Here is a 144,179-nt window from a genome sequence, read left to right on the forward strand (position 1 = left end):
AGGGGCAACAGGGGCGGCGGGAGAAGGAGACAGAACAGGGATGAAAACACGATCTTGGGACAAGAAAGACCAGAAACAGTAGTAGGGGGAGAAGTTGAAGTGATTAATTTATCCGATCGTACACTCACTAAGGACATGATTATGTTACTGAAGAAAGGTATGGGATTCTGTCCGTCTTATAAAGGCGATTTGTGTGATATTAAAATTGATGTATTCAAATTTGTAAGACATCTGAAATTGAAAAAATATTTTGCTATGAATCCCTTACCTAATAAAGAAACTACATCACAACTAGGTAACCCATTGTCTGATCTAACTACAATGAAGGATATACAGGACACTATGATGCTACTTTCTATCACTGAAATGGAGGATGATCCGATCACAATAGGTAAGGTTCTTGCAGATTTAGATATCAGATCTGATTTTTAGGTCTCGCCTTGCTATCGCGTAAGCGATTGCAAAGCGAGACTATAGAATACGGGTTTCAAAAGTGCTCCCAAAAAGCGGATTGCATGGCTAGCACGCGCACAATCACGCGCATCGTGCCGCCATGCAATCCGCCTTTTGGGAGCACTTCAAAGGGTCCGCTCTCCCATCCCCAAGCGCGCGCTCCACCTGGCTTGGTTTTTTTCTTTTTTTTTTAAACTTCAAGCGCGAGGCGCGCGTGCGGCCAATCTTTTCACACCTGCTCCACTCGGGCCGAGCAATACACACCTTACGAAAACTCCCCTAATGCGGAACTCACTTCCTTGTAGCATTTACCTTTTCATGCCGGTAGAGCAAGTTTTGTTTGCACGAGCCCTCAGGCCCTCAGGCATCAGGTGCCCATGCTTAACATTGAAGAACTGTATCCAAATTGCCACAGACATGGCTTTGCTTCACTTTCTTGTTTTTGTTGAACCGAATCCAGCTCACCGGTTGGTTGAGTCCTTCTCCGCGTTTTGCGACAAGTGGGGAACCACATCGCCTCAGGCTGCGGCTCGGCCCGGATTTGCAGGGGCCAGGGCAGGCACTGCTCACAACCGGTTCCATAGCGCCTTCTAGCTGCTCTTCGAAGTAGGTAACGGTAAAGCCGTAGAGCCCGTTCCACCAGTTGCAGTATATTCCACGTTCCAGGGCCTGGTGGTAAAAGCCACATCTTTCTCCCCGCCCTCTGCGTACTGCTGCCTATAATGCTTTTTAACTCTTGTTTCTTTTTTGAACTTGTTTTGTATTGTTTCCGTGTTGCTACTTCAACCCTCCTACCCATCCCTTCACTGCTGCCCCTGTACTCCCTGCTGTCTCTACACCACATCCCACATCCTCCCCGCACTTGCTTGTTATTACCATGTCGCCCGCTTCAAGGGCCACAATGCGTGCAATGTTTGAGTATGGGAGCCATGCTTTCTTTCACTTTGAGCAGTTACGTACACCCGAAACCTCAGGCACAGTTCTCACATGATTGACGATCTTTTCGGCACAATCACGTTCCCACACCAAACCAGAACAAACTCTGAAGCTTGTTTTTACACAACCAAATGTGACTTATGCGCCTCGGGACTTTGTCTGCAATGTCACCTCAGGCGGGTGCCATGCTATACGTTTCAGCACAGCGCCCGTAAAGGGTCTTATTTATTTTATTTATTTAATGCGTTTTTATATAGCGCGGACTTTACCCGAAGGTGTCAGAGCGCTTCACAATAGGAGCAGTAATGATACATAAGGAGAAAAATTACAAGTGAGCATGTTACAAAATCAAACGTTACGTTACATAAGGCAATAGGGTCCTCATTTCTAAATGCTGTGGCGATGGGTGGGTGTATTATTACCACTAAGAATATGTCGTAACAACCAGAGTTACCGACTTTGGCCCTGGAGTACTAGGTTCGAGTCTCGGCGTCGGCTCCACATAATGTGATTTAAAAAAAAAAAACATTTTATTTACTCGTGCCTACAAAAACATGAATGTTTCCATTGTGTACTAAAGCTGGTACTCACCTAAAGCGCTCCGATATCTTTAGGTCTAATTCTCACTATATAAAACTGCAAAATGTATGGCGTCATTAACAAGCTGCCTGACTTTAATGGGGGAGGTGGGCTGTTTTGCCTTGCATATGCGCACTCTAAACTTCACCTTTGACGTCGCCTAGTGTTTCCTGTGTGTTACAGCTGGAGGCAGGGTCGGAAATGTTGCTAGGGCTGGCATGTTCTATGCTTTTGTAGTCATTGGTACACAAGGATCTCCTGATTGAAAAATAAGTGACAGGCTGGGCTGGCAGTAGGAGTACAGTGCGGAGGCAAGATCGGAACAAAAGGCAAAGCTCAATATTAACACTAATATCAAAGAACATAAGCAATGCCCTGCATCATCTGATATACCAAACTAAACAGTAAAAGCATCGCACTCAGCGATTTTTTTATTTTGATAAAAAACATGTTATGTGCCTTAAATGTTGTGCATTGAATCAACAATATCAAAAACACACAATGCACAAATGCAGTCTTAACCCCAGTGTACACAATCTAAATCCCGTTACAAAACTGGAGGATCGCTTTGAGCCACAATGGTTTTTTTAATTGGTCAGTGAATATTTAGCTCCAGGGTCTGTCAGTTCGCAATGACGATCACCTCACACTCAATGCTGGTCCACTAGCGGTATCTGTGAAATGCACTGAACTGCATAAAACATTTTGAATTGTGACACGAAGAAAGTAGTTGAAGTATAATCCGCATGCCTTCAAAATAAATGTCAACTGAGAACTATGTTGTCAGTGAGGTAATCTGGAAAATACAAGTTTAAAAAAAAGGAAAAAAAACACGTTTCTTTACCCTTCAGCAGTAAAAGTTGACAACACATTAAGGGATCTTGACAATGTTGAATGTGTTTTGTTTTGAACTGTTTTGGGTGATTAGTCTGCATATTACAAAGAAGCTAGCGAAGGCAACTATAATGTCTCCAACAGCTGCAGAGCTGCAATTTTGTTTATCTTCCTTCTGTAACCCCCCCTCCCCTAACCTCCAGAGCAATATCAAAAACAGGAGGAAGCAGCCATAAACTTTATAAATTTTTTATTTATAATGCATCTGACTTTGAAACCAGTTCCAAATTCAGGCCTGTAGTAGTGGGTTACAAATGCAGTGACCCCCAGATCAGGGTTTGCATTTCACCCACTGGTACCTTTATTCCCAGCCCTTTGCAAGCCAATGTCTCCTATCACCCTGACTGTGTTCTTGGAGTGAGGCAGCAAGAAGCAAGGACATCCAGTAAACAAAAATACTTATTAAAAGGCATTTGCAATGCAATAGGTCTCGCATTTGCGAGAGTTTGGGGTATTGGCATTGTAAATGACAATTCCTTTTATTTATGTGTTGGTTTTTTAAAAGAGATAAATAAAAGGCATTGTTTTTTGCAATGCTAATTGCTTAAACTCTCGCAAATGCAAGACCTATTGCATTGCAAGCATTGGCATAGCCAATAGGTCTCGCCTTTGGGACCTTATAAGTGCTTAGCCATGCAACAGTTGATGTTGTTGCATCAAGGATATTGTGCTGCATAACTAAATACTTATAAGGTCCCAAAAGCGAGACCTATTGGCTATGCCAATGCTTGTTCAATATCTAGTGGTTTAAAAGAAAAATCTAGGTGGTCTCCGAATCTTACCAGTGGTAATAATATTAAGATTTTCCACACTTTGATTATTAATGACCTGGATAAAATTGCTGAGAATACTATATCTTCAAGTAGATATCATTATGATAACTTAACGGTGCAAGAAAGACAAGCACTTAGATCTTTAGCTGATGATCCTGATTTAATTATAAGGAAAGCAGACAAAGGGGGCAATCTGGTGGTTATGAACAAAATAGATTATGAACAAGAGATCTATTCACAATTAGACAACGAACAATGCTACCAGAGGATTCCACATAACCCCATGTTCTCTCTTATTACTAAGATTAATGGGTTACTTAAACACTGGCATGATAATCATCTCCTAGATGAAGATGAATTTTTATATTTGAAGATTGATTGTCCTCGTCACCCCTGTTTGTACACACTGCCAAAAATTCACAAGGACCTCCCTTTCCCACCAGGGAGGCCTATTGTGTCAGGTATAGGGGGACCCACTGAGCATTTGTCTCAGTTTGTCGATTTATTTCTGCAGCCACTGGTCATTAATTTGCCCTCCTATATCAAGGATACCAGGCATATTTTGAGCACATTGGGAGACATAAGTTGGGAAACTGGTATGATGCTAGTGACACTGGATGTAGTGTCGCTTTACACAAGCATACCCAATGATTTGGGTTTACAAGCTGTTCAACATTTTCTGTCTAAAAGACCAGCGAGTCTTTGGGAGCACACCCAAATGTTACTTACCATGACCAAAACGATTCTTGATAACAATTTTTTTCTTTTTAAACAAGAGTGGTTTAAGCAAACTCAAGGAGTGGCCATGGGTTCGAAATTTTCGCCAGCATATGCTAATTTATATATGGGCTGGTTCGAAGAAAAAGTAATTTGGGGTGCATCAGGCAGTAAATGGCAAGACCATATTCTATTCTGGGGGCGATACATTGACGATTGCCTTATGATTTGGACTGGCACTGAACTATTGTTACATGAATTTATTGAATATCTGAATTGTAATGCTTTGAATATCAAGTTTACTTCGTGTTCGAGCTTGTCACACATTGTATTTCTAGATGTGGAATTGTATATCAGAGGTACTCAAATACATAGCAAAATGTATCGCAAACCAACGTCATGTAACTCCATTCTGCATGCTGACAGTGCACATCCCCGGCATCAGATTAGGGCAATACCATTTGGGGAAATGATGAGAGCTCACCGCAATTGTAGTGAAGATGCAGAGTTTTTTAAATGTATTGATGACATGGGCAAAAGATTTTCCCAAAGAGGTTATTCAAATGAAGATATTGGATCAGCCAAACGTAGGGTATTTAACATTAAACGCCAATCTACACTTAAGCCTAGCGTGGTTACTAGCTCACAAACTACGCCGATACGAATGGTGACTGATTATACTCCATTGAGCCTGAGTCTACGTAAAAGCCTGAATAAACATTGGCATGTTTTACAAGCCGATAGGACTTTACAAGAGTTCTTAACTGATAGACCACAAATTAAATTTCGTAGGGGTAGGACTCTTAGTTCTATTTTAAGTCCTAGTTACCCCTTAGACAAAAAGCAAGAAACGTGGTTGGACAAATTCAGTAAAGGTTTTTTCAAATATGGACATTGTAGCATGTGTAAACATGCTCAAGACAAAACTTTACAGTTCCAGAACAAGGATGGTCATGTTTATAGAATTTTGTCTAATATTACGTGTAGCACCAAATACGTGATATATGCTATTGCATGTAAATGTGACAAGATTTATATAGGTAGCACCATCAGAGCTCTAAAGGACCGTGTAAGTGAACACATGAGAGCTATAAAAAAACTGTGATATGAGATATCCTATAGCTGAACATGTTTATGAGTGTAAGGCACAGGGTCTGACGAAATCTTTTCGATTTTATAGTATTGAGCATGTGAAGCTTGACCCACGTGGTGGTAACAGAGAGTTGAAATTGCGCAGATGTGAGGCACGATGGATTATGCGTATGAAGGCTGTAGAATTTGGTCTTAATTATGATTGGGAATTACAGTACTTTTTAGGGGACTGATATTTTTGACATCTTTGTCATCCTCTGTTGAGTCTGATATGTTGGCCATCTGTATACACTGTATATGGGTACAGTCTCCTATAATAAGACTCAGCATAATTTGGGGCTAATATTGGATCTGCATGCGGAGTTTCATGATGGTATAACAACTTTTTAAGTCTATCCGCAATATATTTATAATGATTATGAAGTTCGGCTCTGACATTTCTGTAACTTTGCATTTACTAATTAGTCACACATGGGCAAATTATTTCAGACATCTTTTATCTATTAGACTGTCAATAACATCTAATATGTTGCTTGGAGTTTTATTACTCCCATTAATTTCTCTATATTTAGCAATTTATAATTGGGAGAATGAATATCAGTTTTATTTACTTGGGTATGGCTCATCATACCTGTCATTTAATCACAATAAATGTGACACGGATATTCCGGCCAAAATTAGTTGGATATGGAATGATAAGCTCGGCGCTCTTCGAGCCGGTTGATATGATGTGAATGTAGCGCTAGATAATCCACTTGGATACTTGTTGATAAATTATTAGTTTATCCTTTTGGGGTGTACTAGGAATATTGCACGGTGGGATAATTATATCCAAGAAATAATATAATATGATGGAGTTATACATTAGCTTTATGAACAGTGCTTGGGCTTCAGTGCCGATTTAACGGATATTACACAATTTAACTATAGCGCCCAATTTTTTGTTTTTGATCTCACTATACGTTTTAAACATGGCGCCTAATATGTAAATTGGTTGTTAGTCACCCTTTCTATTACTATTCTTCCTTCACTAATACGGAAGTATTTGTCGGCAGCAGCGCCTGGTTCCTGTACTCGGGATCACAGTAGCCGGTTTTCAGGTGAGCGGTCTGGGCTTATGGCGCGAGTATTTAATTTTGGATCTTATGTAGCAACAGATTAGATCATCGTTAATTTAGGAATTCTTATTCGTAGGTCACTTACTGATTTGACGACTATTATAAAGGACTCGTTGGCAATCAGATACTTCTTAACAAATATTGTGGACATAAATTAGGGTAAGTCGGTGGTACTTCTCTGTAACATTTGATTTGGTGCGTTCTCTTTATTTTAGTGTTACAAATCCTGTATATTGTTGTTTTAGGTGCTCACACTAAGGCCCTTTTCACGCTTGGATGGCCTATCAATGATTTTGCTGCTTTTCGTTTTCGGAATTTGGGACTTGTGATTATTATCAAGTTTGAGTTATATGTAGCATGAGACTCACATGGGTCGGTGAGTAGATTATTCAGTGGTATATTTTTTATGCTGTCACTATTATATAATTTTGTTCTTCATAATTATTATTATGTTTTAGGATTTGGACTATTAATGTTTTATATTGACGTTTTAGCATCACACAGACAACGTTAATTTCACATTTGCCTGTTACTGTACCGTCTATCCCTTCTGTTTTGAGTCCAAAAAACTGTGGGATCTATTTTCTGTTCGATATTTTTTACCGCCATTATTCTATACATGTGTTATTTGTGTTACTTCCAGCCCTGAGGAAGTCGTATGGGTTAATCCCTTCCAAACGACGAAACGCGTTGGGGAGTGGAAGAATCTTGCAAATAAAGAAAGAAGAACTGAAGTTTTTGCTGGATTTGATTTATTGGAATATTTACTTATCTTGTAGCGTGTGCATCAACTTTATTTTCTTGTTTCTATCAATCTTTGATTGAGCATATTGGGATCTTGGGTGTTGTTCCCATTGTTGTTGGCACCGCTGTGATTTTGGCTCTTATATTTCTGATATTGTGTGATATTGTTGGTAGCGCCACATAGCCTTTTACACCCTAAAGACTTTTTATAATAGGCCATATGATAAAACATTTTTGACTGGTGCCACCTCATGTTTTTGGTGGTAGGTTAAGGCAGTTCTTGCTCTAAACACCTTTTACTAACATATTATGAAAACACTATTCAAAAAGTTGTAACGCCTTACAAGAACGTTTGAGCGCAGTGGTTGTTTGGCCATTTGTTGTGGTGGTCAAGTGTCCTGTTCTTTGTGCACCTGTGTTTTTGTGCTCTATTACAATGTATGATTTTGTTTTATTGAACCGCGTTTGTTGTGTTGTATTTTGTTTTGACTGTTGTGTTTGGCCCAGTTATGTTTTGATTGTGTTCCTATATTGCTTTGTGTAAGTTATTGCTTTATGTTTACTTGTTTACTTTAGCTATGTCAAAAATACTGCAATACTTCCAGGAAAATATAAGCGCATGGATGTTACTTGCACATGCAATTATTACCACTGTTTAACTTAGACCCCACAAAATAGTGCGGCATTGGTTTGCAAATTTTGTGGCACAAAAAAGGACACATAATTGTACCACATAATTACACATCACATAATTACACTCTACTCAATGCAATATAAATACACTCCACATAATACCACTCAGTGCCACATCACTACACACCACATATTTACTCTCTACTCAATACAACATAAATACACTCAACATAATACCATTCAGTACCACATAATTACACATCACATAATTACACTCTATTCAATGAAACATAAATAGACTCCACATATTATCAATGTGCCACATAATTACATGCCACATAATTACACTCTACTCAAATCAACATAAATACACTCCATATAATACCACTCAGTGCCACATAATTACACGCCACATATTTACACTCTACTCAATGCAATATAAATACACTCAACATAATACCACTCAGTACCACATAATTACATGTCACATAATTACACTTTATTCAATGCTACATAAATACACTCCACATAATACTACTGTGCCACATAATTACACGCCACATAATTACATTCTACTCAATGCAACATAAATACACTCCACAAAATACCACTCAGTGCGACATAGTTACATGCCACATAATTACACTCTACTCAATGCAACATAAATACACTCCACATACCACTCAGTACCACAAAATTACATGCCACATAATTAATCTCTACTCAATGCAACATAAATACACTCAGTGCCACATAATTACACGGCGCATAATTATGCCCTACTCAATGCAACATAAATACACTCCACATAATACCACTCAGTGCCACATAATTATATGCCACATGATTACACTGCACTCAATGCAACATGCACTCCACATACCAATCAGTGCCACATAATTACACGCTACATAATTACATTCTACTAAATGCAACATAAATACATTTCACATACCACTCAGTGCCACATAATTACATGCCACATAATTACACTCTACTCAATGCAACAAATACATGCCACAAAATACCACTCAGTGTGACATAATTACATGTCACATAATTACACTCTACTCAATGCAACATAAATACACTCCACTTAATACCACTCAGTGCAACATAATTACACGCCACATAATTACACTCTACTTAATGCAACATAAATACACTCCATATAATACCACTCAGTGCCACATAATTACACGCTACATATTTACACTACTTCATGCAACATAAATACACTCAACATAATACCACTCAGTACCACATAATTACACGTCACATAATTACACTCTATTCAATGCAACATAAATACACTCCACAAAATACCACTCAGTGCGACATAGTTACACGCCACATAATTACACTCTACTCCAGAGGTCTTCAAACTTTTGGAGGTTGACCCCCCCCCCAGCTGATTTTTTTTTAGATGTTGGGCCCCCCACCACCTGCCAGAAATTTCTGGAATCGACCCCCATGCGCATATTCCGGGCATATCCAGCAAATAATTTCAATACAATAAGAGTGTTTAGTAAACGGTAGGTTTGTGAGTGGGTGTGGTGAAATGACAGAGGCTTATTACACAGCTCAAAACACCATTTTCCAAGATAAAATGTGCGCAAATTGTTTTTACTAGGATGCTTTGTTTTACACATGACATAGATTGATAACACCACCAACATTAATGTGAGAGGTGTGCCTGTTTTTCAGAGACGGTCAATCTGTGAATGGATTTTTGCTACTGCCATCCTCAGGTTGTGCTCCACGTCCAGTCTTGAACGGTACTTAGTCTTTAATACCGCAAGTGCTGAGAACCCAATCTCACATAAATAGGACGAGCTGAAAGGCAAGAGAATATTGATAGCAGTTTCTCCCAAAGCTGAATATTCTGCAGACATTTTCAGCCAAGACAGGGACTGTAAGGGAGACAGTGTTGTCAGATTTTTCGAGCACTCCCTAGCTCAGAGCTGGTACACGAGAAAGAAATCTTCTCTAGAAATCATTAACAAATGTTTTAGGCAGCATTATAATGGGATAATTGCCCACCAACTAGTTATGGATCCGAAGACAGTTGAAATTCCACAGAGAGGGCGCTGAACGAACACCTAATTGAGAATTCCTTAGTGGTATGATAAGTTGCTTGCCTGAAGTAGTGGGGTTTTAGGACACGTCTGGCTTATTTTAAAAAAAATAGAACTAATAATAAATTAATGATGTTGTCTATTTTACTTCAGAGTAATGTTGTCTGACAGATTTTGTGATGGCATGGACATGTTAGGGATTTTGGGTGCCCTGGGCCAAAACTATTTTGGGGGCCCCTGTTCCGTACAGCTTTGAGTTTAAATGATTTACTTTCAGCTCTGCCATACCCTCTTTAGCCAGGCTACTAATGGTGTACAGACACTATGGTCAAAATTCTAAAAGCGTTTACATCTAATATTCAGAGATAGTGATGTGTTTTCACTGTTGTAACAAAGCAGCAGCCCACTATTTTTGCAGTGAATATTATCTGTGATATCTTCCAATTTCTCATATATGAGGACCCGCTTGGATCTAACTTTTTTATGGTTAACTTTTTTATGATTGTTGCATGAAACAAACACATTTCTCTGCAAATAGTAATAGACTCGCTCACATCAATCACATTAAAAAGAAATTAAACAAAACGGTATTTGCAAGGATCTGTTGAGGCATTATTCCAGGCCATGAGGGCAAAAACAGAACTGTCTCTGTCAAGGGGTCCCTAGAAGGCTGAATTGCAGTGCATTTAGATGTCTCCTTTTGTAATTTAGGACGAAAACCTTGATGGGGCAGGACATGCCCATACTTGTGTACAGGGGTGAGTGAGGTGACCATATGAATTTGGGTGCGCATTTTAGTGCAGAGTGGGATGAATGAATCTATGTTTAGGGGTAGGCTTATTTGAGTGAGATTGCAGATTAAGCAGTGAGGGGGACAGGTGTGTGAAGTATCACATGAGTGCAGGTTGAGTAGTGTGCTCATGTGACTGCAGGGGGAGGTACAGGCTGAACAGCGCCATTGCATTGTGAGTGCAGAGTGATCACATGGAGTGGAGGGTAAATGGGTGAATGGTGTGAGTGCATGTTGATCAGTGTGAGCGCATTGTGATCGCTGTGAGTGCAGAGTGATCACTGGGAGTGGAGGGTAAGTGGGTGAATGGTGTGAGTGTATCGGATCAGTGTGCGCGCAGGGTGAGGGTGAAAGTGAAGAGCGAGAATGAGGAGCGAGTTGTTTGAATGCAAGGTGCAATCCCAGACACTTGAAGTAACTCAGCATGTTATTGACCGCAGCGTAGGGTTTCAAATGTATTAAACTATTGCTATTATGGCAGTAACCAGGGATCAGGGTGGAGGAAAGGAATAGTGTGCTGATCCCTCAACAAACTTCCAGTCTTATGATTAGGGTAGCCAGCTCATTATTTTGATGTCACAGACGGTATACAAATAAAAGCAGTCACCTAAAGCTGTATTTTCAGCACTTGTCTATGCATACTTTGAACAGCAAATATAAATAGAAAGAACTTTTAATTGTTTTCTAGAGCTGCCTGAATGATCCATGACTGATAATATTAGGGAACAAAGACAGAAAAATCACATTGCAAATAAATACATACTTCTTTATTTATAACCATATTTAGTGTCAAGACAAGCAATTTGCAGGCTTTTTAAACAATACATGGCTGGCTGGCATTTTGCGTGCCTGCCTGTGTAATTTTAAAAGAAACTTTCAGGGACGTTTTAAAGATTTTGGGGGCCCTGGGCCAAATGTATTTTGGGGGCCTCTGTTCAGACCAGCTTTGATTTTATGATCCAATCTCAGCTCGTTCATGCCTTCTTTGGTTAAATACTAAATGTGTGTACATCTGATATTCAGGGATAGTGATGTGTGTTTTCAGTATGTAACACAACAGCAGTTCACTAATATTACCGCAAATAATCTCTGTGACACCCTCCCATTTCTCATATGCGAGGTCCTGTATTGATCTAAAATAAACTTTTTATATGGATGTTGCATGACGCATAAACACATTTTGTCTGCAAAATGTCTGTAATAGACTCTTACACATTAAAAATGAATGACAGGAAAACGCTATTTACAACATTGTGTTTAAAAAAATGTCAAGGTCATGAGGGCAAGACACTCTAGAACAGAGCTGGTTCTTTCAGCCCCCCCCCCCCCCCCAACCCCCTTTTAAAGGCTGGGGCCCTGGGCCAGAGGCCACCTTGCCCATGCCTTAAAACGTCTCTGGAAACTTTGTCTCCTCTCTGGGAAGAGCTAACTCTCCCAGGAGGGGGTTGATTCATAGAGCTGAAATGCTTCAGCTGCAGTGGGAGGCAAGGGGTGTCCTCTGCTATGATATGAACGGGAAGGAACAGGACTGTCTGTTTGTTTGCTTTTGGTTTTAGCAGAGGAGACTTACTGCCTCCCACTGCAGCTGAATCATTTCAGCTCTATGAATTAACCCCCTCCTGGGAGAGTTAGCAAGACAAAAGCATGGGCACCTAGTGCCCCATCGATTTCCCCTCCCTCCCCCCTCCAACCATACCGGAGTTCTCCAAGAAGATTTGCGATGCAGGGAACGAAGGCAAGATTAGAGTGAAGTGCGCGCCCCCCCTGAGATAGCCCCACAGATTAAAGAACTCTGCTCTACTCAATTCAACATAAATACCCTCCACATACCACTCAGTAGCACATAATTACACTCTACTCAATACAACTTAAATACACTCCACATAATACCACTCAGTGCAACATAATTACATGCTATATAATTGCACTCTACTCAATGCAACATAAATACACTCCACATAAATGCACTCTATGCCACATACCACCAATCAACATAAATGCACTCCACACATGGCACTATTTCACTAAGCATAATTTCACTCAACACCACAGTTCCAGGCCACACAATTCAACTCCACACATTTCCAATACACACCACATAATTACACACCAAACAGCATATTTCAACTACACAATCCACAACATACCTCCAAACCACACCATATAGCGGCACCACCTGAGCACCGAACATCACTCACCACCACCATTTTGCATCAGCGCACCACCTATGCATCACCTAAACATCACCTAAGCATCATGGCAGTCTGCCCTCGGAATCTGGCATCTGTTGATTCTCCCCTAGTGTCCGTCCACTGCACGTGTTCTAATTAAATTACTGTTTTCCAACCTCCACTTCCCCGCTATTTATTTCCCGCTCCCCATAACAAATAAAATTATAACAAACAAGCATGAGAACAGGCAGGAAGAAATTGCCAGCAGTGCAAGTATAAAAAACTAGAAGACATTTTTTGTGTTAAAATCTTTTTTTTAATCAGGTTGTTCAGTTGTATATAATGTCGTCTTGGTTTGTATATAGGTAATAAAAAATACTTAACACTTTTTATTATAACTTTTCAACATGATGCACAACAGCCACAATGCTCTACAACATAGCCAAAAATTGTGGCTAAACACATAAGGTCACAAAGGCGAGACCTATTGGTTATGCCAATGCTTGTTTGGATATATTATATATTTAGAGTTTGAAGGGGCGGGTACCCCACTCCTCTCTATATTAATTATTGCACCCTACGAGGTTCTCAGTGGTCTTATTGCTCTAATGTACTGTGCATGCACACGTTTCTACAATGTTTCTGAATACATCCCTAGTTTGTTTCCGGATATTTTATACTCATTCAAAATGGCTATTCACGGCGTACTGTCAGAACTATAGAGCATCGGCCTTTTCTAGTCTCCGAATCCTGTTGTTGGTTGACTTTGTAGGGGCGGGGATATTGACATCAGAGGCGGGACTTGAGCTCTCAATGGGAGGGGCTCAAATGTGCTCGTGCCTGAAAGTGTTGCTGAGGATTCTGAAATCGAATGTTTGAAGCATTGGAGCCGAGATAAAAGCTGCGCGCACTGCCTCGGGGGCTGCAGTATCTGGAGAAAACTTACCCAATTTGGGGAAAGACCTGAGGGTTTCGGGAGACCCCGTCCGTGGACAACCCAAGGGGCGCCCGTTACATCAGTTTGTGAGGAGCTGGTCGAACTGTCACACCACGGACGTCCTCACTGCAGCTCCTAGAATGTGCGGTTGAGCAGGAGAGGAGGCGACCTAGCATCTCGGAGCCTGCTGCCGGAGAGCGGAGACTCGGAGTAACCAGCCCCGACGAAGCCATGCACACAGAAGGTGAGGAGGAGGATTTAGACTCGGGGTCAAAGAAAGTATCTCTACTAAGGGACAAATAAAGGTCTAAATTAAGCAACCTTTCCAACAAAATGAATTGTTTGGAACCTTACCTTGGATTTGCAGTGTCGTCTTTCTGGTGTTGATAGCGACAACCGGTATTGGAGAAGGATATATATATATATACACATCCTACTGGCGGTCGCCAGTAGGTAGTTCTAGTTCGAACCTAGTTTCCACATGATTTTCCTATGGAAACTAGGTTCTAACTATAACTAAATACTGGCGACGGCCAGTAGGTTATATATACTTTTAAATATCAGGGTTTGCTATTTTCAAATTTAAGTCTCTGTATCCAACTGGGGAACACGAGAGCATGAGTCGTCCTTGCAAAGATTGAAACCAGCGATCTGCAGTTTGCGAAGGGTGGGGGCTCTCCACTGTCAACTACAGGCAGGGCGGGGTGGTCGTTCGCGTGTGTGGAGGGGGGGTTGATGCTGCCGCCGCCCCTAGATGTGGGGCTGACCTACTGCTGCTGTCTACAGCCAGCGGTGGGGGCAGCACTGGGCCTCTACCTACAGAGCCTATGTGGCCAAAGTAGTTGTTTGGGGGAGGGGGGTGCACCGTGACTCTGAAATATATGGGTGTCCTTTACTGTTACCTGCAGTCTTGGGGGTCTTTCACATCGCCTACAGACCGTGCAAGATGTATTTTCTCACTGAGACAATGGTGCCTATTTTTTTTTTGGGGGGGGGCACGGCACTAATTGCTACCTACATACACAGGGGGGTGGGGCGCTCAGCTTCTGGTTGCAAAAAGGAACAGGGTGCTAATCTCGCTACCCATAGAGCTAACGTAGGCCGCTATTGCAAACTGCAGACACGGGGAGGGGGGGAGGCTGTACTGCTTCTTCCTGGGGGGGGGGTCATCTGTTGTCCACCGATAGAAGAGAGCCCGTTGCTACCTCCAGCTCTAGGCGCGGGGGAGTGTACAGCTACCTCGGGATATGCGGATGGACGATCGATTGCTACAGCTAAAGGTGGAGTAGAGGTTATACTGGCGCCCACAGCTATGGGGGGTGGGATCTGTCCCTACCTACAAAGGTAAGGGGGGGTCTGCTCTGCCCCCCACCTTCCGTGGTGGGTAATGGCTTCAGCTGCTGCCCTCAGATATGGGGACAGACGGTGGCTCTATTGCTGTATCCAGAGGCGAGGTGGAGATTCTACTCTACTGCGACCCCCGGAGGTGGGGTTGGGATGGCAGGCAGGCGCATTATGTTGCTGCTTCCAGTGGTCGATTTCTGTCTCCAGAGGCGATAAGAGGTTCTATTGCTGCTTCAAGGGAAGGGGGGGGGGGCGGGGGTTGTTGCTGTCTTTAGAGGTGGGGATGGGGGCTCTTTCTTTTGCTGTCCCCAGCGGTTGGAGAAGGGCCTATTCCAGTCTCCAAGGGAGGTTCTACTGCTGTCTGCAGGATAGTGTTGGTAGTGAATGGGGGTGTCTATTTCTGTTTCCAGGGAAGAGGTGGGGGGAGGGGGGGGTATTGCTGTCTCCAGGATAGACCTGATGGAGGGGAGGGGATTGGCTTTCTGTCTCCAGGATAGTGGTGTGGTGAGGTCAATTGCTGTCTACAGGGTAGAGCTGGTAGCGTGGCGTGGTCTTTCTGTCTTCAGGGTAGAGGTGGTGCTGTGGTAGTGTAAGAGTCAATTGCTACCTCCAGCGATGGGGATGGAGCGCTTCTGCCGCCTCCAGTCATGGGTGACGGAAAGCGTCACTACACAGCCTGGTTTGGGGGTTTGAGTGGTTCTACTGCCACCTAGGAAGGCATTGGGGTGGGCACCACTGGTATTTACAGATGTGAGTGTAGGTCTTTACTGCCACTTCCCCAGCGGAAAGACCTCCTCTGCTGCCTACAGACAACCGGATACAATGCTTCCTACTGTGTGCAGTGGGGTGGACACTAATGAAAGCAGAGACGCAACTAGAGCCAAATTTCGGGGGGGGGGGGGGGCTGAATCTTTAAGCAATAGGCAGAGTGGAGCTGCAGGGGCTCTTAGAAGGGGTGAAAACAACAGCGAGGCCTCGTTAACATGCAAATGGGGGGGGGGGGGGCTGAAGCCCTGTGAGTCCAATGGGTGTTGTGCGCCTGAATGAAAGACATGTGACCTGGAGGAAGTGAGAGGAGGGCCAGGCGGTAATTGTGGGTCAGTTGTGAAAGCACTAAGAGGGTGAAGTGAAATGTTAAATTGTTGCTGAATGTGGACATATTGGAGGGATCTACCTGGGGGCGGGGGTTGGCTTATCAGCATCGGATGCCGTGAGACGGCCTCTTCTCCTTTGCAAGCTCAGAGGGGTATCCCCACTATAATGTAAGTAGAAGTAGCAGGGAAAGTAGCTTTTTTTTATTGCCCCCTCCCGCCTCCACTGATAGAAGGCATTGTGGGCTCTGGGGAAAGGGCTTCTGCCTACGGAGGTTAACAATAGTCTAACCAGCTCCCGACAGAGGAAATTTAACCGGGTCTATAAGGTACAATGTAAAGACCAGCTCTGGTGTATGAACTGCAGGGGAGGGGACAGGAGGTGAGGGGAAAGCCCCAGGGAGGAGGCGGGAGTAATTTAGCACAGAATGGCAGAGACCAGCATCCTCGTACATAAAACACAAATGCCAACCCTTGCCTCTGCTGCAGAGTCACCATTGGCTGGACAGACTACACGGGTCCCCATGTCTGTCTGTAGAGTATTTGCATGTGGTATTTGGTAGTCTCCTGGCCTGCACTATATGGTGTTGGGCATAGTATGCGCACAATGTGACATTCACCCTTCTCCATTTTGGACATTTTCTACTCCACTAAGCCGAAGGACTCTCAGAGTCAAAGCATGTTGTCTAGGGCGTAGCCTTTTATTCACATCAAACCAGGTAATTCTTCACAGACCAATAGGAGAAGACCATCCTGTTTGGATATATACATCATGCTTTAGCCGCATTAACCTGTCAAAGTAAATCAGGCACGACATTACTTGAACTTCAGTTTTGGCCGTACACTTTAGCAGCAACAACATGTTAAAAGCAGTAAGAAAATTAGGCACAACATTACACCTGCACTTGAGCTTGGCCTTACAATGGAACTTGACCGACTCATCCAGCCCGCCAAGCTCTCCACTTAGCTGCGCACATTGAGCTGGCAGGCCCCAACGCGCACAGCAAACAGTTGCATTACTTGCAATCCAGGGCACCGCATAACGCACCGGCCCACCGGGGTGCCTGAACACAGGCAGCCTCCCCAAAGTTCTACTCAGTCCATACGTTGCGGGTTAGGGCAGTAGAGTCCCGGACTACCGGCAGGTCAGTCCTCCTTTTCCGCCTACCCTCAGCATACGTGGATCCTACCCCCTCCAGGGGTCCATCCAGTCTCTGTACTTCTCTTGTTGTGCATCTCCCTTTTTTTTTGTTAACTGCCAGTGCTCCGCCACAGGGTGAGAAGCTACCCGGCGCACTCACCCGCCCCCCGGCGCTGACAGTGCTCCTTAATAGCCAACATAATAATGTTAACGAACTCATGCGCATTTCCTGAGAGATACACCCCTGTGCCAACTTGTACTTGTTGTGGCACCCGCCTGTATTTCTATAAGGAATTGGTTCAGTTCTACAGACTGAATGGGGAACGGCGTTAAATTGTATAGCTTGTTTAAGCCAACCATACAGAACCTGGCATGTTAAACATTTTATCCTAATGGCCGTAATGAAAATTAGGCAAGAGAATCTACAAGAACTTTGACTGGCTGTACACTAGACTGTGAATTTTTATTTGGAGTCCTACGGACCCGCTTACTTGCCCACATTGTTCCAGCCGACCCCAAGTACTACCAGAAATAGTTGACTTACTTAGAAACCTGGCCCCCCCTATTATTGGGGTGCTGTTGACACCGCTGAAATGCAATTGCTTGAAACGGAAACCCTAAATGCCACCCCTTTTTTGGCTAGTGAAAGCCGGACCAGAAACCCCCCCCCCCCCCCCCCCCTCCCCCCCTTGTCCAGGCTTTCGGTGCCACCAAAGTGGGCCCCTGGCCCTAAATATTCTAAACATGATAGACCAATAGGAGAAACTAAACTATTTCTCTGCGCCTGCAGCAACCTCAAAATTTCATTAAACACTCTTGTATATTTAATGATTATTCTACTACAAAGACCTACAGGCTACGCCTAGGCCCCCGCAAACCTCCTGTGCCACACTGCACGCCGCCGACCAAAAACCTTGCCCCCGCCGCGCCTCTGCAGCTTGCTGCAGGTCTGAGGGGACAAAGAGGCCGAATACTCCAGGGCGCAGCCTTGTATAACTCCCCCTTGCATTCCTGCGCGCTCTGATGACATCACCGCCACTCAATACACCACCCCTTCTTAGCCGACCCGTAGGGGGCTTCGTCACATGGCGCAACTAAGGGCGCCCCTCCCCTAGGCGCGGGGGGCGCCTGTGTATTCTCTGGACTGCACTATGGGATTATGTATTTCTTGGGGTTTTGGGTGTTCTCCTGTGTTGTGCTATGGGGTGTTAGGAATTCTCTTGGGCTGCATCTGGGGTGTTGAGTGTTCTCTGGGTCTGTGCCAGTGACTTAGCAAGTGTGGGGTTCATGTCCCAATGCAAGGTATGAATGCCCCCCCCCCCCCCCCCCCGCCATTGCTTGTTTACTACAATCCAGTCATAACGGAGATGCAGTGGGCCTCACTGGGCCCCTGGGCACAGTTGCACCTCGCCCCTGGAAATGCCGCTGCCCGCGTCCCAAGCAGTGGGACATCAGCAGGGCAGCACTCTAGTGGCCGCCCGTCGGAGCCTTCCCCCTTGCTGCCTCGCGCGCGAGGCTACGCCCACTAGGGTTATGACCCCCAATAGTGTGGAGCTGGAGGCGGGCCGTTGGGGGCGGGGGGGGGGCGCGGCTTGCCCCCTCTACTTAGGAGGCCCCCTCGCCCAGTTCCTCCTCTGTTCCCTGCGCGCCGCTCCAGCCTGGACACGCGTTATCCCGTTGGTCTGCAGCACCGCCGCCGCCATCGTCGCTGGGGTCGTCGTCGCGGTCGTCGTCAGCATCACTGGGTGCCGTTTTGTGCTGCTCTTGGGGGCCCGGGATTTCTTCCTTACGGTGAGTCCTCATTTTGCCCCTTCCGCCCCTCCTTCACCTCGTGTGCGGCAGCCAACCGGCCATTGCCTGGGTGACTTGCATGGAGGGGAGGGGGCGAGGCTCCCGTGTAGGGACCCCCCACGTCGGGTACATGTGTCGCGGTCTTGTGGGGACGCATACGGCACAGTTGAGGTCAGAGGCTTTGTAACGCGTTTTTCAGAATATGTACAATTTCCTGCGGTGGGGGCCCGGCACGAACCCTGTGTGCTGCTCGGCTCCGAAGGACACCATGTACAGAGGGCACTTCGTGCAGCGCCTGGAGTACGATGCCATGGTGAGCAGCGCCTTCAGTGTATTAAGCGAATCACCTGCGGTCAATTGGCAAGTACATTTTGAAATAGCTGTGCACCGGAAAAACCTTAAAATCGAGGATGGGCCTGCTCGCTCTGACGTGTTCTGTTGAGTGTCAGCTCTTGCTGCATCTGTACACAAGTGCAGCTGTTTGAAGTGGCACAGCTGCGACTCTGACGTGGTGTAGGGCTGATGTGAGGGCGTTCAACTTTATTCCGAGATGGATGTTTTGGGTTGCTTAAATTAATTTAGTCGGACTGAAGTAACTTTTGTTACTGTGCTGTTAAAAATTTAGGGGAATAAAAGAAGTACATTTTCTGCTATTCTCAATAGTCTGATTTCTTCTCTGCTACTCAGGAGTTAATTTCGCGATGTCTTCACCCCCATTTCACTGTGTCAACGGTGGTACATATATAATATCCCCAACAAAGCCGTTCGTGTTCTCCATCTCCACACAACCCATGAATAACTGTCCAGAGTGTTTTTTCCGTTGTTTACCGTTAAGTCGTGTAGCGTTTCTCAAGTTTACCAGGCAGGACATTTCAGACATACACGAATGTCGTAACATCCTTTGCTTAAATGATGCGTTTGTTTCCTTGTTAATGAGATATACATCTTTACAGATTGGCCACTTAAATATGAGTTATCCATCATAGTTAAAGTTAACAAGCGACTATTTGCCATAAGCAGTTGGGCTCTCAAATTCTGGGCTTTTAATGTAATCTACTGAATAAGCCATAAGGGGGCATTGCAGGAATGGAAGGCCAAGTGAGTTTGTAAGCACCCAGAAACTAACGTTTATGGGGATATATATATATATATATATACATAGCGGCGGGGTGATGCGCTTGGTGTGGTTGCGTGGCAGAGAGGGCCATGTGCGGTGGGCCATCGCGCCGAGTGCGTGCTTCTTGGGGGCGCCGGGTTTGGAGCGATATCTGGGAGAAAAACCTGCAGTAGAGGGGGTCCTTGTGTTTAGTGTGTGGCGACATTTTGGGTAGTCCTCAAACGGGCTCGGATGTAGAGCCTGCTCGGTGCATAAAAGGGCCGTCCACCATATGGGTTTTAAGTGCGGTTGCGGTGGGGTTTTCTGGTTACATTGCAACAGTTTAACGGCAGCCGCAGCGTTGCAGGGTAGTGGTCTTCTTGCGATCGATGCTCTAGTGGTTAAGGTTTCGTTATTGTCGTCGGTGCACTCTGGGGTCCGCGGCCGGTTTCAGGCACGGCCTGCTGGTGTGGCTTATGAGGGGGTGGCGGTAGCGGAGCGAGAGAGTTATTGGGCGGCATTGTGGTGCCCCTCCTCCCTAACATTCTCACGGGTTCCCCGCGGCTCGTCGCCGGACAGTGGTGGCTCAAGATTTCCGAGCGGCGCTAATGTGCAGTCCAACACGACTCTTGGAAAGGATGGCCGAGTGTGCGTTGGCACCGGGGTTCCTGCTCCGGCCCGCGCAGGCCTGAGGTTGCGGGTGCTGGTCTGCAGACCCGTGGGGGTTCTGTTGTGGCGGTGAGCGTCGCGGGGCTCGGGACAGTTCTAACAATGTGTCACGCGTAGTCTAAGTATTTGCCGGTAGCGTGCGCCGTGTGGCTCCCCCTCTCCCGTTCACGGTTGGCGTTCCTATAGTCCGGATGTTAAGTAGCGCTTGTTTCAGAATTTGGCAGCAGTGACCAATATTTCCTGACTTCTACAGTATAGGAGGCGCGGGACATTTCTAACAATGTGTCACGCGTAGTCTAAGTATTTACCGGTAGCGTGCGCCGTGTGGCTCCCCCTCTCCCGTTCTCGCTGGCGTTCCTATAGTCCAGATGTTAAGTAGCGCTTGTTTCAGAATTTGGCAGCAGTGACCAATATTTCCTGACTTCTACAGTATAGGAGGCGCGGGACATTTCTAACAATGTGTCACGCGTAGTCTAAGTATTTACCGGTAGCGTGCGCCGTGTGGCTCCCCCTCTCCCGTTCTCGCTGGCGTTCCTATAGTCCAGATGTTAAGTTGCCGGAATTTATTTCTATTATGTATAGCAACCTATATGATTCTAGTTTATGATTTAGGCCCCAGTTATGCGTCTTAACACGATAGCTTTCTATTTGCTTTCTCTCCTCGACTTCAATGCAGGTTTAATGGCCAACAACAGTCCCATTTGTTTCGTACATTTCAATGGATGTTTCTTTCTTGAACCTTCTGCGTTAACCCTTAGATGTGTGCCATCTTCCTACTCCTGGACTGAACTTTCTTTAGGAGAGTCCTTCCATTGGACTGTTACCCTTGCACTGCGGTCCCCCTCTACAGAGAAGTTTTCTTTCACATCCGGTGTTCCGTGCATAGGCATAATGGCCACCGGAGGGCATCGCATTTCCTTGTAAAAGCCTAGGCCAAGAGACCAGAAACACCTTCCCGTTTAGCAGTCAACAGGTGGGCAGAAAGACAACTTGCAGCAAAAGCCTAACACCCCGACCCCGTACATAAGTTATTGAGCAACAGGGGAGTTTACTGCTAGGGGGGTTCCCTTCTTCACAGCCATTGCCCCCGCCGTTTTCTGAGAGAAAACATATTTTAGTATGTCATGCACTGGATTGATTAGTCCGACTGAGGGTGATGGTGCTTGCACAAAATAAAGCCATGCTTAATTATTTCCTGCAGGTCATCTGCCAACTAAAACGTGTTAAAAGTGTCGACTTGTGCCCATGTTTTTCCTCAAATGAATACTATATGATCGTACTCAAAGACTGCACTCATCCTGTGAGAGACAATATCTGCCTGTAAACCAAAAAATTACTTTTGTGTGAAAGTATCATTTCTATTCAATTCAAATACATTTCATTGATTTAGACCTCTTCTGAGATCAACAATTTGAGAGGTCTTTTGACTTCGGTGTAGTTAGTTCAGAGTGTTAAGAGGCCTGCTGCAAAGAACGTGTGCCAAGTAGATAGCAGAGTGCAGTGCGTATGATGCAAATGGGCCAGCAGGTTACTGTGTTCAAAAGAGGCATCCTTTTGTGACTTGCAATGTAGATCTTAAAGCCCTAATAGTCAACAGCGAATTCAGTGCATCGGAGAGTGTGGTTATGAAGACTTGGTCACGGTAGAGGGGGACAGTGAGAGAATCTGGGGTGGAGGCGGCAACGAACATTGTTACACAGGGTGCTTTCGCCAGGTCGGCATCACCGCTCACCGCGTGAGTCCTACAACACTTGAGTCATTCCACCCACAACAAGCACAATGCGCAGCGGAGTGTGTTGATGCTGTTATGTTGTAACTATGTGGGGCGAATGATTGTTGGGGGCAATTATATTCCTCCTCGCCTATGAGTGTAAGTGCAAATGCGGCGATATGTCAAGCGCTCCTAGGCCTTCGGGCCCATGGCGCACTGGTTTCCTGTGCATTGTTTACTTATCCGCAGATTGGGGATCAGCCAATAATTGGGCTTGTTGGAGGTAGTGCCCCCCCTTTTTGTAGTAAATATAGGGACGCAATGGCTGCGATGAATATGTAATGTACCTGGGCTCATGCGTAGCGTTTCAATGCCTTGGCATCTACATACACGTTACATTTGTAGAATAGATAGGTAATTCACAATGTGCGTTAGATTAATGCTAGTGAGGGCGGAGCGATCAGGTTGTCCACGGGGCTGAATGCCATAGTCAGTGCCTGAGCAAGCTGGGTAGCCCTGCAGATTAGTTTTTTCCCCAGAGGCCACCATCACTATTCACACTATTGTCCCCAAGCTTTCCTTTGGTTCCTGGCTTCATGTTGAAAATGCATGGCTTTATATTTCTAATGTACTCTTTTGCGGCCCACTCGCCATTTGATTAGGGAAGTAGGCCCAGGCTGATTGTGATTAAGTTATTCACATGTGGTCAAAGATTGGTAAAGGTTGGATTTGAAATACACGGTTGTTGGATAGGCACCAGGGCCAGATGACATTCCAGTGCATTGTGTCCTGGGAACCAAGGATAGGGTCCAATTTTGTAAGCACTGGGAGCGGTAAATATTTGGTGTCACTCATGAGATGCACTGTGTTGGGGTGAATGATATCTGAGAGTTTTACTCCTGCGAAAAGGACATTGCCAAATAGGCAAGCCAATGGCACATCAAGGGGTCATGGTGCAAAATCTAGAAAGTCAATTTGTTAGGTAATCCACCAATACTGCTCTAACTTATACATTCAACGATGTTAATGTGTTGACGTGAAATGTTCACCTTGGCCACGTCACGACCCACAAGAATAAAACTACATGTGGCTTCCCCAGGGATCCTCTACAGGGACACTCTTTGGTGGAACAAGGTTTAGCGCACCAGGTCACTTATATTAGAACTCCCCACCTCCAGAGATTAGGTCCCGCACAGACCTCATGACTTCCCGCAAAGTCTTTAAAACATGGCTAGTTAGACAGGTACATGAGTAACATACCACCCTAACCGGTTTCAGAGTAGCGCCAGGGAACCAATTTGGTACGGTGCCCATCAAATTTGGTATAACATAACAAATGTTGGATTGGTTTTCATAATCTTTTAGGAGCAGAACATAATGTGTTTGTTGCACAAACTGAGAGATTCGAAAACAGAGCTGTGTAACCACACAGGATGTTTCACAAGGTGACAGCAAGCCGTACTGTTGGAATAAACAAATAACGAAAAAAGAATTTACATTATTTTGAAATTAATTGAATGGAAGTCAACAAGTTTAACGATATGTTGGACGGATAGTTATGGTTAAAGGTGAGATAAGGTTACATCGTTTAACAAAAGCAATTCTAAATTGCAGTGCAAGTTGTAGCAGTCGATAACATCAAATAACATTATATAACGATCAGTACACAAACGGTAAAATTTTCAGTGCCTCTTAAAAGACTTTGCACATATGTTCCCGATTGTTGTGGTTAGCATTAGGTTTTGAATTGGGGAAGGAGGTGCCGAGCCAATTCACGTATTAAAACTGATTGATTGCTACAAATATTGGTTCAAATTATGCGGGAAAAAAAAAAAAAAAAAAAAAAAAAAGTTGAGACAACCAAGTTAAGTTTCAGTGCAAGGCCACATTTGATGGGGCAACTCCAGGCGGAAAGCATTAAGCCAGACAGCCCTGGGAATTAGGCAGGCGTACGATTAGCTAAGATTCTGTTCAAACTGAGGGAGAGCATATCGACCACAAAATAATTGTGGAACCAGAAAAAGCTTTACAAAGCAATGCTGTAGATTTCCGGTAGAATGCAGTATGGATAGGCTTCAGGGTTAAGGCCATGACCTTTCTGGAAGGGGCATTCTTCTTCGACCTGTGTCGAACTGGGAAAGGAAGTAAGGAGGGCTGGATAACTCTTTATTCTACCTGCGTTGGGGTTGTCAGTGTCGTGAACTACTAAATCTCACTGAACTGGAGGTGTGGCCGGGTTTCTACACGAGCAGAAGTTTGGGAGTGCAAGCCTCCACCTAGGGGGTGGCTGGCTGAATCTGATGAACTACTTCAAACGGTTCACAGCACCGCACGTGGGAGAGTGTCAATGACCTGTGCATACGTCAACCAGACTCCCGTGAATGGCATGCCCTCAGCTACATGGTAATGATTGAGAGAGCAGAGAGCGACCATACCTCTTGAATTTTGCACTTAAACTTTCTAGTAATGGAAAGGGCTTAACACCTTCTGAAATGAGCATGACCAGAGATGTGCTGCTCTCCACAGACATTTGACAGGTTAATGGGCAAGGCTAGCGGAAAAGCCAGATGTATTGTCGTCATTTAAGGCGGACGTGACCCAGGTATTGGCAAGATAGAGACACTGCCAACTATGAAGATATGAACGAAATCATCACTGTGGCTCACAACATATTATTTGATAAAATAAGAAGTTTCATTTTCAAGCCACGATGTCGGTGCAATGAATTACCTATAGCACAGCAACACCGGTATAACAAGGACTGTAGGCAAACCTATTAACTCCTTTCAGCAGCAATAAAGTCCAAAAGCTAGCTTCTATTCAACAAGCAAGGAATTGGTTACGCTGTCCCAGTGGAGAGTAAGAAAAGATTGGGATAACAGCGGGACTAGTATAAGACTCGATCGTCAAATTTAATGTAACTTAATTTGCAAGTAGAAAGGCTATAACGAGGAGATGTTGCTAAGATATGGGTCAGTTTGTAGTAAACAGTAGGATAATAAGATGTGAAAGGAAGAAAATTGAGATACCTGTGATGTCAGCTTGTGTTTATATACGTAGGTAAAGTGGTTAACTCACACGTTACCTTCACCCTGCTTATTGTGCTGTAGCTGTTGGGAACACAATTCCAAGCCAGGAAGGCACCTAATTTGGCCAATTGAAAAATCTTAATAGGATTGCAGGTCCATAAGCGCCTATTTCACCAATGCCTTGTTACCCATGCCATATTTTCCTGCCTGAGAAACGGATTTAGGTGTTGCTCTTCTCGCTCAGCCTCTCCTTGGAGCCAGGGAGGTGGGAAACGTTCACAAATTTAGTCCTCGAGCTGAGAGATGTATTCTTCGGCAGCTCAGTCAGTCACATTGGCTTTATCCGGAGTCAAGATAAAAGCCGTCCATTTAGCAGTTACGTTAAAATGTTTTGTCCTGCTGAGAAATCATGCACCCCTCGCAGCAGCAGCAATTCAGGAACCATGACGCTATCTATACATCACCTTTGTAGACAAGGTGGAAAGTAAAACCTTCTTCGTGCTAGGATGTGAAGGGAATCGATGGACTGACGAATTCAGCTATGGTTCAGTTCTGGCTCCACATGTAGGTGCTAAATCTTCCCATAATTACGTTAGGAAGATCTGCAGTGGCATCGCTAAGAAAGTTAGGAACACCAGTAACGTCTAAGCTGAACGGCAGTGGGGCCCAAAGACATCCTTTGGTAGTCTGCCCTGGGCTCCGGAGTAATGTTGCAAATTAATGCCGTCATTTACTGGTTGCAGAACAGGACCCATAATTTAGCCCACTAAAAGCTGGCTCGCAGGGTGGGCACCTATAACAGCGAAGGGAGAAAGGGGGGCTCTGGCAGCGACGGTAGCCTCCCCAGAGCTGTGGCGGAGTTACAGGGCGATCTGGATGCAGACGGGTACAGTAAGGGTACCTCTGCGACAGGCGGTACAGTAAGGGTACCCCTGTCCGGCACAGTAAGGGTACCCCTGTCCGGCACAGTAAGGGTGCCCGAGCCAAGGTCCAGGAGCCGAAGGGGGTTCTGGGAAGACCGCGACGGCGCCCCGTTAGTCCTTCGGGCGGTTGGGGGGCCTGACCAACCGGGGGTGTGCCACAACACGCTCCGCCCCTGTCGGAAGGGGCGGGAGTAGGAGACAGATCACGTGACCCAGTGGATGATCTGTAAATTATGTGCCACACTGCCTGGCATCGACCCACCGTGTGTGCTGGCTCACCAGGCGGGCGGAGCAGCAAGGGGCTGCCTGCCCTGGATCGCCCGTAAGATAACCCAATTTTATTATCATACTGTGTTGTATGAAATAAACCTGCAGCAGTTCTTCACCCACAAATAAAGTGTCAGTGTAATCATTGGGTGACGTCTGTGTATGCGTGTTGACTGAAGCGGATGACGGTGTGGTCACTATGGCCTTAAGATTATTCTCTTGGCGGTGCAGTTGTATGTCCTACGGAGGTATGCCGGGTAGTGTCTAGTGTGTATGTTACCGGGCACTGTGTTCTTTATGCTGTGACATGGGGCCGTGCGTATTGGTCGTGGTACTCGGTGTTATCTGGACCTTTAATGTGAAGTGTTGGACAAAGTGTGTGTTGCTAGGTATTGTGTTACTGTGCTACGCACTGCTTTGTATTCAATAAACTATGCAGTAGGTGTGATGCTGTGGCCTGCTGGTGTTAAATGTACAATAGGGCGATGCATATTCTTTGGGGTGCTTTATATCCTCGTTCACCCCCTCCGCCCCCGGGGTCACATTAAAAGGTAGGAGGGAATACTAAGCGGGCACACCCCCATCACAATATAGAAGAAACAATAAAAGCCTTGACTCACTTAAGGTTAGACATTATTTCAATCGCAAGGCACCAAACCGCAGACATTTTGTGTTGGTGTTTTGTCAATATCTCCACTAAAAATTAACGATGCAAGCCCTAGTCCGAAGAATTAGGCGGCTCTTTCAGTGCATATAGAGTGAGAAAATCTCTGCATGAAAGATATGATGAGATAAAAACATGGGGTGGGTATTCTCTAGGCTAGGCAGTGAAGCGCTGTGGGGCACTGGGTGTTTTTATTGTCCAGGGCTGTGGGGCCCTCGACATTTAGGTTCTGTGGATATATCTGTAGAGTAGTGATCTTCCACATATATGAAGCACTCGAACACCAGTACTTGGGTAATTCTTTCTTTATTTAGGAGAGGGAGAGCATAGTGACCCACTGCTGCCTGTGCATATCACATTCCCAGCTCCACCTCCCCGCTAGGGCATGGCGGTGGTCATGTAGTCCATAACAACTAGAATGCAACACCACAACATCCTGTGAGTGCCTGGTTTTGTCCTGGGATTCTCTGTGTAGTGCTGGTTATTCTTTGAGCCGTTTTTTGCAGTGCAGGGTGTCTCCTGCGCCATAGGGTGCTAAGAACCTTTCATGTTCTTCTGGGGGTGCTGGGTGTTTTTGTGGAGTGCTTGTTGTTTTCGGTGCCTGGGTATTCCCAGTGCCCGTGCCGTGTGTGACTTCCCAGCTGTCAAGTGGTGGTTTTCTTCCAGTCTACACTGCATACTGCTGGATATTGTGTGGTTCTGTTATGGGGTGAAGGATATTATGCGCGTGCTGTCTATTCTAGGAACTATGTTCTGGGTGATGTGTTTGTTTCTTACTATCCTGCTATGAAACTGTGATTCTAATGGTTATAGTATTGGTTGGTTTTTCGGTCTCGCCTACGCAGCACGCATGCGCTGCATAGGAGGACCTTTAGCCGTCACTCTGCTATTTTTGGAAGCACACACTCGTCCTTGTGGCGGCATCCAGCTTGCGGGAGCAAGCAGGGGCGCGCCACCAGCACGAGTGCAGTGCTTCCAAAAAGAGCATACTGTGCACGCACGCACCACTCCTGGGCTCACCTCCTGCTCCTCCTCTCGCTCTCTCGCTCGCGTGCGCACCACTTCTGGGCTTGTTTAAGCACACTCCATGGAGCACGTGCTGAGGGGATTCGTTTTTTTCTGCCCTGTGTGTGACATTTCCTGACCCAATGAAAGTCCCGCCACCCTCCTCCCCCCCCCCCCCCCCCCCCCCACTGTGAGATGCTCTGCCAATCAAACCACGAACCCCCCCGATTTATGCTGGTTGCACCCCAGCAGTTTACCCTCTCACCTCAACGGCGACCTGCACGCCCGCACCGCTTTACTTTTCCACCGCAGCCTCCTGTGCCCCCCCTTTAGAAACGTCACACACCAGGAGTCTTTTCTTTCTTTCTTTTTTTCAAAAAGATGGGTCAAATAAATAATATTTAACGTAAAAGTCACAAACAATTGACAAATGTTTAATTATTTAACTGCACTTTCCAAGGAACTGGGCACGTGTGTTGCCCCGGTGTCCATGTATTTAAAAAAAAAAAAAAAAATTTATTTGTTATCTCGTGTGCGCGCTGGATACGATTTGGTGTCTGTTTACGTTGCAGAATTTCAAATAAACCATTCAAGCTTTACCTCCAGCGCGTCTCTGTGATTACTTTTGTTTCACGGGAGCTTCTGCCAAGTTATTGCTGCTAGCCCAGCTCCGTGACCAGAGAGAAGACTGCGCTGTCCCCTTCTCAAGAAATCTCTTCTGCCAACATACTAGGATGGAGAGTTATACATTTAAAAGTCTCAAAGAGAACACCGAAATAAAAATAATGTAGGTCTCATTCGCCCGATTTTTATTCCCTAGACTATTAATTACAGGAATTACCGTATTTTTATGAATCCACACGCCTTTTTATTCCCAATTAAATGGTCGCATTTATTTGATTTGCTTCTTTTCCTTGATACCCCCGTGGCTGCTAAAAAATACTGTTTTCCTCTTCTTGGCCCTTGAACGTCCCAAGCTGCTCTCTTTGTACTTGGTTTGCCTCCGCTGGCCGCACGGATGGACTTCCTAAAGCGCTGAAAGTCACACCAGCATCAAAGAGGCGCTTTATTAGCTGCTGAACTGAGTAGAGAGGTGGTAGGGCAGTGGGGGAGTTGGGGGTGCACGGTGCGGGAAGGGGGTGCTGCATTTCCGAACTATCGAGGGAGGGGGGGGGGGGCGACATACACCTGGGACCGGACTTGAGGTATAAGGTACAAGCGCCTAGAGCTTAGACTGTACCATTCGTGGCGCCACGGGTGCAGAATGAAAATAAACTGCAAGGACCGCATAGCGCCAAGTCAATAACAAGCATTGGCATAGCCAATAGGTCTCGCCTTTGGGACCTCTTATAAGTATTTAGTTATGCAGCACAATATCCTTACTGCAACAACATTAACTGTTGCATGGCTAAACACTTATAAGGTCCCAAAGGCGAGACCTATTGGCTATGCCAATGCTTGTTTTGAAGGGGAGGGGGACAGTTTGCTGCACGGTATGTGTATTTGTATTTCATGGCTCTTGATGCTGGTTAATTGTATTTCACACGGCTTGCTTTGGGAATTTTCTACACGTCTTGGGGCTTTGTTTTTTCAGGACCTTGCTAGATGGTGATTTTAGGGTCTGGGGATTGACAGTACGACTGTCAATCATACATATACATACAGTAGGCAATGCGTCATCCCCTTTCAGTCAATGGCTTTCTTCTACCAGTCTCTTTCAGCCATTGGCTCGGGGTTTTTGTCAATCATGTGGTGGCTCAGTCCAATGTGGTATTCAAATCAAGTGCTTGCATTGAACGTCATGAGGGACTAGTTTACAACTGTAGAGTTCTCTGCCTTTCCTGGGGGGTTCCTTCTTGTGTTTCTCTCTCTAATGTGCTGATGCTGCTTTGCATATTAAAGCCAGATCTGCTGGCTTTGCCAATGCTTATTTGTTTTTTAAATTCTGGCTGAAGAGTGTTTCTCTTGTCAGTCTTTCTAGAGAATAAAGGCTTTTTATAGAGAGCACTATCTGTTACTTTGGCCCTGCCTGGGAGTAATGTCTGTGTCCTTAGTTTTGCTAGAGAGTGATTTGTATTTATTGGGCATTGGTAAGAGTATTTTTTAGGACTTACCTTCTAAACGGCGTATGCTTAGCACTCGCCTGTTCCTTACCATGGGTTGGGTTTATTGTTACTTACTTAATTGGAGTGCTTAAATCTAAAGATCACTCTGGGGTGAGAGACGCTAGGGACAACTACAGGCGAGTGCAAAGGGTGGCAAAGAGAGGGTGTCCGGAACCGCCCCAAAATAATGTAGCGCAAACGCAGTGGCTTGACTTTTTTATACCCCAGTACGCTAGAGGCCCCATAGATGTTTCATTTTTGAATTCTTTTACATTTTATCAAGGTATGGTGTTTTCCCCAAAGGACGTAGACATAGCACTTGATTGTGTGTCGGGTGGGAAGGCCCCCGGCATGGATGGTATTCCCGCTGATGTTTTTTTAAGCGACAGACCAACTTGGTGCCAGTATATAGCTTTTCTAGCTAACGCTTTGGCCAACGGGTCCCCAGTCGCACCATCATGGAAGGGAGCCGAAATTATCCCCGATTTTAAGAAGGGCGATAAATCTCTTCCTACTACAGGCCCATTAGTCTTATTGACTCTATACAGAAAGTAGTGGGTCGATTGGTGCTAAATAAAGTACAAGTGTGGGCTGAAGAAGAAAACATTTTGTCTCCGCTTCAGGCCGGGTTCCGTTCCTGTACTAGCACCGTTGACCAGGTTTTCCGGTTTATTACCATCTACTGGAGAACCGTGGTCTTGGGCAAGGGGTCATTATATGTCGTCTTCGTAGACCTCAAGTCGGCTTTTGACTTGGTCCCCAGGGGAAAACTGTGGGGGGTGTTGGGGGAAATGGGGATGGAGCTGGAATTGTTAACCCTACTCGTGCGCCTACATGAGGACAATTTTGCAAGGATCAGGTGGGGGTCACAGGGGGAGGTTACCGATCCCTTCCCTGTCGAGCGTGGTGTACGGCAAGGATGTGTGCTGGCTCCCACCCTGTTTACTTTGTACATCAACGGGGCGGTTGAATACCTCTCCCAGATACCATCTGACGCCCCCATCCGGGCGGGAACTCGTATCCCGGTCCTCATGTTCGCGGACGATACGCTGATCGTCTCCAGGACCCCAAGTGGTTTACAGAGGGCTGTGAATGCTTTTAGTGACTTCTGTATAGAAAGAGGGCTTGAAATCAACACTTCTAAAACGAAGTTCTTGTCAATTAACCAGCACAAGTCTTTCAAGGGAAGGATTTTAACAAACAATGTGCCCCTTGAGCAGGTGGATGCTTTAACGTACTTAGGCATAACACTACAAAAGGACATGGGCTGGAAAAGTCATTTGAACCTCACAACTTTAAAATTTCACCAGCATATAGGTACCTTGACAAAGAAGCATAAAATGTCTCTTACAAAACCTGTCACCCCGGCCCTTGAAATTTATAACATTAAGGCAGTGAGTTCAACACTATATGGAGCAGAACTGTGGGGATTCAATGACTTAAGATGTATAGTCGTGGCAGAGAACAAATTGTTACGTTGCCTCACAGGGGTCCCTCAAAGTACTCCGATGGTTCCTCTACGCCTAGATTTGGGCAGGAAAAATATAGAGGATATGGCAAAGCTACGCCCGCTTTTATACTGGAGGCGTTTATGGACTACACCGGAGCTTTCACATTTTGCCCAGGGCCTCAAAGATGTGATTGCTTTAGATCGCTTTCATAAAATAGGATGGCTCAAAGAAATTAGAACCATATTTACTAAGCTTGATTTGGTGTATCTCTGGGATAGCCCGGAGACCTCAGTTTTTCCAACTAAGATGGTTCTAAAGCAAAAATATTGGGAATTGGTTTTCTTAACATCTTTTCAATCTATATCTGCCACTAGGTCTTTGGATTTCAAATCCTGGCCTGTGTGTGAGAAGTACTGGGATCTTATCCAGAAGCCATTTGATAGGAAACTGTTCTTCCAATTTAGGATCGGTTCTCTTCCCATTAAATTTTTTACATGTAAATGGGCTTCTAGTATTAGTGGCAAGTGTCATAATTGCTTGACTGAGGATGAAACCATACCACATGTATTTTTTATTTGTCCGCTATATGCGGTACCGCGACGCAAATGGCTGAGACCAATTTGTTTGTCCTTTGGTACACGGAGTTGTATCTCCGCTTTAAGAGTTCTAGGCTCCGATTGTAGTCCTTATATAGCTATTGCTGTCGCTAAATTTTTAAGTTGGTCTTGGGCCATCCGCACACGCACTTTAAATTTTACTGTCACTGTCTAAATTGTGTGAACAATCACTATCTTATTTGGTTGTTGTTTCTTCACATCTCTGCATGTCAAACCATGACCTTTGGTTGGGATCTGTGTGTATTTTTTAATGATGATGGTGTTTACATACTATAAGCCATTTTTGAGTCTATAGATTTTTTAGACTGATCTCATGGTCGCCGTGTCCGTTAATAGCCACATCTTAAAAATAAACATCCTACACTTAGAAACTAGATGTCCCAGAATGCACCGTATTGGTGTGATTGATTGATACGAGTGAGTATTATTCTTTTCTAGCAGCAGCTCCTCGTCTAATAACTAGGGGCGTAATAGTAGAAACAGCGTCAACAGTACCTATAAATATATCGACATTAGAGGTGTTTCCTTTTATTTACGAAGTTTTTCATTGAATGTTCGTCGTTTACCGTATACTGGAAGTTTTTGTTTAACTTCCGGGTCACGGCATGCACGGAGCCAAGCCAATGGGTATTTAAAAGAACGCCGCATTGATCAGTTGTCTGACTCATTCGGGAGAGACATACGGCGTGATTAGGTAAGCCAGAGTTTCTCTATGTTTTGGGACCTTTTCATGGCCCGTTTTTCTCGTTTGGAGACTCGCCTTTATGTGAGAATTGCCTGTTTTTTATCGAGACCTTTACTGTATTATTTTTAACGAGAGCTTTACCTCACTGTTTGAGCCCCATGTTGTTTTCGTTAACTGAGAAAATACTCGCATGCTTGTCAGCGAATGTCCATGAGAGAGAAATATATATAATATATAAAAAAAACACGCCCTTTTGGAGAACACTTGATTGAAGTGCCCGTGTTTCCAATAGTTATTTTGTTGTTATCTGGTTGAAAGGCAGCATTCATGTAGGCTAGGATAATCCCAAACAGTTATAGTTAGTAGGCTGTTGAACCATCGATTAGCTTCACTTGTCACAACATCTAGATGGATGATGAGATTTTGTGAATTTATATGAGTATTGACTTAAATAGGTGATTAGAGTATTCCATATGAACATGATGAATGTCCTCGCACTACTACTTTTTTGATGTGTTAAACTGTGTGTCCATTCCTTTTATATTTTTAATACACTCTAGACACCCGTTCGTAAAGACCATTGAAGGGTATTGGCAGGTAAATTACTGCTTAATGGTGAGGACAATTTTCTTCATTTATATTCACTTGTGTGCCACCTGGGTGTTTTTTGGCACTATAAGTAAACACACCTGGTGATAGATGTTGGGAAAGATATTGTGAGACATTTATAAAAAAAATTGTTGTTTCATGTATTACAGAAAGAAGACCCAAGGATGCTGGTCATTAAAGAGACCTACACATTCTGAGTATGGTTTTTATGATACAATCTAAGCAGAGCGACAAGACAATGGTCCTGAGGAATGCCATGAATTTATTTCAATAGGCAGAAACATGTTGACCTGACCTAGTCAGATAAGAAATTTTATATTCTTATCGTCACACTACTTATTTTAAACCATCCATTAGGGAGAGTCAATAAATACTTTTTCTCCCATTTGAGATGATTTTAAAATCACATTAGTTATTATTATTTTTTGCACTCTGCCCCTTATTCACACACTCACATTGGAGTATAGAACACCCTGTGCTCCTCTCCTGTGGGAGAGTTGTAGCTTACACAGAGTACCGTGCGGACACTGTGTACAAGAGGGGACCCAGTGATGAAGCATGTCACCATTCTGGTGAGTGAGGGTTCTCGTCTTTAAACTCTACACTGTCCATGGGTTTTCTCTGATAGTTTTTTGGATATATATATTTTTAAGTCTCCTTTTTCCTTATTTTGCTATCATTCTTCCATTGCGGTATTTTTTGTGAAATTTACTGTCTAAATTCTAACAATTGTTACCATACCCATGCTCTGATAAGTGATGTCCTTCCTTTTTCTAACTGGGGAAATACACATACAAATGTTTTATACTGTTTTTATGATTTTTTTTTTTTTTATTCATAATGGAGCTTTATAGAATTTAATAACTTTTTAAATTGTGCTAGTGTGAATTGTATTATTTATATAGTCTTGTCATGTTTGTTGTATCTTTTTGTGCTTTTATGACATATGTCGAAATAAAGCTTTATGAAATGTTACTTACATTTGCTTGCTTCTTATTTGTTATTGTGTGTGGGTTTTCCTTTCTCTTTTTGTATGTCAGTCCCTTGGAGCATGGACAACCTACAGTGTCCTTACATTGCTTGCCTTTTCTGGTACTACCTTCTTTTTAGGTCTCGCCTGAGACAGCGCTTTAGCGCTGCTCTGGCGAGACTTATAGTAAGCGAGTTTTGGAAGTGCAAACAGTGGCTTTTCAGGCCTCCAAATACAGTGCATGTGCCCCAGGCGCGCGCACCATTTGGCAGCCTGAAAAGCACTGCCTGATCACTTGCTTTGATGTCCTCAGTGAGCCGTGCGGACACTGAGGACATCAAAGTGCACACCATTTGCCACCCCCTTGTTTTTTCCTTTGATCCCTATCTTTCCCTTCCTCAATCTCACCCTCTCCCTGCCTTTTACAACTGCGGCCCGCCCCCACTCCCCCCTCCCACTCCCTCCTTGTTTAATGTCGCTGTCATTGTCATCGTATTTTGGAGTGAATTCACAGTTTGAGTCCGCTCGCACTACGGTGGTTCAGCACATTAGATAGAGGCGAGCAGTTCTGGGCTGCCGGTAAATTGCGTTTGGCTCTAACTAACCAAAACCTTTAAAGTAAACATGTTGTTCCTGACTAGATTTCACATGCTTTACTTAATCTTGCATTACCTATGTGTTTGTTTTTTCAAGGATTTTGTTACTTATTTTTCACGCACCTATCACTCTTGTCTCCCCTCCCTTATAACCTATTTCCAGGTTCTCCAGCGCCACATCGTCATATAAATGGCAATAGCGCTATGCAAATATAATCACTCCTCTGCAAATGAACAGACTAAAGTAAAAAAACATTAGATTTCAATGCTAAAAACTCTAACTTTCACAAATGCGAGACTGCTGCACGCTGCACACTGCTGCATGCCGCACACTGCTGCATGCCGCACACTGCTGCACGCCACACACTGCTGCACGCCACACACTGCTGCATGCCGCACACTGCTGCACGCCGCTGCACGCCACACACTGCTGCACGCCACACACTGCTGCACGCCACACACTGCTGCACGCCTCACACTGCTGCACGCCTCACACTGCTGCACGCCGCACACTGCTGCACGCCGCTGCACGCCGCACACTGCTGCACGCCGCACACTGCTGCACGCCACACACTGCTGCACGCCACACACTGCTGCATGCCGCTGCATGCCGCACACTGCTGCACGCCTCACACTGCTGCACGCCACACACTGCTGCACACCACACACTGCTGCACGCCACACACTGCTGAATGGCGCACACTGCTGCACGCCACACACTCCTGCACGCCACACACTGCTGCATGCCGCACACTGCTGCACGCCGCTGCACGCCACACACTGCTGCACGCCACACACTGCTGCACGCCACACACTGCTGCACGCCGCACACTGCTGCACGCCGCACACTGCTGCATGCCGCTGCACGCCGCACACTGCTGCACGCCGCACACTGCTGCACGCCACACACTGCTGCACGCCGCACACTGCTGCACGCCGCACACTGCTGCACGCCGCACACTGCTGCACGCCACACACTGCTGCATGCCGCACACTGCTGCACGCCGCAGCACGCCACACACTGCTGCACGCCACACACTGCTGCACGCCTCACACTGCTGCACGCCGCACACTGCTGCATGCCGCTGCACGCCGCACACTGCTGCACGCCGCACACTGCTGCACGCCACACAATGCTGCACGCCACACACTGCTGCACGCCACACACTGCTGCATGCCGCTGCACGCCGCACACTGCTGCACGCCACACACTGCTGCATGCCGCTGCACGCCGCACACTGCTGCACGCCGCACACTGCTGCACGCCACACACTGCTGCACGCCACACACTGCTGCACACCACACACTGCTGCACGCCACACACTGCTGAACGGCGCACAATGCTACATGAAACACTGCTGCACGCCACACACTGCTGCACGCTGCACACTGCTGCACGCTGCACACTGCTGCACGCCGCACACTACCGCACGCCGCACAATGCTGCGCACACTGCTGCATTACACACTGCTGCACGCCGCACACTGCTGCATGCCGCACACTGCTACACGAAACACTGCTGCACGCCGCACACTGCTGCACGCAGCACACTGCTGCACGCCGCACACTGCTGCACGCCACACACTGCTGCACGCCGCTGCACGCCACACACTGCTGCACGCCGCACACTGCTGCACGCCGCACACTGCTGCACGCCACACACTGCTGCACGCCACACACTGCTGCATGCCGCACACTGCTGCACGCCGCTGCACGCCACACACTGCTGCACGCCACACACTGCTGCACGCCACACACTGCTGCACGCCTCACACTGCTGCACGCCGCACACTGCTGCATGCCGCACACTGCTGCATGCCGCTGCACGCCGCACACTGCTGCACGCCGCACACTGCTGACCGCCGCACACTGCTGCACGCCACACACTGCTGCACGCCACACACTGCTGCATGCCGCTGCACGCCGCACACTGCTGCACGCCGCACACTGCTGCACGCCACACACTGCTGCACACCACACACTGCTGCACGCCACACACTGCTGAATGGCACACTGCTGCACGCCACACACTGCTGCATGCCGCACACTGCTGCACGCCGCTGCACGCCACACACTGCTGCACGCCACACACTGCTGCACGCCACACACTGCTGCACGCCGCTGCACGCCGCACACTGCTGCACGCCGCACACTGCTGCACGCCACACACTGCTGCATGCCGCACACTGCTGCACGCCGCACACTGCTGCACGCCACACACTGCTGCACGCCACACACTGCTGCATGCCGCACACTGCTGCACGCCGCAGCACGCCACACACTGCTGCACGCCACACACTGCTGCACGCCTCACACTGCTGCACGCCGCACACTGCTGCACGCCGCACACTGCTGCACGCCGCACACTGCTGCATGCCGCTGCACGCCGCACACTGCTGCACGCCGCACACTGCTGCATGCCACACAATGCTGCATGCCACACACTGCTGCACGCCACACACTGCTGCATGCCGCTGCACGCCGCACACTGCTGCACGCCGCACACTGCTGCACGCCACACACTGCTGCACACCACACACTGCTGCACGCCACACACTGCTGAACGGTGCACAATGCTACATGAAACACTGCTGCACGCCACACACTGCTGCACTCCACACACTGCTGCACGCTGCACACTGCTGCACGCCGCACACTACCGCACGCCGCACAATGCTGCGCACACTGCTGCATTACACACTGCTGCACGCCGCACACTGCTGCATGCCGCAGACTGCTACACGAAACACTGCTGCATGCCACACACTGCTGCACGCCGCACACTGCTGCACGCCGCACACTGCTGCACGCCGCTGCATGCCACACACTGCTGCACGCCACACACTGCTGCACGCCACACACTGCTGCATGCCGCACACTGCTGCATGCCGCACACTGCTGCACGCCACACACTGCTGCATGCCTCACACTACTACACGAAACACTGCTGCATGCCACACACTGCTGTACGCCGCACACTGCTGCACGCCACACACTGCTGCATGCCGCTGCACGCCGCACACTGCTGCACACCGCACACTGCTGCACACCGCACACTGCTGCACACCGCACAATGCTGCACGCCGCACAATGCTGCACGCCGCACAATGCTGCACGCCGCACAATGCTGCACGCCGCACAATGCTGCACGCCACACAATGCCGCACACTGCTGCACGCCACACACTGCTGCACACTGCTGCATTACTCACTGCTGCATGCTGCACGACACTGCTGCACGCAGCACACTGCTGCATGCCGCACACTGCTGCATGCCGCACACTGCTGCATGCCGCACACTGCTGCATGCCGCACACCGCTGCAAGCCGCTGCACGCCACACGCTGCTGCACGCCACACGCTGCTGCACGCCACACGCTGCTGCACGCCGCACACTGCTGCACGCCGCACACTGCTGCACGCCGCACACTGCTGCACTCCACACACTGCTTTTATGCGAGTTTATGCTACTGACATTGTAAATGACAATGCCTTTTATTTGTTTTAAAACCAAAGCATAAATAAAAGGCATTGTAATTTTACAATGCCAATAGCTCAAACTCTTATAAATGCGAGACCTATTGCATTGCAAATGCTTGTTGTTTAAGCACTCACCAAAGGTGCATGTGGTTTTCCAGTTGTTTACCTAGTGTGCTTCTCTTCTGCTTGCTGTGATGCTCTGTCTCTTGTGGTTCTCCCCTGCCCCCTCCGTGTTGTGCTCGCATTTGTGTGCTCCCTCCTCCTGCATTGCTTTCTCATCCGTGTTCTTCTCTCCCTCCTAGCTCCATGTTGCTCTCTCTCTCACCAGTTTGCTTTTATCCCCCATGCTGCATGCTGTGCTCACTCTCCCATTTGGTCCCGGTGCCCTCTGTGTTGCTTCTGGCCTGTGTTATTTCCACTCCCCAGCCCCACCCGCTTTGGCCCTGTGTTGCTTCCATGCTCCTCCACCCATGTTGATTCCCCCACATGCTTTCCAAAATGACGTGGCTGTCTGCATCTTAAGCTTTTTGTTGTTGTTGTAATTCTTTTTGCCATGCTTCACAGCATTACTGATACTGTACAGCATGGCTGAAAACCATTTGCAAAATCCTCAGGTCCCAATGGCAGCACCTATTGTCTTTGCCCATGCTTGTTTCTTTCTTTTTTTTAGCACCCAATGGGAGTGCATGTGTTTTCCTATCTCTGCTTGGTATGCAGTTTTCCCTTCACATCCCCTCCCACTCTCTGTGTTGCTCTTATCCTCCCACCCAGTTCGTCCATTGATCCCCCCCCCCCCCCCACCCATATATTTATTTTTGATCCCCAAATTCCTGCGTTGCTGCACTGCCTCTGCTCCAAGTTGCTCCCTCTGCAACTTTATCTAGCAGTATGCCACCTGCTCCTTTGTTGTCCCCCCACGTGCATTTATGTTAAACATTTCTTTGGAGGCGCTGTCAGCTTCAATTTACTACATAGGTGCCTGTTACAATGTGTTTTCTTATGTATGCCATGTTAATACCGGCTGACCTCAGTTGGTATATTCCGACCACCCCCGCAGTAAATGGTTTGTTTTGGACATTAGAATGTTGGTGACAAGAGTATTGATGGAGAGAGGAGCAAGGAATAAAGGACTCTACACTTACCTTCCTGTTGATTTACCTCATTATATCAGTGCCCTTTTGTGCACATTTCTTAATTTACTGCTCCAAGATTAATGTCCACTATTACAGAACGGCAAATTACAAGTTTAATGCCTGTTGTGCTAATCCTATTTCTCTTCCCCATCCAGAAGCATCCAGCTTGGGGCATTGGGTCAGCCCACCTCAGCCATTGGCTCACTTCACTGTAAGTGACCGCATTCAGCTCTTTCACAGGAGCACATCCACACCAAGGCCTTCACTTCAGTGGATTACTATGTCAATTTGCTTTTTTTTTTTTTTTTTTTTTTTTTTTTTTTTTTTTTTTTTTTTTAAACCATTCTTTCATTATTTTATTTTGTTTCATATACGAACAAACATACAGGAGTAGGAAGGTAAAAAACTTTTTTTTAAAAGTTGACATTTATAACAAAAGATCACTTTTCCTAAACACAAAGTTACATTTCTACACATGAGCATCAAAAAAAAAATTCAACGTTAATCGGGCCATTCAGCCTACTTTTTATTTTCCTTAACTTAATCCTTCAACCCAATTGTTCAACGGGCTCCATATTTTGAGACCTAAGGCTCTCCCTTTCCTTCCCTTTTGTGCATATAATGCTTTTTCCAGATTCAAAATATGTAAAAGACTAGCTTTTCATTGCCCCAGTGATGGGGGAAGAGGGTCTAGCCAGGCTGAGGCAACACATAGTCTATAGACAGACATGGCAATAAACACAAACTATTTACATGGATCTTCTGGCATGGTTGCACCTAATAGCATAAGCAGGGGAGTCAACTGGATTTCCCTTTTTAAAACATGCTGCAGAAATCCAGAAACCTCACCTCTTAGAATATCTAGCTTGAGGCACGTAGAGAATATATGAACAATATCCGCCCCTTGCGATTTGCACCTGAAGCAATGAGTACCCTGCTTGCCACCCCCATTTAATAATCTTTGCCGGGGTGATATAGAGATCATAAAGAGTTTTAAAATGTTGGGCCCGTAGGTTCGCTCTGTATAACACTGTATTCGCCATTTCAATAGATTTAGTAAAACCCGACACCAAGCATGTCCTGCCATTTTATAGCGTGCTTTTCAATATCATCCGCTACCTCCTCGGTGTATAGTATACTTCGATGAGATTGACGGGGGACATATACCCGTAAGAGCTTCTAGCAATCACTGAGAAGCTTAATGTCCCACCAGTCTTCTTAAGGAGGAAATCCCTTATCTGTAGAAACTTAAAAAAGTCCCTACGATTAATGTTAAATCTAGCCATAATTATATCAAAAGAAGCCAAATTTTCCCCAGCCATTAGATCCCCTATCCTAAAAACACCTGCTCTGCCCCACCTCTGTAGATATTCATCTGCCAAGGTTGCCGGTATCTGATTGTTATCCAGTAGTGGAGTATACCTGCTAAACCTCCCGAGTCCTATTTTCTTTCTAATCCAGGCCCAGTTTCGAAAAGCTGCCATAAGGGTCTTAAAACGAGTCTTGTTAAAGTAATTAGGCTCCTATATTTTTAACAAGAGTTGGTAACCCTATTTTCAATAGCACCAAACAGCGGCCAATAATATTTTAAGGATGCTGCTAGATAATACAGCCTGAAATTTGGTAGGCCAAGGCCGCCCCTTTCCCTAGGAAAAGTTAGGAAGATGTTTGATTGACGTGTCCGTTTATATGACCATATAAATCTGACTATTTCCCTTTCAATCAGCCCAAACCATACATGATGTATTTCCAAAGTATTGTACGAAAAATGTATAAAAGTTTGGGCAGGATCACCATTTTGATCAGGTTGCATCTGCCGATTATAGATAGTTTTAGATTATTCCAGCGGCCCATATCCCTCTTGATTTGACCTATTATAGGAGTAAGGTTTGCCTCCACCACATCCTCCATCTTAGCTCTTACTCGTATGCCCATATATACCGCCTCTTCCACAATCCTGCTATCAACAAAAGACACCTGCTTATTAACCAGAATCTGAGTCTTTTCCGTATTGAGGCGATAACCAGAAGACAGCCCAAATTGCTCAGCCATTGTTTCAACCTCAATCAAAGTGTTCCCCAGATCGGAAGTGATGACAGCCACATCATCGGCATATGCCAATAGTTTTGTGTCTCTACCAAGTAAGCTAAAAGGGGAGATGTTAGCTGAGGCTTCGAGGCGCCTAAGGAATGGGTTCATATATAGCGCATACAGCAGGGGGGAAGATGGACACCCCTGTCTTGTGCCTCTTGTAATCGCAAATGGTTCCGATACACCACCCATGATCTGAACCTGTGCTGTAGGTTTATAGTATGGAGCCTGTATCGCCTTAATGAACCCCACGCCTAGATTGTTAGCTTCCATACATCTCCATAAATAACTCCCAAGACATGCGGTCAAACGCCTTTTCGGCATCTAAAAAGGCTACTGCCATGGGTAATCTTAGTACGTATGCCGCATCAAATAAAGATATGAGCCGCCTAATATGATCTTCAGCCCCCCTGCCCTGAATAAATCCATGCTGCCAATCTGAAACTAAATACTGCATAACCTTATTCAGACGTGAAGCGAGGATCTTTGAGTATAGTTTAGCATCACTATTTAATAATGTAATTGGTCTATAGGACCCCATGTTCAGGGCATCCTTCCCTTTCTCTAAAAAAATTATGATGTTTGCTGTCCCCCATGATACCAGAGGAATAACCCCCCCCCTTTAATTACTTTGAACAAAGCCAGAATCTCTTGAGCAATCTCGTTAAAGAAGGTTTTATAAAACTCCAATGGTATGGCATCAGTGCCGGTGGCTTTGGCCGACGGGAGATCATACAGTGCATTCTGGAGTTCTTCATGAAATATTTCATTGCCCAAAAAGAGGGCCTCCTCTTGTGACAGCTTCACCTTGGGTAAAAATTCTAGATCATACATAATCTCATTTTCGACAGGTGGGGCTGCTGCAGTGTATAATACCCCATAAAATTATTTAAAGGCTTCCCTAATCCCACCGTCATCTGAAAATATGTCCCCCTGCATATTCTTAATTTGTTTAATATAGCCAGCCGAAATCTGTTGTCTGGACCTAACTGCCAACAGTCGACCTACTGCCTCGCTATATTCATAGCACTGCTGTTTTTTAACAAGATACTTGCCGGCCAGTTTGCCTATATAAAAATCATTTAGAGCAGCTTTAGTTACCATAATTGAATCTGAAATTGTAGATAGATCGCTGCCATTATTCACCCCAGAAATTAATTTAGTCTCTAAACCAGCTAATTTCTGATAGTAGCATTTAATTTGATTAGAGCATTTCTTTTGTTTATTAATGCTAAACCTCAGGGTCTCCCCTCTAACTGAAGCTTTAAACGCATCCCATACCATTCCTGGGGTTGCACTATCTTTATTTAATCTAAAAATCTAAATCAAGCAGAAGCGCCCTTTCAAACGTCCATTTTTTCCGTGGCCTTACTACCCCACCTAAAGAAAATTCAAATACTACAGGGTTATGATCACACATTACCCTGGGAAATATTTCTATTCTAGCTTCATCTAAAAGGGATGGTGACGCCAAAAAATAATCCAGTCTGGCCAGTTTTTGATGGGGAGCTGAGTAGTAGGTAAACCCCCGATCTGTGCCCCTCAGATTAGGCCATGCATCAATAAGGCCTATATCTTTTAATAAATCTTTTAGTGCTTTACATACTCGCGGTTTGTACTTGCTGCCCTTGCCGTCCCCCGAGACCCGTTCACATTTAGATCCCCACATACCAAATAGGGAGAGGGCCAAGAGGGGAGCACCATAGATAAGTAGGCCAAAATTGAAGGATCATCTAAAACAGGGGCATATACTGAGCATAGAGTAAATAACCCAGTCCCATACTTAATTTCCATAATTATCCACCTTCCAAGCTTATCAACAATCTTTTTGTCACAGGTAATGCTTCCATTTTTACACAGCACTGCGACTCCCTTAGTCCTAAAGTCCTGAGTTGTATGTGCAATCCGTTTAAACCCTAAAGTGTCAAGTAACACATAACGGCAAGATGGCGGCCGGTCAGCCGGCCGAGTGAGCTGGGTTCGGAGTGCTCTCCTGGGCGATCTCCCATCTCCAAAATTTTGCTGAGACCAGCCAGTTTTCTCTGAGGAATGCTTTGGCACTGGGTGCTGCTGTTCTGGAAGGATCCTCAGTGGTTCCGCCGTGTGACCCGGGCGGGTCTTCTCTGCGCTGCGGTGCTTTTCGGGTATCCTCCACGCACTGGCTTTGAAATGGCTTCGAAGACCGCGCCAAGGAATGCCAGGACTCGCGGGCCTCCGGGGAGCATCAGCGGTCCGGTAAGGGAAGGCAAAGATGTGCTACCTGGGGACGGTGGTCGGAGCGGCTCGATTCCTGAACTAGCGCCGAACAGAGGGAAGCAGACTGTTTAGTCCCTTCTTAAAGTACAGATTTGAAAAGCAGAAAAACTGGGGATCTGCAGTCTGGAGAGATTGAGCCTGATAAAAAGGAGTGTGTCTCTGTCTCTTTTACCAGGGGTCCGGATGCTGAAATGGCTGATCCTAACTCGGGTAGGAGCCTCTTACCTGCCTTAAAGAGCACGCTTTTGAATGATGGAACAGAGCGATTGACTGCCTCTGGGTGTATGAGTAAAAATCTTGGTACTATTAGTGTGCCAGCAACCCCAGGAGAGGAAAGTGAAGCCAGCAAGTCCGATGAGGAAGCCACAGCACCTGGCAGGTGCATTATGGGAACTGCAGTCCCCTCGATGGCCAGACAGGGGGATGGGAAAATTAATGGCAACACTAATCTTTGTAGCAATACTGGTGCTAATAGAGAGAACCTACAAGGGGCGTACCAAACTGAAAGCATATTAGAACTTGGTAAAGAATATGAAGCGGGGGACACGTTTTATTCAATGTCTGATCCATCCTCATCTGAAGAAGGAAGCTTGAGTAAAGACTGGATAGATGAAGACAGCGATACCGCAGGTTGGCTTGATGAGGGGGGGGGGGGGGTAGAATATGGATGATAAGTCCTTTTCCAGGTTAGGAACGGTGTGGAAGATGAAAAATCAGTGGAACCCCGATGAACCTTTACAAAGTAAGGCGCAGGACCCTGTGGGTGCTCTTGCATGGGATTATTCCTTCACGGCCCAAGTTGGTAGTGATTCGCAGGTTGAAAAAAGTGACGCCGCTGCGATTGCGGGTTCAAGCCAGAATCCCCCTAAAGAGGTCACATTGGATGCTATTTACCAGATTATTATGGTCCATCGGGCTGAGACTAGGGCGGAAAGTTCTCGTACTCAAGGGGCCTGCCGCAAGGTGCAAAATTCTATTAGAAGGGTAGCTAAGGCCTGCTCGGATATAGCAGCTAGGACCGGAGAGGCCGAGGAAAGAATTTCTAAGCTCGAAGATGATCTAGCGGCGCAAAAGGTCATTATGGAAACAATTGGAGGGCAGAAGGATGATATAGCCTGGAAACTTTCAGATATGGAAAACCAGATGAGAAGGAACAATCTCCGAATCCTTGGTATACCAGAGGGATCAGAAGGTGTGGACACCAGGCAGTTCATCGTAGAACTTTTTACAGAGGCGCTTACTGAATTAAAACACTGGGAGTGGAAGGTTGAAATACAGCGAGCTCACCGTTTTCCTTTTAGGCAGCGCCAGCCTTCAGGACAGGCCAATGCGCAACCCCGCGCAATCTTGATCTCATTCAATAATTTTTTAGCCCGTGGGGCTGTGTTCGATTTGGCCAGGCCCAATAGGAAAAGAATCGGGAAGGGGCGCACATTTTTTGTAAGGCCAGATTTTTGCCAGGCCATGGTTGAGCGAAGGTGGCAACTACGCTTGCTGATGCCTCTGTTCCAGGCAAAAGGGTCACAAGTGTTCCTTCTCAATCCACCTAAGTTAAAAATTCAGTATCCGGGGCAGATAAAATTCTTTGTATCTGAGATTCAGGCAAAAGAATTCCTGCATTCAATTCAGGAGGCGAAATAGGGAATGATATATCTCCCCTGAACGATGTAATTTTCTCTGAGCTTACTGTGTTTGTGCTGGTGTGGTCTTAAGCTTAGCTGTTTTTTTTTTGGCTTTAGCTGATTACATTATATGTATTATGACTGTTTTTTTCTTTCTTCTTGTTGTCTAAGGGAGGGTTAGTCCCGGGGGGCTCCTAGCTTCCCATCACTAGGGACCTCGGGTCCTCTTGCTGTGTGTAGTGGGTGGAGGGAGGGGGGGGGTGGGGATCCCTGAGAGGAGGGAGGGAGAGGGGGGGGGGGAAGGGGTTCGGGGAGGGAGTGGATCGGAGAGGTGGGGGGGGGCAGCGGGTAAGTGATGATTTTTTTGATGTCAGAGATGTGAACAAACTACAGTTGAAGGAAGTTATGCTTTATTATGTAATGCCTTTTTTTCTTTTATCTTACTTGATTTATAAGAATGTTGAAACTGTCAGAATCTGTATCCAGGGCTCTTTTGGAGAACTGATAATTAATATATGCTGTAGTGTTCGAAAAGCCTTCATAAAGTTTTTGGGCCTTCTCGTAGGGATGTTTGTAAAGAATAATGGCTAGCATTCGCATAGCTACTATAAATATTTGTGGCCTCAATGATGGGAACAAAAGAAGGAGGGTACGAGAAGACCTTACATTTTACGAGCGGATTTTGTCTGTATGCAAGAGACTCATATAGCCTGCAAAGATTTTAAATTACTATGTCAATTTGCACTTATTTTTTACTCATATTTTAGTTTTTAGTCATTTAAAAAAAAAAAATTGGCAAAGTCCAGGCACCTAACCCCGCGCCCCTACCATATTTTTACAAACTAACAAAACATGTATTGATAAAACCAAAAGCCTGGCAGCCAACACCGGACCTATTGGCCTTGCCACTGTGCTTGTGTTAGGGTTGTTAGTCGTATTTATTTTCAGGGCTTGCTGAAGATCTCTGTATTTGCTGCATTATGCTAATGAGCGCGGAAGTTCACACAGTGTGTTTGTCTTGCTTTGCTGTACGTAGCATGTTAGTGCTCACATATGTATGTTGCAGTCCATGGAACCCAGCTTCCTTTCCTCTTATTCATTGACTTTATGCTTGTCTTTGATCATGTACAGCTCTCTGCTGCCTTTTGACTAGGTTTGCGCTGTGACGTCTTAAGCGGAGCGCTGCATGCAATGGGAGATTTTGTAGCATCAACGGTGGGGTTTTAAGTTGGAGGTGGAAAGCATACTGGTGTGAGGCACACATGGAGCATTGGCACACAAAGGGGAGGCAGAACGGTGCTGGTGGGGGAAGTCTTCAGGGCTGGTCCCGCTCAAGATACAGCATATTCAGTGACGTAACAAAACATGAGGGCCGCCCCCCCCCTGCAGAGTACATGCAGGGGGCCTCTCACGATCCGGACTCAGTCCAAAGCTCTACGGCCAATTGCCTCCGGAGATGGAGGGCCACATGCACCGCAGGGCTGCAGGTGCTTTTGTTACGCCAATGACCATATTGGGCCTTATCGAGCGCATAGTTGTACAAACTTGCGCTAGACTACTGTACCTTATAAAATATAATGTGGCCCTGCTCTAGAGCGTTCCGTGGGATACTGTATATTCTAGCCAGCATATAGTGCTCTACCACAGCAAAGCAAATAAAGTGCCATTTGACTGACCACGGTTTTGAGGGGCTTGTTATGGAGCTTTGCCTGACCAAGAGACCCCACAATGGTATCCTGGTGCTTATTGGCCACAAGCGGGTTAGCTTGTTACCTTCCTCAATGGGACTCATTGTATGGACCCCAGAAAGAGGAGTGGGCCTGCTGGTATTTGAACCGTGGCACTGTGGTTAAGTGCAGATTATCTCAGTGGATGCAGTAGTCTACTGGATCACCAGGCCCGACCTGGAGAGCACCAGGACTTGCTCTGCTGTTGACAGTATATTGGGGACTTACTGTGTTTAGTTCACTGCCATCGACCAACGGGAAAGCTTTTTAAGGAACGAGTATTTTAGAAAAACATTTATTAGCCAGTTAACCGGCTATAAACTGATGGTCCCCATAATTAAAATGGACCATGCCTGCTTCAGATAAGCATAGTTGGTCACACTGCGATGGATGATGTACTGATTGCTTTTGAGATGAAACATAATTCCAGCAATTCACACCCATCCTTGTAAGTTAATGGCCACTTTTAGGTGATGCTGCCAACACTGAAGACACAGGCGTGGGTCTGCATTGGTATAAGTAACTGCCCCGCTATGTAGATAATGCTAAATTTCGACATTCAGTTTCATTGTAAGCACCACAGATGTGTACAAACAAGTAAACCGAGGCACAAGGGGTTAGTTATTTCCTCAAAACGGCCACTGCTCTGGCAACAAAGCTCAGCTCAGCTCTGGTCATGGTAGCACTCAGATGGGGTTGGTTAAGGTGGGTTATGCTGGGCTCTGGGATTGATTGGAGTGGGTTAGTCCTCAGAAGGGCTTCTCTGTAGTTAGCCTAGGATAGGTGTGGGCTAGGATATAGTGAGCCTTGCCTTCTTTTGATCTGGAGAAACTCTGGAATATGAGGGAGATGACTGGGTGGGATTTCAGAGAGGACTTCTCCGTGCTTGGAGTTAAATTCTGCACTCAGTTAGTGCTGGGTGAGACAAGGTAGGGTGCTCCAGGTTCTTGGTTGCTGTAACCTAAGACCCGGGCTCCAGGCAGACTGTGCTTGGGTATAAGAGAGGGTGGGCCATGGCCAGGCTGCACTGAGATCTGTGCTAATCTTTTTGTTAGACTGGGGGCAGGGCTAGGGGGAATGCGGACTTCGGCATTGTTATAGGTGTGAGGTAGGTTAACCATGGGCTCTGTGCCCTAGCCCTCAGGCTTGACCATAGACAAGCCTTTGTTGTTGACAAGTCAAACCATGCTCGATGCAATGTTGTTTTTAGGTCTCATCTGACACTGCACGTTTGGTAATGCTTGCAAGACATTTTGTTAGCTCACAGTGGGCTTAGATTTCACCCTTTGCTTACCATTGGTTGTCTTCAACATCATCACTCTATTTTGCTTGCTCTCGTTTGTCCGTCCATACAGGCTTCTCTCCCTCTTCTTGAGTTTGGCCCTCCCCTGGACCATGGCCCAAGTACTTAAGTTCCTCCACTACTTGCGCTTTGGCATCTACTTTTTAGGTCTCTTCTAGGACAGCACATGCGCTGTTGATAACAAAACATTTTGTTAGATTACAGTGGCTTAGTGTCTGCCCATTGATTACTATTGGGTGGTTTTATCGTCTTTCATTTGCTTGCTTCTGATTTGTTAACTCGTGCAGGCTTCACGTCCTCTATTTCAGTTTGACCCTCCCCTGGAGCATGGGCAAAATACTTGTGTCCTTCCAGTGCTTGTGTTCTGGGAAATAGTTTTTTTCTTTTTGTTAAAGCTCTGTGCGAGTGCATGTGTTTGTGTGTATCTGCTTGCTCCCAGCCCAGTGACGGCCCGTGTAGGGCGTTTTACCGGGGCGGTGACATGGCGCAGAGGAGGGGCAGGGTGGGGGGTTGCAAAATGCGGCAAACGGCCGATTTCAGGTAAGTTACAAAACAAATTAATAAAATTAATTTCGTTGCGCGCGCTGCATCGCAATTTCATTGGTTTTTTACGAGTGAAATGTACAGTTAACTATAACATGTGTGAAACCTATGGTTTTTTAAGTGAATATATATATATATATATATATATATATATATATACCAGGACCAAACTCCCTCGCTTTCACCAAGAAGTCGAGCACACACAGGGTTTCAGGGGAAGCTGCTTTTATTTCCGGCATGACACGTTTCGTTTGTGTAAAACTTCCTCAGATGCCACTGGTCTCAGTAAATTCTCCCGCCCTCCTTTTCAAATGTCAATGCCCTTGATTTGATTGGCTAAGGCATCGCAGGCAAAACAGCATAGTAAAACTTGCCACTGCAAGTCCGTACGGAGCAGTCAATCAATGTGAGTACTAGCCCTAGTGGGCGGTGCCTGCTCCTTCCCCATGCTTTGCCAATGGTTGTTTGCAGGAGGGTGGTGAGCAACTCCCCTGGTTCTTCACCTTACCGCTGTGTTCCTGAAACTGAGCCTGAGGAAACAGTCTAAGTAGGCGGCAACATCCAGCGAAGTCGCGGTATCATCGGAGATGATCAGGCACGTATTGCAGGTAAGCGGGGTTCCGGCGTCTACCAAAAGATGTTTAGTTACACCACAGATTGCCAACTGATCCGCCGGAGCTCTTTAAAGATGGGCGCTCGTTGAGTGCTGCTGGCTGCACTCTGAACATCAGGACCAAACTCCCTCGCTTTCACCAAGAAGTCGAGCACACACAGGGTTTCAGGGGAAGCTGCTTTTATATATATATAATTACCTACTGGCGATCGCCAGTAGGTAGATATAGTTGGGACCTATTCTCCATAGGAAACCCGCAAAATTCTATTTGGAATAACGTTGGTGCCGATTGACGAATCTTCGCGACATTTTCCAAACTTTTGTCCAGCTCCGCTCCGCTCCTATCCTGAAAATTTCACGGTGATTCGTCAAGCGGGGGCCGAGAAAAAAGGGGGGTCCCAAAACGCCTTTTCCCCATGCATTTTCCCATAGGACCTGTTGACGCAGCTACAGCCCGAACTGCTGAACGGAATTACACCAAATTTGGCAAAGAGGTTGTCCTCAGTTCAGACTCGTGCCTTTTGCTTAAATGGTGTAAATCCGTTCAGTAGTTCCTGAGAAAATTAGAGTTAAAAAGATAGATATATCTAAGGCCTCGGAGGATCCACGCACCCTCCCCGCACCCAGCGTGCACCCTGCTGTGCACGAGCTGTATTCTAATTGACTGTCAACACTCCAGATCAGGAAGTGTTGGCAGCCTTCTTGTGCCCCGGTAGAACCGAGGCACAAGAAACCTATAAAACAAACGCGAAAAACGCGACAAGGGGCAGGGTAGAAACACCCTGACCCCCTAGGCCTGCTCAGGGGGTCTCACAAGGACCCCCAGGGCCAAAAAAGCATTTTTTTTTTAAACGGCGAGATTCGGGCACCAAGCGCGAATTTCGGCCGCAAAAAAAAAAAGCGCGGGACTCTCACGCTTCTTTGGTAATTGACCCTCTGGGTGGGCCAAATCCCGGGGGCAGAATTATAAAAAAGTGTGGGGGGGTCCCAATCCCCCCCACACTGCCCCGGGGACCGCCACCCCCGGGGCTCAAAGATACTATATGCGGGGGCCTCATGGCCCCCCCGCAGCCCCGGGGACCACCACCCCCTGGGGCTTATTGAAAATAGGTTGGGGGGGCTCGCAGCCCCCCCCAGCCCTGGGGACCGCCACCCCCCGGGGCAACTTGTCCATGTGGGAGGGGGGCCACGTGGCCCCACTGCTGGAGCCTTGAATAGGCCCTGGGGACTGCCACCCCCCAGGGCCGGCTCCTACAGTGTCCCGGGGTGCCCACCCCCGGGACAATGTAGTTTGCAATGACAGGGCGGGAGCCTCAGGCTCCCGCCCTGTCATTGCAAACTGCTTTGCTTCATTGAAGCAAAGCTGATTGCTTTTCCACATGGGGAGCAGCATGTTAGCTGCTCCCCATGTGGAAATGCAATGCCGGCTCCCGCAGGACGCAGGGAGCCGGCTGGGACCGGGGGGGGATTGGGGACCCCCCACAGCCCCCAACAGAGACCAGGCCCCGGGGGATGGGGTCCCCGGGGCCATAAGTGGCCAGAGGAGAGGGTCTAAGCAGCCCCCCTCCATTTAAAAAAAAATAAAAAAATAAATAAAAAAAAAAAAAATTTTAAAAAGGGCCATGGGTTCCCTGGGGCAAATTATGGCCTCGGGAGGGGGCCCACGCGGCCCCCTTCCCGATTATTATTAATGAAGGAATGATGTAATGTGTGACATCAGCAGTGGATTGCGGGCGCGCGAGATGTAGTTAGTACAACTAACTATATCGGAGGAATTGCAATGGTTTTGTTCGAGTGAAATGTCCAGCTAACTATAACACCCCTAAAACCTATTGTTTTTTTCAGTGAACTTCTAAGGTTTTTTAAATGCTAATTCCTAACTATATCGGGCCTGAAACCTATGGTTTTTTCAGTGAAAATAAATATATATATATATAATATTACCTACTGGCGGTCGCCAGTAGGTAGTTATAGTTAGGACCTATTTTCCATAGCAATCTGCAACATTCTATTTGGAATAACGTTGGCGCCGATTGACGAATCTTCGCGAAATTTTCCAAACTTTTGGCCAGCTCCGGTCTGCTCCTATCCTGAAAATTTCACGGTGATTCGTCAAGCGGGGGCCGAGAAAAAAGGGAGGTCCCAAAACATGTTTTCCCCATGCATTTTTCCATAGGACCTGTTGACGCAGCTACAGCCCGAACTGCTGAACGGAATTACACCAAATTTGGCAAAGAGGTAGTCCTCAGTTCAGACTCGTGCCTTTTGCTTAAATGGTGTAAATCCGTTCAGTAGTTCCTGAGAAAATTAGAGTTAAAAAGATAGATATATCTGGGCGGAGCCTAACCACACAACTCCTCATGAGATCTGATTGGCTGTCAGTACTTCATCCAAGAAGTGTTGGCAGCCATCTTGGGACCAATATACATGATAGCACCTCATTAAAAAGCATTACAGTTAATAGAAGGTTTTAAGACTTTAGTTACATTATAAATCATTTGTTGATGGTACCATACTCATTTTAGGAATTGTGGTGTGTTCTAAGGTGATTTTACCATGTGAAAAAGCCTTCTGCTGTGATATCATGAATCATGTTTGAGAGAACTATTTTCTCATGCTTTTCCCACAGAGGTTTGGAAGGTGATCTATAAGCTAAACTGAGAGCATATTATCTGTAAATTCACATTATCTTTCTCAGTCATGTGAGAATGAAGTCTGACATTCTCAATAAAACATGTACATCCAACAAGGGCAGAGACTGTCAGTTGATTCCTCTGTGTTGTACTGCAGCTTCCCAGAGTGTTCTAAAGAACAACTTGAGCGCTAACAGTCCTACTTATGACAAACGTGTTGCACACCTGAAGCCATCTTGATTGGAATAAAGTGGTAACTCTTAAAACATTTAATTTAAAAAGGAACACAATGAGGGGGTTCATTTTGCCATAGAAAGTATGATTAGTGCTGCAGAAAGAAAAATTAGGGCACATTTTGAGTGACTTATCAAATCCTCTTCTATCTCATTAAAAAATTCTGACATGCAGACTGAAACATGCACTTTCAATACCAGCAGCAGACTTCCTTGGTGAGCAGTAGCTTTACTACAGTGATCTAATAAGCAACTAGAGTGCTAACATTCTGAATTTATGGCAAATGTGTGACACATCTGAATGCCTTCTTGATGGAATCAAAGTAAAAAACTGAAAGTATTTCCTACTGAGGAGACTGCAGTAAATAAGGAAATTAGTAAACTTCATAACATATAAATCTCCCAAGATGGCCACCAGAGACAAAAGAGCCCAAATGCAGCACAAATAACACCCAGATGTAGCCCACATGTAGCCCAGTGACAGAAGTGTGCAAAACACTTATTTTGTTGTGCATTTGCAGTTTTATATAGTGCAGACTTGTCAGGTACTGGAGTGCTTTACATGAGCATTGGTTACATCACACAAGATCAAATTCATTTTGGTTGTAGACATGGGGAGATTAAGTGATTTGACCAGAATCACAGAATGTTGAGCCGAAGCAGAAACTCCAACCTGGTTCCCCAGTTGCAAAGTCTGCAGCTCTGCAAGTAACACCACATCCTCTCCCCTAAGTGCAACATTTAATCAAGTGGTCAACTGGATAAAAAAACATGATGATTACAAATAATTTACACGTTTTTTGTTGCTATTTGAACACTCAGAAAATATGTCCTCCTTTTAGTTTTTTAGAGCACTAACCATACTTTTGATGCAAATCAGACCCTTTCATATATGTAATTTCTAAAGGAAATGCTCTAGGTATTACAGTTTTGATTACATCAAGATGACGTCAGGCGTTCCACACTTTTGTAATAAATATAGAATGTTAGCAATCTAGTTGTTGATTGGGATACTGTTGAGAGGCAGAGGCCAGGGGCACGACTTGAAGGCAGGTAGGAGGGTGTAGAGGCAACAATTTGACCACACTGGGCAGGCAGGAAGGGCAGTGGCAGCACAACAGACTATGGAGGGCAGTGGAAAGGGGGGCAGTGGCAACAAACCAACAATACAGGACTGGCAAGAGAGGCTGTGGCAATATAATAGACCATTGTGGGCAGAAGGAAGAGGCAGTGGTAGTACAACCATACATGCCAACACCGTTTCAGCCAGGAAACATCCAATGTTTTTAAGCTCAAATGGGCTTTATTTGATCTGTCTCCTGTCTACAATCTCCTCTTTTTCAATGTAACTCAAAGGGGAAAATCAAAATCTCCCTCTTACCAAGTTCAAAATGTTTGCAAGTAAGGTACATTGGATCATGATAGGGGGGAGGAATTGGGGTAGAGACATGGCCTCAGATAACAGAGGACAGGAGGGACATGGAGAGGTGCACCAAACTGACCCTACAGGGCAGGCATCAGGGTTTGCAGCAGCACTATACACCACACAGGGCATGCGGGACGGGAGTGCAGCACAACAATCCATAGAAAGCAATAGGGAGGGGACAGGACCATGCACATGGACAACAGAGAACAGAGGGGAACGAGGCAATGGTAGCTAGCTGACCATAATGGACAGACAGGAGAGAAAGCTGCAGCATAACAGACCATAAAGGGCAGGCGGGACGGATCAGGGGCATTACAATGGAACAGACAAGCCAGGAGAGAGGGAATAGGGGTCTGCACATGTAAACAGAGGGCTGGGGGCAAGGGGGCAGGGCAGGAGCAGCAAGATAGCCATGGAGGTCAGGCAGGATGGGCACTAGAAGCAAGACACACCATGAAGACCAACAGTGAGACTGTGATGGCATACACCCAGACCATGGAGGGAAGGTGGGAGGGGGTCAGGGGCAGCTAACTGACCACACAGGGAAGGTGGGAGGGGTCATGGCAGCACAGAAGACCATGCATGGCAAGTGGGAGGGTTAGTGGCAGCACAATGGCTATGATGGGCAAGAAGGAGGGTGCAGGGGCATGCACAAAGGACGATGGAGGATAGGAGGGAGGGTCAGGACCTGTGCACAGACAAGAAAGTTCAGGGGAAGGGGCCTCACAACAGACCGCACAGGGCAGGCAGGAGGAGCAGTTGCAGCACAACAGACCAGGGAGGGCAGAAGGGTGTGGCAGTACAATGGACCATGGAGGACAGGAGGAAGGGGATAGGGGCATGGCATGTGGACAGGCAGGGTGGAGGTGGCAGGGACAGGTTACAGTCATCTGACAATGCTAGGCAGGTGGGAGGGGAATGGCAGCTCAACAGAACACTCAGAGTAGATCGGAGTGGCAGGTCCATGGAACATGGTGGGCAAAAAGGATGGAGCAGGGGCATGCACAAAGACATCGGAGGGCAGGGGGAAGGAGAATAGGGCAGCAAGCTAAGCACAGAGGCTAAGCAGGAGGTCAATGATGGGCCATAGAATTGGGCCATAGAATTGGGCAATGTAGGGCAGGAGGAGTGGACTGGTACATCATGCTAAATGGAGGGCAGTGGCAGCACATCAGACCATGCATGGCAGGAGGGAGGAGGCTAGTCCATGGATTCAGACAACCAAGGATAGGGAGGAGGTGGATGGGGCAGCAAGCTAACTGTTCAGAGAAGGTGGGTATTAGAAACTTTATTGTTTTTAAAACGTGTGTCTGTGCGAACTACTTAAAATGTGAACAAGTATGCCGCATAATCTCACTTTTATTCAGGAAGAAGAGGACGTTTGTGACTGTGACTCTGGGCTCACTTGGTAGAAACACCCCCTGACCCTCCACCCCCATCGCAAAATGTAATGCCCGTGAAAAGGGTAGGTGGACGCAGTGTTATATAGAACATAGTCCTGAGAGCACGATTGAAAATGAAAACTAGATATAGTATATGGTATAAACTATGCACCAAAAAGTGTGATATAAGATGAACCGGGGCGTGAAATATAACATGCAGTACATTGTGCGCAATGACAGATTCATTGGAGAGCGCGAGATAGCACAGGCACTAGCACGTGCTATGCGATATGCGCCTTGGAGTGTAATATGCTCAGGGCAGTGTTGTGTTACCTAACTAGTCTCTAAAGTTGTAATATAAAATGTGCTGGGGAGTGTAACGTTGCATATGCACTGTGACAAAGATATGGATCCCAGATTGTAATATGTATGGCATAGCGCTGTGCATTATAACATAGGCATCGAGGAAGGCACGTTAGATGGGGCAATATAACCCGTGCGAAGGCAAGCGTGGCATGACATATTCACGGGGTGGTGTTATAGTGCACATGGGCAAGAGAGTGTCCTAGCATACGCACTAGCTGGTGGAATGCAACACAGAGGTGCGTGGCACTCTGCGGGCACTGGTGGGTGTAACACAGCATTGGGCTCAGCCAGGAGCACGCTGTGACTCTCAAGTGAGGTTCGTCTCCTTTCCCGAGACTAAAATAAAAAGTATTACACATCCGGTGGTGGATGTGTGTTTTATTAACCGTGAGGGGGGTTTCTTGCATAGTTTGGTTGAATTTTTGTCGAATCCCCTTTGAATGGCTTGGTGTGCGTGTGTATTAAATGTGCCCGTCAATAGCTACCCATGTTTGTATAAATAAACGACAAGGGTGTCTACTTGGAGAGTACCCACCGGCGGGGGCGCCGGGATTAGGCACGGTAGGGCGTCAGAGCTTCACTAGCGGTGTAAATACATTCCACGTGGATTCATTGTATGCATAGTCACCTTTTAATGAATATCACACAAATAGTCATGGTGATAGGTACATATGGTTTGTCCAGCATGTCCTAGGTGTTTCTATAAATATATATATTTTTTAAAATAATAAAAAACAAAGGGGCCATAAGTGGCCTGAGGAGGGGAGCAACGCAGACCCCTCCTAAAGAATAAAAAAAAAACAAAGGCCATGACCCGGGGGTTGGGATCCCCGGGGCCAATAAATTAGAAAAAGAAGGGGGGCCACCCAGCCCTCCTCCCTCTTAAACAAAAAAATAAAAGAAATAAAAGACCGGCATCGCGCCGGTGGCCTCGCCCCCTCCTTGCAGCACTCTGCAAACGCGCCCCCTGGCTAGTTGTAAGTTGAGGAATTAATTCCCCTTCAATACTGAGGGTCCCTGAGGGCCAACCTGCCCAACAGGTATCTCCAGTATGCGCCAGGGAGCTGCGTTGCAGAGGAGGTGTTCTGAGACCATGCCCCTTTTTACACCTCTATGCAACGCAGCTCTGTGGTGCTTACTGGAGGTACCTAGTGGGCTAGTTTGACCCTAGGGACCCTTAGGATTCAAGGGGACTTAATCTCTCAACTTAGAACGGGCACAGGGCGCGTTTACACAGTGGTGAAGGGAGGGGACGGGGCCTGAGGTGACGTGTGCAAACACGCCCTATGGCGCGTTTTAAGTTGGGAAAATAATTCCCCTTCAATCCTGAGGGCCCCTGGGGGCTAACTAGCCCACCAGGTGTTTCCAGTAAGCGCCACTGAGCTGCGTTGCAGAGAGGTGGTCCAGGCCGTGCCACTTTTTACACCTCTCTGCAATGGCGCTTACTGGACGTCTGAAAAAGTTGAGGGTACAAGATAATTTTGCAACAAGGCTTCTTTCCGCTCTTCTGTTCTTTGAGGACTTCTGTTGCTTCTTTCTACATTTCCTTTTTTTCTTTCTGTGCGTTTTTTCTTCTTTCTTCACATGTCCTATCTCTGTAGGCATAGTTAGAAATTAGCATTTAAAAAAATCTTTGAAATTCACTGAAAAAACCATAGGTTTCAGGCACGTTATGGTTAGGAATTAGCATTTAAAAAACCTTCGAAATGCACTGAAAAAACCATAGGTTTCAGAGGCGTTCTAGTTAGCTGGACTTTTCACTCGTACAAAACCATTGAAATTCCCCCGTTATAGTTAGTTCAGCTAACTATAACTCGCGCGCCCGCAATGCACTGCTGATGACGTCACATATTACATCACTCATGACATGGTCAGTGACATCACTCATGACATCACTGATGACATCATCCTTGTGATAGAGTGGCAGACCTCCTCTCCCCCTAATATAACCTTTGATACGCACATTCAAAAATAGAAACTAAAGTTTTCAAAGAAATGGACATACCAATACCAGTTACAACAAGCTATTCAGTAATTCTAAGATCCACATACACATCCACTCATTCACCAACAGTCCTATACAGTCACTCATACATGTACTCACTCATCATATGTACTCATACACCTATACATCCTGTTACACAACGCCACTCATCCATAGAGTTACTCACACACACAGTCACTCATGCTAATAAAGAATCAAACATTCATTTACTTGCATATACAGTTATACACACACCACCACACTTGCTTCTACAGAAACTTACACATACTTAGTCTTTTAAACAATCACTTATAGAAACACATACTTATTCATACAGGAACTCTTTCAATCGCTCACTCTCACATATACTCACTTATATGCACCAATAGTCACATATACTAGTTTAAAACATGTAGTTACTCATAAAGACACTATTGAGACAGTTATTCACTCACTAACACACTCATCCACCCATACAGTCCTGCACACATGCTGTCTTCAACACATACAAACAGTGAGTCACTCATTCATGCACCTATGCACTACGTAATACCCCCCACCGAACCATATATATTCACTGAAAAAAACATAGGTATCAGGGGTGTTATAGTTAGCTGGACATTTCCCTCGTACAAAACCCTAGAAATTCCCCTGTTATAGTTAGTTCAGCTAACTATAACTCGCGCCCCCGCAATGCACTGCTGATGACGTCACCTATTACATCACTCATGACATGGTCAGTGACATCACTGATGACATCTCAAATTACATCACTGATGACATCACTGATGACATCATCCAGTGAGTATGTGTTTCTGTACAGTTTTAATATGTTTAATATATATAGGGAACGGTCTGTTGAAGAATGAGTGGGTGTACAAGTGTGTGAATGGATGATTTTGTAGGTGCGTAACTGACTATAAGTGAGTCATTAAATGTATCTTACTGCAGACTAGTGACTAAACTGTGTGAATGGCTGTATGTGTCTGTGTGTAGGTGTATAAGTGGCTGCATGGTTTTGTGAATAGCTATATGAGTGTCTATATGGGTTATTGATTGGTTGTCTGAGTATCTGTATGGGTGCCTGAGTGTTTGTGTGGGTAGGGTGTGTGTGACTCTATGCATATATGTGTGAGTGGGTGATTCTATGGGTGCATGGTTTTAAGAGTGCATCTGTGATGAACTGTATGGTTGCGTGAGTGTATGTATGGGTGTGTTAGGGATTGAATGTATATCTCAGTGGTACATTTGTGACTAACTACATATGTGAAAGGCAATATATATGCGTGTAAGAGTATATAAGTGGGTATATGTGAGAGTGTGTGATTGTGAGTGGCTGTATGGATGAATGTGTGCTTGTATCAATGATTGTATGAGCGTAAGCAAGTGGTAATATTTTTATGAGTAAGTGAACTTGAGTGTGTATAACTGCATAGGTGAGTAAATGGGAGTGTAATTAATTATTTGCATGACTGACTAGGTGTGAGAGTACCTCTATGGATGATTGGTGGTGTGTAAGTGTCTATGTAGGTGTATAAATGCATATGATAGTCTTGTACGGAGTGACTGTAAGTATGAGTGACTGTACAGGTGAATGAGTGGGGGTGTATGTAGACCTAAGAGTTAATAAGTGGGTATGTAGTTATTGGTATTGGAGTATCTATGGTTTTGAGAATGGACGTCTGAAATTTTGAGTTGGTGTATCGACGGTTAAATTAGGGTGTGAGAAGATGCATTAATTTATCACATGGATGACGTCATCAGTGATGTCATCAGTGATGTCACTGACCATGTCATGAGTGATGTAATATGTGACCTCATCAGCAGTGCATTGCGGGGGCACGAGTTATAGTTAGCTGAACTAACTATAACAGGGGAATTTCTAGGGTTTTGTACGAGGGAAATGTCCAGCTAACTATAACGCCCCTGAAACCTTTGGTTTTTTCAGTGAATTTCAAAGGTTTTTTTAAATGCTAATTCCTATCTATAACTTATCTCTGAAGAGATCATGTTTAATGATTTTGATTGGATTTGTATATTTTTTCAAATTCAGTGTGTCCATTCCATTAATTACATTTTTTTTTAAAATACTTTTTTATCACCATTTTTTAAACTTATTTTTTCAATTAATTCGTTTAAAAATTAAAAAATATTATTTGAACTTAATGGGTTTTTCAAACATTTTTGTTATATTTTTCTAAATATTTTTTTTATATGTGCGAAACTTTATTTTATATATTTTTTTCAATGTTTTTGAATCCGCGCACCGTTCCCGATCCCTACGCGATAGCATCCGCGCATGGTATGCGTTGGGTACGTGTTTAGTGCGCGATCACAATGCGATCGGTACGCGACTCCCAGCGTATACGCGACACGTTTGATGGACGTAACGCGACGTTTACACACTTCCTCGATGCGTCATCTGCGTCTGACGCGGTAGGTGCGCGAATCCCGCTAAATATTTAACATTTTAAAAAATATATATATATATATATATATATATATATATATATATATATATATAATCGATTTCATGTGAATATTAATTGAAGACAAACTCTAAACTAGTCTTAAAACTAATATAGTTTTTCCATCTAATCCTATAATTTTTTTTTTATTCAATTATGCGGATGCGCGCTGGGTGTGTGCTGCGTAAGCGCAGGGTGCGCGGATCCCATGTGACCTGCAAAAAAAGAGATTTGATTGGTTCATTACACTTCCTCTTCTAACTATTGAAAGACCCCACCCATTTCAATCATTCTTCTTTGACCTTCTTTAGAGCACCATCTCTTTGGAGAGAAGAAGATTTTTTTAGACTAAGTTTACACTTAGCTCTAACTTTTTTCAACCAAAAATGGCATCACCTGCATCACCTCATACTTCTGAGGATGAATTTTTGGCGGAGGCACCACCCAAAAAACGTTTTTCTTCAGTGGTGTGAATTTTTTTTACTTTTCCCGAGGGGCAGAATAAGACCAATGCCACCTTGGTCACGTGCAAGATTTGCAAAAGAGTCCTGTCGCGAGGGGATCCTAACAAGAAATACTCTTGCGGCACGGCAAGTATGATGAAGCACATGAGGACCCTTCATCCAAACAATCTTGCACGAGAAGAGTGCCGACAGATGAGAAACACTCCTGCGCCATCCACCTCATCGCAGCCGAGCACATCAAGAGTGCATCCATCAGCCCAAACCTTGGACATCCGTCCTCAATTTCAATATTTAAAAGTGCTCTGGTGAGCAGTCGATCGATCTGATCTGCCGCCGCCAATAAAGTCTCTTTTGCTAGTTTTTATTTTTTTATTTTTATTGTTCCCTGAAGTTCATTGTTTGGTTTCTCCTGTTTTTTTTTTTTTTTTCCAGAAAAACCCCCAAAAAATAAAAATTGTTCAGAAAACCCCAAAAAAATTATAAAAGAAGAAACCAAAAGTTCTTGTAAGAACTAACTTTCCTGGTTTAAAAAAAGAGCTACATTTCTTTGTTAGTGTAGGTTTAGATGAATGTATGTGTAGTACGTAATTGACAATGAGTGCATTAGTAGCGTATGGTGAATGTATAAGTGCAGAAGTGTGAGGAAGTGCTGCAGCATCACACAGTAACCTCTTTAACTGCAGTGTGCTGTAGTACTTCCGAAGCACAGGGATGCAACATATGTACATAAATATGTTGCAAATCTATGCTTCTGTCTGCACGGCTGCTTAAACTGCAGCCATGTGGTGACACAGTCACCCTTGCACCATAGTGCAAGGATATCTGTGTCATGTGCTGTTTGTTTTTGTGCAGGAAGACACACCTTCCTGCACAAAAACAATCAGTAAAGGCATTTTTCACCTTCAATGTATGCTGAGCATTGTAGCATCCATTGAAGATATAAAAATGTGGAGAAATGAAAACAATTCTCCTTGTTGTGCTTTCCTACACCAATTTTAGAATGGTGCAGCATTCACACACATCGAGATTTATGATTTCTGACAAATCTAGACATGTCTTGTTCTAGGAGTATTCAGTGCAATCATGCACAACAACACTTGTAGAACACCCTTTCAAAACAAAGTGGTCTGCATGATGAGGTTGTATTTACATGGAGTATAAAAAGTGCACAGAGTGCCTTTTCCTCTCTTTGTAAATATGAAAGAGTGTCTTGCGCAATAACTATGTTACAAAAAGTGACATATTTCCGTTTTTAAAATTCCTTGCGAATGATGAAAGGTAAGCACAGAGTTGTCTGCAAAGATGTTCAAAGAAGAATGATTGAAATAATTGCGGTCCTTCAATAGCTAAAATAGGAAATATTGTGAACCCCTCAAATCTCTTTTTTTGCAGGTCACATGATATCTGATTATGGTCAGATTTCAAAACTACATAGGTATAAACAGAGTGTTTTTAGAAACATGTTTGCACTTTGTAGCTTCTTGCACACCTCCTAATTCAGCATATTGAGACTTAGTTAAACTTACCTTCACAGTAATAGGAATAAAAAATAGTACACTTTTTTTCACATTTTCATTCCAATCTAAATTCTTAAAAATTGCTTATTTTAAACTTGGATCTGTGAAAGAAAAGGAAAAAAATATATAACATGTAATAATACATTTTTTTTACAACACAGCACAATTTCCACAAAGTAATTTGTTTGCCTTTTTCGCTGTTCTCAGAATATATTGAATTTCACTAGAAATAGTGATTTCAATGGTACTCATCACTTAACAGCGGGCAAAAAAAAAACAATCAGAAAGATTGTTAAAGAAAACCCAACATACTATTCCCAGTAAAATACCAGAAAATACAAATCATACATATATGAAATGCTTACAGATTACAACATTTTATAACTTTAACTTATAAAAACTGTAAATGTTGCCGCATTAAAATAATCACCGAATAAATGACCACCAAAAAGTCCATAATTCAAAAATATACCTTTCCTTGAGGCCAAATGGTATTTTTGCACTTCTTCTTTATGTAAATTGTCCAATGGTAGTCCTATTAAATTATAATAATAAATTCCTCAGAGAGTGAATTATCTTCCTAAAACTTTGGCTTTAAAAATATTAGGTAGGAATTTGGTAATTCACTAGGCAAACGTTGTTTGAAAACCAACTGGGCATCATTACAAAGTGTCCAGCCTTTGTCACATTTTAGATAGGCAGTGTAATGTCCACATGTGGTGGAAGGACCATCATGGAAAATTATTGCAATTGCTACAAAAGTCCTTCCTGATATTGATAGTTGTGCTGCTACAAATTGTTTTATTAAGGTATCCAATTTTCTTCCGTCAGCTGTACAACGTTGCATCATTAAAATTATGTTTTTTCCATATTTTGTTAAGAATAATGTGGATAACATTTCTGATTAACATTGGCTACACTCCATGTTTTGAATTGCACCTTTCACTAATTTATTAAAAGATACTGATTTAGAGTCTGGTAATGTTAAATACAGAAATCTGTGTCTACATTGGTGCTACATGTATACATGCAATTTTCACAATAATGTTCCCATTTGTAAGAAAGGCCAAAAATATTTTCTATTTCTACACCTTCATTTTCAAAAATTGTAAGCATATACATTAAAAATTCCTGAGCATCTTGTTGGATATTTTGTGTAAATTGTGTAGAACCAGAACACACATCCAAAAGAATGCAACAGAGAACAAAATCTTTTTTGCCGATTCTCCATAATTTGTTCTTGCAAACCTTCAAGATAAAAAAACAACATTGACCACTACATGAGCATAGCAGTTGACACCAGAACTATTTTCAAACTGATAACCAACAATCTCTCCAACAGTGTCCAATTTCTTTTTACCTGCAATCACAACATTATCCTTTTCTTTTCTTGACACCTTCAGAACAGATATTCTCTAACCTTCTTTTTCGACCAACCACACGCTTTTCAAATACAGGATATTGACCTAAATTTGGAGCATACACCCTTCTTAACCTATTATACTCTTTTACACAGTTTGCATCTGCAGTAACCTTTGTCTCATCAAAATCAATCAAAAACAAATCCGATAATGTTCTGACTCGCGACAAAGCAACATATGCCATACCCTCTTTAAATACGGTAGATCCAATGTTCACCAATGCACTGTCTACACTTAATCCTTGAGATTTATGAATAGTCACTGCATATGCCAGAGAAAATGGAAATGGTTTCCTACGGACATATAAATCTATAACAAGCAAAAAACGAACTGAACAACGACCAATTTCTTTAACTTCATCAATCTGATCAAATTTAATTTTGAAAAATTCAATTCCTTCTTTTTTCTGATAATTCACAAAATCCACCACTTTGCCCATTGCACCATTAACTAAACCTTTCTCTACATCCAAATTACGCCTTAAAATTACCTGACAGTTTACACACGCATACAGTGTCTTTTCCAAACCAGGAGTTTTAGATATTTTTTTTTTTTCTAAACAATCCAGTTTTGATCTCAATTTACCCGTCAAAATAATAGTGATTCCTTCATGCAGTATTTTATCGATGGCTTCCATTTTTCCAATTTCTTCATTTTCCAGTTTTAATAATTCTTCGTTGAATATTGAACACTCACGCAGTGTTGGCATTAAGCAAATCACTGACTTATTTTTAGCAATTTCCACGTACACTTTTGCAGGAACTGCATTTTCATTTGGAAAGACATTGCAAAGTAATCAACTCTCCAAAGCTTCTTTCCCTTGTTTTGAAAGAATTCCAATTCTTATATCTTGAAGAATACTTCCATATTCAGCATCATTTGCCTGTCGCATATTTGTTGTCAGTTCTTTGTATTCAAAATTACTCCAAATGTTCACATTACCAACACTGCCAAGAGACTTTCTGGTATCTTCATGGGCAAGTGTTTTAAATACCGGTTGTCCTTTTACCGGAGTCAGTTGCAGTAGATCTCCCAAAACTATGACGTGTTTTCCTCCAAATAACACGTCATACTCTGTTTTAAGAATTTGCTGCATTCTTAAATGCACAAAGGCAAGCATCAAGTTTGAAACCATGCTCACCTCATCAATAATGAGAAGTTTAATTTTCTTCAGGACTCTTGAAACTTCACAACAAGCTTCTCCAGATAGCTTGTGGTATTCCAATTTGTTCTCCTGCTCTACTGGTAGCATTAGTAAACGATGTAAAGTAATTCCTTTAATGTTATGTGCTGCCAACCCAGTTGGAGCAGGGACAACACAAGACAAATGCGACTCAGTTGTTTTTTGCAGATAACTTGTAATTACTTTAATTAAGAAACTTTTTCCTGTTCCAGCTTGACCACTCACATACATTCGGATAGGTTGAAATGATGTACATGAGCACCCTCTCTTTTCATGAAGTAATCCATGCTCAATCTGCTCTTTCACTTGCTGATATATTTGTTTCTGTTCAACATTTAGTTGCCCTTCCAAGTTTCCTAACTGTATTGCATCTTCTTGTGCTTGATACATTGCTGTTTCAACCTCATTCATTGCAATCGCTGCTTCATTTTCAACAATTGGTTGTCCTAGTGGATCTTGACTCAGTGCAGCAGAACTTTGACTGTCTTGAGAACTGTCTCTAGCAATCTCAGCTGCAATTATAGCTTCTTGATCAAATTCATCATTCAACATTTTGACATAATTTGCTAAAGCACTACATTGTATGCTATCTTTACAAGCATTAAATGACTCTTCATAGCTGGGAAAATCTCCAAGTAATTCCAGTTCTGAACGCCATGGTTTGAACATTTGCAAAAGGGCTAAATAGTAAAATTACCTTTTGTCAGCAGTGTCGCAACTCAGTTTTCTGTGATCAATTACATTTCCTTTCCTTTGTTTCACCAGACATCCTTCGGAACCAATCACTCCATATTTTCCATCGTTGATGTTCTCTGTAGTATTCCGTTTAAAAGTGTAGTTTTGCAGCACTTCATAGAGACACATGTTCTCAAGATGATGACTTCTATTTGGATAGTATGTGTCCAACATATTGGTTTTCAAAATATCTGTACTTTCAGGGTCATTTTTTTGCTAAATATTCAATTTCTTGAACAGATCTCAGTACCCGATTTCGCATTCCTGTAAGACCTAGACTTACCCAAATGATTCTTCTACTTTTGGAATATAGACTTGCAGATGATAACCTATCTGAACATTCATATGCTCCAATTTCACGTTGCGATAACATCTTCAAACTGAAACTGTATAATTTCTTACTTAGAGTCTTCACGTGAGAAATCTCTTCCCACGTTTCTTTCAATTCAGTCTTTTCTGATTTAGTAATGTAAGAAGTTACATATCGAGCAACAGCAATGGAATTGTCTGCAACATACTGAATATCCATGTTAGCGTTCCACATGGATAAAATAACTGGATTGTAGTCATTTATGTATTTTGATTCTTCGCTTCTTTTTAAGTTGTAGGTGTTTTTCGGAGACTTTCTTGTGATGGTATGTCGTACAGCTGACATAAATTTGTTCACTCTTCCTTTGGATAATACAGGACGTGGAAATCCAAAACGACATTTGGTATAGAACTTATCCTTTGACTTGTACTTTCGTCTACAGTATTTTCCACACCTGTGGCTTTGAAATTGTAAGACTTGTTGTTTTAAGTTTTTGTCTTCTCTGCTATTTGGAAGAGCACATGTAGCATAATCTTCAATGAAAGACAAAACAGTTTCATCTGAATCTGTTCCAAATTTGGGGGCATCCTTGACCCATAACAACATATGTATGTGAGGAGCACCTCTTGCTTGATACTCCTTTCTCCAAAAGAAATCCACAACTTCTCCAAGAGGAGGATTCTTTTTATTGCAGATGAAAGACATCATAGCTTCAAATCTATGATTGAAATATCTGCATACATTGACCGGTTCCAAAGAGCACAATTCTCCAGCTGCCTTGTATTCAATATTTTTTATATTGGAATTTGCCTCTCGAAGAAATTCAAGTAAATCATCCCAAGCATACTCGGCACAGCTTGGTGTAATGAACCATGTAGGAGTTCCCAAGTTTCGTAGCATACATTTCAGTTCTCCATGTCGACGGTACCAATATTCATTAGTCCCACGCTTACATGCCATCAGATTAATCAACTGAGATTCTAAATGATCATCTCTCTGATGCACTTTATCCATAAAATCCTTTGCAGTTACATTTTGAAGATGCATTCCAGTTTTTAAAATGTGATTTACTGCATATGATAGTCCAGACAAGTCAATTTCAAACAGAAGATGAAACATATAAGGGATACATTGTCGAAATCTTGGATCTTCTGCATATAATCTTGTTGTCCGATATTCAGATGCAGGAATCTGCACAGGACGTTCATCATATCGTCCACTTTTTCCTGTTGGAAACAACTGCGGGAAACAACGAGCTTCCAAGCTCTCTTCCCATACACTCATGGGACTTCCTGTTCCTTTTTTCATTTGAAACAACTCCATTGTATTCCCCATCACCACTTTGGAATGAAGTGGATGTACACTGTAATGTTCATAGATCTCTTCACATCTGGACATGTCCACTTTTTCAATTTGTCCATTTAATGTTTCACTATCTTCTGCTAAATCTATATCTTCTTCTCCAACAAACACGTTTCTATAGTACTCATTTTTTTTTAACAGATACAATGATGCCTTTTGCACTTTTCTAACATCCAGTAGTAGGTAGTAGGAACACCATTAACTAGAATGACTAGTGGCTCATTTTCTGCATGATCTACACCAATAGTTTCAATATTTTTCCTTAAATCTAATGGTAAATACACAACTCTTCCTTTCAATCCTCTTTGCAACTCTGATGGAGGTAATTTACTTGTTTTTGGCTCCATACGAACAATAGCCTGAAACGGGTGAACACATTATATAAGAATAGACTCAAACATATTTAAATCTATCAGCTCTGGAGGAATAGCAACCAACTCTAGATTATTATGAACAGCTCTAGCAGGCATTTTATTCCCATCTAATTTGTTATAACAATATTTGCAAATACGCTGCTCACATCCCAAATCAAAACAATCCTCTACCAACAAATAAGTTGCAAATTCTATCCACTTATAATTATCTTCTATTTCACTTTTTAAATACAGATTGACACCCCTAGTCTGATTTTTATAGTGACTTCGCCGACAACAAATACAACAAAAATTTGGGTGCCGATTAGGATCCTGGAAAAAATTACCCCGTACGACTCGTATCCGGTCTTTTTACCGTATGAATCATACAAGTGCCGTACAAACTGCCAAGTACGATATGCATGGGAAAAAGTCCATACGAATCGCATTGGGAATAATTCCCCACACGTCCTCGGGTCGGAAAATGTGTCCGACACGTCCCCGGACGATTTACCGTACAAATGTGAAAAGTGAAGTCCGACTGCGCAAGTACGATCCATCCCGTGCGTCCGATGTTACAACCGTATGGAAAAAACACCGTCCGCATCGAACTCCCATAGCAACCATGGAGACATGTGCCCGCATACGCGCCCAACACCATCCCCCCCCCAGCCCCCGTATGTACGCGCCCAACCACCCCCCCCCCCAGCCCTCGTATGTACGCGCCGAACCCCCACCCGTGCATGTACACCCCCGTACGTACGGACCGTACCCCCACCCGTGTCTGTATGGAGCGTACCCCCACCCCAACCTTCTATGTACGGACCGTACCCTCACCCGCGTATGTATGGAGCGTACCCCCACCCCAACCTTCTATGTACGGACCGTACCCTCACCCGCGTATGTATGGAGCGTACCCCACCCCAGCCTTCTATGTACGGACCGTACCCCCACCCGCGTATGTATGGAGCGTACCCCCACCCCAACTGTGTATGTACGGACTGTACCCTCACTCGCGTATGTATGGAGCGTACCCCCACCCCAACAGTTTATGTACGGACCGTACCCCCACCCGCGTATGTATGGAGCGTACCCCCACCCCAACCGTGTATGTACGGACCGTACCCCCACCCGTGTATGTACGGAGCGAACACACACCCCACCAGTTTATGTACGGACCGTACCCCCACCCGCGTATGTATGGAGCGTACCCCCACCCCAACCGTGTATGTACGGACCGTACCCCCACCCGTGTATGTACGGAGCGAACACACACCCCACCAGTCTAAGTACGAAGCGCACCCCAGGCCCCAACACCAGCACCCTCACCCAACATCGCGCATGTACGAGTCGTACCAAGCCAGAGACAAGGACAGCACTGTACAACAAAATGGCCGATGTACGCACCGTACAGACGCTAAAAACACACGTACACAACCAGGACAAAGCAAAACACAAGAAGACTCCATTCGAATCGCACAAAGCCACAAAACATGTCCAACAAGCACAAATACAACCCATTCACTGACCTGCAACTGCCAAACTCCCAACCAGAGGCCCAAAACACAACCACTCCTTATAACACACCCACCCAAAGTTCAAACACAGCCACACCCACCAATGGACCAATAAAAAGGGCCCACACACACAAACCATGAGCCTTTGCAACAGACCCACTGCTGCCAGACCACACAGAGAAACAACTGCACCATACTACAACCTCCACTACACCGCACACCTGCACACAACCACCTTCACAAACACCCCCTCATCACATTCACACACACACCTGCACACCACACACACACACACCTGCACACCACACACACCTGCACACCACACCCACACCCCCCACAACCACCCACACCCCTCACCATTCCCACTAACAAGAATCCAAAGTTCACTAGCCAAGAGTTGGAGGTCCTTGTCGACAAAATCATCAGAGTCGAGCCACACCTCTTTGGAACATTGGTCAGACAGACCAGCATTTCCGAAAAAACAGCCATGTGGCAGACGATTGTCGATGCTGTGAATGCTGTTGCGTCCACCAGAAGGACAAGGCATGAATGCCAAGCCAGGTGGTACGATCTGCGGAGGACGGTCCGCCGCAAAATGACCGACGACCACAACCAGGCCAACATCACTGGAGGAGGGCCGGCCCGCAGACGCGTACAATACCATCCCTGGGAGGAGAAGGTGATGGCCATACTGCCGGTGGTGGCAGTGGAGGGAGTAGAAGGACTCCGAGAGCCTGGTGAGTACACAAACAACTCACCTCACATGGGGGGGAACGTCATCCACAACCAAACTCACAATCATGCACGCAACCACCCCAAAGCTATCGCATGACTCAACCACACTCCAGAAACACGCACATGCCACTAGCGCCACCATGCCCCATGCACCCAGCTAGACAATGCCAAGTCACAGGCCACAGAAAACACCAACACAAGACACGGTAACCCGGATGGCGGGAGTGTGGGCCTCAAAAATCACATAGTGCAACTCAGAAGCAGACAACAATGCCCTCTGCCCATATGGCCTAGGTCACAGCCAGACAAACAGTGTGTCCCCACACAGGAAAGACTTGCCTGCAAATGGCGGACGCCTTGCATGAAGACATGGGGGTGAAGGCACTTTTTGCACATGACAGCAGCCAATGAACAGCCAACACTGTGAAAGAGTGGCAGCACACACCACCACAGCAGCAGCGCAGACACAGACACTACACCCAATGGGTGCCTGGAGATCAGAAACAAACTCACATCAACAAGCCAAGGGCCATTCAAAGATCTGCTAAAAGTGTGTGCCTAGGAAGCTGGGCTGAGGTGACAGAGGGTGACACACAGAGGGAGGGAGAGGGGGAGAGAGAGGGAGGGAGACACAGGGAGATGGACAGAGGGAGGAGGCTGACACAGGGAGGGAGGGAGAGGGGGACAGAGGGAGTGAGAAAGGGATACACAGGGAGACCAATTCAGCCTTGGGTGGTGTGGGAATGTCTGCTCGTCAGCAGGTGGACTGCGTGCATGTAGACAAGGGTGGCCAGTGCCTGAATCCCCCTCTCTTCTCCATGGCAAAACACTGGGCCATGTCTCAACCTGTGCACGAGCACAACGCCAGCTACCTGCATTATATAAGTGTGTGGAACAACTCCATGTGCCCACGTACAGTGCAACACGGAAGGCGCCAATGCATGGCTCGCCACACCTGCTCACTCCACTGCTGACTGCAGTCACAATTGACGCAGCAAGTAAGACTGTGTCACACATAGGTAAAGTCTCAAAAGCTGTGGCCAAGGGACATACCCATGCACAAGTGCACTGTGAGTGGAATGCAAGACATATCCAAATACCCAGAGGAAATGTGCCAACTTTGAAACGAATGAAACATGGATGTTGCATGGAACAAAAATAACATTGTCTCTCTCACACACAGGTCAACGTCGTGGATCACCCCCCAACACTGGGGGGGAAGACTCACAGGACCTGGCTCTGCGGGATGACGATCCCACCGGCAGCGACGACTCTCACCTCTCTGTGGACGTCCCCGACCAACCTGGCCCCTCTGGTGTCCAACCACCTGCAGCAGCTGCGTCCGGTACAACTGGGCCAACCACCACCCCCACTCCTGCCACGTCCCAGGAGACATCCAGGATCCCTGCCCCACCACCACAACGCAGCCAGGCTGACCAGGAGGAACACGGTGTACCGGGCACACAGGAGGAGGCAGGCAACAACGCAAATGCCACCCCTCAGGGGTCCCGGAGACCCGATGTGCCCACAAGGGCAGGCCAGGTGCAAGTGGGCAGGGGTGGTGGGAGTGGAGGACGGCGGAGGCGCGAGCCTGACCAGTTGGCTGCGGAACCGGTATATTCCCATGTAACAAACATCCTGGACACATACCGGCAGGACACCACGGGCATGAGCCAGGTTGTGTCCACCCTCAACGAGATGAAGGGGACCCTCGAGGAGATCAAGACCCAGCAGGCCCAGCAACATGCGGAGCAACATGCCTGTCAACAGCGACACCAAGGACGGATGGAGGACAGACAGGCTGAGCTCGTGACGGTGCTCACGGGAATTAACCGTTCACTCCGTCGGATAGCCGACAACATGGGCAACCCTCCCTGTGCCACCAGGCGAAGAACGCAAAAACAACAATTGATGGACAGAATGCAGAACAATGTCATACATTCACCCCAGTACAGAGATCTGGGCCTAAATCCATCGTTTTTTTGCTCACCATGCCATTCCAGTTGGAGCCCAGCCATGTGCAAATCAGTCTTGACCCTGTGCCCCATGGGAACAGTCCAGCCCGAACTGCCAAGCCAGGTCCTCCCTGGACTGGAAACAAGCATCCTAGGACCGGTTTCGGGCTTTCAGCCCTCGTCAGCCAGGATAGCTTGATTCCAGTGGCATGGAGAGCAAGGGACTCGCGTCTAAGCATACCCTTTCCACTCAGGGTGACAAATGCAAAAACAACAATTGATGGACAGAATGCAGAACAATGTCATACATTCACCCCAGTACAGAGATCTGGGCCTAAATCCATCGTTTTTTTGCTCACCATGCCATTCCAGTTGGAGCCCAGCCATGTGCAAATCAGTCTTGACCCTGTGCCCCATGGGAACAGTCCAGCCCGAACTGCCAAGCCAGGTCCTCCCTGGACTGGAAACAAGCATCCTAGGACCGGTTTCTAAACTGGGGTGGTGTAGTGGGCAAAAGAACGATGGATTTAACCCAGATCTCTTGACTGGGGGAGAATGTCTGCATTGTCAGCAGTCCGTCCATCATTTGTTGGTTGTAACGCTTTTCGCCCTAAGTGGGATGGGTATTCCCAGACGTGGGACCCGTGCTCACTACGCCACTGGAGTCAAGCTATCCTGGCTGATGACGGCTGATAGCCAGAAACCGGTCCTAGGATGCTTGATTCCGGTCCAGGGAAGACATGGCTTGGCAGTTCGGGCTGGACTGTTCCCATGAGGCACAGGGTCAAGACTGATTTGCATATGGCCATGTCTAAACTGGGGTGGTGTAGTGGGCAAAAGAACGATGGATTTAACCCAGATCTCTTGACTGGGGGAGAATGTCTGCATTGTCAGCATTCCGTCCATCATTTGTTTGTTGTAACACCAGGCGAAGAACTTCACCACCCACAGGGAGGGATCAGGAGGAGGAGGATACATCCGACGGAGCATCCCAAACATCGTCACGGCCTGCTTCTGAGGGTTCCTGCAGGAGGGCGGGTCGTCCACGGAAAAGACTGTGAGGGTCGGCGCAACAGCACCATCTCCCAGGACACCTGGCCTGGCACCTGGCCCACTGGCCCAACAGCAGCACATCAGCAAATGACATTCTCTGCCACATGGACTTGCTGGTCACTGTCTGACCAATTGTTGACAAAGACTGTGGCATGGACTCTGATGATTTCCAATGGCAAGGATACCAACTCCCCCAGTGAACTTAGGATTCCACACACCCGGAAAGCCCCTCTTGTCATAGCCCCCCCCCAACACGTACCCCAACACAAATAAAAACTTACACGATCAAGAGATGATGCCTACATTTTGCATTATTACCTTACATGTGTCTTGTAAAGTCTAACCATGCCTGAGTTCTCATATGACTTCAACCATCCATACCCTGGGGCCTGAGTCTGGCACAGGACACACATGGGTCACAATGTATTAGGCAAGACAGACATGGAGCACCATACACACCCGTGATGGGCCCAACCAGCTGAGGGGGTGGCCGCACAACCGTGCCGACAGACATATTGAGTACAGCAACAGTCATGCGCAGAGGTCAGGGATCATGTGGAGTGTCCTGGGGGGCACCCAGGTATATGTAGACGGGTGGCAGAACCATGTCCTGCAAGCTTGAGTCAGGTGGATGCAGAGAATGGTGGCCTGGCCAACGTTGGATGCATGGGGATGGCACATGTCACAATACCCACACAGTCATGGACATCATGCACAATACAGAGTCTAATCCCAGACAAGCATCTTGCTACTCTACACATAGACACATAGCCACTATCACTGAAAACCATGCCAGACATGCCGTATGCACCGTGGCAACACACCAGCATTGACTGAGAAGAGGCATAGGGACACCTTTATTAGTCATATATTCCGGAATGCAGAGGCAACTCGGAGTACACATACACAGGTCATGTGGAGTAACATGTGGGTCCAACACTGGCACCCCCCTTCTGCACCACAAATGCTTGATATCCATGGAACTGGCACACAAGTGTCGGGTAACAGCTAAACACCCCCTGCTGCTCACGGAGAGGCTGCCATACACCATTGATCCTCTGATGTGGAAGTCCCACAGCATGTCAAGCCAATGCAAACCGTATGTGTCCGAGGGCAGTGTTACACACATTGATGCCATCATCACGATCCATTATCCCATTACAGATGACTGTCAACAAGTCTGACCATCTATTCAGGTGTATCCAGCTACATGTCATGTGTCCCATGGTGATGTGACATGTCTGCAGAGGAACCAAACATCGACAGGGGCAGTGTGCACACATCGTAAACAACTGCCACACCCAATATCTAAGCCCCATCCCATTGGACAGGGAGTTCCGCAGGGCTCTGCACTAAGTCCATCCCTTTTTAATCTTTACGTGCAGCCACTTGCAGGAGTGGCTAAAGAGTGGGACCTTACGCTGGTGTTGTATGCTGACGACACACAGCTGGCCATCACTCTCACGGAAGGCCCTTCCACCCCGGCCTTAAAATTCAGGGACGGCCTTGCTGCAGTAGCCCAATGGATGACGGACAACTGCCTGCAGCTTAATGCGGGCAAGACGGAGGTGCTGCTCCTTGGTAAAAACATCAGCCACTGGAACGAGCACTGGTGGCCCTCATCACTAGGCGCCATTCCACCTCCCAAATCTTTGGTCAAAAATCTAGGAGTCTGGATGGACTTCTCTCTTACTTACCAGACCCACACCAAAAGAGTGGCTGCCACTTGTGTTGGCTTGCTGAGAAGTCTCAGCCCCATACTTGGCTTTTTTGACGCTAAGACCCGCCAACTTATTATCCAAGCCACTATTCTATCCCGCTTGGACTACGCCAATGTTCTTCTCCTTGGCGCCAACAAAGGAGAGATAGCACGACTGCAACGCGTACAGAACTCTGTGGCAAGAGCCTTGGTTGGCCTTCCCCGCATATGTTCGGCCAGAGCCACTATCCGTAAACTGCACTGGCTACCCATCGACTCCAGAATCCAGTTCAAAACCCTCATTATGACCTTCAAAATCCTTAAACTCGGAAGCCCTAAACTATTACGACCCCTTCTTACTCCTTATGTCCCTCAGCGCGATTTGCGCTCCTCAAACCAGCACCTACCCCGCACAAGGCTGTGCCGCATTGGTGGCCGCTCCTTTAGGGTTCTGGGAGCCAAGCTTTGGAACGCCCTGCCGTTAAACATCCGCTCCATGGAAAGCCTGTCCACCTTCCGAAAGGCCATTAAGACTCACCTGTTCCCCTCTCTTTAAGCCACTCCTACCCCCTCTCCTTTCACTCTCAGGTTGGTTCTGTGGCTCTTTAGCGCCGGGACGCCTCTTCGCTGGGGCAGCTGTTTGCGCTCTACCAAAGCTATAACATAACATACACCCCTGATGCATCCCTTACCCTAAGGAGACTTCCAAACTTGTCCGTGCGTGTAACGCTGAGTCAGCACACGATGACGTGTCCATGAGGAATAGCAGTGCCACAACAATGCAACCAGCAGACGGCATGCGCAAGTACCTGGGGATGAGAGACACACAAGAAGTCAGCCACAAAAAGCACATCCACTTGCATGTGCATTTACTCGACACATGTAAGGATGACAACATGCTAGGTCACAATTATGACTGTGGGAATACACTCATCACTGGCACCATCACTCGAGTGACACATCCACACACACCTCTGACCCACGTGGCATACATGCAGATGGACACACACATTGCAACACATGCCACACAAGGACCAATGCGTGCACACTCAGACACTGGTACTCACCACTAAGCAAAGAAGTCGCGTATGAGCCGACTCTGGATGTCCTCTTGCGGAACCACATCCTCCACATCACTAGCCCCATTGCCAAGCCCTTCGTCCTCCACGGGTGGATGGTCCTGATCATCTTGATCCAGGATGAGTGGCACAGCTTTCTCAACTGCCATGTTGTGCAGCATGCAGCAGACCATGAAGATTTTGCAGACCTTCGCCAGGGCATATGGGAGGGCACCGCCGGTCTTGTGTAGGCACCTGAATCGGCTCTTCAGGAGGCCAAATGTCCTCTCTATCACTCGCCTTGTCCGGCCATGGGCGGTGTTGTAGCGGAGCTGGGCCGGCGTGCTGGGGTTGCGGAGAGGTGTGATCAGCCATGGCATGTTGGGATAGCCAGCGTCCCCTAAATGGAAACCACATGGACATAAGTAGGACAGGAGAAGCGGTCGTGCTGGAAGTCTACGCAAAATACAGGACAGACAGAGTGTACCCACCAACAACACATGCTCGTTCGTTGCGCAGCTGCGTCATCATTTCAGGCACCCTGCTACGCCTCATGATGTAGGCATTGTGTGCTGATCCTGGAAAACGAGCACAGACCTGTGAAATCACCATGTTGGACAGACACACCACAAGGGCATTGATGGAGTGGTAGTGCTTGCGATTCCTGTACGCTACCTCCTGTGCCTGTGGTGGTACCAAAGCCACATGTGTCCCATCTATGGACCCAATGACATGGGGCATCCCTCCCAGGGCATAGAATCCACGCTTGACACCTGTCAACTGTTCAGGAGTTGGGAAATGGATGAACTCATCCAGGTGAAGCAACATGGCCTCTAAAAAATCATGCAGCACACGGCTGAACATGCTCTGGGACATGCCACCAACATGAGCTATGGTATATTGAAAGGTACCCGTGGCTAAAAAATGTAGGGCTGCCATTACCTTCAGCTTGGGTGTCAGTGCCGTAGGATACCTGTGCAGCGGTTGCAGGTGTGGTGCCAGCCTTGCCGTCAACTCCTCAATCAACGGTTGGGGGAAGCGGTAGCAGCGTATACAGTCATTCTCCCGCATGTCAGCCAAGTCCGGAATTGGTCGGGGAAGAGGCGGCGCTCTGCAGTAATTTGGAAGTGACAAGGAAGAGTGAGTGCACTACAACAACAATTGATATGTACTGAGCACATGTTAATCTGTCAATACAGATATGCTACATACGGAGTCAGGTATGTGCTACATGCCCTGGACACGTATGGCTGCCAGGTGACACTCCTACCAAGACCCAGCTACACACGGAGATTGTGAACCTCCACATCCCATGGCATGGGACTAGCTGTGTCCCAGTGTAAGTGAACAGCCAGACGCAATACAGGAGTGACATACATCAACATATCAGCAGAAGTAGGATGTTGATTGCAGAGACAGGTAGCGGAACACTAGAGCCACAGGTCACATGACATTACACTAGGACAGCCCAAAACACCTTGCCATGAAGGTGTACATGTCATGACTGACCACACATACATTGAGAGGATGCAGACAGGTCCTTGTTACACTACTCTGTGTCCCATGCATACATACACACCTTACATCCGATACCACATGTGGCCTGGTGTGCGTAACAGTGTGCCATGGCCATCTACACACAGACACATGTTGGTGGCAGCCACTGCAGATGCATTTGAGGGAACACCAACATCAAGCTAATGGGAACACACCACACATACATGACATAGTCACATCGTGCAACGTGGGTAGTCACATGTCAGGTGTGGTAACCCCGTAGCGGGCATCAGGGGACACTTGCGTGTGTTGTTGACTGTGCCATGCCAGTGACGCTCATCTCAAGTGTTCTGTACGACATGCACACATGTCAAAGGAGTGAAGGGCATGTCTGGCACATAGTGCACCATCACACATAACATCTGTACACATCTCATCATACATCTATTGCCTTCACAACTCAGGAGTAATGTGCCACATCACAGCCTTTCACACCTGTGCCCCACACATGTAGTACTGCCCAGACAATGCCTTGATGTCCATCCATGGACAAGTATGTCAGCTCTATTCCTTTCTGTGTGCTGCCTGTCACCACTGTTATGTGTGTAAGGCACCGTACATTCGCCCTGAGGGCGTGTGTACGTTCCCTATCACTATGGGAGTGCTGCCATAGGCCTACCCATAGTGATAGTGAGCTTACACGCGTGTGTACGGTCCGTATCACTATGGGTACGCATACGCGAGCACACCCATAGTGATAGTGAGCTTACACGCGTGTGTACGGTCCGTATCACAATGGGTACGTATACGCGAGCACACCCATAGTGATAGTGAGCGTACACGCGTGTGTACGGTCCGTATCACAATGGGTACGCATACGCGAGCACACCCATAGTGATAGTGAGCGTACACGCGTGTGTACGGTCCGTATCACAATGGGTACGCATACGCGAGCACACCCATAGTTATAGTGAGCGTACTCGCATGTGTACGGTCCGTATCACTATGGGTTTGCTCGCGTATGCGTACCCATAGTGATACGGACCGTACACACGCGTGTACGCTCACTATCACTATGGGTGTGCTCGCGTATGCGTACCCATAGTGATACGGACCGTACACAAGCCTGTACGGCCCGTTGCTATGCATTTGGGGTGCCCTAGGGCCCCGGAACGCACCGTACCTGTGTGTGAATCTCCAAATTACATAGGGGACACATGAGGGACAAGTATAAAGCCCTACATGCATGCTGGTTGTCATGGAGACCAAGTTTAAAGTTTGAATTTTTTTCATCAGGTGCCCAGCAAAAGTCGGTTTGAAAGAATCTACTTTGTTGCAAAGTGGTTGTGGAGTTGACATCATGCTCAAGAAAAAAAAAAGCAAAGCCACTGACTGTGCTAGGTTTAAAGGGATTGGAGGAAACATAGGATGCAAATGTGAGTGACCAATCACTCTGTACTCCTGTGCATGAAACAGGCCAGCAAGGCAGATATAAGGCAGCCAGGTCCCATGAGAGAGCACTTGCCTGCACATCTTTTGATTCTACAACACTGCTGCTGCTCGTGATTCCCTGGCACCATGTCAAGGTCTGTGGAGAGGGCCCAGCCTTTCACCCTGGAGGAGAATCTGGCATTGCTGGATGTGATCCTCCCACAGTACCCCATGCAGTATGGGTGACCAGGGTTTCAGGTGAGTGCAGAGTCCACTAGCACAGACTGTGTCCCTTTTTTGTGACTGGGACTTCTGGCATTGTGTCCAGGTGTGACACACATGCATTGTACTGTAGAGTGGGTCCCAGGGGGGGGAATGCCTGATGTCTCCCAGCCAGAGCATGCTGTGGTGCATGTCTGCCGTCCTCACTTGCATTGTGTTTACTGTGACAATCACTGCATGGTGCATGCCACATTCTGCCTGTCTAATCCTCCTGGGAATGTTGCTTCTACAGTCCTCATGTGATTCTGTGGTCAGCCCAGTGTGACAGGTGACTGTACCAACAGATGTGTGTTAGTTCAGTGTACCTGTGCTGAGAGTGTCCACATGATGTGTTCGTACCCTGGACATCGGTGTGTGTGTAAGTCCCCTGTCATGTGGGTGGGTGCATATGTGGAGTGTAGCACCCCAGCTGCATGAGGGATGGATATGCCCTGCCCATCTGATGCGAGCAGGGAGCAGTGCTGTGTGTCTGACGTGCAGAACCAGCCCCACACCTGTGAGCCCCCCCAGTCTAGTGGCACATGTGCAGAGTGAGGTTTGTAGCTGCATTTGGCAATAGCAGGTGAATGTCCTGTGCCTGTGTGTGTCTGTGTACTCTGCTGAGGTAGCGTCAGTGGCCTGTGGCATGTGACTGCTTTGAGGTGCTGCACATAATCCTGGTGTACCTTCTGATGCACAGTGTGAGTCTTTATATTTATTGTGTCGTACCCCTCATGCCACCTGTGTACTTCCAATGGCACGTGGTGCATTTGCCCTTACACAGAGAAAAATGTCCCTATGACAAAGGTGCAATGCTTTGGCTGCATACTATGCCTTGTTGAAACCAGCAAAATTGTTCTAATGTGTGTCTCTGTGACGTGGCAGGTGTATTGATGTAGTCTCACTTTTTCAACCCCACAGGTAGGCGCCGCTGCCAAGGAGCAGATCTGGAGGGACGCCGTCAGTGCCGTGAGGAGGACGGAGGGTCGCAAGCGGCGCCTGGCCCAGGTGAGAAAAGCTGGCAGGAGATCCCGTGCTGGACGCGGAGGATCGCACGGGTCCTGCTGGGGGACTCACCTGTGGGCCCTAAGAACCATGGGCGTCGCCGTCTGACCCACATCCACAAGCGTGTGCTGGCGGTGGTCTTTCCAGACATGGACAGGCGCTTACGGGAGAAGCAGTAGTAGGAAGGGGGTAGGTACATGTGTGTTTGTTGTGTGTCACCAGCATTTGTAAGTGCGCAGTTGCATGGATACACTGCCAGTGTTTAAATGTGCGGTGCAGGTCCGGTCACCCACAGTATAGCGGTGCTGTCCTTCCTCCCTTCCCCTCCTTGCCATGTGTTCCCTGGTCTGTGTGTAGTCACTCTTTCACAAGGTCATCTGGGCTGGCAGTTTATCCACGTGACCAATGCTTGCAGCATCATGTGTGGGGGTGGTGTGTAACAGGTTTTGGGACCTTGCCTGTCCCCTGTCCAGTTCAGTACTTGTGGGGTCCATGTCAATTGGCACTGATGCTGAGTCCAGACATAGGAGTATGTCTCTGAAGTGTAATGCCTTACAGCAAGCATGTCCTATGTTGTGGCCTGTGACATGATGTGCATGAGTGTGCGAAACGCAGAGTGCAGGGATGGTGGCCTGTGTTGCAGTCATTACCATTCAGGACCATGGAATTTTGTGGCCACTACTGTCCCCTGGGGCATATTTTGCTAGGTATCATGTGTGTCATCACAATATGTGGACACACTCAGTGTCTACAGCATAGGATGTGCTCTGTGCCATTGTCCCCTGGCACCATGTATATTTACGGAACGTGTTCTACAAGTGTCCACTGTACAGCCTGACCTAATTTTCCTCGTTCATACTCACGGTGGCCAGTGCCTGTGTGTCTTGTTACAATTATCTGATGATGGCCATTTGTAAATGAGATCGTTGTACAGACGCACATGGGGTATTTTGGGTCCAATATGGGTTTCTGGCAGCCCATGTGTATTTCTCCCAGACTAAGAGATGCAAGTGCTTCCTGTGTCTCATCAAATTGTCTCATGTAGGGGGTGGTTGGTGCGGCCAAGGCCTACATGTCGACACCTGAAATCTCATTGCTCGGTCTGGCCAGTGTGTGATGTTTGTCTGGACATACACTCAAGGTGCAGTGTCCCATTCATGTTGGGCATGTCTTTAAGTATTACCTTTGCAGCATGTGCCTCAAGTTCATGGAGATGGTCCCTGCTCATCCCTAGTTACGGCAACGCTGTGTGGTGCAGATGCAGTGCTGGATTGTCCCCAGAGCCTGGCTCCTCTGTCCAAATCCATATCATGTCATTTGCAAATGTGTCATGCTCTCCATAGTTTCTCAGTGGCATGGTGGGTGAACCAACTGTGTGTTGCAGGGCCTATATATGTACCTTGTATTGTAGATGTTACTCATCTTTCATTTCAGGCTATGCACTGTAACCTATGTAGATTTGACTCATGTGACATATGTATACAGGTGTCTGATTAATTCCTGTTTATTCACCTTGCCCACAGCATCTTCGGGGGACACTGATGGAGACACCGGCACGGACCGTGCGGAGGGACCGGGCACCAGTGCCAGCAGTGACATCTTAGCTGGCACATCGAGTGGAACTGAGGCCGAGGGGAGTGAGCCGGAGGACCTGTTCACTGCCACCACAGAATATGAAGCTGACGGGTCCGAGGCTGAGCTCTCCGAGGGGGCGGAGGCTGCTCTAACAGCTGACAGCAGCACAACATCTCTCCCCGCCCCCTCCATTGCCATCACCGGCCTCCCACTTGCTCGTGTCCCTTCCTGGCGTGCTAGGTCACCACGTGTCTCCTTCCTGCCAGGCACCGCACCCCCTGCCTCCACTGCTGCCACCAATGCCGAGTTTGTGGACATCCTGCGGCAGTTGCAGGTTGGTCAGGCTGCGATGCTTAATGTCCTCCATGGCCACAGCCAAGTGCTCACCAACATGGAGGCATACTCGGAGGGCATTTCAGCATCACAGGCTGACCAACGCAACTTGCTGCGGTCTATTGACTCGACACTGACTGCAGCAGTGGGTCTCCTGCAGCACTTCGTCCCACCCCCTACCCATGCCCCATCCACACTTCCCACTCCCATGCCTGTCCCACGTACACCCAGACGTCAGCATGCACACACCCCACCAGACACAGGCACCACACCAGCAGGGAAGGCAAAGCGCACACCTCCTGGCACGCGCACACAGGGTGAAGTAGGCACACCCACTGGGTCGGGGGGGAAACGGAAGACACGCAGCCAGAGTGGGAGTCCACATTCCTCACGACCACCACCCTCCAAATCCACTCCCCTCAGCTCTCCTGGCCAAGAGTTGGACACAGGGTCCGTCCTGCCCAGTCTGTCCATCAGCCCCAGTGTGGCACCACCCCGCAAGCGGTGGAGGCAGGACACCGGCAGGGGAGTTGAGTCCCCCCCCCCCCCCGTCCACACCCCCCCCCCCCCAGTAGCGCTGCGACCCATCCCTCCAACCCACCCCCCCTCCTTGGGGCCTGTGGTTCCTTCGGGTGCAGGGGAGACGCTGGGCGACCTGGCAGTAGTGTGCAGGGCCGTGCTCGAATCCACCTTTGGCGCTGCCCCACCCTTGTGTTGGAGTCGTCCGTCCCTGCACCCACAACACCTCCCCTTGCCCCTCCTGTCCCTGCAGTGCATGGTCCTTCCCCCCCCCCCCCCCCCCCCCAAAATGATGCCCCCCCCCCCTGTGGAAGACAAAGGAGTCTGACTGTGCAGGCAAGCTAGGGGACACACGTACCACTGTGTCCCCCATCCGGAGTCATGGACTGCCCTATGGGCCTTGTATATATTGACATTTATGATGATTATTACTTCCATCCTGCTGAATAAAGCAATTTGTTTTTTCCTTGGAACACTACTGTTTATCTGGTATTGCTGTTGGTGGACCTGCTCCATGATTTTGGGTGGTGATAATGTGTTGGGTGTGTGGGAAATGTAGACTTGTGCTGGTCATAGGGTGGACCCTGGTATCTGTGTGCCATCACAAGCTGTTGGCTAAATTACTTTGTTCATGTAAGCAGTTACTGCATGGTGACATCGTCCCAAGGTTCCTTCCTCTGTGTAACCTGACATCTTCCCTGCAGGGTGTTTCCACTATGTGGTGCTGAGCTGTGTCTACATCAGCTGGGGGTGTGACGGACTCCTTCAACTTTGCACATGCATGCTGAGCGATGTCTCCACCTGCATCATTCGTGGCATCCTCGGTGGTCACTGTACTTGTGTATGTAGACTGTTGACATGACTTCATGTGGACATGTTCTCTTTTAGGCGCTATGCATGTGTGTACTCCCAGCCTCGCACACATGTGGTACATGTACTGCAGGGTCTTTGTGCACCTGACTGACATTTGTGGGCATTGTATCTGTGGGTACTCCACCCTTTGCGTTCCATGGGCACTGCTGGGAGGACTCTACACCCACCCCTCCTGCGTCTGGGCACTGCTGGGAGGACTCTGCACCCACCCCTCCTGTGTCTGGGCACTGCTGGGAGGACTCTACACCCACCCCTCCTGTGTCTGGGCACTGCTGGGAGGACTCTACACCCACCCCTCCTGTGTCTGGGCACTGCTGGGAGGACTCTACACCCACCCCTCCTGCGTCTGGGCACTGCTGGGAGGACTCTGCACCCACCCCTCCTGTGTCTGGGCACTGCTGGGAGGACTCTGCCCCCACCCCTCCTGCGTCTGGGCACTGCTGGGAGTGATAGGCCCCCACCCCTCCTGTGTCTGGGCACTGCTGGGAGGACTCTGCACCGACCCCTCCTGTGTCTGGGCACTGCTGGGAGGACTCTGCACCGACCCCTCCTGTGTCTGGGCACTGCTGGGAGGACTCTGCACCCACCCCTCCTGCGTCTGGGCATGTACGCTCCATACATACACTGTTGGGGTGGGGGTACGCTCCATACATACGCGGGTGGGGGTACGGTCCGTACATACACTGTTGGGGTGGGGGTGCGCTCCATACATATGCGGGTGGGGGTACGCTCCATACATACGCGGGTGGGGGTACGCTCCATACATACACTGTTGGGGTGGGGGTACGCTCCATACATACGTGGGTGGGGGTACGTTCCATACATACGCGGGTGTGGGTACGGTCTGTACATACACTGTTGGGGTGGGGGTACGCTCCATACATACGCGGGTGGGGGTACGGTCCGTACATACGCGGGTGGGGGTACATTCCATACATACGCGGGTGTGGGTATGGTCCGTACATACACTGTTGGGGTGGGGGTACACTCCATACATACGCGGGTTTGGGTACGGTCCATTCATACACTGGTGGGGGTATGGTCCGCACGTACACTGGTGGGGTGGGGGTACGGTCCGTACATGCACGGGGGGGGTACGGTCCGTACATACACGGGTGGGGGTACGGTCCATACATGCACGGGTGGGGTGGGGGTACGGTCCGTACATACACTGTTGGGGGTGGGGGTACTCTCCATACATACGCGGGTGAGGGTACGGTCCGTACATTCACTGTTGGGGTGGGGGTATGCTCCATACATAAGCGGGTGGGGGTACGCTCCATACATACGCGGGTGGGGGTACGCTCCATACATACACTGTTGGGGTGGGGGTACGCTCCATACATACCCGGGTGGGGGTACGCTCCATACATACGCGGGTGAGGGTACGGTCCGTACATTCACTGTTGGGGTACGCTCCATACATACGCGGGTGGGGGTACGCTCCATACATACGCGGGTGGGGGTACGCTCCATACATACGCGGGTGGGGGTACGCTCCATACATACACTGTTGGGGTGGGGGTACGCTCCATACATACCCGGGTGGGGGTACGCTCCATACATACGCGGGTGGGGGTACGGTCCAGACATACACTGTTGGGGTGGGGGTACGCTCCATACATTCGCGGGTGTGCGTACGGTCCATTCATACACGGGTGGGGGTACGGTCCGTACGTACACTGGTGGGGTGGGAGTACGGTCCGTACATGCACGGGGGTACGGTCCGGTCCGTACATACACGGGTGGGGGGTACGCTCCATACATATGCGGGTGGGGGTACGGTCCGTACATACACGGGTGGGGTGGGGGTACGGTCCGTACATGCACGGGAGGGTACGCTCCATACATACGCGGGTCGGTGTACGGTCCGTACATACACGGGTGGGGGTACGGTCTGTACATACACGGGTGGGGGTACGGTCCGTACATACACTGTTGGGGTGGGGGTATGCTCCATACATACGCGGGTGAGGGTACGGTCCGTACATTCACTGTTGGGTGGGGGTACGCTCCATACATACGCGGGTGGGGGTACGCTCCATACATACGCGGGTGGGGGTACGGTCCATACATACACTGTTGGGGTGGGGGTACGCTCCATACATACGCGGGTGGGGGTACGGTCCATACATACACTGTTGGGGTGGGGGTACGATCCATACATGCGCGGGTGGGGGTACGCTCCATACATGCGTGGGTGGGGGTACGGTCCGTACATACACTGTTGGGGTACGCTCCATACATACGCGGGTGAAGGTACGGTCCGTACGTACCCGTGCCCACGCTGTGGAATGCTTGTGCGGCCCGTACCCAGGCCTTTGGCACATGGGTACGGGCCGTACCGCCATTGTTGGGGTGACGGTGTGGGTGTGGTACGACTCGTACCCACGCTCTTAAGGCGTGGGTACGGTACGTACCTGTATTGTTGTGTTGCCGGTTCGCGTCGTCGCCCACTTCCGTTGTGGCGGACGCTGGCGTTGCTGGACACGCCCCCACCCCCTCGAAGTGACCAGGGCCTGGAGGTCAGGTATGTCCAGGGCATGTGTGCTGTGTGACTTGGGGGGGGGGGGGGGGGGGGGGGGGGGGTTTGTGTCCTGCCCCTCTCCCCCCCCCCCCACCCCCCCCCCCCTCTTTGCCCCTGGATGTTGTTCTGACCTTCTGCGGCGTCTGCGTCGGTACCTGTAGAGGAGGTCGACTGCTATGAGGGCCGGGATGACACGTAGGTTCGGGTCCATATCTGTCAGTCGCGTACAGGTGCTCCTTGTGCGCGTCGTCCTGATTTCCCGGCAGTTTTTGGCTGCCGGAAAATATTCTCCGAGCGGGATGACGTCAGTGCGAATCGTACTTCCTGGTTCGTGGAACGCAGGCTGCATACGTCCCGACGTCACGCCGGCGCTTTTCCGGATGTCATTTGTATGTTTATTTTCCTCGGTTGGTGTTTTGTACGAATCGTACGGAAATAGTGTTTCCGTGCGAATCGTACTTGCATGTTTGTAAAGTTTTTTGCAACCGGCTACGAGTCGGACGGAGAAAACCCTCTGTCCGACGGTTCGTACCCGGTTTCTCCAGGATCCTAATCGGCACCTTGGTCTTTCACCTGAAATTACCTTAAACTTTGTGATTTCATCCTCAAATTTTTCTGTAATTACGGGTTCTACATTGTCTTCAACATTTTGTTCTACTAATGTGTCAGTTTCTTCACTCTCTTGCTGAGGCCCAAAGTAACAAAACTCAATATCCTCACAGACCTGCTTCACATCTGATACTGACCCACGTAAAAGAGCACTGTTCAACTCACTTAACTTTAGTGCTGGACTTTTTGCATAATACAACCTTCTCACTAACTTCCGCATTTGAGTATGATGTACTGCCAGCATTCTGAAATGGTGAAAAACACTTTCACAAACTTTCCTAGAACGACGACAAGCCAGAGAATGACCTTGCAAACCAGTATGTTTTCTCACTCTGCAAGGGTCTAGTCCTTGCAGCAGCTTAATCTTTTGTTTTACACTTTTTTTTAGTATAGGCTTGTAAAAAACTACATAATTTTTCAATAGATTCCCGTCGTACACTGCAAACACTACTGCAATCTTAAGTGTACACAGGGTTTTTAGCACGTCTCCCTAAAACTTCATCAGCTATCACTTCTGCATTTCTTTCAACCATTTTCTCTTTCTCCATTGGACAACCATCACTAACCTCATAACCTCTACCACTGTTGTCAACTGCATACAATCATTTTTCGCTCAGTGAATAACTCTCTTCATTAAAAAAAGACTTTTGGCCTTCATTACATATATTGGTTTATCTAGTGATCGAATTCTGTTTAACACTAAAATAAACAGTTTCCTTTTTACTTCAAAAGCCTTTTCCACAATGCTTTCAATATGCGTCTTCTTTTTATAAAATAAAGCTCTCTTTTTATATTTCTTCTTATCTTTCAGCAAATTATGCACTACTCTCTTGTAAAATATTTTTTTGCGTAATTCCTTATACTGATTTTGTCTTCTTTTACCATACTTTATCTCCTTTGACTGAACATTTGCTATTTTACTTTTCCTCTTATTTTGAATTTTTTTCTTACTTGAAAAATTATCAGAAGTTGCGGCATTATTTACATTCTGTTTGCTCCTACAAACATTTTTAATAAATTGCTTTGTGATCTTACCAGAAGATTTTTTCCTTTTAGCCACATTATCTTGTTCATTCAATACTTGTGGTTGATATTTCTTCAAATAATCCTCCTGTCTCTGTTCTTTTTCTTTTTTTTTTCTGGCATAATTTCTCTATTTTAACGTTGAAAAACAGTATCTGCAAAAAAGAATCACAAATAAATGTATATTAATAACTTTCAAATTTATACTATTCCATTACTGTACAAGCACATATTATATAAAAACTGACTAAGAAACTATAGCCCTGAACCACAAGTGTGATGATGGTTAAAACACTACATGCATAGTGCATACTACTTTGAAGCAGTTCATGCCCTAAAGCCTACCTCACTAAAAGACTACATGTTAACTGACTGAATGATTGCAGTACTATAAGGAGACACACTGGGTGAGTGACAGGGTGTTTGCTAGAAGTGTATGAATACTAACTGGGGAATTGAAGGTGTGAAAGACAACTGTGTAAGTGATTAGAGGACTGAATGCATACTGGATAGGCATTTAAAGCAGTCCATGTGCTAAGGCCTGGCTCACTGCATGAGTACTTGGGTAATGACTGAATGATTAGAGTACAGCAAGGAGAGTGCCTGGGTGAATTTATAAGTGGTAGGCTTTTGGCGCAGGGAATGGATTAGTACTTGGTACTGAATGGCTCACTAGAAGAGTGCAAAGGGAGTGACAGGATGTTTGCTGGACTGTATGGATACTGACTAGGGAATTGAAAGTGTGAAAGACAAGTGTCTAGGTGGTTAGAAGACTGCATGCACAGTCGATAGGGGTTTGAAGAAGTCCATGTGCTAAGGTCTAGCTCAGTGCATGAATACTTAGGCAGTGACTGAATCATTAGAGTACTGGAAAGAGAGTGTCTTTGTGAATTTATAAGTGTTTGGGTTTTGGCACATGAATGGATTAGTACATGGTGCTGAATGGGTCACTAGAGGACTGCAAAGCGAGTGACAGGGTGTTTCCTGGAAGTGTATGGATACTGACTAGGGAATTGAAGGTGTAAAAGACAAGTGTATAGTATGTTAGAACACTACATGCATACTGCATAGAGATTTGAAGAAGTCTATTTGGTACTTAGAAACTGACTAAATCATCAGACTACTTCTAGGACAGTGCTTGGGTAAAACTTTTAAATTTTCAGTTCTGCCACAGTAAAGAGAATAGTACATGGTACTGCACCTTGGTGTCAAACCCTGACTCAATTTATCAATGCATAAGCAAAGACTAGCTTCTAATGCTACTAAAACTTGACAACATGACCGGTTTTAAAAGAGTTATCTGTCAGAAAATACACTACGTTACCCAATCCTTCTCTCACAGTGGTTCCCAAATGCACACAGACTCGCTGTGTAATTCTAGACAACAACCACTATCCCTAGAAGTTTACCAAAACTCATTTACTACTGTGGAAGTGGTAATGGAACTGCACACAATCTACATATTTTAGGACTGCACTTTTGTGTCAAAGCCTGACTCATTTAATCACAGCATAAGCAAAGACTGCCTTCTAATGCTACTAAAACTTGACAACATGACAGGTTTTAAAAGAGTTATCTGTCAGAAAATACACTACGTTACCAAATGCTTCTCTCACAATCCTTACCCAAATGCACACACACTCGGTGTGAATCTAGACAAGCACCACTATCCCTAGGAGTTTACCGAAACTCATTCACTACAGTAGAAGTGGTAAGGGAACTGCACACAATCTACATATTTCAGGACTGCACTTTGTGTCAAACCCTCACTCATTTAATCAACGCATAAGCAAAGACTGGATTCTAATGCTACTAAAACTTCACAACATGACAGGTTTTAAAACAGTTATCTGTCAGCTAATACACGATGTTACCAAATGCTTCTCTCACAGTGGTTCCCAAATGCACACAGACTCACTGTGTGATTCTAGACAAACAACACTATCCCTTGCACTATACCAAAACACATTTCTTCATCTACAAGGAGTACTACATTTTAGTGCAGAAACATAACTCATTTCACAAATTCATAAACAATGACTGGTTTCTAATTCTACCAAAATATAAAAACTGCACAGTTATCTGTCTACAAACACATGAAAAAAACAAATACTTATCACAGAATGGTTTCTACATGCGCACACACTGTCAATAAGATTGAAGAGAAAAAAAAGTACTCCCTACACTTTAGCAGGAGAAATACATTAGTCTGATTAAAATCAAAATAGTCTACATACATCCCCTCACAATTAAATAACTCACCTTTCAAGATGTTTTGTAGATTAAGAAGTATATCAGTCACACACCAGATATCAGTCACACACCAGATTTTCTTATACAGAATCTCTGCACTGTGCACCTGTCAGCAGAACCAAAGAATGGCAAAGTTTCCCTCTCATTTTCCACACATATACATGTAAACATCAAATCACATTCCTTCCCACATAAATTCAAAAGCAAACACACATTTCTATTGGTTAAACATTTCAACCCTTTCCAAATGCAAACTTCAACCCTTCCCCCAATCTGCCTTCTGCCCGTTACCTTAGAAACAGGTCATGGAACACTGTACTGAGCACACAGGTCACAAGTTCAGCACACACAATGTTGCTAATCAAGACAGCATGTGTGCTTGACTTTTCAACATATCAGCTTATCATATATAATGTACCTTACAATCAGTTTTTGTTAACCAATAAGAATCATGTGTTTAAAAAACAGAAATATACACCCTACCTTTCAGTGTAGAAGGTTGTCAAACAACCAATGATTTCTTGTCTTTTTTCAAAACTGCATCTTCGCCACCATTTTACAAACATGTTACTTTCCAAACTGCCATTTAATTTACAGAGACCATCTGAGTGCATCCAGACCTCCTTACAAGATTCTTACAGTGTGGATTGTGGGCCACAGCTACATTTTCTGGAGCCAAAGTGTTAGAAATGGGATTTCTGGTTGGCTAGGGCTTGCGCCAAAGCCAGGCAGAAACCACCACTCTAGTCGGGGCTGGGGAGTTACACGCCAAAGATAACCCCTGCTCACCCCCTTGGTAGCTTGGCACAAGCAGTCAGGCTTATCTCGGAGGCAATGTGTAAAGCGTTTGCGCGCGCACCCAGCAACAACACCCAAGGCCCACCACAAAAGAAACTCCACACAAGGTATTATATAAAAATAGCCTTTGTATTATACCAAACACATTAGATAATAAATACACACTTTACAATGTGCCACTGGCACGGACAGAATTTACAGGGGAATTATCTACATGGGACAGGGCCTCATGGACCACTGTCAGGTATAAGCACTTTCAGAACTAATACTTGGTAGGAATAACACTTTAGAACCTAGCACATACAATCACTGTAGCACCAATTAGAAAATGTAGCGCCCAACCAGTAACCACTGGTAACAGGTAAGTACCACCTACGGAACCCTAACCACCTTAGGAAAATATTACTCAGGGAACCATGAACTTACTAGTTGTAACCTATACTAGGAAAAACCCTCTCCTACGCATAGGCACAGTTCGAAATAAACATAGCATAAAGGAAAGGCACATTGCGCAAAAGTACACCGGTAAACGTAACCATGTACCCTAGGTGAGGGCACGACACAAGAAAACTGTCCCCAGGCCAACTTGGCCTCTCAGGGGCTCAAACGCCCTTTGTCCAGCAGAGTCAGGGCAAGACTGCGCAGGCTGCGCAAGCCAAAGCATAAAGCAACAGGGCCCAACCTAAACGTTGCAGCTGCCCACTAAGTGCTGGGCAGCTGGGAAAATGCTTGGGCACCACGGTGCCTTTGGAGCCCTCTCTGGGCTCTGGAATGCCCCACGACAATGGGGGAGCCTCGTGGGCTCTAAACAAATGAGGGGGCCAACATTGGAGCCTCACAGGGCTCTGGACATGCCTAATGCCCCCAAGTGTTGGAGCGTACTCGCGCTCTTAAACAAACAATGCGGTGCACGTTGGGGCCCTCTAAGCTCTTTACAAAGAATGCCTGCCTCGTTGTAGTCCCGCTCGGGGGACTCGTTAACAAACAATTTGCCCCGTCGTTGGAGCCTCCCTAGGCTATTAAACAAATAATCTGGCCCCGTAACATTGGAGCCTTCTCGGGGCTTTCGGAACAATTGTGCCCGGTTAAGCGTTGGAGTCACGCTCGGGGGACTCAACAAGAGGTCAGGCCCTCACGGTGGAGCGACCCCCCCCCCCCCCCTCCCTCATTCACCGGGGCTTCGACAGGACTCCTCTCCTCGGACCTCTCGGGGCTCTTCCTGATGCCGGACTCGGCCTCCCGTCTTTCCTCGGGGAAGCGCGGGGTAGGCTCCCGTCCGCTTCCTCCACTCACAGCGCGGCTTCCCGGACGAGCCTCTGGTCACGTGGACGCACTCTCTCCCGCTGGGCCAATCCCAGCGCGGCAGAGAGATGACGTTGCGGAGACTCCGGGCCTGCGGCGGTGATTATTTTCCTCCAAAGCGGCAATGAGGGGGGGCTCCCTCTTTCTTACGCATACCAAGCGGGGTAGGCACCCGCTTTGGGAGATACATCTTTAACGGCGGCAATGCGGGGTGGACACCCGCGAATAATAAATCTGCCAACCAGAATGGCAGAAATAATTAAATAAGCGGGGTGGGAACCCGCCAGAGGCACTAGTATGCGGGGTGGGCACCCGCTCCAATCCACGGGCAAAGCGGGGGAATCCCTATGTTGGGGTTCCCTCATAGATTATTGCAGCTCAGCGCTGCTGTCACGACGAAGGTGCTCCTCAGCAGCAAATACAGATATAGCGCTTCCCAGGCGCTTGAAGGCAAGGTCCAGGAACACCAAGTGGAGAGCTTCTCCTCAGCAAGGCAAAGTCCAGGGAAAGTCTTTAGGAAGGCAGGGGGGCAAGGACTGGGCCCAGGGGCCAGCTCACGGGGCCCTCCAGCAGGGAGGCAGTCCCCAGTGGCGGTCTCTCCTGGCACCCAGCAGCAGGCCCCCCAGTTAGGATCAGAAGAACATTTGGTAAGGGGACACAGCCCCTTTTTATACACATAATACCTTTGTCTCAAGGTGCAGGGGAGGGGCGAACCAGATGCAACTGGTTCTTGAGCACTTTGTTTTGCTCAGCCCCTCTCCCTATTCACAGAGCAGGCCAGGGTCATCAGTCACACCACAGGGGGCGGAGCCAGCATTGTGTGGGGAAAGCCCAGCCCTATTCAGGTCCTAGGTGTACTCCTCCCACCCATCTGGCTGCTGATCTCCCCATTCACCACTGGGTGACTCCTCCTGACTCTGGGGATTCCCTAGCCCATCACATGACCTCAGCCAGCCAATCACGCGCCAAGCAGTCACTGCACATTTATGCCAGCGTCTAGAAGTGGCACTTCCACACTAGCTACAGTAACGCTGCACACATCATCGCGCAGCATTTAATCACACGAGTCCGCACATACCAAACTCGCACCGGCACTCTCCACGCATCAGGAACTACAAGGGACACATACATTCCCCTATGCATTCCTATGGGAGGGCAGGCCAACCTCACTACACGCACGTACTTTACCCTGGGACACAGTGGTAAAGTGCGCAGAAGCCAAAAATCACTAACACCAGGTCATAATTAAAAGCAAAAAGTTGCAGTGGTGAACCTGCCAGAAGGGCCAAGTCCAACACAAAGGTATGCAGAAAACAAAGGCATTCACAAAGACCTAGGTTTGCCAAATGTAGACATTAAATGGATTGGACAGAGAGGGTTAAATTGGCACCAATTGATGCCATTGGTGAAATCCTTCATGCAAATCCAACACCCAGACCTCATAATAGTGCACTGTGGTGGCAATGACCTAGGCGCTTTGACTGGGGTAGGTCTGGAAATGCTTATGAAGGACACCTTTGCAGACCTGATTTCACTTTTCCCTAAAACTGCCTTTGTGTATTCTAACATATGCCAAAGGCAGAAATGGAACTGGTCCGATCATTTTTGTCCACAGATTGAAAAAGCTAGGAAACATGTGAATAAATCGGTTTATGCTTTTCTCCGAGACTACAGAATGGGGTCCATTTACAATAACAATCTGCGCTTTCATATGCAAGAGATGTATAGGAGAGATGGAGTACACTTTATTGATGAAGGAAACCGTCTTCCTCAACAACTTTAAACTCTGTATAGGTACTTACTTATAAGTACCAAAAACTCTGAATGAACACAACGGCTCTTTTTAGAGCCACTCAAGAACAAAACACTTAAGCTTGATGTTTATCTCCCCAAAATTTCAGTTTTTTTACCTTGGATCCGCGCACCCAACGCGTTAGGAACCGTGCACCCAACGCGATAGGATGCGCGCACCGTGCGTGCATTTTGCAGTTTTTTTTTATGGGACCCCCAAAGCACCTCTATAGGGTCAGAGTATTTCCACTCTGCCCCCTTTATATGTTTTACACACTTATTCCCCTTGCTTCTTCAGCCTCGCTTCTACCGAGGCAGAAAATGGCCGCCAACAGTTCCTGGTTTCGAATGTAGAGAGACACTCGACAGCCAATTAGCATTCAGTGCGTGATCGCGAGGGTGCGCGCTCGGTTCTGGGAGGGTGCGCTTGCGGTGCGTGTAGGGTCCGCGGATCCTACCCGGCCATAGATATTTATGTACTTTTAACTCTAATTTTCTCAGGAACTACTGAACGGATTCACACCATTTATACAAAAGGCACGAGTCTGAACTGGGGACTACCTCTTTGCCAAATTTGGTGTAATTCCGTTCAGCGGTTCGGGCTGTAGCTGCGACAACAGATCCTATGGGAAATTGCATGGGGAAAACGCGTTTTGGGACCCCCCTTTTTTCTCGGCCCCGCTTGACTACTCACCACGAAACTTTCAGGGTTGGAGCGGAGCTGGCCAAAAGTTTGGAAAATTTCACGAAGATTCATCAACCGGCGCCAAAGTTATTCCCAATAGAATGTTGCGGATTTCCTATGGAAAATAGGTCCTAACTATAACTATCTACTGGCGACCGCCAGTAGATTATATATATATATATCAGCATATGCTGCTTTTACCCTTCAATGAACAGTTCGTAAGAAAAGCAGACTCGGACCCAGATTGATGTGCTTTAAAGTTGTATTTCAATATCAGCCATTACGCGTTTCAGTCCCTGACGGACCTTGATCACATGACAGCGCTGATAGTGCAAACAGACCATTTATTGTGCTACAGGTTATCACGTGATGGGAAAATGGCTATGGAACTTGAAGACATACTATTCCACTTCTCAAGGAAATACTTTCACAATCACTTTAAAATAAATGTTAAAACAGTAGATTAACAGCAAATGATATCAACTCATTTTGTTCAACGTCACGGCATGAAAAAATCCCCATTTGGATAATAAATAAATGGATGATTTTAAATACATTTAGCATATAAAAGAATTTTGGTTAATAAATATATAATATGATATAAATAAATATATAAGTATAATACCACAAACATCTAATATAACATACTCATCACGGGACGTGAGTTGTTGAGAAAAAATGAACTGACTGATTTAACATATATACAATATTGGGATCAATCCCCTATTATCAGTTATTTTAAGCAATGAGTAGATTCACCTAGAGTGGTTAAACCTAGTATAAACATGTATTCCATATACAAAGTGCCAAGTGCTACCTAAAAAGTGATAAAATTATCCCATCTTCTTAATCATAAAAAATGAATAAAAAACTAGTGTAAAATACTAAAGTGCATATAGTGAACCTAAAAAAACGGAATGTTAACCGGTTGAAGTAGCAGCATTGGTATAGTTTGCATGGATTCTTCCCTTACATTACTTTTACACATATTAAATTTAGTTCATTTTGTAAAAAGAGAAAAAGGAAAGATCAAGATAACTGAGGACCTCATCTCATCTGTCATGTAAATATGTTTTAAAAAATTGTAAAAACAGGTTTATATTAATAGAAAGTGTAGCATGGGAGCACAAGAGGGGCAGGACATTATTATAAGCAAGTATAAAGATCTTCTGTGTTATTTAATCCTCCTGGTGATTTACTATACAGGTTAAGGATATATCGGGTTTCCAGTTTTTACTGCGTTGGTATTCCCTGTTGCCCCCACTTTTGGTTTTGGGTATGGCATCTATAACAAAATAAGATAAATCTTTTAGATTGTTGTTGTGAATTTCTCGAAAGTGCCTAGCAACAGGGTAGGTGGGGATCACCATTGTTTATAGCTCGGATATGTTGCAGAATTCTTTTATTGACAGGCAATTTAGTGCTGCCTACATATCTGAGTTGACATGTACATTCTAATACGTAAATGGCAAATTCAGTTTTGCAATGGAGGGGTTTATTGATTTTAATTTCTTTTTTGCAAAATGCAGTTTGGTAGCTGTTTATATTTTTGCCATATTGACATGCTTTGCATGTCTTGCATTAGGTGAAACCATTTGGAAAGGTTAGCCAGTTACTAGATTTAGAAGACTCGGGTCTACTGGAAACTAAGCGATTAGACATAGAAGGTGCTCTTTGGTATGTGATGCTTGGTTTAGCGGGGAGCTTGTCCCCAATTATGGGGTCGTTTTTAACCGAAACCCAGTTTCTGTGTATACTCTTATTTATTGCTTTTTCCTGAGCATTATATGTAATGATAAGTCTCAACTCATCAGAGTTTTTGTCAGAGATTTGAGACATATTTTTAGTTTCGTTAGGAATCAATAAATCATTAATTTCCAATTTGTTAGTTTTGTTAATAGCCCCCTGTATGACATTCATTGAGAATCCCCTTGATAGTAGTCTCATCTTACTCTTGTCTTGAGCTACGACTAAATCTTCTGGGTTACTGCAGATCCTTTTAAGTCGCAACATTTCTCCATATGGGATGCTGCGTACTAAGTGACGGGGATGAAAACTGGAAAAATGCAAAATGGTGTGTATATATATTTATATATATATATATATATTACCTACTGGCGGTCGCCAGTAGGTAGTTATAGTTAGGACCCTGTTTCCATAGGAAATCCGCAACATTCTATTTGGAATAACTTTGGCGCCGATCGACGAATCCTCACGAAATTTTCAAAACTAATGGGGCGCTACGCTCCGCTCCTACCCTGAAAGTCTCGGGGGGGATTCGTCAAGCGGGGGCTGAGAAAAAAGGGGGGTCCCAAAACGCGTTTTCCCCATGCATTTTTCCATAGGACCTTTAGACACAGCTACAGCCCGAACGGCTGAACAGAATTACTTGTAATTTGGCAGAGAGGTAGTCCTCAAGTCAAGGAAGTGCCTTTTGTAGGTCTGGTGTAAATCTGTTCAGTAGTTCCTGAGAAAATAGCATTTAAATCAATATATATATCTGTAAGCGCGCTCCGAGCGCGCACCGTAAGCTTACCGTACGCTTACGGTGCCGTGCGCGAGCGCGATTCTGATTGGCTGAACATTTAATAGAAAACCTTTCACAACGAAGCACATAATATGTCCTCCGTGTGCGGACGGTGCGCGAAGGGCATCGTGCGTACATGGCCCATCCAGCGTAACGTGGGCACGCGGTGCGCGTAGTGCACCGCATGCCCACCGTGCGTGCACGGCACTAACTGCGTTAAGTGGGCGCGCGGTGCGCAAAGCGCACCGCGTGCTCACTGTGCGCGCACGGTGCGCGAAGCGCACCGTGCGCGCACGGAACGAACTGCGTGAAGGGGGCGCGCACGGCACGAACGGCGTAAAGTAACTTAGCATTTAAAAAACCGTACAAATTCACTGAAAAAACCATAGGTTTCACACACGTTATAGTTAGGAATTAGCATTTAAAAAACCTTGCAAATTCACTGAAAAAACCATAGGTTTCACACAAGTTATAGTTAGCTGTACATTTCACTCGTAAAAAAACAATGAAATTCCACGTTATAGTTAGTGCAGGCAACTATAACTCACGCGACCGCAATCCTCTGCTGATGCTAATACTGTATTTAGACACTTATTTGCCCATGTCTTCTTCCATTAAGTTTTAGCTATACATATATTACAAATATTTTTTTTTCATAAAGACACATATGTCATTAGCAGAGGATTGCGGTCGCGTGAGTTATAGTTGCCTGCACTAACTATAACGTGGAATTTCATTGGTTTTTTACGAGTGAAATGTACAGCTAACTATAACTTGTGTGAAACCTATGGTTTTTTCAGTGAATATATATATATATATAAATTGGTTTTTTCAGTAAAAAAAAAAAAAAAATTATAAGGTTACAGGGAAGTTATAGTTGGGTTTACATTTTACACTCACAAAACCATAGAAATTCAGAAGTTATACTTACCTTAAGGTACTAGTTATAGTTACTTAAGATAACTATAACTTGCGCCCCTGCCATGCACAGTTTTCCCATCATTAAATTTATTGCTGCGGCATCCAAGATGGCCGTTTGGCTGGAGCTCTGCGAAGTAGCTCCGGGGATGGGGATCACTTTTTGGTGAATATCCCCGTTATGCCCGTACGCCCACCCTTTTGCTCAACACCGCAGCAGTGAGGACTGTAACCGCTTGACGGTGGTCTGCCGCTTTTGCCTGTCAAGCTGCCCACAAGCCTGGAATCCGACTGCGAGGACGAGGCGCCCCTGAATTGCCGCTGACCAGGGAGTGGACATCAACATGTCGCAGAGAAGCGCTGGCCGGACACATATCCACTCTGCTACTGTCCCGAGTGCTCGTGGAAGGGGCCGATGATCCCCTGTGACTACACCTGCCCAGTGACTGGTTTGGAGCATGCCGAGTCCCGTCGCATCGAGGCTGGTGAGTCCTGCTGGCCGTCCTGGGCAGAATCTCTCCCGAGGGACCCCGGGTGGTGCACCATGCCTTCCGTACCCTGGTGAGTCCCGCTGGCTGTCCTGGGCAGAATCGCTCCCGTGGGACCCCGGGAGGTGCACCACACCTTTTGTATCCTGACCCCGCAGCCGTGGGCTGAGCCGGAAAGCTTCACAGCGCGCCCCGGGCTCCGTTTGCCATGGAGGCTGACAAAGGAAGGAGCTGTGCCGCGTCTTGTGTATCCCGTCCCCGCAGCCACTGGGTGAGTCATGGAGCATCACAGCGCGCCTTGGGCTCTGTTTGCTACGGAGGCTGAAACTTGAGGGAGCTGTGCCACATCCTGTGATTCCCGTCCCCACAGTCACTGGTCTCCAAGACAAATGAACCCTTCGCCCATCTCACAAGACTCTACAATATCCCACACACAGACACACATTGAGAGAGACTGGAGGGTGAAGCCACTACTGATTCTCTCTGCATGTGAGCTTTCTATGAGGATTCTTGCAACACAGAGTGTGTAATAGGTCGGAATAGGTGGCCATTTTCCTTTTTCTGTCCCTGCTCAGCCATTTTTTTTATAAATACTGGTATTGAAGAAAGAAAAAAAAAAGAATCTTGAGAGACAGTAGATCTCTTCTCAACCCCCTCCACACAGAAACTGAAAGAGGACTGATCGAAGAGCCTCATAGTAGTAATAAAAAGAGGACTGACCAAACCTCAGCAGTGGCCATCTTTGCTTGGGCATTTGACCAACAATCTATTCAGTTGAACGAGACCCGATAATCCCCACTGTACAATTGGATGGCGTAATTTCTGTTTGAAGTGATTTTAATTTTCCATGGCTATACTGTTGATCATTTAAGAGGGGCAAGGCATCATCTGTTGCAATGATGCCACTTAATTCCTCCACATATCCTAGGTCCAACGACAATGGCGCTATAGTGTGCCCTCGCCCCGCCCACAGCAGCAGTAATTATGCCACCCCGTGAGTAATCCTGACTTTTCCCCGCATTTGAGGCACCGCAGGCTGCTTCCAGGTGCTCTCCTCCCTTTCCCCAGTCATTTGGCACATCTCCAGAAAATCACATCGGAATCACCAAGCCTACTTCCTCCCTACTCAATCTCCACACGGCTCAGCCCCTCCCACCGGCACAAACCTCTTCCAAACAGGCAATGCAGCGCGCAACAAGGCACAGTTTACCCCTGACGTTTCTCCCACAATACCCATCCCACTAACCCATCCCGAAACCCCCCTGTGTATCCCCCTTTCCCCCTACCCCTTTTATCAGAAAGATGCTAACCAACCGAAGTCCCCACCAGACCACCCCATCAACCCCCACCTCTCTCCAACCTGAAACCCCACGGCCCCCACTCCATCACCTACCCACCCAACCTCTCAGCCAACACCACCAAAATCTTCAAACATAGTCTACTCAAGCAACACCCTTAAACACTCATAGCCGATATCTACCATAACTCCTCCAAAGGCAAGCCTAAAACAGACCTCATCTTCTACACTACCCACCAAGCCAAATGGAGAAATAACCTAGCTAACCACCTGCGAGTTACCAAAACCACTAACATCCCCCACGGCCAAAGACTAATTATCTCCAAGTCTTCTCCCTTCACAATCAATGCCACCATAACAGTATACAGAAATGGCAAAGTCATGGTCCAAGCCAACAACTTCAACCTGCTCCAATTTGAACTCGCCTTCCCCAAGCTGCGAACTCCATCCTGACCCCTCCCAACTGCCCCACCCCTTCCCACCTCGCCCCCCCAGACCCCAAGAAAGACCGGCCGCAAATCCTGCCCCAAGCCCTCAACTACCCAACTCCGCAGACCTGCCCCCCACCCCCAGGCCAGATTCCCCTCCACCCCCCCACTCCCATCCCCCCAACCACACCTCCCACCCTGAGACTCCGCACCCTGCCCCACCACCTCACCCCTCCCAAAACATCCACCCCAATCCCCCTACTCACATTAACACGAACACCCGCCTAACCAACACCCAACCCTGACAAAACTACACCAGTACTCTCGAGAAACACCCTTCACAATCCCCCCCCAACCACCGCCTATCGGAAGACGCATGCCTCTCCACTTCCCCTAACCCTCCCGACCCTTGACCCTCCTGTCCCAACCTACACCCTCAACCGCCCCAACCCCTCCTCTTCCCCTTACCTTAACAACCCTCAAACCTCTTGTCCCAACCGACAGCCTCAGTCTAATATGCCCCCCAAACCCACCCCTCCCCCTACCCCTAAACTGGAGACAATGGAGGTAATAACTGAGCGCCTCACACGCATAGAAAAACAACTCAACTCCCTCTTACCTATAACCCTGACTCACCTCATAACCATAACTGAAAACCTGTCCCTACTCCACAGCCAAATCAACACAATGACGCAGGCCACTAACAAAATCCTTCTCAACACCACCGCGCCCTCCTTCCCCGCCAAAAACTCAATTCACCCCTCCCTCATAAACACCAGTGATCCACCTCAACAGCCTAATCTCCAGACGACCAGCTGGCGCTCCTCCCCTCGCAACACCCAATCTCTCAGACCAAGAAGAACGAACCCTGATATGTCTCTGAGAGAGGCAATGACACTCGCTAAAACCTACGACCCCAGAGAAACCCAAACCCCCCCCTTTCAACATCCAGGTAATCACCGGAATAGGTAGAGAAAACAACCAACCTAGGCCCACAAGACTTTCCTCCCAACGCACAACCATTCCCCAAGTTCCCCCCTCCTCCCAAATCCATTCCAACAGCGGTAAGGTACACTGCATGCTTATAAACTGCAGATCCACAGCCAAGCACGCAATAGAGCTGGAGATGCCATACTGAGTCACGACATTGACATCGCGTTCCTCACCGAAACTTGGCTCAATGAAACATCATACCCGCTCCTTGACCTCCTAGTCCCCCCTGGCTTCTCCATCATTAAAAAAGACAGAATAGACCAACGCGGTGGCGGCATTGTCATTATCCATAAGAACAACATCAATATAGTTGAAATCAAACCCCTACCCTTGGCTGTATTTGATGCAGTATATTGCATCTTACTATGGAGCACTGTATTGGATGCAGTTTACTAGGGCTGTGTAATTCCCATACAATCTTTTGGAAGTTTCTTGGGATCTTTTTGTTATGATACATTAGTTCATGCTATGATATGCAACATTGGGTTCATAATATTGGGTCTTGTTGTAGGACACAATGCCGGATGCATTATATTGGGGCTTGCTTTAAGGCGCAGCCCAGGAATGCTGTACACGGGGTCCTGCTATGGACCATACTATTCAATGCACTGTATTGTAGTTTGCTATAGAACCCATTATTAAAAATCCACATATCAGGTCTTGCTATGAAGTGTAGTATGAAGATCTTGCTTAGGAGCCAGTATCAGACGTAGTATAGTGCAGTTTGTTTGGGAGCTCAGTGTTCTATGCAGTGTATTAGGGTTGTCAGTAGATGCTGTAACGGATGTGGTAGATTGGCCACTTTCTCAGGAGCCCAGTATCAGATGCAGAATAGTGGGGCTTGACCTGGAACCCAGTATCAGATGCAGTATATTGGGACTTACTACAGAACCCATTCTTGGATACAGGATGCATGTTTACTCTTTTTTCTTCCCCAATTTAAATTTTTTAAATTGTATTTATATAGTGCTTTCTACCCTGACGAGGTGTTGAAGAGTAGTACAGCGAATAGCACAGTACCCAGGAGCTCAGAGTTAGCAATTAGTCCATTAGTTAGTGGGGTTAGTTTTGCATGCTCATGCCATGCTTTCAAGCCAGTTTTTTATGGTACTTTGTTGACATGGATGTGATCATTAGAGGCGGCTATGAGAAGCAATTGCTTGCTGCAATTAATATATCTTGTTATGGTTTCCAAAGAGCTTAAGGTGGATAAGCATGACATTTAGAGTAACTTGTATATAGAAGAGGTGGGCAGAAGGAAGCAAGGTGTGCATTTATAGAAAGGGATGGTAATAATAAAAATTTCATTGAAGGTCAAGTTTTCATGTAAGATTTTAAGGAATGAAGCAGGTTGAATTGTTTTGGATGCAATTTGTGGATTTAAGCCTGTTGAAAGAAACTGTTTTAAATTCTGCCCCTAAGGAATGAAGCTTACACAATCTAACCGACCCTTAAGAGATGACACAGATGCTTCATACAGTGAAAAGGAAGCCAGGACTTGTTAAGAACCCTTTATTGTCAAAGAGCAATGTGACAAATTAGCCCATGTTTTTATTCATAATTACAATTTGAAAACACCCCTGAGAGACCCCTTTTATATACCACTATAGCAGTATATTCAATACTATAAAGTATTATTACAGTTTATGGAAATCATATGTGTTGGAAACAGCCCACTCCCACTCCGCAGGGTGGTGGTGGACTCCCCGAACACACTGTGGTAGCTTGGCTCGAGTGGTCAGGAAACAGGCGCAGTGCTAAGCATACAATATACCCATACAATAACCATGCGTGCATCCGTTCCAAAAACGACTCTACACCGTAAAAATTATGAAAATATTCTTTCTTTATCTTTTTCTCTTAGTTGCTGATTGGAAAAATAAATAGGTCAATCACAATATACAAGTTTCAATTAGTGCAGGTCAAATAAATATTGGCTGTTTGATGAAATAAATAGGGGTGATCATAAATAACAGGGCATAAATACAAGTGCAATATATACAGACAATTAAATACTTTGAGGCAATAAATACTGTACCAATAAATATTGTACACCAACAAGTCCTGTGGACCTATAAATATAGTGCAGCAATAAATAGGTAAAAACTCAATAAATACAGTATCCCCAATAAATAATTAAAAGTATACAGCAACCCTCATATAATCAGATGACACTTCAATTCTTAAGGGCTGATATGGCCCAGGCACAGCTTGTAGGGTTGTGGAAGGCTTGAGGGGGGCTACTCCCTGGCTGGGACAAGGCTGAGGCCTAATCTGAGGTAGATCCAAGGGGGGAATACCAGTGCCCTGGCTTTCTCTCTCCACACAACCTCTCTAGGTTAGTCCCAGTTCACCCCTTGCACAGTCAGGTTGGTTTCAGCACCTCCCTAGCCCCTTAGAGCAGTCTCTCAGGTCTCCACAGGGCCTTAGGCGCCCTCTACTCCACTTACTGCCCTTTTCCTGATGTTCCGACGCCGCTGGAGTCGTGTCGACGCCGTGAGGCGGTTCTGGTTCGGTCTCGGCGGCCTCGGCACAATGTCAGTTCTTTGACGACGCCGGTAGGCGGTTCCGGTCCGATGTCGGCGGCCTCGGTTCGATCTCTACCTCCGATTCGACGACGTCGGGCAGTCTCTTCACGATGTCGACTTCGGGCGGCTCCGGTCCGATGGCGCTCTCGGCTCCGATGACGTCGGCCGGCCTGGCCTCGATGTCGACTTCCGGCGACTCCGGGGTGCGATCCTCACCCCCGACCTCCGGTGCTCCTCCTCACAGGTTCCGGGCGACTCCGGAGTGCGATCCTCACTCCCGACCTCCGGTGCTCCTCTACCTCGGTCTCCGACGACTCCGGAGGGCGGACTTCACTCCTCCGATGACGCCGCTCGCTCGACCTCGGTTCACTTCCTCCTCGACCTCTGGTATTCCTCTCGACCCCCGTCGGCGCCCTCTTACGACCTCAGGTGGCTCCGGGTACGACGTCTGCTACCTCAGTCAGCGCCGCTTCTCCACCTCGGGCTCCAGGTCTTCGGCTACTCGACGCCAGACTCCAGGGAAACCAGTTCTCAGGTCAGAATCTTGCTGCTTTCTTGATTCTAAGGCCTGTTCCTGCTGTCCAGGTCCTTAGGTTGAGTTTTTCTGTATTCTTCCCACACAGGGCTATAGGCTGGGATCCATCAGTAGGGACAAGTATCAAGGGTGGGTTTATGGACCCCACTCCAGGCACAAGTTTCCACCCCTGCTGCTTCACTCCTTCCTCCTTCACTGTTGTGCTCCTCTCTCTTCACCAGTCAGGTGCCAACTGCCAGCTCCAACTGCCAACTGCCTCTCTTATCCTCCCAACATTCTAAACGGTCTCCAACTGTCACAGAGTTCTGGAATCTCCTGGAATGTTCTGGAAGGTGCTGGTAGGTTCCAGTGGATGCTGGTGATGTCACAGGTGGCCACCATTTTGTGCTCCAGGCCCTCAGACAGAAGTTTCAGGGGTAGCTAAAATGGCTCCCTGAATCTGTAGCAACACGAAAAAGTCTGGTGGTTCCCAAAAAGGAAAAATTCAAACAGGGTTTGAGGCAAAAGTGGGACAAAATAAATAATGATGAGGAGGGACCACCCAAAGGGCTGACAGGTCTAACACGCGTCCCCCCCAGCTGAAAGTGGGGAGAGCTACCCAACCCCTTGGGAGTTCTCATCACTAAGGCGGAAATACCTTGAGAGACCGTCTGCATTGGCGTGGTCCACTCCAGGCCGATGTTCCACCTGAAAGTCCATCCCCTGTAGGGAAATAGACCACCTCAACAACTTGGGATTCTCCCCCTTCATTTGCATCAGCCAACGAAGGGGTCTGTGGTCGGTCTGAACGAGGAAGTGCGATCCAAACAGGTATGGCCGCAACTTCTTCAGAGCCCATACCACTGCAAAGGCTTCACGCTCTATTGCACTCCACTTCTGTTCCCTGGGAAGTAGTCTCCGGGATAGGAAGACCACGGGTTGATCCAGACCCTCTTCGTTGAGTTGCGATAACACTGCCCCAATGCCATGTTCTGATGCATCTGTCTGGACAATGAACTTCTTGGAAAAGTCTGGGGCCCTTAAGACCGGGGCCTCGCACATGGCTTTCTTCAATTTCTCAAAGGCTTGCTGACAAGCCTCCGTCCAGACTACCCGTCGAGGTTGTTTCTTGGACGTGAGCTCCGTGAGAGGGGCTACGATGGTACCGTACCCCTTCACGAAGCGGCGATAGTATCCCGTGAGGCCCAAAAATGCTCGGACCTCAGTCTGTGTCTTGGGGGGTTCCCAGGCCATGATGGCCTCGATCTTCGCCTGGAGGGGTTGCACCGTTCCCCTACCCACCAAGTGTCCAAGGTACACTACCGACCCCTGCCCGATCTGGCACTTGCTGGCCTTGATCGTCAATCCAGCTTGTCTCAGGGCCTGGAGAACAGCTTGCAGGTGACGCAAGTGATCCTCCCAGCTGTTACTGAAGACGGCTATGTCATCCAGATAAGCAGCAGAGAAACTCTCCATTCCGGTGAGGATCTGGTTTACCAGGCGCTGAAACGTGGCAGGTGCGTTCTTGAGCCCAAAGGGCATCACACAGAACTGGTAGTGGCCATTGGGCGTGGAGAAGGCTGACCTTTCCCTTGCTCCATCAGTCAAAGAGATCTGCCAGTACCCTGAAGTAAGGTCAAAGGTACTTAGATATTGGGCAGCTCCCAGCCGGTCAATCAATTCATCCGCCCTAGGGATCGGATGTGCATCAGTCTTTGTCACTGAATTCAGTCCCCGGTAGTCCACACAGAACCTCAGTTCTGGTTGGGCACCCGGTGGTGCAGCTTTCGGTACTAACACCACCGGACTGGACCAGGGGCTGCTAGAAGGTTCAATCACTCCTAGCTCCAGCATCTTAGTGACTTCACTATGAATGCTGGCCTTCACCTTGTCTGACATCCGGTAGATCTTGGACTTCACAGGTGGGCTGTCTCCTGTGTCCACGTCATGGACGCACAGGTGAGTCCTACCCGGGACAAGGGAGAACAACGCAGAGTACTGCCCCAGGGCCTGGCGACAGTCCTCCTGCTGTTCAGGAGTTAGAGATGGGGAGAGAATCACTCCCTCCACCGACCCATCCTTTTCCTGAGACGCAAACAGATCAGGGAGAGGCTCGCTTTCCACGTCCTCTCCTCCGTCAGTCACCATCATCAAGATGACTTCGGGCCTCTCGTGGTGGGGTTTGAGGCGGTTGGCATGCAGCACCCGCAGGGGCTGACGAGGGGTCTTCAGGTCCACCAAGTAGGTAGCCTTACCCTTCTTCTCCAACACCTCAAAGGGTCCTGACCAGCGATCCTGGAGGGCACTAAGCTCTCCTGGTTCGATCACCCACACCTTCTGGCCAGGCTCCAACTCCACCGGGTGAGCGTTGTGGTCATACCACGCCTTCATCACTGCTTGGCTGGCTTCCAAGTTGTCAGAAGCTTGCTTCCACAACTTAGCCATTTGGCTCCGGAAGGCCAGCATGTAGCTCACCACATCCTGGGGGAGCTTTCTGGGAGTTCTTTCCCATCCGTCTCTCACCAGGTTAAGAGGTCCACGTACAGGGTGCCCATACAGAAGCTCGAAGGGGCTGAAGCCCACTCCCTTCTGTGGCACTTCCCTGTAAGAAAAAAGTAAACAGGGTAGGAGGACGTCCCATTTCCTCCGCAGGCTTTCAGGCAGACTTCTGATCATGCCTTTCAAGGTTTTGTTAAACCTCTCCACCAGACCATTGGTCTGGGGGTGGTAAGGAGTGGTGAACCGGTATGTCACTCCACACTCCTTCCACATTGCCCGCATATACGCTGACATGAAGTTGGCCCCCCTGTCGGACACAACTTCCTTGGGAAAACCCACTCGGGTAAAGATTCCCATCAGGGCCCTAGCCACAACAGGTGCTGTTATGGTCCTCAGAGGTATTGCCTCTGGGTACCGTGTGGCATGATCCACCAGGACTAGGATAAACCTGTGACCAGCTGATGTTGGTGGATCTAACGGACCCACAATGTCGATGCCCACCCTTTCAAAGGGGGTGCTAACGACAGGAAGTGGTTCCAGGGGAGCCTTCAGCTTCACCCCTGTTTTCCCACTGGCTTGGCAAGACACACATGTCCGGCAGTAGGTATCGGACGACACTTTCATCTGAGGCCAATAAAAGTGGGGGACAAGACGGGCGAAGGTCTTGTCTTGCCCCAGGTGTCCTGCCAAGGGGATCTCGTGAGCCAACTCTAAAAGGAAGGCTCGATAACGTTGAGGAACTACCAAGGCTCGTGACGATCCATGTAGGGGTGCCTTGGGTTCACTGTAGAGGAGGCCATCCTCCCAGTAAACACTGTAGTTCCCTTCAACGTTCCCTGCTGCCTGGGCTTCGGCCTGTCGCCTCAGCCCCTCAAGGGTAGGGCACTCCCTCTGGCCCTGGCAGAATTCCTCCCTGGACGGGCCTCCCTCCACGTGCCACTCGGCCGGGATGGGTAGGTCCTCCAGGTTGGTAACGTCCCCCTCCGCAGACTCCTGGTCCACCACCTCCGGTGGCCTATCCGTCCTACGGGGTGGAGACGCCGAGGCAGGCTCCTCCTGTCCTCGGTTCTTCCCTTGACTGGCAGCTGGCTGGGCCTTTGTTCCAGGCTCCAGCCGGAATGAACTCCCTCTTCGGGTAGTCGCGGACCTTGTGCTAACACAGGCCCAGTCAGGTGTACCCAGCATCTCGGTGTGAGTCCGGTATTCCACCTCCTTCCAAGCGTTGTGCTCCATGTCATTGCCCAGCAGACAATCGACTGGCACGGCAGGGCTTACGGCAACTCGAAGTGAACCTGCAACCCCCCCCCATTCAAAGGGAACCTCGGCCACGGGATAGTGACCTGTTCTGCCGTCAGCCATCGCGGCTGGGTGGAGTACATCGGGAATTACCTGCTCTGGAGACACCAGTTGGCTACGCACCATAGTCATACTGGCTCCTGTGTCTCTCAGAGCCTCCCCTCTTTGGCCGTTGATGGTGATCCACTGCCCATACTTTGCGGTATTTGCGGGCACCTGGATCTTAGGAACCATCTCCCGTTCTCCCAGGGACACTAAAGTGACACCCGCCCACTCCCTTCCCTTAGTTAAGGGCATCTCCTCCCCGAGCACTACACTAGCTACTCCGGGGGGCTTTCCTCCAGTGGGAGGGGGTGATCGTTTCTGACACTTCGGATCTCCTTTATAGTGTCCAACGCCACCGCACTCGTAGCAATGGACAACCCTTGGCTGCTGACTCTGGCCAGGATTAGGGTTTCTGGGTGGGTTAGCCTTAGAGGTGAATCCTGTTCCCTTCCCTTGGAAGTTATTTTGGGGGCCTTTGGAGAACTCCTTTTTCTTTTCCCCTCCCTCTTTCTTCTGGGGGGCGCCCTGTCCGGCCTTTTGAGTATCCCCTCCAGTCCCCCTTGTGGACACCCGGGTACTAGCCCAAATGTCCGCCTCCTCAGCAAGCTTCCGGGGACTGGTCAGCTTGCTATCCACCAGGTGTTGCCGCAGTTCAGGGAAACATTTCTCGAGTAGGTGTTCCTTCAGTACTAGGTCAAACAGCTCCTCGTAGTTCCTTACTTCACTGCCCTGAATCCAACCTTCCAGTGCCTTCTTTGCATAGTCCAGGAAGTCCACCCAATTCTGTGTGCCCAGTTTGTGACTACCCCTGAACTTCTGTCTGTACTTTTCAGGTGTTAGTCCAAACTTTCTGATGAGCGCCAGTTTCATGGTGGGGTAGTGGGTCTGCTCATCCTCTTCGAGGCCCAATAAAGCATCCCTACCAGCTGGAGGCATGTACCTATACAGTCCTCCTCCCCAATACTTCACTGGAACCCCATGGGCCCTCAACGAGACCTCATAGGCTGCTAGCCACTTGGCGATGTCGTCACCCGCCCCATAGCTAGCTACTATGTCCTTTGGCAGGTAAGGTTTGGATTCCCTGGTGATTTCTTGGTCTTTGCTGCCACCATTAGGAACAGTTGGTGCTCCAATTCTTAGGATCTGAAGCTCTATCTCTTTCAGTCTTATCTCATGAGCCATCCTCTCTTTCTCCGTCTCATGAGCCAACCTCTGTTCCTCCTTCTCCTTCTCCAGCTTTGCTAAATCCCATGTGAGCTGTCTTTTCTCTCTCCGATCTGCTAACTCCACGCTGGATAAGCCCCCGCTAGAGACAGTGCTGCCCTTCCTAGAAAGTGTCCTGGGCCCTGCTGACAGGTTCCCCACCTCAGGTTGGTACATCTCAGCCCCCTCGGGGTCAGGCTCTCCATCCCTGTCTTCCTCCTCAGCCTTGCTTTCTCGGCGTGCCTCCCCCCAAGCCCTTAAGCTGGTTTGGAGTGCACCCTTCTTTGCTCCTGGGGGACAGTACACCCCCTCCCGCTGGCAAAACTCCCTGAGTTGGGCCACAGTGTACGTTTCTAGATTCTCTAGTACAAACTCCATCTTGCCCACTCAGGTTAGAGGACAGGTTTTGTGCAGTAACAATGCAGGGGGGTACCTTTAGTAATACCTCCTCCCACCACCAGAGTAAATTTGGAAAAAAACAAAAACCCACAATTAGGAAGGCCGCTGTGAGAAAACTCCCGGTGTAGGCCTATGGACTACCCACAGTTATTGTTGAGTATATGTAGGCACAGCTCTATCCCACCACTGAACACCAATTTATGTTGGAAACAGCCCACTCCCACTCCGCAGGGTGGTGGTGGACTCCCCGAACACACTGTGGTAGCTTGGCTCGAGTGGTCAGGAAACAGGCGCAGTGCTAAGCATACAATATACCCATACAATAACCATGCGTGCATCCGTTCCAAAAACGACTCTACACCGTAAAAATTATGAAAATATTCTTTCTTTATCTTTTTCTCTTAGTTGCTGATTGGAAAAATAAATAGGTCAATCACAATATACAAGTTTCAATTAGTGCAGGTCAAATAAATATTGGCTGTTTGATGAAATAAATAGGGGTGATCATAAATAACAGGGCATAAATACAAGTGCAATATATACAGACAATTAAATACTTTGAGGCAATAAATACTGTACCAATAAATATTGTACACCAACAAGTCCTGTGGACCTATAAATATAGTGCAGCAATAAATAGGTAAAAACTCAATAAATACAGTATCCCCAATAAATAATTAAAAGTATACAGCAACCCTCATATAATCAGATGACACTTCAATTCTTAAGGGCTGATATGGCCCAGGCACAGCTTGTAGGGTTGTGGAAGGCTTGAGGGGGGCTACTCCCTGGCTGGGACAAGGCTGAGGCCTAATCTGAGGTAGATCCAAGGGGGGAATACCAGTGCCCTGGCTTTCTCTCTCCACACAACCTCTCTAGGTTAGTCCCAGTTCACCCCTTGCACAGTCAGGTTGGTTTCAGCACCTCCCTAGCCCCTTAGAGCAGTCTCTCAGGTCTCCACAGGGCCTTAGGCGCCCTCTACTCCACTTACTGCCCTTTTCCTGATGTTCCGACGCCGCTGGAGTCGTGTCGACGCCGTGAGGCGGTTCTGGTTCGGTCTCGGCGGCCTCGGCACAATGTCAGTTCTTTGACGACGCCGGTAGGCGGTTCCGGTCCGATGTCGGCGGCCTCGGTTCGATCTCTACCTCCGATTCGACGACGTCGGGCAGTCTCTTCACGATGTCGACTTCGGGCGGCTCCGGTCCGATGGCGCTCTCGGCTCCGATGACGTCGGCCGGCCTGGCCTCGATGTCGACTTCCGGCGACTCCGGGGTGCGATCCTCACCCCCGACCTCCGGTGCTCCTCCTCACAGGTTCCGGGCGACTCCGGAGTGCGATCCTCACTCCCGACCTCCGGTGCTCCTCTACCTCGGTCTCCGACGACTCCGGAGGGCGGACTTCACTCCTCCGATGACGCCGCTCGCTCGACCTCGGTTCACTTCCTCCTCGACCTCTGGTATTCCTCTCGACCCCCGTCGGCGCCCTCTTACGACCTCAGGTGGCTCCGGGTACGACGTCTGCTACCTCAGTCAGCGCCGCTTCTCCACCTCGGGCTCCAGGTCTTCGGCTACTCGACGCCAGACTCCAGGGAAACCAGTTCTCAGGTCAGAATCTTGCTGCTTTCTTGATTCTAAGGCCTGTTCCTGCTGTCCAGGTCCTTAGGTTGAGTTTTTCTGTATTCTTCCCACACAGGGCTATAGGCTGGGATCCATCAGTAGGGACAAGTATCAAGGGTGGGTTTATGGACCCCACTCCAGGCACAAGTTTCCACCCCTGCTGCTTCACTCCTTCCTCCTTCACTGTTGTGCTCCTCTCTCTTCACCAGTCAGGTGCCAACTGCCAGCTCCAACTGCCAACTGCCTCTCTTATCCTCCCAACATTCTAAACGGTCTCCAACTGTCACAGAGTTCTGGAATCTCCTGGAATGTTCTGGAAGGTGCTGGTAGGTTCCAGTGGATGCTGGTGATGTCACAGGTGGCCACCATTGTGTGCTCCAGGCCCTCAGACAGAAGTTTCAGGGGTAGCTAAAATGGCTCCCTGAATCTGTAGCAACACGAAAAAGTCTGGTGGTTCCCAAAAAGGAAAAATTCAAACAGGGTTTGAGGCAAAAGTGGGACAAAATAAATAATGATGAGGAGGGACCACCCAAAGGGCTGACAGGTCTAACAATATGCACCATACAAAAACTAGTCATGTAATAAAAAACATATGTTATGTAAACACCCACCAACTTGAAAATTCACACATAGCAGCAATTCAGTGCATGTTTGTGACCCGTTCAATACCTCGTTCAGTAGGTGCTGTCCCCTGTGTCCACCTGAACAGCACCCCACAGAACATACCCGTGTGCAGCAGAATGAATGTGTCTGAAGTCACCTTCCAGCATCCGCTTTGCCTTGTATGCTAAAAAGAACCTTATCAAACGTAGATATTTGCTTTCTGTGCAGAAATGGATTCTTCCCACCCAATTCTTAACAGCGTTTGCCAGAGTAGCCAAAATAACCTCCTGATGTAGGTGCGGTAGGTGACACGTGTATTTCAAGAAAACTGAGAAATTGACTCTTTTATTGCGTGATATTTTGAGATGATTGGCAGTAACATGGCCATGTTTGCTCTTGGTAACACAATTCCAAACTCTAGATCAAGAAGATGCTTAAGTGTTAGCCAATACCGTTCAATTGTACTACAATTATAGTATAATATACTTGTAGGAGCTTTCAGACAGTTCTCTTAATCTATTGGTCTGTTATTGTCATTCACATTTTTCTACTGCATGGGGCATCGAGTTAGTACACTTCAACCATTCACTAGCTACACTGTGAATCACTGCATTATGCCCTTTCACAAGAAAACATCCACACACAAAGTAGCTCCCTTGGGAGGCATGGATGGGGACTTCTACAGAAATGTGTTCTTTTTGTTTTTGAGACCAAAAAGATAGTTTTGATTTTTGCTTTGTTTTTTTATTTTATATTTTATAATTAATGTGGGCCCAGCAGCTTACCCAATTCCCCAACAATAACATTTTGGAAAAACCATGGCAAAACAAGCATTGACATAGCCAAAGGACTGACAGCCAACACCATATCTATTGGCTTTGCTAGTTAGTGTTTGTTATATTCATCATGTAAATTTACTTCCACCATTATTCATGGAGGATGTCCTGAAACCCTCACTGGCTTTACTATTTGGTGACCTCTAATTTAAGTTTTGATCTCTATAGTTGTGTCTTAGGCAATAAACGTAGTAATGAACTGATTTATTATTATATTAGCATTATTTGTATTGCTCGTACAGTACAATGACTCCATATATGAACAAAAATATTTATAAAATGCACACCATAAATGTAATTATCTCTTCATGTGCAAATGAGTGTTTTTACAACAACCCTAAATGTACTTGTTTAAGCAACTTTGAGAGGGTGAAAGGCTAAGGGGACGTTGCCAAATGCAGAAAGTGTTGCACATATGTATCTATAGCTGGAGCTCTACCCGGCGCCTTATCACCGATACTTTGAAGGGTATCGGTGCCTTGTAGAGTTGATCCCGTTCTATATTGCGATCGATATTTCATCGCAGGACCATGACCCACCCCTGCTCGGATTCCTCCGCTCCTTCGTCTCCCAAAACTTTGAAGAGATGGATGAATGGAGTACATTTTGCATGCTTGATGTCCACACAGGAAGTAGAGATAGAATGACCTACAGGGGTGTAGTATGCTCGCAGAAAGGGGGCCCTTGATATTAAGGGTAGAAGACTTGTGTGGAACCCCCTCTACAGAGAGTGGGTGCAATACACAGCTCAGTATATGCACTTGACAGTGTTCCTACAGTTGGGACTCAAATTGGGCCAAACTAGGGCAGCTTCATCTGGCGTCAGTGATTTCCAGGTCAGGGGCCACACACAACTCTCAACGTGACGTGCTCGAAATACGATTGTCCCTTTCATCAAGCGCGGCAAAGTACCAGATGCTAATGGGAGACAGGATTTGGGAATCTTATGCCTTTAAGTTCTGCGTGTTGGCTCAGAAATGGAAACCGTTGTGTAAAATTTCACTCGTGTGTCACCAAGGCCAATTATTCTGGTCATATATGGAAAAAATGATTTATGAAGAGACATGGGAGTACAAAATAATAGTGATTGTTTCTGTAATACCTGCAGGGATGTCACTGAAGCCATTGTGATACCCTGAGATTCCATGTTCCACTCACATTCAGTGTCTAGGGAGCAGGCCTGGAGTGGATTACCAACCTAACTATGTGTATTGACTTCTTGAAAATATCATCTCATAACACTGCTTGTAGAATTATATTAGTGTATGTATAAATAGTCATTAATTAATGAGCGTTTCATTCTGTTAGGAAATGTGTGTATTTTGCATCATTGATAATTTTACAAAATCACTACTGATGTTGGTCTTTTGTTTGTTATACGTGCATCCTTTCCTCCTCAGTCTGGGGGCTGAGGTCATGAGAAGAGGCAGGAGTACTAACTGTACTCCTTCAGCTTGGGTAGCAAATTCCTAACCCCATCGTCACTCAAAACATTATTATACGATTTCCGTAGACTAAGTAGTAAATGTTTCCTAAATAGCATTAATGTTTACTGGATGACTTACTACCAACAAGAAATGGTATCGTTGACGGAGTCATTGTGGGGTGTTAAGAAACTCATTCTTAATGTAGAAAAGCACTGGAGTGAGTGGCAGGTTACGGCGCTGTGAGCCCTGCTGTCCTAAAAAGTTCGCCCAAGTCTCTGGGACTCCATCATACCAGGGCTTACTGGAAATGATGTCTATTCCACAGTGTAGGTCTCAACCCACTAAAATATATCTGTTATTATTGATGTACTTTGAGAGCCAAAGTTGTCTAAATTTGACTTTAACGGATGATGATGTGGATACCTTAAACGTGCAGTAACAATTTGCTGTCTTCTTTGTTGCAGGTTTTGAAAACTGACTGGAATTTGGAGGGAGTGCCATTTTTGGAGCACAAACTGAGGAATTTAATGTAGGTCTAAATCTAATCTCTTGGCTTGATAAAGCCAAGGTATTTTTCCTGACCTGTTTCAGGTCCCCCATCCTCTGACACCATGGGCACCGTGCTGTCCCTGTCACCCAGTTACCGGAAGGCATCTCTTTTTGAAGATGGTTCGGCCACCGTGGGACACTACACAACCGTCCAGAACAGCAAGAATGCCAAAGACAAAAACCTGAAAAGACACTCCATCATCTCTGTCCTCCCCTGGAAGAGGATTGTGGCCGTCTCTGCCAAGAAAAAGAACTCCAAAAAGGTGCAACCCAACACCAATTACCAGAACAACATCACCCACCTCAACAATGAGAACCTGAAAAAGTCTTTGTCCTGTGCCAACCTCTCCACTTTTGCCCAACAGCCACCAGCCCAACCACCGGGGCAGAAGAAACAGATCTCCAGCACCAAGAACTCTGTGTCCTCTGTCAAGAAAATTCCAAACTCCAACTCCGCCCCTTCGTCTTCTCCCAAAAGAGTGGTTGTTCAGGCCTCAACCAGCGAGTTACTGAGATGCCTTGGTGAGTTCCTCTGCAGGAGGTGCTACCGGCTAAAGCATCTTTCCCCCACAGACCCTGTCCTCTGGCTGCGGAGCGTGGATCGGTCGCTGCTTCTTCAGGGATGGCAGGACCAGGGCTTCATAACCCCTGCTAACGTGGTGTTCCTGTATATGCTTTGTCGGGATGCCATCTCTTCGGAGGTGGCCACCGAGCACGAACTGCAGGCAGTGCTGCTCACCTGCCTTTACCTCTCCTACTCTTATATGGGTAATGAGATCTCCTACCCACTCAAGCCCTTCCTGGTGGAAAACTGTAAGGAGGCCTTCTGGGACCGTTGTCTATCCGTCATCAACCTCATGAGCCCAAAAATGTTACAGCTCAATTCCGATGCCCATTATTTCACCCAAGTCTTCGCTGACCTCAAGGGTGAGAGCAGCCAGGAAGAGAAGAGCAGGCTCCTCATTGGGCTGGACCGCTAAATGGAGGCGGAGTCTCAACAGCTGGGGGAACAATGCTATTTTTATCAATTCCATAAAGAAAGAAATATCCCAAGAAGTTTACTCGTGTTCCTGTAAACATGCAATGGCGAGCGAGGTGTGAGGATGGGCCCATTGTTTGCATCTCTTACCACACCTCGCTGCCCTACACAAAACACAGAGGGTGTTGTAATCAAGACAGGGTCCTGTTCCTTGGTAAACTTAGGATGGTATTTATTAAGGTAAAAGGTTCAAGATAAAGTTACAGAGAGCCCCACCAGGAGCGACCTTCTGCTGCTCAGCCCATTTTCCCAACTGACAAACTCATTCACCCAACATTCCACAGCATCATCCGCACAAACATTCCAAACCACACTCACATTGGCTGAGCAGCAGGTACAACAGAGGGTGGGCAAGTTGTGGAGTCTCCTGATTTTGCTAGTGGTATATAACATTTATAGTAAGTACTTCCGGAGGGTAGGGTTGTGATATGTTTCACAAGAATCATTGTGGTGAAAAGAGTGGATGGAGGCAGCCTAACCCAGCCTCCTGCTGTAGGATCAGTGCCTGATCTGCATAATGTACTGAATATTTTAAAGCATGACTGATCTTGACTATTAATTGATCTGGACTTTCATCTAAAAGATTCTCCTAATTTTGTTCCCTTCAAAACAACATTTTTGTACTGTTTACTCAGATGCAGTCACAGAGAACCACAGGAATTAGAACCATGCACCAACCTGTGTTTGGTATCTAGAGGTGCTATCTGACTCCCACAGATCTCAGAATCTTCAGGATGATAAGGGCTGGAGGACCTCCTGGAGAGGAGTAGGCATTTTCCCCACCTCCACCCAAAAGCTGAGCCATTTTGTTTACTGTACCTCTATAGTATTACGAGGCATGTTGTGTCCCGATAGGGCATTATGTCGCCTGGAAAATGTTGGTATAGCTTCGAAATGTAGTGAAATGGAAGGAGATCCCACTTGCTGTTCAGTGGTACATGGGCTGTGAACTTGTTGCACTTCCAGTAAGCAAGTACATTTGTGTGCAGAGCTTACTGCTTGTATGGGAGCTAGCCTTTTAACTAAAAAACCTGTTTTCTTTTTTTTCCCCCCTAAAGTCCACCCTCTGATTTGAGCCTGTGTCTTGACTGTATCGGTCCGGGAGGTCCCGCATCACCAACCGATGTTTTCCCCCAATTGTTTTAAAAAAAAATGACATCTTAGTCCAGCCATTTTATATGCGTCTTACCTCTGTTAGCTCCCCTACGTACATTGATCCAATGCATTTCAGCTGTGAGATGGGCCCTGATCCAAAAACGCCTGTCTTGTTAGCTGCATATTGGTGGCTGGTGTGATCCAGTGACCAGCTTTGCTACTGATGTAGTTCACTAGCTATGCCATGTGGTGATTTGTGGTCACCTTCCTCTTCGTGATGAGGTTTTTTGGCCATTAGAAGCTCTTTTCTAAGAGGTCTGCAGGGGATGGATACGAATTTCAAAATCATTGTGTCAAGAGATTGTTAGGAGAATGGGTACAAATGTAGATCTTTTTGACAAGGTTCTCTTAAGGTGATGTCTGGTTTGAGAATGCTAGGCGATATTTCTTCCTCACTTTTCTCTGATGAACGAAGAGAACAAAAGCAATACTCATATACTGCACACAACCACATACTGCATGAAACCGATGCAACCTACAGAACTTGCCGTCCTGAAGAACGCTAGCCCCAATGCACAGCAGTCCACTCCAGGTCAGAAATGTTTGTCCAGATGCAGAACCTGCTTACTGAGACCCATCCAGTAAAGAAACAACACACCTTCATAGCGGGTCGCACCCGAACATGCTTGTCCAGGTGCTAGAGAGCATATGCACCAACTCCCTGCTTAGAAAAGTGGCGTTGCTTCTTTTTATTTTTTATGGTATTTTTTTTCTTTTCCCCTTCTGACATATCTTCTTTCTAGTATAACTCAGTAGGTAATTAGACTTCTGCTTCGGGTTGTGGAATCCCTTCCTTTAACCCCTTGGCTGCGGCAGGAATTCCGCAGCAGCGCTGGGGGGGGTTTGGGGGCACTACGGTGGCGCCGTGCTCATGACGGAACCACTCCGTCATGAGTCACGGTTGAGCTGTGCTCATGACGGAGTGGTTCCGTCATGACTGCCCACGGCGCTAATCGCCCGCACAGGCGGGGAATTAGCGCCGCGTGGGCGGAGCGGCCGCCAACGGCCGCAGCATGACGGAACCACTCCGTCATGAGCACACGGCACCCGTGGCTCATGACGGAGTGGTTCCGTCATGAGCAGGGAAGGGGTTAATGGTCTTCCATATTGACTGCGTGTGGGGCTGACCCTCTAGCAAAGCAGTGCGTTCTGTAGCACTGAGGCAACTCTGCAGTAGTGGCAATGGATCCTGCCCATGAAAGCGGGGTTAGTGAGGGTGAGTTTGAGCTTGTAGCTGTAATGGGTATGCCAGCCCTGCAAGGGGTGAGTTGTTTGGTCGCTAGCAGTGAGAGAAGGCTTGCCTTGTAGCAGTGATGAAAGTGTAGCCCTGCAGGATGGGGGTCGGCCTGGGACAGTGAGATAAATCTGGTCACAGTGAGGAAAGGCTACCACAGCTGCAGCCGGGGCAATGGGGAGGGCCGGTGAGAGGAGGGTTCCTCCATCAGATGAGCCTGTTTCTGCAGCAGTGAGGAGAGGTTTTTGTGGGGGTGGGTAGTGATCCTGTAAAGGGGGGTGCATGGAGTTTCTGCCCCAATATTGGTAAGGAGTGGCTGATTCTTTGAAGTTAGGGACAAATGTAGAAGTAGATTTGGTGGTTTTGGAAGGTTTTACTGCTCTGCAACATCTCAGGTTGTAGGCTTCATTTAACATTGTGAAAGAAGAATAGTATGGGGAATAGAATTATGGGCCAGATGTACATAGACTAGTGTTTGCGATTTTCTTATAGCGAAGTTTTGTTGATTTGGTATTAGGGAATCGCAAACAGCTATGTACAGCAGTGTGTTTTACACTGTTTACGATTCCCAATGGGTCGCAAGGGACCTGCCTCATTTATATTCACGAGTCAGACCGCAATATGCGACCCATTGGGAATGGCTAGCACTCACAGGGATGGTGGCCTGCTGGGGTCAGAGGACCACCATGTCTGTAACTGCTTTTTAAATAAACCACTTTTTTTTTAAATGCAGCCCTTTTTAAAAAAAAAAAAAAAAAGTTTCCTTTTCATTTTTTAAGACTAGGCAGTGGTTCTTGGTACCACTCCCTGCTCTTAAAAATGTTGGTGCCCACATTTACAAAGGGGAAGGGGTCCCTCTGGGACCCCTTCCTTTTTGCGAATGGGTTACCACCAACTTGAAGTTGGTGGTATCTGCAAATGTTTGACAACTTTCACAGTCGCAAAACGTTCCTACATACCAGTGCTATTCGGTATTAGGAAGGGACGCCTTAAACACACCGCTTCCTAATACCGAATCGCAAAAGGAAAATGCAATTTAGTAACAAGTTACAGAGTTGTATTTTGCTTTCTGCACTTGGCAGAAAGCAATTTACCGGTCGTAAATAGCCTGATTGGTCGTTTGCAACTGGTAAAATGCTTCTTACATCTGGCCCTATATGCCTAAAATATTTAAAGACATTCAATTCTTTTAGAAGTAAAAATATTGCCTTGCCTGAAAGTTTGGGTGTAATTTAATCCCAGGACAAAAAATGTGTCCGTTATCTGATGATGATGTGAGTAGAATACTCCTGCCATATAGTTTTATTTCTGACCACCGACAGAAGACCTCCCGTTATCAGTTCTTCCAAGAAGTACAATAAGAAGCATACCGAATGAGTGGGAGGACTTTGGGCCATCCCTTGCAGCCTTCGGCTTTTATGTGGGGTTTCATAGCTTGCAGTTTCTTGGATGGGCAGTCCATGAAGGCTAGGGCAATTTTCAATTATGAGAGAAAGTTAGAGCAACCAAAACCATTATCAGTATCTTGATCAAAGCAAGGGGAACCAGGAGAGGATCTAATAGAGACGTTGAGTGGAAATGAAAACTGAATTTCAACCTATTAAGAATACTTATGAGCCTTCAGAGTTGAAAATATTTTTAAAGGCAATGACATTTATGGGTGCTCTTGACTTCCTGGGCCATATTTCTTGGCGTTATAGTTATTTTTGGATTTATTCGTGATGGAAAAAAAAGTCTGAAAAGTGGAATCCCATTCTAAGATAGTTGAGAGCGGCTGGGGTTTTGGGTCTGTAGATGTGGTCCTGGGGGCGCAACTCCATTAGTTTGTGGACGGGGTGATTATGGTCTAGTCGGGGTGGTGGGTTGGCTTCCTAGAACATCCGCTGATGGAGGAGGGCTTATAGCTGATGGGGCAGGGTGTTATCCTATTATCATCGATAGGGCTTGGTGCTAGGCCTGTAGCAACGATGGACTTAAAGTAATGGCCTAATAGAAAGAGATGGTCCTGTTGCGAGGGGAGAGATGGTTGACCCTGTAGCAGGCAGGTGAGACCCTGTAGCAGTTGATGTGGCCTGTAGAAGGCAGTTGCGGGTGGGTGTTGTTGTGTTGTGTTGCATTGATAAGGCAGTGCTAATATTCCTGTAGCATGGTTGAGACGTGAGTGCTGGTCCCATTGGAGTGTATCCTGTAGCATATGTGGGGGCGGCAGTGTAGCGAGCAGAGGTCCCTATAACAGATACTCAAAGGAAGGTTGCCATTTAGAAATGGTGGGGCTAGGCTGCTGGTCTTGTAGCAGTGTTGAGACTTGGGACCTGGCCCATAAGATGTGGGGCGTTTATGTAGCAGATATAGGATGTATTGTAGCAGGTCGGAACCCTGTAGGAGTCTGTGGGGCCGAGGTTGTCCTTTAGCATTTAAGGAGCTGGGTTGCTGCTGTTGAAGCTTGTAAAATGTCCCATATGTGGTGGGGATTTCTGTATCGGTTGTAAAAGTTGGTTCTCTAGCAGAGTGTGCTTTGTCGATTACAGTGATTGAGTTAGGTATCAAGCCTGTAGCAGGAGGTCTGTGGTGATTTATCAGTTAGCAGTGTGTGTTTGGCACAGATCCCATAGCGGGTGAGACAGGTGGTGTGTATTGTAAGGTAGTAGTGACGTGAAAGCATGCTTCTAGGATACCGTCTTGCTCGATTATAAGCCTGTTTTCAAGCGACCAAAATACGTTTTCCAACGGTCATCTTGCACTCGTTTGAACATTTGTGCAGGTCTGGTTTTCTCTATTTCTGATTACTTGTCCCCATGCTGATGTTGCCTAGTTGATTTTAGTGGGTGGAAGGAAAAAAGGTTTCTTTGTGGTTTACTGCAGCTGCCTTTTCGGCTGCCTGAAGTCAGAAAGTGGATGAATGCTAGATACAAGCTGTGAGCCTAAGGTCTGAGCCAATATGAAAGTTGAAACCCTTCATTTGTACATTTGTGCTCCATTTTCAGCTGCTTATTGAGCCTTGTCCGAGTCGCTCTAGGATGCTGGCTGCAAAGTTTATAGAGCTGCAGTTGGTGAGAACACCATGTGACCTGAGGTGCCTGTGGAACGTCACCACATGGATCTTAGAACCGAACTTAGGAGTTCCAAGAAGAATGGGATGGGATGGGATGGTATAAGTGGTTCTAGAGCTACGAAATCCATGTTTTAGAGATGCACTTGTCCCCCGCTCAATATCACTTTGTACAAAGAGATGCACTTTGAAAACACCCATCCAGCCATTTGTGGGTCCCCTACCTCCTTGGGAACCTCGAATTGAAAGGTTTCCCCTTGGACTCTCCATGGCCTAGGCCTGGTGGCTGTGTCTTTGCACTCCACTGGGTACGTGAATGGATCCCAAGCCCTGTTGACTCCCTCTGGGATCTATGCTCCTGTGAGTTTCCCATGGGCTGGTGCATTTATCACTGTTCCTTTGGATTCTACTTGTGCCATTGCATGGATCACACCTTTTATCCATGCATCAGCCTACGCAGAATCGATTGGGGCAGTGGTCCGTGCACCAGTCAAAGGAGAATTAAAAGGGACAGTGATCCTCCTCCAGCCCAGAGGCAGCTAACTGACCCTATCGACACAACTCCTTGCATTTTTACTGTTGCATAGAACACTGTTTTTTTGGAGTCCAGTTGGGACAGTGCACAAGTCACTGCCTCTTTGGACTCCACTAAAGTCAGAAATTGGTCTTGAGCCGATGCATTGGTCACTGCCCTTTGGACTCCTGTGGGTAGTGCATGGGCCATGCCCCTGCAGACTCTTCTTGGTTCATTCTGTGTCCAGCCTGGATATGGTACAGCGCCTCCTATGGCGATGCTTCGTAGACTGCTATGATGAGAGGTGTTTGCCCCATCCTTGGGAGATGGTTACCAGAATTGTGGATGCCTAGACAGGCAGTGATGGAGGTGGTTGCGAGGTTAAATGTGCAGTGTAATAGTACAGGGCCTTGTCTTTTCCTCATACGTTAATTGTGAGTGTGGTGAGCAGCACTCCAATAGTAAATGTGCTGGTACTTCTGATTTCTTTAAAGGGATGGCACTGGCACTTTTTAAAGGGAGTTGGCACTTTGCACTGCACTGCTTCAGAGCTGATCGTATGTTTCTCTTTGCTGGTACACTAGCTTTTGGCTGGTCGGAACCAGTGCTCCCTGTCAGGGCCCTAATACATTTTAGAAGAGCGATGCCACCCAATGTTGAAAAGGCCAGTACTACTCTGTGGACTGCAAGCACTTCAGTGGGACAGAACGAGCCCTTCTTGCATCGTAGCGGCACTTTCAATAGGGCAGAACCAGTGCGTCTATGCGTGATAGCAATACTTCCAGTAGCAAAGCACTGCTTTTTATCTGCAGAACTGCAAGTACTATAAATTATTCAGTACTAGTAACGCAAGTACCAGTACTCCTGCAAGTCAGCTATGCTTGTATTTGTCAAATTCAGGTGTGTTTTATAAGTACTAATTGGAGATGAGCCTGAGTTTAAACTCCCATTCATGTCACTTCATGCACTGTAACAAAAAAAAACTAAATAAAGTACGTACTGTTTGACTGTTTTTGGGGAACATATGACAAATAGGAGGAAAGCTGCGTTGTGCGCACCAAGGTGAAGCTCTTCCCCCGAGCAGTTCAGTATTTATTTCTTAGATTGTATCAGGCCGGGAACCACCCGATTGTGCACAGAATTCTTAGTCCAGTTTTCCAGCGACGAGGAAAAACGTGCCATTTTTTTCCACTTGAATTAATTTGTAGCTGTAACATTTGAAGAAAATTGCTGTGTCAAGTGTTTAAATGGTTCATGTCTTTGTTTTTTTCCCCTAGCCTTGTTCTAGTGCGATGCGTTTTGTGATGTAATTTATACCCTCATTTCGTAGCTGTGTTTGTGACCCTTGTGAGTTCTTCGGAAACCTGAGAGATGCCGTTTTGGCTGTAATTATTTATTGTTTTTTATTTATTTTTATTTTTGTACTGTGAAGATTGAATAAAAATGCACTGACAGTTTGAAAAGAAAAGAAAAAAGGCCTGACTTTTTTGTGTCCTGTGGTCAAGATGTCATGAGTGACTGCAGTCTTGGCCAAAGAGCCATGGGTTGAATGGGCAAGAAGACTGCCATAACCGCTTGCTTCCAAGGAGGGTGCCCCCGGTCCAAGGCAGCGCTAACTTAACGTTTGCCCTGGAACCGCCTTCGATGTGCTTGTTTTGTGAATAAGGGGCAACTGCCTGTCGTAGAAGTATGCCTGAGAAGCTTGCACTACCAATTCTGTAAACATGCAATGTAATGGAAATGTAGTGTCTTAAATATGCTGTGTAATGGAAAGCTTGTGTTGCCTGTTAAGTGACGGGGGCTTGTACTGGTTGTACCATACTGAAGTGTGCACTTGCACTGTTCATACTTTCAGATAAAGAAGTGACTGAAGCTTGCACTGCACTTGATGTTTGAGGGTAGCTTGCATTGCCTATTATATAGCTGATGGGAGTGCCGTTCTCAGTTAAAATTGAGGGTGGCCTGACCGGCTGACTAGAACTTATTAAGGTTCCCTAAATTAGAAACTAAATGTTTCAAACCCCACCTCTTTCAGGAGATTTACTATGAGTGGACATCAAAATCCTGAGGTGTGACACAGTAGACACCATCTGCAGGTGTGTTATAACCAGTGCATCCTCTCTGCTCTAAAGCTTTAATTCACAGAGCTTGCACTTGGTGTTATGCCAAAAAACCTTGGGGAATGTTTACAAGCCCATTTGCGCCGCTCTTGTACCATGCAACGTGGTGCAACAGCGACGTAAATTAAAAATGAGATTTATGAATCCATGCAAGGCCACCTTGCGTGGCTCTGAGTGGCTTCATAAATTTTGAGCAATGCAATGCAACGCAAATAGTAGGGTTGCGCTACTGTACGCCAGGGGTGCTTTTCCATGGGCGTTGCATGGGTGTTCCCACGCAACAACCACGGATTCTGACGCATTCCCAGACTTACCAGAAGTGGTAGACCTGGGAATGTAGAAAATGTTTCAAGTCAGAGTTTGCCTGAAAATCTGCGTACACTGCAACTTACGTATAACAGAACATAAATCTGTTTGACACAATTATTCAACACTTAACCACAACCTTGAATAATTGTGTCAAACAGTTTATATGTTATACGTAAGTCGCAGTGCACGCAGGTTTTCAGGCAAACTCTGACTTGAAACATTTTCGGAATTCATACTATAAGGACACAGGCAGTTCCCTAACCCTGCGCAGCACACACAAATTTGATTACATGGATTAATTATTTTGTTGTTTTTTCAGAATCCTTCTTCTCCAGCGGAACGGTCTCTACATTCCCTGGACGTTAGGAGGGTGTTGAAGTTTTATCTTGATAAGACCAAAGATATTCGTAGGTCAGACTAATTGTTTATCAATTATGGATCAGTCAGGACCGGTCTTGCTACCTCCAAACAGTCCATCTCTTGGTGGATTGTGTCCTGCATACAGTTGTGTTCCCAAAAGGCTAATAAGACCTTAGGGGGTAAACCTAAGGCTCATTCCACCAGGGGCAAAGCTGCCACGACTGCTTTGCTGCGCAATGTTCCGATTGCAGAAATCTGCAAGGCGGCCACTTGGAAGTCGGTCCATACCTTCGCTGCGCATTACTGACTGGACGTGGATGCCAGGGCAGATGCTCAGGTTGGGCAGGCTTCGCTGCGAAATTTGTTCGCACAGTAGTGGTATTATTTTGTAATCTACTCCACCGCCGTTTTTGTGTGGGGATGGGCTTGCCATTCTATTCACTAGATTATAACTATACTCAGAGATCCCCCTACTACAGAAGGAGTAGTTTCTTTTCTGTAACTCCAGTTCTGTAGTAGGGGTATCTCTGTTAGTCATAAGCGCCCGCCCTCCTCCCCGGTGGAGAGATGAATGTTAATATAAGGAATGCTACAGGTCTGGCGTGATACGCCTTCAAAAAGAACTGAAAGTAAAAGGGACCTGCTGTGCATTCTGGGATACTGGAAAAGTTCTGGAAAGTTTTCTTAAAGGCACAGTATCCTGTTCTGAGCCACATAATGGCAGCCTATGGGGCTTGTCTGTCCATTCCTTCCTCTCTATCATTCCAGAGGCTTTTGCTGGAAGAGGCAGGTTTTTCTCTATGGAAAAAGCTGGACAGGCAGTGCTGTTGGTGGTTGCTGGTGGAATTCTTTCTAGTTGAAGTACTGGACAGTGTAGCCTGTGGATATAGGCTGCATTATCTGTCTTTGAAATTCTCTCTTAAGTGTAGATGCAGGTCTGCATGGCTTGACAACTTAAGAGATTATTTTTATTGCTCTGGGGTCCGCGCACATGGGCGGGACTATTCACTAGATTATGACTATACACAGAGATACCCTACTACAGAACAATTTCTTTCACCCTACCTTCGATACAAAACAAATGTCTCAAAAAAGATGCCACAGAAGCTGAATCTGCACTCTTTACAAGAGATAAGTACAACCACTTTGAAAAATAGACGATGGCAGCTATAAGAAATCTTTTGTCACCTTGATAGACATGATCTTTGATGGGACTCACCTGTCTGAAGATAAGGCTGACCCTGCTCTTGAACATTTTACAGACCGCTTCTTCTCTGGGCCTTTCTAGACCGCCTTGCCATGCCCACCAGTTGCATCGCTCCTTTCGTGGGTTTGGCCAAGGTATTCCCTACCATCAGCTGATCAAGCCCCAGCAAGGGACCTGGCCTTTTCACTGGAGAGGCTGAGGAGCCCACTGCCCCTACAGCCAAGGTCAGTATGACACAGTCCTCTGCCACCCCACCTGCAAAACCACTTTAGTGTGTTCTTTCAGGACCACAGCCACCCACCCAGTGGGAGGCAGAATCTACTGATTCTATCCGGGTTGCCAAAAGAAAACATCAGACAGGTGGGTCCTGCAGATTTTCAGAAAAGGATATGCATTACCTTTAATTTCTTTTCCACTGCAGCTTCCACCCAACATCTAACAGGATCATCTCTCCATTTTGCAGCAGGAAGTGCAAGCCTTTTTTTTTTTTTGCCAAAGGGACTGTTGAGAGGGTGCCAGGGTCAGAAGTAGGATGTGGTTGTTATTCCCGCTTTTTTGTAGTCCCCATAAAGGCCCTTCCTCCAGAAGGAGAAATCGAAGATGCTCACCCTAACCCAGGTCTTGTCTGCCCTCGAGACTGGATGGTGGCATTGGACCTGCAGAATGCCTATTTCCATATTCCCGTCCTGCCAGCCCATTGGCACTACGTGTGGTACATGGAGGGTGAGGAGGATTTCTAGTTTGCTATGCTTCCCTTTGGTGTCACCATTGCCCCTCGGGTGTTCACAAACGTGATGGTGGTGGTGGTAGCACACCTTCGGAGGTCAGGGGATGCCAGTCTTCCCCTACCTCAATGACTGGCTGTTGAAGACGGGCTTGGCCCAGGTAGTAGTCAACCACCTCTAGACTATGGCGAACCTCCTGTCATATTTGGGGTTTACTAGCAATGTGTAAGTCACACCTGACTTCTTCTCAGACGCTCCGCTTCGTTGGAGCTGCTCAGGACACGGTTCAGTTTAATTCCTTTCCCCTGGGAAAGAGAGACTAGGACATTCAGGCTACGATCCTGATCTTTCAGCCTCGGTCCTGGATTTCAGTGAGGTGAACTCTGAGGCCGCTGGGATTGATGGCTTCATGCATCTTGCTGATATAGCATGCTAGGCAGAATATGAGGCCAGGTAGTGGGTTTTGAAGTCCCAGTGGTCCCATCAAGAAGACTTCTCCGACCATGTCCAGATTCGAGGGGAGACTGCCAAAGATTTGCAGTGGTGGCAACTGAACTGCAATTGGGTCAGCTGCAGAACCCCCTGCTTTTCCCCACCCAGAGCAGCCAGCGGTGACTGATGCGTCACTTCAAGGCTGGGGCAGCCACCTGGAAGAGATGAAGATCTGAGGCCTCTAGTCTTTGGAGGAGTTCCGGCTCTATAATAACTTTCTGCAGCGGAGGGTCATTTGCTTTGCGCTGAAAGTCTTTCTGCCATCTGTCAAGGGGAGGCTGGTACAGGCGGACATAAACACCACCACGCCTTGTGGTACTACAACAAACTGGACGGGACGGGACAGGATGGGATGGGATGGGTCACAGACTGGCCTTGTGCCTCTGGATATGGGTGAACTGTCAAGGAGTATTCCTGGTAGTGAATCACCTGGCAGGCTCCCAGAACGGCAGGGCGGACTAACTCGCGCACCTCGCGGATCACAAGAGACAATTACACCCAGAAGTGGTGCAAGTTCTCCTATGTGAATGGGGATGTTATTCTTGCAGCCAGGCGTCCGTTGCCAAAGACTGTATAAACCTGTTGTTGAGAAAGGTTTATAGTGTGGTGAGGCACCTTCCAAGTTGTAGTATTCGATTTGTAAATAAAATCCAAACGAGTGAAGAAATATGAAGATAGGTTTATTCCAATACAAGACCCACGACCGCCAGCCACAACAGCAGACCAATCAATGAGCCAAGAGTTCCATAACACTAGAACACTAAACAATCTACATCTAGATTTGACAGAATGACATTTAAAGCAACACACATATTATATATTACTTTACCCCACATTACAACCCCCCCTTTTTTTAATAAACAGAAGATTAATCCATAATCTCTTGAGTGAACTGGAGCCGATCTTACCCTTAAACTACTTCTAAGCAAGATGTCTCCATGACCAGCCGAAACAGTGTTGTTGATATTAGAACATGCACCACTAATGACAGTAGTTGAATTATCACCTCTGTCCAGATTCATTGAAGAAGAGTTTACTTCACTCATTTGCAAATTCTCAATGCTAGCCGAATGAGACAACAAGCCAAGGTCGAACCAATCATTTCTTTCTTTAGCTCTTGTACTGCTACGTTTTTTTCAAATTATTTTAGCTTGTGCAACAGTCACTTTAACCAAGGCATTTATATTCCACCACCCTTTATTCTGTAACAATGCTGCCATTCTAGACATTTTCAAAACTTTCACTGGTTCTGAAAACTTTGACCTTTACAGACTTTAAAAGGTTGTTTGATTAAAACCCAATCACCAACATTCAAAACCTTTTTTTACTTGCATCCTTTTATCAAAATTGTGTTTGTACATATCTTGTTTCTCTTTGACATGTTCTTGTACACTCTGCAAGTCAATATTGTGAGAAAGATTGACCTTATCTAATAACCATGTGGGACTGAGAACAGAAATAGGTCTTCTACCTCTTAACAAGACAAGGGGAGCAACATTAAAGTGTGGAATTACAATATTACTCCACAAAGCACTACTAAAGTGTAAATATTCAGCTACATCTAAGTTATTGGCAACAGCTGTTTGCACACCTTCTTTTATTAACCGATTAGCCCTTTCCACAAGACCATTGAAAGCTGGACTATGCAATGGTACAAGAATATATTTAACATTTTTATCCAAAAACTTAGTGAACACGTCAGAAATAAAATGAGACCCATTATCAGTAACAATTTCTTTCACCCTACCTTCGATACAAAACAAATGTCTCAAAAAAGATACCACAGAAGCTGAATCCGCACTCTTTACAAGAGAAAAGTACAACCACTTTGAAAAATAGTCTATGGCAGCTATAAGAAATCTTTTGTCACCTTTAAAATCATTGAAAGGACCAGTGAAATCAAGACCTATTTTCTCCCATGCATTATTTGGCCAACTCACAGTTCACAACGGTACAGTGGACGTTTACCAGTGTTTGTCAGAACATAAACTATCAGCACATGTTTCCACAAATCTTTTAACTTGACCATCTATACCTGGCCACCAATATACTTGTTTAATTTTCTTAACAGTTGCAGTAATACTTAAATGTCTCTCGTGAGCCAATGTAATAATTTTAGCCCTTAGACTCACAGGAGGAACAAATAAATCTTGTCTGACTTAAATATCATTGACTACAGATATTTCAGAAGACACTTGAGAAAAAACGCGTACATCAGTTGACATACTCCTGTCACATGGCCAACCTTCAATAAGAAATTTCTTAACCCGAGTTAAACAATCATCTTTCTTACAGCTCTCAAACCACTCTTTCTCTGAAATTTTAAATTGTTCATTAATATCATTCACTGTAAAAACATATTCAAAATTGGATTTATCACTGCTGCTAACACAGTCACCCTCTACTGTTAACCGTGACAAACAATCTGCTCTGACATTTTTGTCTCCTGGAATATATTTTATATCAAAATTGAATTCTTGTAGCCTTGCTAATAGTCTAATGAGTCTAGAAGAAGCTTTATTGGAACAGCTATCTCCTAACATATATATATTGTCGCAGCGCAGAACCTGGGTAACGGGAATCAAGACAAAACCCGTACCAAATATCTTCCCTTCGTCACAGGCCAAATATCACATTAACACATTCACTCCTACAATCAGTGGTGGGGCCCATAACACCAACATTCACACTTCACTTTTCACTGGCCTGCACTTACAGGAGAGATGAATGTTCCAAGCGCTGACATGAGAGGAATACCTTATAACCTATAGAGAGAAATTTATTTACACATTTATACATTAATATCCCATATCCATATCCTTACCCCTACAGATCTCAGTCCTAAACAACAAGATACTCCTCCCACGTGATCAATGGATCATTTAGTTGGATTGGTAAGGTGATTTAGTCCAGCTAAACACACTCAAAATCCCGATCTATCCTTTCTTAATAAACGACCAAAACACATTTATTTGTTAATCAATATTTATCTAAGTAATGCAAGAATTTAGTTTCATCTGTTAAATTTTGTTAAATTGCAGAACATCATATTTACCTAATCTGGCTATTAGTCGTCCTCTAAGTCGTCAAGTTTAGTCAATCTGTCGGGTTTTGAAAGTTCTTCATGCGGCACACTACAGTCCCAAAGATAGACAAGGACCAGAGATGTGCAAGCATCTATCAATGCCCATAGAGTTCGTAGTCCATCAAAGAAATGGGCAGCATTCAGTCTGTCAAAGTTTCAGGAGCGCAGCTGTCACGTAACGTCCCCGTCGTCTCCGTCAGAATAACATAGTCCGGAAAAGAACATCAGCATCACACCACATCGCCTATTCTACTGTGATTTTTATAATAAATTAATCAAAATGTAACACTTTGCAGGGTTTGAGCTTTTCTTATTGGTCAATTGGGATCGTCCGACGAGGTTTCACACAGTCAAAGGGGTTAGGTCATCTAACATGTTCTTTCCGGTTCTTTGTGTCTTTCCTTTGTTAATATACTTGGCAGGCTTCCCACTGTGACCTTGCTTTGGTACATCAAGTGTAGGGTCATGTTGAGGCTACAGGAACAAGTCGTAGTGCAGGCGCACTTCACCCAAAGCCTCGTGGAATGGTGGCAATCGCGTCGAGTTTGTTAGCGGCCATCTTGGGTTGTAGGCCCAAAGGACAACTTAAGCGAAACAAACACAAAAGAGTAATTAATACATAGAAATAATGAATAAAATGTTAAACCCTCACTAATTCCCCTATGTGCTTGTAATTATCCAGCGTATAGCAACATTTAAAGCATTCATATTCACCCATTGATGTTATCTGGAGCGACTTTTACGAAAACATCACAAAGCGACATATACCATGCAATATTCTATTTTCTATTGTTAGTATGCGTACATAGGTTAATAATGATAATTATTTAGCCATGCAAAATGCTAATCCCACATGTATTTTGATCATTAGTAAGGTTGATTAAACCTCATACAAACACATTAATAATATTATAATTAATTGATTATTCTATTTAATACAGGCATGCAAATTAGGGGGGGTATACAAAATTGTGTACTACCCCATCCATCAATATCAAAGTAAACCATTCACCATTTGGCTTAATACAGCACCAAGACCTTTGGCACTAGCATCAACCGTGATGATACTTTTCTCTCCATGAGTGAAAGGTTTAATAGCAGCAGCAGTTACAATTAATTTTTTACTGACTGAAAAGCATTTTTACACTCCTCTAACCAAACATACTTTGCGTTTTTCCCCAAGAGATTCCTTAATGGTTGTACTATGATGGCATACCCTTGAATAAATCTTGCATAGTATTCACTTAAGCCTAGAAAGGCTCTAAGGGAATCTTTGTCTGTGGGAATTGGTGCATCATTAATACCTTTTAATAAAGATACATTGGGTCTAAAACCCTCTTTAGAAATATTATGCCCCAGATAATTTACCTCTTGAGCAATAAACTTACATTTATCAACATTGACAGTCATTCCTTGAGCACCCAATTTACTCAAAACCTTCTCTAACAAAATTATGTGTTGATCTAAATTCTCTGCATGAATTAAAATGTCATCCTGGAATGCCTGTATACCTTTTTCTTCTCGAAACATTTGATCCATCAACCTTTGAAAAATGCTAGCAGCGGATGCCAAACCAAATGGCATACGCTTGTACATATATACACCAAACGGTGTCACAAACGTTAAAGGCTGTGAATCTTCGGATAAGGGAATTTGGTGATACGCCGAACGTAAATCTATAGTAGAAAAATACTTACTCCCTCCTAGTCTTGCCAACATTTCATGTATTCCTGGGAGGGGATGGCAGTACACCAGAATATTCCTATTAAGAACTCTAAAAATCTGCACATAAGCGAATATCGCCAGAACTTTTGCGTGCAACGACAGCAGCCGAAACCCATTCTGAAGATTCTACTTGTTTGATTATATCTTGAGAACACATATCATCTACTAATTTTTTAAGATCCTTTCTGGCAGACAGCGGAACAGGTCTTACTTTTTGTATAACAGGAGTGACATTATTCTTCAACTTTATAGTATGTTGAAATCCTTTAACTACACCAACCTTTTTTGAAAACACATCTGAAAACTTGGAACATAAGTTTTGTATAATCCCTTCGTGCACGTTAGTTTTATGAATAGCTAAAACTGGCATATCACCTAGTACCACTGGTTCAGAGTGCCCAGGTTTGAGTATAATCCCTAGTTTGGCTTGGTCTTGCCAACCAAGAATGTGTCTTCCATTAACTGCAACAAAAAGTTTGGTAAAGATGTATCTGATAGAGACTATTAGCCGCTGATTCCTTCATGTAGAATTATCCCCAGGCGTGAGACTGGATCTGGAAACTTTTTGCCACAGCATCCCTGTGTGCCAGGGGCGGGGTGAAACCACGCGACTCCGCCCAGGCGTCGTCCGCGCACGTGACCTCATTGAGGTCACATAAGACCCGCCCCGGCGCGCCCACGTCAGTTTTTTCCTTTTCCGCGTGCAACGCGGATCCGATCCTTGCTACGGGCTTGTTAGGTCCCTTTTTTCTTCCATTTTTTAGTGGAACAGTGTGCGAATGCCTTCGGGCTTTAAGTCTTGCACGTCTTGTGGGCATCTTATGTCGGCGACTGACCCTCACCTCATTTGTAGGTGGTGTTTGGGGGAGGATCACAGCACCACAGACTGACAGCAGTGCCAACAGTTAAAGCCAAAGTTGTGGCGCGTCTCTTCAGGTCGACGTCCTCCCCTCGGTCAGCTTCGACGGACAGCTTCAGACTCTGCCATGGTCGTCGTCCTCTCCTTTCTCTGTCATGTGAGCGTCGCTCCCCGGTGGGTAAGTGTCGCAGTTTGTCCCCGGGGGCTGGTTTCCAGCCTCCCGGGGGCGTGGACTCTCCGCGGGTGATGCGGCCCCGCGTGTCGTCCTATCCACCGTTTCCTGGTGTTGGGGAGTCGTGAGTCCAAATGGAGACATACGCGGCGGCTTTGCAGGCCTCGCTGGCGCCTCCTCCTCCTTCCCCTCCTGGGGCGTCAGCGGATCCCTCGCTCTGTGCAGGGCCCTCTGCGGCACCGCCAGCGGCTCCAGCGCTGACTGGTTCGGATCCAGGCTTGGAGGATGTGGTACTGTTGGGGTGTGGCTCCTCTGGGGCACCTCCTTCAGGCCACGTCATCTCTGCCTCGCCGCAAACTCCCACGGGAGTCCCTGTGGTGTCACGGGAGGTCGCCAGAGCCACGTCGCATCCCCGAGCCCCTCTCTGTCTAAGGCCGAGGTGACGCCGCTACGGCACCGGCAGCAGCTGGACCGTGCAGAGCCACAGAGGTCGGTGGACCCTCCTCGTCCCGCTCCGTGTCGAGGCCGAGGGGAGACCCCTCATCCCTCCCGCCCCTCCACACAGGTGGCTGCCTCGTCGGAGGTTGAATCGTCCCTGGCACCGCCACATGGGTTGCCGAGCGATCTGTGCCTCATTCTGGGCCGCGGCTGTCAGAGGGCTTTGTGCCACTCCCCAGGCCCGTCTCGATCCCCGCGCAGGTGGCTGCCTCAGCGGGGGTCGGGTCGGCGTCGATCCGGCACCACCCCGGAGCTGGTGCGGCTCCAGCTCTACTCCGGTCTCCACTCCGGTCCCTGGTGCGGGGTGACTTGGAGGTCCCTTGTCCGGCGACGCAGGCTGGTGCCGACGTCCTACCCCAGGCAGTGGATTCTATGGCTCCATGCAGGGGTCGTACCACGGATTAGTCTTCGGACGCTCCTTCTCCGGAGGCATGCATATTGGTGTCGTCCTCCCTGGAGACTGGTCGCCGTGTGGTGTCTTTCTCACCGGCGACGAAGGGCGGCTCCCCGCCCTTCCTGGGGCAGAGGTGTTTGTCGGAAGAGCTGCAGGTCCCTCATTCTTCGGCTCCTTCTGACTTCCAGGTCCGGCCCTTATCCCTCGGGGACGGCCGCCTTAGTTTGCAGCCGTCGCCTATGGAGGAGCTGATTTCTCCACCGCGGGGCCCTCAGCCGCCAGCCCCCTTTTGCCGACTGCTTTTCCCTCCCTGCCGCTGCTGTTAACTCCGCTGTCCCGAGAGGCCTGCTGGCTGGACTCTTGGAGACACAACATGTTCGCCTCGACCAGCGCGGCCCTGCGGGCCCTTAACACCTTGTGTGTGCTGGCTAGGGCCTCCTCCTGTTTGTGGGACTCTGCGGAGTCACTGGGATCTGCAGCGTCCCAGGAGTCTGGCCTGGTGGACTTGCGGCATCATGCGTTGGATGGCCGGGAGCTAGCGGCGTTTATTCTCCGCTCTGGACATTTTGGAGGTGCTGGACCGGGCGATGGCTTCCTCTGTCGCTCTCCGTCGCCATGCTTGGCTTCGGGACGGAGTATTCCCTGAGAATATTCGGGAGCGTCTCATCGACCTTCCGTTTGATGGCAGCCTGTTCCATGCCCTGGCCGACACCGTCATCCAAAGGCTCTTGGCAGGGCTCCGTCCTCCTCCTCCTCCTCCGCCTTATCCTCCACCTCCGTCCCATCCTCAGTGACTTATGAGTTGGGTTGATTCTGGGCCTTCTTAGGCCGGCTGTTCTGACTGTGCAGTGTGTTTTCTTGCCGTTTACGTCCTTCATTGCGACTTTGGCATTGTTGGCTGCTGGACGGCCCTTGTGTTGATTGTGTGTGGTTCTGCAGGAGTTGTTGCGCAGACTTGGCCCTGAGATTGGGCCTTCTGCTTTGCTTGGACTGCTTGTCAAGCCTTCAGCGGGGGTGTTTTTTTCCCCGTGGCGCTTTTGTGTTTTCCTCTGCTGCGGAAGTTCTTCCAAAGAGGATTCCCATGTCTTGGGACTTAACGTACCCTATGTGGGGTACTGGTAGCTGTCATATGGCTTGCGCTCTGCTAGAGGATTATGGTCGCCTTCGGGAGCCTGGTGTCCATGGCGTTTAGGTAGGTTACGGTTGCTTTTGCTTCCTGAGGTCATGTGCGCGGCCACTCGTAGTGGTGGCCCGGGCATCTCCTCCTCTCCCTGCTCCTGTCCTGAGGTCTGGGATGATCTTATGCCTCCCTTGCCGGGCGTCGCCTACTCGGCCTTCCTGGGGCCTCAGGCTGTTCTTCTTGCTTCTGGCTTTGACTGCCGGCTCTGTTCTGGCTGGCAGGCTGCTCTCCATCTGGAGTGGGTTCGCCTTCTTTCCCTAGTTTCCTTGGGTCCTCTATGCTGCTTCTTCTTTTTCTTCCGCTTTTCCTGTCTTGGCATTGGGTGGAAGCTATGGTGCCTTGTGGGGGAGTGGGGTGCTTCGGCCTCTCAGTCCTTGCCCTTGGTTCCTCTGCTGTGAGTGTACGAGCCTCTTCAGCCTTCTTTCCCTCCTACATCCCCTTGGGGTCGGTGGGGTCCTGCTTGTGGGGGTTCCCTTGGCGAGGTTCTACCTGGTCCACAGATCTGGTCCCCTGTTGGGCCCTCTGTTCTGCATTGGCTGGTGGGGTCCTTTCGCAGGCCCTCCTTCCCAGGGGGTATTGCTAGGGTATCTATTCTACGTGAAGGAATCTGCGGGTAGTAGTCTATCAGATGTATGAGTTACTTAACTATGTATCTGGTAGAGACTATTCTAGCCGCAGATTCCTTCACGGCCCGCCCTTCCTCCCCTATTCTGCAAGGACCCTTGGTTTGGTCTTTGGTACTCGCCTCCCGGTGGGGCTATGTCTCCTGTGAGTGCCTTCCTTGTTCTTGATGGGTGACTCCCTATGGGGGCGGTTCATTCCTCCTTTGGTCCTTGGAGGATGGGGTTCCGGTGCTCTGCTGCTCTGGCTACTTCAGATTTGGGGGGGGGGGGGGGGGTTGCTTTCTATCCCTGTCCTCCGTCCCCTCCCTTCCTTCCATTGCTATCCTCTGTTCAAGGGTCATCTGGCCTTGTCTTGCCCTTGTCCCTTGTGGGTGGTTGCCCTCTAGGTTGGGGTGGCTTGGAGGTTTATTGTACCTGTCTGCCTTGGGACTGGTCCCATTCCTTGCTCAGGATGAGGGGGTGGGCTTCCTCCGTGTGCCATGACTTTACGTCTTTTCTTGCCTCCGGGGCACAGGGATGGGAGGTGGTCTATGTGCGGGCAGGGTGACTGCACAGGTTTCTGCTTGTTCTTCTTTCCTCTTTCCCTGCCCTTGGGTTCTGCGGTGTTGGCACTACCCTGGTGGTGTGTTTGGTCACCGTTTCTTTCCAATTTTTCTGCACTAAGCACAGTTTCCATGCACCCACAGTTTTTTATCTGGTGGTTCCGCATTGTGGTGCGGAAAAGTTCTCCGAAGAAAACTGACGTGTGCGCGTCTTATGTGACCTCTCTGACGTCATGTGCGTGGACGACGCCTGGGCAGAGTCGTGTGGTGTCGCCCCGCCCCCTGTGCGCAGGGATGCTGTGGCAAAAAGTTTCCGGATCCAGTCTCACGCCTGGGGATAATTCTACGTGAAGGAATCTGCGGCTAGAATCGTCTCTACCAGATACATCGTTATCGAAGGTAAGTAACTCGTACTTCTTCCTTTGAATACAATGCTGTCATCAAAATAAACTTTCATAATTATATCATACTCACCAAATGCTTTTGGATTAACAGTGGTAGGTTTCAATAATTTCTTAGACCAAAACTTGTTGAACATTTTTTCAGCTAAGATAGTAATAGGAGACCCTGAATCGGCCATAATGCCGATATTAATCACACCAATATGTACTTCACAAATGGGACCTTTGCACCTCTTTTCAGAATCACTTAACGAATTTACCTCAACCAATAATGAAATATTGCTAATAACCTCACTCACAATATCATTCTCGACATCGAGTTGACTAACTTTAAATTTTGCTTTGTTAGAATTGCATACTGTATAAAGATGTCCAATATTTTTTTTTTACAATTGTTGCACCTTTTACCTTAAGCAGGACAATTAGTATAGTTGCCCCTATGAAACTTGGATCCGCACCTGTAACATGCTCCCCAACAACACGTTTTTCACCGGTCTTGTTTGGTATGTTCTTATGTGAAACAAAATTAACATCAGAAATACTAGCATTAGATACTGCTGCTACTTGTACTACTTTTGTATTATCAGAAGAAATTGTAGTAAACTATTCAGTCAAAATTTTAGAAGAAACAGAACGTTCAATACTCCTAGCAATATCCATAACTTCATCAAGAGATGGATTTTTACACGTTAAAATACATTCTTGAATTTTCTTATTAAAACAATTAAAAACTAATTGATCACGTAGAGCAGTGTCTAAGTAATTTCCAAATACACATTTTGAGGCCAAGACGTGCAACACTGCTAAATAATCTTCGATAGACTTTTCTGACGTCTGTTTGCGTTTAAAAAATGTGTCGTTCAACCATAACAGATGGTTCATCAACATATTTTTTACCAATGCGTACTAAAGCTTCCTTAAAAACATTCCAGGTTTCATCACCAGCAGGCGCAGGAAAAACAGGTAAATTATCGAAAATTGCTTGTCCAGCACTACCTAAGTGATTGAACAATAAAGCTCTTTTCCTTGAAGGTGATTATTTGCTGGCATCTATAGCTTCAAGATAATTTTCAAACACTCTATACCACTTATGCCAAGGTGTATATGGTTTACTTGGATTTTCAAGAAATGGAGATGGTTGCATAACTGTATTCACTGAAGCCATAATGAAGAGTATATATGTGGAAGTCACAGGATGTCAAAACAGCACAGAATCAACAAAATATAAATAAAATATTACTTGTAGATGTTGAAGCGAAGATATATGTAGACTGGTCACGTATTTATTCAATATCGAGTGACTTTAGTTGAGAATGTCGAAAGTAAATTGCTCCAGTACTCGGTAAACACAAGAACGACGTAGTAATAATGAAAACTTTACCAATGAACAAAGATGGCCACCAAAAACGTGATCACCGTCCTTTCTAAAGAAGATAGAAGTAATTGTGGCAACGTTCAGGAACGTGGTGGCGTGCAAGTCCTCAGATCAACTTGCATCTAAAGGTAGAATAGAACTAGGATCCAAGGTTGCCAGATTGGGCTATTTCCCGCACAATTGGGCTACTTTTTTCCCAGTTGTGCGGGAAAAACCCATGCCTGGCGGGGGGCTACTTTTTGGGCTGGTTTTATGACGTTGTGCGGAAAATACTCGCCTTGGGCGGGCGCCCACGCTCACTACCACTATCTATGCACCTGCGCGTTGCTTGCATCATGCCTCTCTGTCTCTGCCCCGCCGCGCCCCAGCCAGGCCAGCAGTCAGCAAGCATGAGCCCAGCCCCAGCGAAGCCCACCCACCCCCCTAGGCTCCTATCCTGAGAGAGGCAGCACTGTCTGCAAGTGACGTCACGTCGTCTTCAGGGCAGCCAGCCACACACAGCAGGCAGGTTACAGGTAGCATAGCAACGCAGAACTTGCCAACAACGAACCAAGCCAGGCAACGCAACAGTCATTGGTCAATGTTGCAGTTGCCATTGCCATTGGCTAAGTGGTTGACTTGACTACTATACTAGTTGTTACATTGTTGCTGGTGCTGCCTGCGGCTGCCGGGCCTGCGTCACGTGCCACTGCCACACCAACTACAAGTCTGTCTGAGTCTTCTCTTCTTCTTGTTGTTGTGTGTTCTGCATAGCAGCACAGTGCACACACACTCTATGGGCGTGACGTCACACATGGAGAGAAGAGCCCTTGACCACGCACCACCTAACTTTTACCATACCCCTCGTGGTGGCCGTGGCAATTATTAGCCAATGTGGGGGGTCTCCAGGGCCGTCATGGTGTAGCGCGCGAAAACGCAACCAATGACGGCCCTGGGAATTAATTTTAGGTCAGCCCCCGCGGTTCCCATAAATGCGGGGGCTGACGTGAGCATGGTGACGGTCTTTACGGCGGCGGCGGCGATCTACTTGACTCGAGACACTGACGGAGAGTGAGACTCTAGTCTGTGACAGTCTCTCCTCTGCTGAGTTGCTGACTCTGCTTGCTTTGCTCGCTGACGGTCGACGACGACGAGTGAGTAGTGACTGTCTGTGCTGACTCGGACGGAGTCGGAGTCAGTGAGTCACTAGTGTCGGACTGCGGCCGGGTGCAGCGTGCAGCACTGAATGCACAGGCAGGCAGCAGTCACGAGTCACCTCACAGGCAGCAGTACTGTGCAGTAGCGGCGTGCGCACCGCGCAGGCAGGCACGCACCAGGCAGTGAAGACGGTGTGAGAGACTCACTGTTGAGGTCGGAGAGATAGACAGAGTCACGAGCAACGACGACGAGTCGATGACACGAGTCCGCAGGCCCAGGCCTAGCCACCCGGGCCCGCGCCCGGGCCCAGGTCCAGGCCCCAGGCCCACCTCGCTCCAGCTCCAGCCCCAGAGTCGAGTCCAGCGCAGCTCCAGCCCCAGCCCCCAGTCACTCCAGCCCCCGCAGACCAGCCCCAGTCACTCGGAGTCCAGCCCCCAGGCCCGCCAGCGGCCAGGCCCAGCCACTGCCACCGTGCCTGCTGCCAGCCTGCAGTGCCAGGCAGCATTAGTGTCCAGTCTGCCAGCCACCCACCACCGGTGACCGTGTGACTCACCAGCGACCAGGTAAGTGCCAGTGAGACATGATACATCATGACACAATCGTGTTTTAGCGGCGCGCTAGTGCGAAAGTCGTTTTTGGCGCCTCATCAATGACCTCTTGTTCAGCAGATACCATTACTACCAACCTCCAACAGTGCCTTCATGTCTGTGTTTTGCCCCCTATCATATGCATTTCATTTGTTGTGTAGCGCTATTCATATCAGTGTAGGGTGTCACACACACAATATACAGAGACAATGAATCATACAAGTATGTCATTCAGTCTATAGGGAATGTCACATAAGTCAGAGGATTACAAGGTGTAGGAATTAAATGTCATCCATACTGTTGGTCAGTATATTTTAAGAGGGTTTGGGCTGGGAAAGCACAAACTCGGGATTTAAAGCATACCCAGTGGTTGGGGGTTGGCTTTACTAATAAAAATGTATATCGGCCCAAACTCATTTGAGCAACATTAAAATAATGAAAGACTGGGGAATTTCTAACTATATAGTAACACAAAAAAAAGTTCTAATTATACCATCCATGTTTGTATGCAGCTCTTTGATGACAGTTCATAGGTCACTGTCCTATGTTAGGATTGTAATTTCTGAACTGCAAGTAACACAAGAATTTCTGTGACAAAGGCAGTAACCCACTGAGCTATCCAAATAAAATACAGCCTGTCTGCATTTCAAAACTACAAACGGGCAAAGGGATGCTCTCCAGCAGGATCATTACTCACCAGTTCGCTGGACATTTTTTATTGTTGCCTTGCATCCATGGCCATGTTAATGATAAAAACAATTTAAATGAAGCATATGCAAAGTATGTGCCTTGCTGCTAACACCCTCCCACCATCTGTATATTGAATAGAATGTATATTTGTCGTTAAAATTGGTTCTGATGTCGATTTGCGCTTAATTGGACACTTGCTAATTTGGGCTGGTTTTTGGGCTGGAACTGGTCTGATTGGGCTTGTTTTGGGCTTGTATTTCAGCTGCATTGGGCTTGGGACGGGTCTAAAAATCTGGCAACACTGCTAGGATCACGCTACAATCAAGTGCGTCAGTCAGCCAGTATAGAATACATTCTCGGCGCTGCGATACCGTAAGCGAGAAATGTGTTTAAATAATACGCTATGAAGCACCCGTTGAGCGTGACCAAAATTTCAAAAGATACCACGCTGGCAGTTGACCAAACAGGTAAATGCGAATAATAACAAAAGAAATGTACTTTACCAAATGCGCAGTGAGAGGTCAAATCCCAGAAATCTTGATGTAGAACAGAAATCCGTTTTTGTTTAGATTTCTTCAATTTCTTATCCTCCGTTACGCTTAGTTCGATAAAGATTAAATGAGATGAATAAGACGTCGGTGGGTCCACTCTTTGAAAGAAATCGTCGCTATAAAATGTAGTATTCGATTTGTAAATAAAATCCAAACGAGTGAAGAAATATGAAGATAGGTTTATTCCATTAGAGGACCCACGACCGCCAGCCACAACAGCAGACCAACCAATGAGCCAAGAGTTCCATAACACTAGAACACTGAACAATCTACATTCTAGACTTGACAGAATTACATTTAAAGCAACACACTTATATTATAAATTACTTTATCCTACATTACACAAGTTGACCCCCTTCAGGCCAAACTGTCTGATGTCCTGCTGTTTGTTCTTTTGCTCGCCCGGCAAGGCCTTGCGTTAAGCACTGTAAAAGGTTATCTTTCAGCCCTGTCAGCTTTTCTTCGGTTGCCTGATCAACCCCCGTATTCTGGTGCTTGGTCCCTTCAGCCCTGCATAGGCACAGGCTACTGTAACTCCTCGCTGGACTGGGTTGCTGATCTGGGCAACAAGACTGAAGGGGGCATTTAGTCTGCGCAGACAGGAGCAGTGACGGCACATAAGTGTGCTGGAACTGCAGACAGCACACCTTTCCATGAAGACATTTCTACTTTCCATCTCCGGGAAAATGTGCATATTCTGTAGAACACCACTATGTTCCATCAGAACCACAGGCAGGGCGTTGTGGATGCTATGCAGGTCGGAAATTAGTTTGTGCCAGTGGGGGCAGTGAACAGGTCACTATTTGGCCACCTCTTCCTCTCCTGCACATGGTGGGATCTAATCTCACAGCATGAAGATTGAACGATGCCAGCTAAATCCCTTTGTCTTCCCAATGAGGTTGCGGACATCATCTTGTCAGCTAAGAAACTGCTACAAAATCCATCTACAAGGATTGTTGGAACAAATATGTTCAAAAGTGAGTGTCATTAGACACTGTTCCTTGTGCAGTAGGGTCTGGCAGTCGCTACAGTTAAGGATTATTTTGTTACCTTGTTTGCCTTCATGTGTCTTCCTGATCAATCAATCCCTGTTCATATCATTGTTAGTGGCACATCTTCTGAGAAGTATTGTTTACTTGTTCTCCTCCTTTGTTTATTGTCCTTCATTAAGATTTAAATATATAGTTGCCTGGTTCAGGTTCTCACCTTGAAGACAGTAGAGTTCGTGCGCAATTACTTCAGCTCGTAGGGTCGGGAAACTCAATTTGTCCATCTTTCACGACTTTCTTTTTTACCTAGATAGGTTAGTCTTTTACACCTAACCATCCTTCTTACCCAAGATTTGTGGGCTTTTCTGGATCTAAGAGCAAGAGTGACCAAATGTACCATTTCTTCTTGGGTGATCCTCTGTGTTAAGATCTGTTATCCCCTAGCCAAGAAATATCCTGCAAAGGGCACTCGCAATCATTCCCTTATAGCCGTGGCCCTTACCGAAGTTATCTTGATTACAGACATCTGCATATTTTTACCAACAACTACCTGAGCTGTGTTGCATGACTTCTTTGTATAATTGGCACTACTCATTCCTCCCAAGGGCACTGCTGTGGTACTCCTTCCTATGGTCAGGAATCTATGGAAATATTTAGCCATCAGAAGAAAAAGTTAACTAACTTTGGTAACAATTTTTCTAGTGTATACCATATCTAGTAGCAGATTCCTCACCACCCCCTCTCTCCTCCTATAGGAGTTAGTTTAATGATTAATAAGATCCAAAGGCATTCTATGCTGTATTTGACACCAGGAGCGGCTGGTAACATATAACAAGCATTGGCATAGCCAATAGGTCTCGCTTTTGGGACCTTATAAGTGATTAGCCACGCAACACTAGATGTTGTTTAATGAAGGATATTTTGCTGGATAACTGACCACTTATAATGTCCCAAAGGCGAGACCTATTGGCTATGCATTCCCATTCCTCTGTAGCCTCCGTTTTATCGGCCTGTATGAGAAAGAGAAAGTTGCGAGCCTGTCAATTGGCCCTGATGCTGTAAGCAAGATCGAATTTTATGTACATTTACTAGGCCCGGTATAAGTGACACTTGAAGCTCACCATGATTTTAAATGTTCTTAAATGTTTTTGTCTATTTTTATGGGGTATTTGATGAAAATGTGCTGTTATGATCTTTTTAAAGAGATCGAATAAAGATTGACTGGACTTGAATGGACAAATCTGTCAATCTGGGTGATTACTTTTCCGCGACCTGTGTGCTGACATCACAAAGTGTGCTTGACAGCAGAACAAGCAAAGGGGTCACTGACAGGGTTGACTAGATTGCCTTGTGAGGGGTGCATTTCATTGCGGTCCTCTCTCACATTTACAATTCAACAGATATGCTACACATGATTCGTGCAGCGCAGCATGTCTAAAGATAGCGATCAGCTCGGGCGATGATGCATTTTAAGCAAGGAAGCCTGCAGTCCTATGAGCAGGTTGGATAGAGCGGGTGTATTGGAATCAACTCCTGCCCCATCCTGAATCCTGATAGGCTGCCAGCAAGGTTCCTCCAGTCTTTGCATAGATGACGGCTCGCGTAGAAGATTCAGCCATGGCACAAAGTCTTTGATTAGAAGAGCTGGATGAAAGGCATCATAAAAGTCAAGTGATTATGACGTATTTCGGCTGTACGTTAATGAGCGAGGGTGTGCAAGATGTTTTTTTTAAACTTAGGACTGCACGTTTGTCCTCAGAAGGATGAAAGGCAACGTCACGCTAAAACGAGCAAATCGAGCAAATATCAGCAGTAGTCCCCTTGACCCGTATCTCATTAACACATGCCAGGCCTTTGTTTGACCAACAGATTTATGCACATAGCATTTCCGGTAATTTAAGTTAGGAGGCTATTGTTAGTAAAAATCCGTTCATTCGCCCGTCATCACGGATCAGTGAATCCATCTGTTAGTGTTCTAGACACGGTCTGTTTTATGTTCCTAAACATCCATCGGACAAACCATGCCTTTTGGGCTGCTTGAATTTACATTACATAAAAACACTTTGCTGCACTTTCAACGATGGCTGTGCGAACAAAATAAATAAATAACAAGCATTGGCCGCGCGGCCGTAAAAGTAACGCCGCGCGGCCGTGCAATTTGTTTTTTAACTGCCAAAATATACAAAGCGCTTTTAAGTGTTTTCACAACATTCACTCAAT

The 144,179-nt window shown here is 46.7% G+C and overlaps 1 protein-coding gene across 1 annotated transcript; it reads left to right on the plus strand.

Annotated features, from left to right (window-relative positions):
• Nucleotides 1-13,839: 13,839 nt before the first annotated feature.
• CDK5R1 (cyclin dependent kinase 5 regulatory subunit 1) lies at nt 13,840-116,066 on the plus strand. The gene is made up of 2 exons (XM_085624097.1): nt 13,840-14,159; nt 114,863-116,066. The coding sequence occupies exon 2, from the start codon at nt 115,010-115,012 to the stop codon at nt 115,925-115,927; it is 918 nt and encodes a 305-aa protein (XP_085480223.1). The 5' UTR covers nt 13,840-14,159; nt 114,863-115,009; the 3' UTR covers nt 115,928-116,066.
• Nucleotides 116,067-144,179: the final 28,113 nt, after the last annotated feature.

This window comes from Triturus cristatus, chromosome 1_1 (genome assembly GCF_964204655.1).
Source record: "Triturus cristatus chromosome 1_1, aTriCri1.1, whole genome shotgun sequence".
NCBI classification, from domain to species: domain Eukaryota; kingdom Metazoa; phylum Chordata; class Amphibia; order Caudata; family Salamandridae; genus Triturus; species Triturus cristatus.

Excerpts from the sequence above, each read along its gene's own strand:
- CDK5R1 (XM_085624097.1), top strand. The coding sequence starts at position 115,010 with ATGGGCACCGTGCTGTCCCTGTCACCCAGTTACCGGAAGGCATCTCTT.